Source organism: Rousettus aegyptiacus, unplaced genomic scaffold, assembly GCF_014176215.1.
Source record: "Rousettus aegyptiacus isolate mRouAeg1 unplaced genomic scaffold, mRouAeg1.p scaffold_m13_p_6, whole genome shotgun sequence".
In the NCBI taxonomy this organism is placed as follows: Eukaryota; Metazoa; Chordata; class Mammalia; order Chiroptera; family Pteropodidae; genus Rousettus; species Rousettus aegyptiacus.
In genome coordinates, this window is record NW_023416309.1 from 33,743,591 (window position 1) to 33,865,486 (window position 121,896).

The window sequence follows — 121,896 nt, forward strand, 5'->3', positions numbered from 1 at the left end:
AGTAAGTGCTGCATAAATGGTTAATGAATCAGGAGGATAGCTAGGACTTTGAGTCTACCAGTTATTTAAGGCATTTACATGATGGATTAAAGAGACAAAAAAGAAGTAAAGATATGGAAGACCTAAATAACAATGTAGATCTAAAGTGATTATATATAATTTTTTAAAATCCTATTCCTCAAGTGCTTATGGAACATTCACAAAAATTGCCCATGCATTAGACCACAAAGAAAACCTTAATAAATTCCAAATACTAGAAATAACACAGACAATATCCTCTGAACACAATTTGTCAAAACTAAAAATTAGAAACAAAGCTAGCAGACAAAAAATCCTAAATACTTGAGTACAGAAGATGTTTCCTTTGTTCAAACAGGAAATTAAAGCTGAAACTGGAAAATAGATGCTACTAATCAAGAGGGAAAAAATGAGTTATAAAAATGTTAAAGGAGAAAGTAAAATTATTTTTACTTACAATTGGTAATAGCTGAAAAACCCAAGAAAATCAACTGAAAAACTATTTCAACCAGTAAGAAAATTCAGTAAGATGAGTAAGTATAAAATTAATAAATAATGGATTTCCTATTTACACATAAAAAGCAGTTGTAAAATATAATGGAAGAAAATATCCCATTTACAATGACGACATGTATATAATACATAAGAATAAGCATAAAAAAACATTTAGTGTTACTTAGAAATAAGACTCACAAATAGAAAACCATGTGCTTTTCTTGGACAAAAAGATTTAATATTATAATGCTTTCAGTTCTCCCTAATTTAACATATAAATTTGCTATAACCTAATAAAATAGCCCTTTCGAGATAAGGAGTGAGAAACCACAAACTGATTCTAAAACTACTATGGAAAAATAAATGTCCAAGGATTCTTATTAAAAAAAAAAAAAAAATCAGGGAAAGAAGTGTACTGAAGGGCTATTAGCCATATCACATATTAAAAATATTTTTAAACTACTATGATTAAAACAATAACACTGCACATAAGCAAATCAGTGGAATGGAAGACAGAGTCCAGAAATGGTTTCAATCCACTGCCTTTTCTATGATAAAGGCAGTATATTATAAAATTGTGGAAAAGGTAAGGGTATTGCAGCAACTGAGGAGCCATCTGGGAAAAATAAAGTTGGACTCCTTATTGTTTACATCAGAATATTTCAAACAGGTCAAATATGTAATGATAGAAAATAGAACTACAAACTTACGATGACGAAAACAGAGCAATGTTACTAATCTTGGTAGGCCTTTCTAATGCAAAACCTAGGAGCTATGAATGAAAATACTGACAAATAATAACAACTTACAAAAGTTTTGTCTGCAAACAAAAGTAAAGGATAAATGGCATAATCAAACTATGTCACGACTTTCTCTCAAAACTTGGTGGTGGCTTCTTATTTCACTTAAGTAAAAAGCTGAAGTCCTTAAAATGCCAGCTAGACCTACAGTGACCTGTTTCTGCAACCCGGTGACATCATTTCCCACTCTACCCCTGGCCACTCCAGCCTTCTGAACACATGGGCATGCTCCACTGCCACCACACCTCACTCCACCCCAAACCCTTCCCACCACCCCTTCCCCTACCACTGCCTTTGCAGGTACTGTGTCTGCTGCCCAAAATGCTCTTACCCAGCATTCCCCAGGACTTTCTCCCTCACTTCCTTCCTTATTGTTCAAATGTCACCTTTTCAGGGAGGCTTTCCAGAACCACCTCCTTCCTCTTTTCTCTCAGCTCACTCCCAATCCTCCTTACCCTGCTCCATTTTTTCCCTATTAAAAGTTATAAATTCAACATAATTTTATTATATTTATTGTCCATCTCACCCCACCAAAAGGTAAACTTTGCAAGGATGGATTCCACTGATGTAGCCCAGTGCCTGGAACAGTGCCTGGCACATAAATGATGCTCAATAAATACTTGTTAAGTGAGTTAATAGGCTTATATGATCTTCTATGAGGTCTTTTAGTCTACTCATTATTATATGGAGACAGCAATAGCTAATAGTGGCATTACCAGAAATAACAATAATATGGTTATTTACAAATTCACTACCAGCAATAATATCAATAATCATAGTTATCATGTATTCAGTTCACTGCCAGCAATAACATATCAATTATGGTTATCATTTTTTTAATTTACCACTAGTAATAGTATCAGTAATCACAGTTATCAGATTCACTGAGGTCCATCAATAATCATCACAATTACCATGTATTAAATCACTATACTGTGAGCCGGATAATCCCGTACAGATTCTCTCAGGTAAGAGAACTAGAGCTCAACTTGCCCCAAGCTAAAACTGGTAAGTCTTTTCAGATTCCCTTTTCCTTAAGTTCCTCAAACCTCCTAAGCCTGCTGTGCTCTTAGGAGCAGTAATGAGCCCTGAGGAGACAAGAATTCCTTCCTTGAAGTTCTGTGAGAATGTCATTTGTTGCCTGTACCATACAGAGATGCAGGATGGGTAGGTGTGTCGTCTGACTTTTCTGGTACCTCTGTCTCAGATCATGGATAGCAACAGCTGTGTGTCTCTCCTGGAGCCAGCACTCCTCCCCACTGCAGTCATCATGCAGATTCAGAAAGCTGCTCCAACTTGCCTTAGAAGAGATTTGGACTGAGTAGGAAGCTGGAAATCAAACTGTGCCTGTCTCGGTGCCCTCCCTCTTGAAACAGATGCTGGAAAGGATGTTTTTACTTAGAATCTCTTATCAGCTGCATTTTAAACTGACCAATGGAGGAACAGATGCATTCTGGATGAAGCTATAATCAAAGGTCAAAACTGATTTTTGTCGACAGTTTCAACCATATTTATTTGTCAAGAGAGAATAGTGAGAACTTTTCTGGGAGAGTAGTCTGCCCCAGAAAGAGAATGTTTCTGTTCTGACCACTGAATGAAAAAAAAAAAAGAAGGAATCTAGGCAGAAATGACCTGGCTGCAGTTTAAAAGATTTTAATATAAAAAGGCTAACAAATTCCAGTGGAAGCAAGTATAGTCAATTTGTATTTACGCAAAGGGATTAAATAAACTAATCCGAAGGGAGTCTGTGTAGGCAATTGTTTGGGAGCAAGATAGATCCATCTGCGTGTAAAGAATTGTGAATGAATGAGGATCCATGGCTCAGTGGGCAGGCAGGGCATAGGGGAGACCACCAGTCCAGATAATCAGACATTCACGTTTCCTACTGTTTTATCCTATTGTATCCAAATGTGAGAAGCTGCTTTTCAGTCCCCCACATACAAAGCTCTTTATTGGACTTTATTGAGGCATGATCCCTGCTGCTTTACTCAAACTGCCAGCCTCAGAAGAAGTTTTTGCTTGATGGTGTCTGGCAGCTCAGCTTTGCCCCCCAAGTAGATTTATGAGCTGTGAAAAATGGACAAATTAACACCCTAAGCATTCCTGATAGGATTAGAGGGTGAGAGACATGCTGGCATTTGCATACCTTCCTGATGCACACCATCTTTATGTCTTCTCAGCTCTTCCCATTGGGGTTTGGAGAGGGCAAGTAGGAGGTAACATCACACACTCTTCTCCCAGCTGGCGACACAAAGGGTCCCCATGAGATTCCAGATGATGTTATTTGGCATTTAATGCCTAATGGCAGCATCTCCCATTCAATAGGACTGAACCGAACTGATAACTGCACCCCTTTCAAGGCTGGCTGGATACCTGTCCATGATTCCCCATGGAGAAAAAGACCATCTCCACTCTAGGATGGGATTAACTCCTCCAAGTGCCTTGACAAATGGTAGGCCTTAAAACATCCATTTAAGTAATACTAATTACTGATTGTAACAGTAAAGCACATTCATTGTAGAAAATTTGGAAAACACTAAAAAATACAGCAAAGTAAAAGCCACCCATTATTCCTTTACTTAGAAATAGCTTACCATTAACATTTTAGAGTATTTAATTTACAATCTGTTTTCTGTTCATATAGACGGGTAGTTTGTTGTTTTTGTTTTAACAAAGCCAGATCATATTGCTTAACCTTAATCATTTATTACATCTGAAGCATTTCCTCCACATTACTAAATATCTCTTTTTGGAAAGGGTTATTTTTAATGACTGCATTGTGTTCCATCACATAGAATAAAGTATCTCGACTTAGGATGTGTGAGGGTCAGGAGCAAGAATCTCCGGAATGTGCCACTCTGGCGTGCAGGTTATTTTGAACTGAAATCAATTTAAACTCGACAAACTCAGGAAGAGTTTTCTATTTTCTCTTTTTCTTAAAGAAACTTAGAAAAAGCTGCTTTAAGAAGGGAACCTTGGCATAATCACCTTAAGCATTTTCACCCTGGCATTAGTCAGAAAGACTCCAAGCAAGTTTATTAGATGACCCTCTGTATCCCACTTTTTTCTGAGGTGCTAGCATGAATTTACCTGTGTTCTCCTCTTCCTCCAGGGAAACGTGTGGCCTCACCGTCTTCGGAATTTTCATGCCTATATGAATTCCCTATGGACATGTAACTAAATTTGACTTTCTCCTATAAGTCTGTCTCTGGTAATTTGATTGTTAGCCCAGCCAGAAGAACTTAGAATGTGGGAGGAAAACTTTTTTTTTTTTGGGGGGGGGGGGGTTGGGGCCTGCAGTTAAATGAGCCAAAGTAGTGTGTTTTGCTTCAGGGGACAAGGTGCATAAGCGAGCAGTATGGGCTGTGCAAACAAGATGCAGAATTAAGACTTTCCCCTGATTTTGCACTGCTTGAAACTGAAACATTTATTATGAGGCTATAATAATTAAAATATGTGCTATTACTATTAGAAGAGACAGTAAAAGTTATTGAAACAATAAAAAATGGAATGGTATTTCAAATCAATGAGGAATTAATTATGTAATAAGTGGTCCTAATAATATAGGAAAGAGGCATGTGAACTACACAAATTGACTAAATATTAAATCAAGTTGTATTCAGAGCCTGCTACATGCTCCTAGACAGGGGAACCTAGTTGAAAGGCATATGGCTAGACCACAGGGAACATACGGGAAGATTCCTGCTGAGATTACTAACAGCTACTTCCCCATGCTTTTAATGCGGCATACCCACACTGGGAAAGGAAAGCAGATATAAACTGAATTCCTTGAACACTCAAGGGCTCTCTCTATGAAGCATTAGTCCTTCTTTAAAACAATCGTTTTTTGCCTCTAACTCTGGCTCACACTTGAATTCTGTCTTGCACATGGTCAAGGACCCTCTCTTTCTCAGTGAAGGACTTTAAGTCACCAGTTGGGAGGATTCACCCCATCCGGCATCACTAATGTAATTGATTATCTATTTATGGAAAAATTAAGTTAAATCTTCACATCATATTCTAAAATGAATTCCAAATAGGTTAAAAAGTCATATGTTTTTTAAAAAGGATGATAAAGATGAATATTACATGATCTCAAGATGAGGAAGCATGAAAGCAGAAAGTTGTAAATCGAAAGATTAAGAGAGATGATTATCTTAAAATTTTAAATTTGATATGTGAAAAATATAGAAATACAAAAAAGAACTGCAAAGTAGGCCAAAGATATGACAAGAAGAAAGTTCAATCTTAGAATTAATAAAATGAAAGAAAGTTCAAACAACAATACCAATTTTATCTATCAATTGGCAATTGTTTTTTTAAGAATAATATTCTGGTAGAGGTGCCAAAAAAATAGGTATTCTCATATACTGCTAGTGGGAGTGTAAATTTGTATAAATTGGTGCTCTCTGGAGGGCAATTTGTAAATCTGTAATTCATAAAATTATAAAACAGCATTGCCTAGCCTTCCTTTTCAGATATTAAAAGAAATAATAATAAATGTCGTCTATCGTGTGGTGTCATATATCAGTCTCTTTTCCAAAAAAAAAAAATCACCATTAATTTCCATAGCAAACCTACATAATTTCATCTGTAATGATGCCCATTTTACAGATAAGGAAATGGGGTTAAATATTTGTAAACTGTATGTGTTTCATTGTTCTGACACTATTTCCCATGTGCTATTTTTTTCATTTGGCCTGATCATACTCAATGCTCAAAATAAATTAAAAGCACTAACCATACTCCCAAATAAAATTTAAGAGAAAATCCTCATTTGCAGGTCTTTAGTTGCCTTTTAAAATTTTCAGAGCTGCCCACAAGAGAGAGTATGGAAGGAGTGATACTCTGTACTTTAAGGCCCACTGACTAAAGAGTTGTACCATCTCACCACCACATACTTGAGGCCCCTAGTATAGAGGCAAGGAATGGCTATGGTGGTAGAAGTTTGTTTATATAGTTGAAACTCGACTGGAACTGTCTAAAAAATGGAGTACAGCCAAGAAATCCAAAACCCTATGAATCACAAAGGTTGGAAAATGCATTCCCAATTCTCCAGAATTCTTACCACCAAGATGGTCCATCCTATTTCTTGGATGTTTTTTAAAATACATATCTTAGCTTCTTGTCTTTTATTTTCAGGACTCAAATATTGTTTGTGGTATGAAATGGGTTTTCAGAATGGTACCCTAGTTTCTAGCCTTGTAGCTATAGAAAATAAATTTTTGTGATTCAATTAACTATCATGTAGGGATCACTTAGATTGTATTATTAAGTAGGAGGGCGCCTATTAATACATCGTTAGAGAGGGGTTCTTGATTCTGACTGTCATTAGAGTCAACACTGCTGCTTGAGCCTCACCCTCAGAGATTCTGATTCTGTTGCTCAAGAGTGGACTTAAGGTATCACTATTTCTTAAAAGATCCCAGGAAATTCTAATGCGCAGCCAGAGTTGAGAGCTGCAGTATTTGATCTCTTGTTAAATTGCCTTCCCAACTGATTGAGGTCAGTCTTGTTCATGATTGCCTTCCCAATATCCAGCCCAATAACGGAGACATTTGTATTAAACGAATACAAAGATGACCTTGGAGTTCATTGATCCAGGCCTTAGTAGTAGCCTTTTAGACCCACCAACGGCTTTTTTGTTTTGTTTTGTTTGTTTGTTTGTTTGTTTGTTTGGAGACTCTGAGAAATGGCTTGAGCTAAGTTTGGAAGTAACCGAAGATAATCATATAATGGGTGACCAGGGTATGTGGAAATCTATTTAAGCAAGGGTTGAGGGCAGGCTCGGATAGCCTGGAGTGTGAGGAGACTAATTTAATATGAAAGGCAATTTAATATGAAAGGCAATGATTCAACCTTTGAAAACCCCTGGGATTTCAATTGTATGAGGAAAGTGAGATGTGGGACCAGTTAAGAGTTTGTAGTAGGGATGAGAGTTGCTGAGTCACCCATGATCAGAGCCATGCCTCTGCTTTCTATAATTCCAAGCACAAAGTTGTGCTATAAATCAGAGCTTTAGTTGCTACAGCAGTGTTCAGAGGGGAGGCCCAGGAAAGACTGACGAGTATTAGGGGTAGGGAAAAGGGGCCATAAAAAGTTGGCATAGAACAATTCCAAAGACTAGGAAGCCAAAGGGAAGAGATACTGTTTTCAATTTGAAAGAATGAAGGTAGGCCCAAGGGCTGACCCTTTTAAAAGAGTGTGTTGTTCTGTGTTTTTCTGGCTCTGAATCAAAATCATAACGGCAGGTCTTGTTATACAGGAAAGGGAAGGCAAAGTATACTTTTATATATTTGTTTGTTTTAAAATATTCATTATTTAATGTTTGAATAGTTAATATATTGACATGCTTCAAAAACATAAATGTATAAAACATATTTAATATTGTCTCTCTTCTATCCCCATTCCCTAGTCACCCAATTCTCCCACATTAGATAAATGCTATTATTTGTTTCTAGTGTACTCTACCAGAGATTTTAATGTATATAAAAGCAAATATGAATGTATATATGTATGTATATATTTTAACCTCCCCCCTTTTAAATTCATATTGTACACACTATTTTGCATCTTCCTGTTTTCACTCAACAACATATTTGAGGACATTATAGATGGAGGGTAAACTCTCCATATAGTATACCCTCAGCTTCTTTACATGTGCATAGCGTTCCATTTTGTGGCTATGCCACAATCTATTTCACCAGTACCTTGACAATGTTTCAAACATTTGTCATGATTAAAAAAAAAAAAAAAAAAAAAGCTTCAGTGAACAACTATATGGTCATGTCATGTTTTAAACATGTGAGTATACCTATTGTATCAAGTCCCAGAGGTGGAATTGCTGGTCAAAATGTCAAAAAAGGAGTGATAGGGGAAACCAAAGTGCAATTTGAAAAGTAAAATACTCATCATGAAAATCAAAGGGATGAAAGGCTACACAGTGAAAATCAAGGCTCCTTCCCATGCCATCCCCTGCCAGCAAGTTCCCTTCATAGAAGTTACCAGCATCAACAGTTTCCTTTGTATTTCTCCACAGATTCGGTGCATAATCAAATATATATATATATATATTTCTTCTTTCTCTTCTTCTTTTCCCACAAATATTAGTACACAAAACGCCTTGCTTTTTTTCTCTCCACAGTATGTTCAATATCTCCAAGATACTTCCATGTCAGTGTGTGTTGCCTCAATCTAAAGGGGAATTTTCTACTTATACTCCAGTGTGGCACAGTTGTAATCATTCGTTTTAATTTCTTTTTTCATCCAACTAAAAAGCAATTTAGCTCAAGTCTGAGATTATCAGAGCATTGGAACAACTCTTAGAGGTTATATCTGTTTTTAAGATATGTGTGATTTAGGGGTTTATTTTATTTGCATTTCTATCTCACTGAACCATGATGTGGGAAAGAATGATGATTCAAAAACGTAAAACTATTTTAGCAGCCTCACATGTGCTTTGCACTCTCTGGACTCCAGGAAGCTGTGGTACATATCAGGTCTTGCAGGTCTCCTACCCCATTCAGCCTCCACCTGTTTTACACATTGTTGTTTGGCATCAGATTTTGTTAGAAATAAGGATTTGGGTCTGATAGATCCCCTTGGATTTCAGAAGAGCACAATGAGGCCAAAAGAGGTTGAACAACTTCTGCAAGGCCACCCAACTGATATAAGTGACTGGAACGAGGATATCCCAAGCAATGCCCACATTCTACTCTCCTCACGCCAGGATCTTCTTCCAACTGCTTAGGACAGTTTGTGTCTTAAATTGACAACAGACTATTTAACCAGCTCCTCCCGATGACCTTGGATAATAAAAATGAAGCATTTGCACTAGTTTATGTTTTCTATATCTTATAAAATATTTTAGAAAATATTTCCAGCTGAAGCTCTCAAATAAAAGATGCAAAAATGTGATTTGTCAGGAGAGGTTAAATGATTAGACTTGGTTTAGGAACGTTATTTATGAAAATCTGTATTTTCACTTAGGTTTCTGTAGACTTAAGACCTGTTTTTTCTCCTAGTATTTACAAAAGTTTATATTTTATATGTTTTATAAAGTTAGACAAAAACAAATCAGTGTCTCCATTTGGTTTGTTCCATGTGGATTCAAGGAAAGGGCACGCCTGCGCCCACATGCGCGCGCATACACACACATTTCCAAAGTTCCAAAGTTGTACCACTTTTTTTTTTTTTTTTTTTTAATTCAGACAAAGAAACAGATCTGCAAACACAAGCCCCCTGTAATTTATGGAATAGGGCAGATTACAAGCCTGGGCGACGGGCAGAGGGGGTTAGGGTAGGGGAGCTTCAGAACCGCGATGATTGTCTCCACGCTCCGGGCCCCACATTTCTAGTTTCTGCGACGCCCTTAGACTTCTTAATGTCCCGCTTTGTAAACCCCCCAGGCCGCGTGAATGGCGGAGAAGGTAACTTGACAGCGGAGCTTTGCTGGGGGCTGGGGAGGGGGGTGCCGGGAGAGACGCGGGTCTGGCCAGTGGGAAGGTCGGACGCGGAGCCGCGACATCACCCCACCAGCATCAGGCCATCGCCTCCATTCAGTGGCGGAATGTGGGCGGGCAAATGGTGCACGGGCCCCTCGGGCCGCCGTTAACCCTGTGCGCGCCCGCTGCGGAGCATCACCCCGCAGATGAAGCACCGCCCGCCGTCGCCGCACAGCCCGCGGTGTCAGCACCATGCGCGGCGCTGCAGCTGGACAAGTTCCTTTTTCTCTACGTGAACGCGTGGCCCTTTGGGTGTTGTCTGTTTTGTAAAAAAAACTCACCATTTAATCATCAAAATTACTTTCCCCACAATCACATATTTTCATGACAGTTCAAGTAATTTAGAAAACATTTTAAGGTAATCGTGGGGCTGGGGAAGCCAATGCAATGTAGACGGCAGTCACAGCACAGCTCTCAGAGGAAGGAGGCCAGCGCCCAGGCAAGCTCTCAAAACTGCAACCCCCTCCTCCACACTTTACACGTCGGAACACTGAGGCAGTGGCCTTATCTTTTTTGCTTTTTCTCCACGTCTCTATAACTTTATGATATCAGTAAGTAGAGGAATAATCAGTTTCCAGTTAGTTTTTCTTAAAACTTTTTATTTAGAAAATATTCAAATCTACAGAATAGTTTTAAATATAGTACAATAATACAAGTGAATACTTCTCTAGCCTTCTAGATTCACCACTTGATAGAATTTTGCCATATTAGTTTTATCACCTATATGTATAGGGGGATTTTTTTCTTCCAAATTTATTTGGAAGTAAATTGTAGACCTCTTGACATTTTATCCTGAAATAATTCACATGCGGCAACTAGGAATAAGGACCTTTCCCTTTATAACCACAATAGAGTTATCAAAACCTAAGAAAATTTACCCTGATTAAAGAATAGCACTTAAAATGTAAGCCATATTTAGATTTTCTCGGCTGTTCCAAAAATGCCTCTGAACTAAATTTTTTAAAATCTAGAATTCAATAAAGATGAATTGCATTGCATCTAATTATGTTGCTTACTCTTTATGGTAATTTTATTATATGATTTTTATTATTTTCAGCCTGCATGGCACATTTGAGGACTGTGGTTATTCTAGATTTGTCTTGTCCCCAAGGATAGTTGGCACATTTTTAAACCAAGATTTTGACAGAAATTGTTTGTTGCTAAGCTTGTGGTATAAATCATGGTTTTCACATGCAGACCAATGTGCTTCTCTGCCCTGGCATCTTACCCAACCCTGATGCAGCAAACCTGGCTTTCCTAGGCCCTCGCTTCCAGAGCCAAGTGTTCCACAAAGGCTCTTAGTCTCTCCGTTTTCTCTTACCTTCCTTTTGGACCCATGATTTCCTTGCTGCTTTACAACAACTCTAATAGAACCCAAATTAAACCATTCTATTTTCTCTTTTTGGGAGAGCTTTAAAAACATTTTTAAACTTCCTCTAACTTCTGCCACTCTTTTTGTTCCATATGTGAACCTCAAAATTCTTTTCCTACAGTCCTATTGTATTTATTTCCTGGCTTATCTATAATAAATGCATATTGAGTGCTTGCTATATGTCAGACACTATATTAAATATGTATATCTAATATATTTAATATTACACTAAAGAACGATCTTATAGAGCTGACACCATTAATAGTACCTCCATTTTAAAGATGAGGGTATTGAGACTTAGAATAAGTAATTTTTCTAGTGGGTATGACATGGTAAGATGTAAAGCTGAGACTTGATTCTTGGCCATTAGCACATAAAGCACCTGTATAATTGAGAAGTATTTCATCCATCAGGTTATTTTGCTATGTCAGTATTTTCATAAGTCATTTGGTAGAAATTGATGACACTCATGTCCTAGGCCTGTGTATTGAGCACAAGGCTAACATTTTAACCAAATGATATTTGGAGAGCCCATCTCAGCTAGCTGTTGGCTCACTGAGGCCTTAGACATCCCTGGGAGTCAGACAATGTTAGATCATCCCTAAAACAGTGGTTTCCCAATGTCTGGAATTCAAAAACCATTAAAACATCTTATACATTTTGGGAAAAGACATGAGGTTGTCACTTTGTTACTTTGCCAAGTGAGAACGTTTTTTAAATTATCATCTATAATACCAGTATCGCCATTTTATAAAATATAACTCCCTCCACCCCTACAAAAAATTATTAGGAACATAATCTCAGAATAAAGAATAATCCTTAATTTGATAAATTCAGCCATATCAAAATTTATTATAATGCCCTTGTTTTTCTCATTTTGTGGTAGATAAATGTAAGCCTCGTGATGAACTGACTTTGGGTCTGCTCATATAGGCCAACACCATCATTTTACTTATAAGGGGGTGATTCATCAGATACACCTTATGTTAGCCATATTACTGTGATGGAGTGTGCAGGCCAAGATGGATGAGATGAAGCCCATCTAACATAAGCACTGAGAGTGCCTTCCTTCTGATTAAGGGCGAAGGTCTGATGCATCCTTAAGCCTATGGATGTAGGACTGGCAGATGACACTGCAGAAGCAAGGGTTCATTGAGGATAAAGGACTGAGGTATTAGCGGAGGTTGTTCAAGGTCTATGGCCTATGATGGGACAGCTTTGCAATAATAAAAAGATGTTGGTTCAAGTTTCGGCTCTGCTTCATGCCTTGGAGAGGTCGCTGAATGTTTCTGAACCTGTTCCCTCACTCAAAAAATGTCATCTCATGAGATAGATAAGAGGACATACAGGAAAATGCTTTTCAAATTAGAAAGCAAATACAAATGATAAGAACCATTATCGAAGAGTTTTTATTGATAAAGGCTTTAAAACAAATATGTGATATAATTCTCTAGGGAGCAAGGATTTCACTTGGGAACATTATTTAGATGTCATATGAGTTGGAGATTTCGAAGGAAAAGATTTGTTCATAAGTAATCCTAAACTAATTTCAATAAAATCTATTTTCTGGCCCTTATTGGAATAAAGTATAATCTCAACTGAGGAGAAATTTGAATGGGAGACTTTGAAAAAAGAACTTAAGAAATATTGTATGGTTCTAGATATTATTTTAAGAAATGAAATATCGCAATATAAGTGATAACAATTTCTATATTGAAATTAAAATATTTTATAACTAAATAATTTTTTCTGCAATAATGTTAATTTATCATATGCAATTCTAATACAATGTTTGAATGCGATCTGTAAAATTTAGGGTTCATTTCTGAATCTAAGAAATTTATTGACAAATCCAGTAGCTACTCTATCTCCAGAGTGAAGTATCTCAAAAGTGAAATTGAAAAAAAAATCTAAGAACTATAATGACTCAAAAATTGTTATCTAATTTGGCATTTCTAGCAATAGAGCATAAATCATGCAGTTATAATACAAACAGCATAATTGGCAATGTTGCTGAAATGAAGACAGGTATAAATATATAATAACTTTTGAATTACATATATCATTATTACTCATCCAAAATTCACTGGCTCATCAACGTAACATTAGATATACATCATAATTTTTAAATTTCATTGTCTTTGTTATTTTATCAACTCCCACGTATATAAAAATCATAGTTTTCATATGTATATATTTAAATTTTTGTTGTTTGAAAGCATAGTCAAGATAGATAGACTATGTTTCTTAGCATGAGTTATGATTATTTAATATTTAGATAGATGATACGTGAACTTCCCTACATTGGAATTCTTGCCCCAGGCTTTGCAAACGTTGGAGGAGAATCTAAAGAGGCAACTACTATTTGGTGTGATATGATGTCTCTGCCCAAATAACCTGAGTACTGCTCATCCCTATTTCCATAGTTCTGAGAACAAATCCTTTACCTCCATGGCTTTCCCGTGGTGTCTCGCCTTCTCCCTCTTGGGTTTCCAAAAAGACTAGTGGGACAGACCTCTTTGAGATGTCCTCCTCAGTTTAGCGCAGCCCACCCGTCTCTGGACACCTGGCACAATTTCCTGGGGGGTTTGACTGCAAGTTAGAGCAATACACACAAAGTAAGGATGACTTTGATCTGCACTAACTGTTAGGCCCAGGAGGTTAATTGGCAGCAATTATTCCCCTGCCATGTGCAGAGTTCAGACTTGGGAACAGGCCACCAACACAGACTCACAGATCTCATAAAATATCCTCTCACCCTGATCTGAGCTCTCACTTTCAATGTTCAGCAAGTACCAAGAAGTCTATGAAATTCAATTAGGATTTAATGGCAACCTTTGATATAAACAATAAAATGATAAAGGAAGGCACTTTTATGTTACTGATACTGGATTTTGTAAAATTGCATTACCAAAATAACATACCAGGCATGTCTAAATTGTTTTCTAAAATATTTAAAAAATTCAAGTTCATTTAGACATTAAACAATAATTGTTGTTATTTTTTTAATGGCAAATGACCTGCATGGCTTTTTAAAAAGAAGGCTTCCTATGCTATTTTGAACAAACCTACCACTAGGCAGTGGTTTCCTTTTAAGACTGCTAGGAACTTGATGCTGCAGCCAAATACCCCTGCTGGCCCCTTCCGGCCCCTCCCCTCTTATACCCTACAGCTTGTCCCATGAGTCTAATTATCCCGTTTGCAAATAACTTTGGCTCTCCAGCCTTCAATCTGCGCCCAGCCTTCCTCAAGCAGGCTACTTGCTTTTTTGCACACATGCTGTCATCCTACACTGAGGTCCTCCTTCATTCTGGGTGACTCACTCAAAGTTTTTATAACACTGTAGGTGCCAGCCATTCATAGTTACTCAAAGTGGTTTTACCCTCCAGATTTCCCTGAAGGTTTGTTTATGTTGTGGATTTTAACTGGGCTTTGCAGGAACATTCAAACTCACCTAAAGATATTGGTTGCATACCCACTGGTTGTATACCCACCTCTCTCCCCACATCTTAAAATCAATGCACAAGGGCCATATCTCTGTCTCGATTTAGGGAAGAATCCTTCTGGTGTGAGCTAAGGAATTAGGGATATGACCGTCATAAACATCTTCTTTCCTCTAGGCACACTGCTGCTGGTAAGTTTTCAAAATACTCCAGTCGTGTGCGTGTGTGTGTCTGTGTGTGTGTGTGTTCTGTTGTGTGTGTTATTTTGTTTTGCTTTGCGTCTTCTTTTCTTTCTTTCTTTTTTTTTTAATTTAATTGAGAGCACCCCTAAGCCTTGGGCAGTAATAAGAAGGGATAAGAAAAGAGGTGACGAAATAACTGCCTCTAACTGCTGGTAAATATTTCATCCCAGGGCACTGGCAAGGAATACTTATACATGGTTAAACACAAACTATGACATCTCACCCTCCTGGGAGTTCCACACTGTCTTCCCTTAACCTCTCTCCCCACATCTTAAAATCAATGCACAAGGGCCATATCTGTCTCTAGTTGGAGAAGAATCCTTCTCATTGTGATCGTTGTGCATGGAAACAAAAGAACATATGGATCAAAGGTTTAGGGTCTTCAGTCCCACCATAGTCACATGACCACCCAGCTCAAAGGAGGCAACTGTCAACCGATGGGCTCAGAAGCTTCTAGCCTTTCATGGAGAGTCCCCGTGGTTACCTAGAAACAGTCCCCTCACATCATTTACATGACCTTGCACTATGCTGCCAATTGTCCTTTGGGAGATTCTGTATTTAGCCATTTCAAGCTCTACTCTTAATAAAAACATCCTTTCTTCTTCTCTCTCTCTGAAACATACAATCCTGCATCCCTCTAGCCCTCAAATTCATTTTATTTTTTCTTTATAACTTAGAATCAGTTTGCCTAGTTCTCATACTTCAGAACCCTGCTGGTAGTTTTATCATAATCATGTTTAAATGTATAGATTATTAAATACATAGGTTGAAAATTTTTAAATGTTAAGGCTTCTTATCTAATAATAATAATAACAATATCCATACATGTTTTCATTTATTCAGGTCTTTCTTATCTACCCTCAGAAGTATTTCTGTATTCGTATAGCTCTTGCATATTTCTTATTGAGTTTATTCTTAGGTATTTTACCTCATGTTGCTATTATTAATAGCATCTTCCATCATCTTTTCTATTTGCTGTTTATATATGATGACATCCCAATACTTTTAATATGACTGAAGCAGCCTTCTTGCTTTAAAAATGAGAGGAGGGCTTCGGTCTGCTTTTATGCCTGCTTTTAAAAATTGAAATAGTGAAGAGTTTGAATGTGATAAGACAGAGGTCACAGGAGGGACAAACTAGGGGTAAATTCATCAAAGCCCTACAGCTGTAGGCATTGGTAAAGAAGTGAGGAGAGTTGCTCTTTGAAGTTGTAAGAAAGCCATGGACCTGGGAGATTAGCTGTGGTCCCCAAATCTCCAAGACTAGAAACATTTTCATCTCCTTTCAAATTGTCCTCATTGAAGGAGATCTCACATACATGTTAAGGAGGAGAGCACTGTGTACTCTTCTCATCATCAGATAATTCTTTTTTTCTACAATTATACATTTCTTGCTTATTTCTTTTTTCTGCTTTTCCCAGCTGAGATGGAGAGTTACTTATCACCATTTTGTGTAAGTGCCCTATAAGAACGAAAGTTCTCTTTAGATGCCTGCACTGGTATACTAAAGGAAATGGGAATTCCAAGGATATATTTATTGAATGTCTACAATGTGCCAGGCACTGAGCTTTACATGAACAACTCATTTAATCCTCCCAACAGTCCCATGGGGAAATTACTACTATTTTCCTCCTTTTTATATAAGACTGAGGCTCTGAGAGATGAAGAAAATTATCCAAGATCACACAGCTGGTTAGTGGTAACACCAGGATTTGAACCCATACATGTTGATCTCCATCACCTAAACTCTTAGTAGCTTTTATCTATAATATATTTTTGTGGTGGTGGAAGGAAAAAGACCTAAATTATGCCTCAACCCAACTGGAATGTTAGTCTTTCATTAAATGTCTGTGGCAACCATGGAGTATACTGTTCGAGTCTCCCTAAAAAGTGAGAACCCACTATGAGTGGTGTAGTTAGCTGACAGTATCCAGCAGCAGCACCTTCAGAATCCACCCCAGTGTTCACACCAAGAGCATGGTCTTCGTGGGTCACTCCAAGCCAATGACTATGCCTGCAAGGGAGTTAGAAGCAGGCCATTCCTGTCCAATGTGGGATTTCTCCAGTCTGAGCTGGGGCTCCCCACCAGCCTAGCCGAGGTTTCTTCAGAGCTACCCAGAGTTAAGGCCCTACCTATCCACTCCTCCTTCCTCTCAGTCTCCCCATGTGGGACTCAGAGATGCCCTACCTATTCCTGCACTTTCTGTTTTCATCATTTATAGGCATTTCCCTCAGTAAGTCTTGCCATTCAATTCTTAAAGGACTCACTTAGATATACCTTTCCTCAAAAATATTATCATCTTTGTAACTTCAAAATTTCTATATTTCTCTTTGCCCTTGAAGGGGAAATATGCTATAGTCTGCCCAGAGCTGAGCAGCAAAGAAAGAGGTTACAAGTGTCATATTCATGCTATGTGTCATGAACTTGTCCCCTGGTCCAGTCCTCAACAGTTCAGTTAAGCAGGTACATACACTTGGTTCCAAAATATTCGTTGTCAGTTGGACTGCACTGTTAATATATTCTTCACTTACCATATCTGTTTCCTTACCTGTACAGGAGACAAAATGGTGTTTAACATATATTTTTGTCAATTCAATTATGAAATTTTTGACACTATTCAACTAAGTATAGTCCCTTACTCCACACTTTTATAAGTAGTTCCTTAATTACACTCTTCTGTTACTCTTATTGAGTGTGTCATTTGTTTCCTATAGGAACATTGATGATATAATGGATATCTTAGGACCAATCTATGCAGTGTTTCCAACTAGTAGAAACTGCACTAGAATGTTGTATTAGCTAAGGTAAAGGTTAATCTCAGACTACAAGGGTTTAAATAAGAAATACAATCGATTCTCCTTATTTGCAGTAGTTATGTCCTATAAAGTTGATGTGAACACAGAATTAGCAAATATTAAACTATTGCTCTTAGGGGGAATACAGGATTGGGTTTCTGCAAGCCTCTGGCCACAGAATTCTCATCAACTGGTCCACACATAACCTTGTTTTATGTGTATTTCTGTTTCAAGATACCTCATTTAATCTATATTGCTGATTCATTAACATCGAACTCATGGCCAACAGCATTATAACTCATGCCTGAATAAAGTTTATCTAACATATGTATTTTCTCTTTAAGGCACATCACAGCCTTCCTTAGGAACACTTAGGAACACTAACTAGACAGCACTTCAGCACTGTATTTGAGAGCCATTTTAAACTGAGAAACTACCAACAAAGCACAGCAATGTTACGAAACATGGAACTATACATACCATAAAAAAGAAGCTTGTTTACATTAAAGAGCTGAAACAAGAAGATGGAGCATTGCCTTGTTAGCCCTCGGCTAGGAATATGCTTGTTGGACGACTCAAATTTTTCACCACTTTGTGTATGCAAGTGTCCACAGATGACTGAAAAGGTGCCATGAGTATTGATTTCAAAGTGACAAATAAATTTTAGTGAAGTCAGAAATACGGAACCCACAAATAATGAAGATTGACTGTATATTTTATTTTCCCCTCATGTAAAAAAGTTTGGCCTACATAAAACAGTGAGGCATTTTTCCACAAGTTTATTCAGGGGCCTAGGTTCCTTCCATCTTGTCGTGCTGTCGTCCCCTAGGATATTGCATTCTTCTACTAGATGTCCTACATAGGACATCTACGTTTCATCTCCCAAAAGGGAAAAGGAGAAGAAGTCCAAGACAATAAAAAAAAATGTATTCAAGTTGAAGCTGCACACATCACTGACAAAAATGTAGTCATCTGATCTGCAAGAAAAGCTAGAAAATATCTCTGACTGGGTGGCATGCACCCAAGAAGAAATGGAGATTAGATTTGGGTAAATAACTGGCAGTTTATAATTAAGAAACCAGAGGTATGTTTCTAATCCTGAAACATACCAAGTTATGCTCCCATCACTGTTACCTGAGAGTGCTTGTTTCCTGGAGCCTTCAGCAGTAGAGTAAATATTTTTTCTTTATGCCGTATTGAGGCATAGAAAATTTTGTGAGGTGCCCAGAATTAGACTTAGAGGCAGAGTGGGGCTTGGCCCAGGAATTTTAAGTTTACATCATCTATTTTCTCTTCCACACCTGTTTCTTGAGTTATAGCAACCTCAAGCTAACATCTCCAAGATAGGCTTCCCAGATAACCAAACCTATACTCACCTTTCATTTTGCTAATCTCTTACATGTCGAAACCTAACATCATTGTTGTTTTCTAATGGTTTCATGGTGTAATCCTATATTCCAGCTTGTTGAAGGCTGGAATTATGTCAAGGTTCCCCTCATCCTTACACCCTTCCTTAGCACCAAAGAGATCCAGGGCATTTGGCACAGCATCAAAAACTATGTGTTTATTGTTTAATTAAACTACTTTTTTTTTTTTTAAATTTACTATTCTGCAAGGGAAGGAGAGGTAATATTAATTGGTTACCTATTATATTCTAAATATCATGTGGTGCTGGGCAGTATTATTCAATATGTCATATAATTTATTCTTCATGGTAACCCTGGAAGTTGGCAATTATTCTTATTTAACAAGAGAAAGAGAGAAACATGGAGAGATTAAGCAACCTTTTCAAAGTAAGCCAGAGTTAGTGGCAGGCAGAACTAGTGTTCAAACAAGCCACACCTAACCCCAAAATCGGTGCTTGTCCACATCATAAGACTGTCTCCTAGGGCCAGGAGTAGAAGAGGCAAGTGAGAGGAGCGAAGCTCTTGCCTAGTGTACGAAATATAAGGGAATACCAACAACCTCAGCAATCAGAATAAATAATGTTTTTATGCAATATATTTTTTAAATTAAAATTAATGCCAAACAATCCATGATGAACAAAAAAATCAAACTTTTAAATAAAGACAGGATTATTATTACTGATTGTAATTTTGCCTCCAATATAGCTTCCTGCAGCAGTGTTACTGATCCTCTGTTTATTTAAAATTGTAAGCTGAGTCATTGGATGAAAGCATTGTTTTAGAAGGATTGATATGTTGGTGGTGTGTAGGGCAAAATGAAAAAGAGAGAGGCTAAAAGACTTTGAAGGTTGGAAAGATGTTGCCCATTGAGATAAATTCAGAAAGGCAAACAGTGTGAAACGCACTGTTCCACTTTTCCCTGTCAGCTCTGTGCTTAATAACTTGGGAAGTACAACCAGAATAATATAGTCCAATGCTTTTAATAAATTCTCTGTCTCCCGTAGACTGAGCTATGAATGACTTGCTACTTTTTATGCCCCTGCAATCCCAGCTCTGATGGTTAACCTGGATGTGCCCTGGCAACTTTCCCCTCACTCCTAATGGCACCTGCAGGGGAAAATCCTCATGTCCCCCATGTCCATCCTCCTCATTATTTTAGAGATTTTGATCCTGTCTTCTTCTACCTGCAGGTTTGTCTTTCTAGCCTAGCTTTCCAAATCTTTCTAGATTTTCCACATACTGAAGCCTTGTCTATTTCTCTGGCCATTTCAGTTGTTTTTCTCTGAATCTTTCTAACTCCATGAACTTTCTTGGGTTATAACATGTAGTACTCTACACACAGTATTTGGTAATTTTCACATGTTATCATCTCTATGCAAAAATTTGTATAGGATTTTAGAATGCTAGAAGTGTGTCTTGGAGACTTCAGATTTAACCAAGCCCAACTTTCCTCAATATACATATCAGAGACTCTGGAATTTAACCAAAGTCACTCTGGAAGCTGATGGTAGGATCTGTCGATTTACCTTCCACTATAAACAATTGACCCCTTTCAGTTTGTATTCTGTGTTTGAGACAGAGTTCTGGATTAGGTGTTCTTAAAGAGTAAAGGAGCAGAGAAGTAGCAAGCTACACTGTGTTCTTTGGCCTACAGAGTTTGGCCTTTCTTTCTTCCATAGAAGTAAGTTTATCAGACTAACAAAGGGTACACAGGAAGGAATTGGCAGTCATCTCGTATAGAGAGTTAAAACTATCATTCTAGCTATGGTTCTAGACAGTGCTGTTTCATTTCCGATATCCTTTTCTGATGACACCTAAATTTTTGCCAACATTTTTGGGGAGAGTGTGCATTGGTTTCTATCTTTAGGGAGTAATTTGCAGCTACTCTGAGCTTCCATTCCTCAGCCAAAATGATTTTTATCTAATCGTCAGTGTTACTCAGAATGTAACCTCATAAACCTGGCCTGAAACTGTGTGCCATCTGAATGTTTTTACCAATTGTATAAATACAAGAATGTACAAAATTGGTAAAAGATAGTTTGCATTTCCTAGAGGATGAGCAAGGAGAAAAAAGTTAAGAGATATTCGGTATCTGTAAGATTGTTGCAATTATCACAATTTTAAAGGGGAGGAGGTGAGAAGAACAGAAGTTCAGTCAAAAGGCAAAAATTTTATATCAGGCAGTGGCTTAAATGTCTCAGTGGCTCAGGCCTATAACATGAATGAATAAAGTTGATTGGTAAGATGCATAGGAACAGTGGAGAACTCTAGAAAACATGGCAAATCTAAACAGGGCAGCCAATACTCAGTGTCAGCCAACTGTTGCCATGCAGGAAAGTGGGGCCAATAATGCTAGATCTGATTTTTCAAGACAATTCAGAAATCTAAATGTTTCTGTAAAGTCGTCTAATTTTTAAACACTGGCAACAAATCCAACTTGAGAGAGCGGGAGGAAGAGAGGAAAAGTAAAAGAACCATGTGCAGGCTAAACAGAACTGTGAGAGAACCCAGGTTTTGCCAGTTTGTGACTCTTACACAGGCTTCTTTCTCATCTTTTCTCAATCTGAAACATGTTTAGGAACTTATTTCTAGGTATACTTGGAACTAGATCAAATGTAGTCAGAATTTCCATTGCCTTGCCAGTTCTTTAAATCTACCCATACAACTTTATTGAGCCCCTAACATCTGCAAAGTCTATCATTACATCTTATTTGAAATATAATGTTGACAATTAATTACATGAAAAAGAAATACAACTTCCATAATGGTCCAAATGACTTTGGGATACATACTTACAGTTTAGCTAGTTTTAAAAATATAATCAACTATAAAAAGAATTGTTTTTTAAAACCTACTGGAGCAATTGACTTCTACAATTAACTTCTGAATTTAGAAGGTTGGTGGGAAAGTTGCAGAACATTAGGCATCGCTGTTTAAAAGTAGACTGCTAAAAGAATTTAAGGACAACCGTCCTGAAAATATTTTCACTAGAGTCAATTTTGACCAATTTTGGCTTCTGTTCCTGTAGAGGTCATCTAGAATACCAAGCAATATCCATATTCATACTAATTCAGAAAGAAAAGAAGTTAGTGATCTTGTCAGCTGATTAGGTGAGAAGACACTAAAGAGCTCAGCTTGGCTCAAACTATCAATTGTTCGTGATTACATGTTAATATAAATGTATCCTGCTTCCTGCACAAAATTCACATCACCCTAGTCACTTTCTCCCCCTTAACTTTCAGCCTCTCACTGTACCCATCTCTTCCCCAGCCTATGGTTTTTACATGTTTAACGTATGCCTACTTCTGTTTCCACTATTTCTCCTGCTCTTAGAGTTGAGACTCTTTAATTTTTTAATTTCTCTGCTGTCTCAGAGGTTCTCCGTACCCCTTACACTTTCATCTCAAACTCCACTCCCTCACCCCCATTCTAGAAGCTGGACGACTCCCCGCTCTCTATCTGGTATCTCTAGGCCTAAGATGCCCTTCGCTTTCCCTCTGGGGCTGCTCAGACCCCCTCATACCCACCCCCCCCCCCCACATCCCACCCCAGGCCGGCAGCCTCAGCCATTCCAGAAATTGACAAAGAAGTTGCAGAGGGAGTGCCACTTCTCAGCACAGTAGGTCTCCGTGAGCTTAGTGTTTTCGTCCAGCCCGTCGGGATCTGGCCTGGTCCCGAGGGGTCGCTCCTCGACTGAGGCCGAGGTTGCCTTCCTCTTGCCCCCTTTAGTCTTCTTCTTAGAGGGCTTTCCTTTGGGCGGTGAGCTCGGGGGAGGCGGGACCCTTGCTGCGGGGCGGATTGCGGGCTCCTGGGGCTGCCCCCAGCTCCTGGCCCTAGGCTTGAGATCCTGGAGGTAGCCTGCTGCAGTGGGGCCTGCGGGTGAGAACGCATGGGGCACCAGGCGCAACTCTGCGCGGTGGCCCTTCTTGCCCGCGCACAGGCGGGCTTTGAGCGGCGCAGGATCCTGGCAGGGTCGCCGCTTCTTGCGCAGACTGCCCAACACCTGCTTCCAGTAGTGCGAGCCGCGGGCGGCGTAGGCGGCGCAGCGCTCTGGCTCGCCGCGGTAGGCGCATTGCTGGCGCGCCCCGTCTGGACCCTGGCACAGCAGCGCCAGCTCGCTGCCCGCCACTTGCCCTGGGACGGGCAGCAAGAGCTGCCAGCTGCATGTGTGGCGCTCCGGGCTAACGAAGCGGCCCGAGGACCCGCCCGTGTGACCCCAGGCCGACTCTGCCGCGCTGCCTCCCACCCCCTTGTCCCTCCCGGCGGCCGCGAGGAGGCAGCCACCCAGCAGCAGCAGCGAGAGCGACGCTCGCAGCCTTAGAGGACTCATGGCCCGCGGTGTCTTCGCTCAGGTCGGCTCTTCCGGGCTCACAGGGTACTTCAGTGGCGGTAGGGCCAGGAAAGCAGCATCCCTCGGACCTGAAGACAGAAGCAGAGACTGCTACTGACTGACCCGTACGTCGCCCTTGGCCCCAGCACTTACACCTGCGAATTCCTTTTCCCAGACTTTCTGGGCGCTGGTTTCCAGTGGGCAGCCCAGTCTGCGACGGGCCCCTCTGATAAAGTTCTCCCTGGAGAAAATCGCCTACTGTCTAAATAATCATTTTTAAATCGTTTTGAAACCCCGTGCAAATACAAAAGCAAAGCAATGGCTGACAATTACCACCTCCACTCCCTCCCTTCCCCACCTTCCAATATGCTATTCTTAAAATCATTCCAGATCATTTCTTGGAAACGCGCACTTCTGCACTTTGAACTTACCAAGTTACAGCAGAGGTGGCGGAGCCTTATTGAGGTAAAGGGAATGACTGGAGGAGAGGTTAGTCTGTTAGCCAGCTCCCAGTGAAAGAACGTGTTATCAATGGGACAGAAGGGGCCTCCCCGACTATGCCCCTCCCAGACTTCTTTCACACTGGGAGATTTCCCACCACCGGGGCGCGCGCGCGCACACACACACACACACACACACGCACACGCACGAAGTAAAAAGCTTGTATTTAGCTTTCATGTTTAAAATAATCACGCGAATTTTAACAAGTCATTCTTTTCTTTCCTCTTACATCTGAACGTAAAAAGTAATCAGAAAGATCTAAGTTCTAATAGTTAAACAAAATAAAATGAAACAAAACAACTGCCAATATTCTAAACCAGGCACTATTTACACTGTTTTTCATGTTATTCTGAATTCTGTTTTCGCCCATCATTTCCAAAAGTCTTATCCTAATAACTTGATTTAATAACTGTTACTACTAATGAAATATAGTCTAGTTCATTCATATACCATAGTGTTCAGCAGTTCACTCACAGATGAATATTCAGGCTTTTGATTATTTTTAAGTATTATAAATCACTTATAGACTTCTTACAAATATTAGAAGTTTTTTAAAAAATAACTTATTTGGATTGTAACTGCAAGGTAATATTACCAGTTCAAATGGTATAATCTTTAAGACTAACATGTCCTTGAATCTTGTAGTTCATATGTTCATATACATAAGCAAAGTTAAAATATACTGGAAGATATTCCATCATCTTTTTAAAATGTTCTCAGTAATAAATGCAATTTTAAAATTTTTGAGAGTTTATACTTCTGACTATAATTGTTTTACACATGGAAATATTTTCCTAAAATATTTCCCCAAGATGTCAAAAAGTCTCATTATATTTCCTAATGTCTTCTTGTGGACAGTATTTTCTATTGCTGAACTCACATTAGTGTTGTATTTGAACAGTTATAATTTAATTACTGCTATAGAAACCAAAATATTTTAAATTAGAAAAAATATTCAAATAAGAATTAGCACATGTTAAATATATTGTAGTATATATTAACCTAAGAAAAGAATTCTTTTACCTCTCTGGTAAAATAAGAGAGATTAAATAACTTGCCATCATTGAGTGAGAAAGCTACAAAGCTACCTGACTTTCACTGATCAATGACCTTTATATTTCAGCTTTGAGTCATTACAATCAATTGCAAAGTTAGTTATGTCTTAATTACACCTATTTGATATATAGTGAAATACAATTAGTACCTATGAAATTAACAAATATTAACATAAGTTTCATAAACAAGAGTAACTTCTTAATACATTTTGAGATGAAAATCTCTTTCCCCCAAAACCATGTTTGTATGAGTAAAGCCCTAAAACCGTGTTTGTCTGTTGTTCTGGCATTACTTATTGGTATCAGCTACTCAAACCAAATTGAAATAGTTTCTCAGATAAAGAGTGACATCTTGTGACATTCTGTACTAATTACAATGAAAACGTTTATTATCTGAAAAGTCATATATTCCAGAGACCATGCCTTCTGTCCGAAACATTATTCCCAGAGGAAAAAGTTAAGACACACAGATGTGCCGTGCTGTGTCAGAGGCAGGTAACTTCTACCAGAAGCTACTTTTTATAAATTGTGGTAAAATATACATAACATAAAATTTACCATTTTAATCATTTTGGAGTGTACGGTTCGATGGCTTTAAATACATTCATACTGTTGTGTAACTATCACCATCATTCATCTCCAGAACATTTATCATATTCCAAAACAAAATGTACACATTAAACAATAACCCCTTATTCCTCCTTCCCTCTAGCTCCTGGCGATCATCGTTCTACTTTCTATCTCTATGAATGTGACTACTCTAGGTTCCTCATATAAATAAAATAATATAGTAATTGTCCTTTTGTGAGTGGCTTATTTCACTTAGCATAATGTTTTCAAGGTTCATCCATGGTGTAGCATATGCCAGGATTTCCTGACTTTCAAGACTGAATAACATTCCACTATATGTATGTACCACATTTTGCTTACCCATTTATTTGTCAGTGGGCTCTTGTGTTGCTTTTACCTTTAGGCTATTGTGAATAATGCTGCTACGAACATGGGTAAACAAATATCTGTTTGAGTTCTTGCTTTTAATTCTTTTGGATATACCCCCAGACATGGAATTACTGGATCATATGGTAATTTTGTTTCTAACTTTTTGAGGAAACTCCATACTGTTTCCTATAGTGGCTGTACCATTTTACATTCTCACCAACAGTGCACAAGGGTTCCAGTTTCTCCATATCCTTGCCAATTCTTGTTATTTAGTGTGTGTTTATTTGTTTGATTGTTTTCATAATAGCCATCTTTATGAGTGCGAAGTGGTTTTAATTTGCTTTTCTCTAATGATTAGTATTCCTCAGCATCTTTTGGTGTGCTTATTGGTCATTTGTATATCTTCTTTGTAGAAATGTCTATTCAAGTCTTGTGCCCATTTTTTAAATCAGGTTGTTTTGTCATTGTTGTTGAGTTATAGGAGTTCTTTATATATTCTGGATATTTACTTTTTACAGGATATATGATTTGCAAATATTTACTCCCATTCCATAGGTTGTCTTTTCACTGTCTTCATAGTGTCCCTTGATGCATGAAAGGTTTTAAATTCTTATATAGTCCAAACAAAGACACTGTAAAAGACATCATGATGTGAGATGTATAAGAAAATATAAAATATATATCTTAATATTGATTTTAAAAAAATCTCATTTGTATCAGCGATCCAACATGCCCGTTTGAATTCACACTGTGTACTACTTAATAGTTTAGAATGGGGTAAAATATCTTGGCAATTTCAGTGATTAACTACATAGTCCTGCCCTGTGAATCCCACAAAGGAAAAAATCTTAAGGAACAAAGTCTGTGTAGCACCTCCTTCTTTTCTTTCCCTAGGGAAAGGTAGCTGACCCAATGAACTTCCATGGTGAATTGGGTAGGGGCAGGGGACCTTGTGCCTTTTGGTTTTTTAAAATTACATATTTCTTTCTGCAGGTAAAATAAGCTTTGAACAGTTTAATATTCAAATTTTCTTTGTTTAATGTGGATTGGCCTAATCTCACAAATTATATTGTAAGCTTTTTAGACAAGGATAATTTTTCAACTTCTTTTGTAGCTAATTCAGTGCTCAAGGCGAAAAGTTGATTGCTTGAACTCTCATACGTTGCTGGTAGGAATATAAAATGGTACAATCTCTTTAGAAAACTGACATTTTCTTACAAAGTTAAATACACACCTACTCTATGATCCAGTCATTCTACTCCTGGGTATTTACCCAAAGTAAATGAAAGCATAGAACCGCAAGAAGACAGGTACAAAAGTATTTATGACTTTATTCATCATAATAGCTCTAAAATGGAAACAACCAAATTATACATCAACAGGTGAATGAATAAACAGTTGCCATACAATCTGTTTATTCATCAGTAATAAAAAAATGAATGAATTACTGCCACATGCATAAAGTGTATTAATCTCAAAACCATAATATTTTTCTATATGTTGAACCTATAATTTAAAAAATACAAATAGTATTGCTTTGTAAGTATAGTTTTTAGAATTTATAGAAATCGTATTCTATTGTAAATAATATTCTTTATCTTGTTTTTTTTTTTTTTTTTTTTTTTTTTTTTTTTACTCAGCTTATGGCTTTGAGCTTTGTCCATATTGGCATATGTAGATCTAGTTAATTTACTTTACCACTATTGGCATCCCATTATGTGGCTATATTATATTTAATTTATCATTCCACTGATGGACATTTCAGTCATTTTTAGGTTTTTCTAGATAACAAACAATGCTGCAATGAACACCCTTATAGAGATCTTGTGGACAAGAATAGTTCCCTAGAGCAGTGGTCTTTAAACTGCAGTATAAGTACCCATGAGGATATCCAAAACCTTTTAGAGAAGTGTATAGGACTAAGTAGATTTTTTAAAAATCAGTTTTGGGATGGCTCCATAGTGTCGTGGTTAGCACATCTTCTTTACACGCAGAAGGTCCTGGGTTTGCGCCACAGGTGGAGCCATGGACCATACCTTGGGTGCACCAGGATCCAGGTGCGTGCTGTGAGTGCTTGGGGGTAAGATGCCCCGCCTTCAGAGATCCAGTCCTTAAGGGGAAATAGCAACATCCATACGTCAGGGGTGAAAGTGTGTGTGCGGGTGGGTGGGTGGGTGGGGGGAATTAAAGAGGGAAAACAATAAAATTCAATTTTAAGATCCTCAACCTGCGTGTGTACGCTTTCCTGCATATGTTTATTTCAACCAGAGGCCCGGGTATGGACCTGTTGTTGGGGCACTAGGCTGATTTTCCTTTTCCCCCTCCTTTCATCATTGCTCCACTCCCACTTGACCATAGAAAGGCATAATTCACATCCATATCAAATCTCATTTGAGATTTGATACATGAAATTTAATATATATTTTCTATATTAAGTTTTTATTTTTAAAATTCCTGTTAATCCATCTAAAATTTATTTTGTCTTTAGCATGAAGCAACAATATAACTAATAACTTATAACAATATAAATCTAATAACTTTGATATAAAAGTCTAAATTAACTGGATAATTTATACCTTTTTAAAATAAATTTTTTATTTTTCAGTTATACTTGGCATACAATATTATATTAGTTTCAGGTGTACGAATAGTGATTTGACATTTATATAACTTTCAAATGATTACCCCAGCAAGTCTCGTACTCATCTGACACTATACATATTTATTACAATATTATTGACTATATTCTTTATGCTATACTTTATGTCTCCATGACTATTATGTAACTATCAATTTGTAGTTCTTAATCCCTTCCCCTTTTTACTCACTCCCTCCAATACCCCTCCCATCTGACAACCCTCAAAATGTTCTTTATACCAATGAGTTTGTTTCCGTTTTGTTTGTTTATTTTGTTCTCTAGATTCCACATGTAAGTGAAATTATATGGTATTTATCTTTCTCTGACTAACTTATTTCACTCAACACAATACTCTCTAGGTCCAGCTGTGGTGTTGTAGATGGCAATATTTCATTTTTTTTAACTGCTGAGTAATATTCCATTTTACATATGTACCATCTCTTCTTTATCCACTCATCCATTGATGGACACCCAGTTTGCCTCCATATCTTGGCATTGTAAGTAATGCTGCAATGAACAAATGGATACACATGTCCCTTTGAAGTAAATACCCAGAAATAGAATTACTGGCTTCTTCTTTGTCTCTTTTTATAGCCTTTGTTTTAAAGTTTATTTTGTCTGGTGTAAGTATTGCTACCCCAGATTTTTTGTTTGTTTGTTTTTGTTTTCATGAAATATCTTTTATTATCCTTTTACTTTCAGTCCGTGTGTGTTTTATGATCAGAAGTGAGTCTATTGTAGGCAGAATATATAAGGGTCTTGTTTTCTTATCCACTCAGCCACCATATCTTTTGATGGAGCATTTAATCCTTTTACACTTGAAGTAATCGTTGATAAATATGTGGTTATTGCCATTTTATTATTCATAATTTTTATCTTTTTTTCCTTCTTCATAAAGGAGTCCCTCTAATATTTATTTTAATACTAGTTTGGTGTTGATGAACTCTGTTAGCTTGTTCTTGCCCTTTAATTCTAAATGATAGCTTTGCTGGGTTTAGTAATCTTGGTTGTAGGTCCTTGCTTTTCATCAATTCGAATACTTCATGCCAATCCCCAAGCTCAAAATACTCTTCAGCATAGTTTTCTAATATTTCTAGAGTTCTGTATTTTTAATTTTTAGATCTTTAATTCATCTGATATTTATTTGGGGATATGGTACACATAGAGAATCAATCTTCTAATATTCTTCGTTCAATATTTCTTTCGTTTGCCATTCGTTTTTGAAGCCATATTTCTAGAGATTAAAAAAGAATCACTAATATTTAGCATTTACTATTTTTTAAGGGTTTCACAATCAGCTCATTTAATCCTTACAATTTTACAAACTACAGGTTTATGATCCATTATTTACAGTTTTGAAACTGAAAAAAGTTTGAAAATCATAGTTAAAAAAAATTAATTTGGCAGCAAAACCTGTCCTGAACTGCCATGTAGCTATTTACAGTCTTTTATTTGTTCCTCTTAGCATGGCTGTTAATACATTTTGCTGTAGAACTATACATGTACTTAATTACAGGGTGCTGCCCTAGAAGCTGTTGGGATGTGACATAAATAAGAATTCTAAATTCAGGAGACTATCTGGCAGGTGTTTCAGGTAAGGGTTGTGGACCAGTCGTATTATTATCCCCAAGAAATTGAGACATATAAGTGAAGTCACTTGCTCAAGGTTGCATAGTTAACAAAAAGAATAATTATTGTAGTTTATAATATTTATAATATTTTTAGTGTTTACTGTGACAATCACTTGGTTAAATGCTGTATATTTATTATCTCAGTTAATCCTCTCCACAACCCTATTCAGTACTATTATTATCTCCATTTCCCAGATGAAAGAACTGAAGCCTAGGAAGGTTATACACTCCCCTGGACACACAGTTGTTAAGTGTGGTAAGAAAAGATTTTAAAACAATTCGGCTTGACATCAATATATTTAACTATGACATTATTCCTTTCAAACTTATAATATCAGCCCTTATCTCTCTTCTAAATGTTATTTTGAACTACATATCTTAGATATTAAAGATTTAAAATGTATATTAGATCATTTTACTCACATGCATAAAATACTCTTATGACTTTCTACTGCATCTAGAGTAAAATCCAAATTCCTCATAATGCCCCCTTTCTATCTCTCCCAGTTTGGGCCCCCAACACAGCAGACTTCTCTTACGTTTTTTATAGTAGGTGTATCCTCTACCTGGAAGGCTCTTCAGGTCTTCACACAGCTGGCTCCGTTTTGTCATTCAGGCCTCAGCATAAGCAACTCCTTTTTCCCTAATTGCTCAATCTAGAGTTTCTATCTTACATAGCATGTAAACATGATGTTTTCTTGTTTATGTTTATTTCTTTCTTCCATTAGAATATAAGTTCAACCAGAGTGGGCGTCTATTTCTGTTTTGGTTTCTTTTGAAGCCCCAATCTCTAGTACAGAGTTTAGCACTTGATAGGTACTTAATTTTGGCTGAATAAATGAATGCAGTATCCCATCAGTAAATAGTACCTGCTAGTTAATTTCAGTGGTGCAAGACAAATTGAGAAGGTGGGAGGAGACTGAATTGTGAAGATATTCCAACATCAGTTTAATCGTATTTCGTTTAATATAAGCAGGGCCTAACAGAGTGTTTGACACAGAACACGTGCCAAATATTTGATGTATGAATGAACAGTAAGTAGATTTACTAGCTTGGATCTTGGGCTTAGTTTCCTTACCTATCAAGTGAAGATTAAAACTTACTTTATAGAGCTAGCCTACAAATTACATGATATAATGAATGATAAATGCCTACCACAGAGTAGGTACTTATGTTCATTTCTTTCCCCTAACATTTATATTCTACTTTATGGTTTATGAAGCTCTTGTAAGCTCTTCTAAATACATGATCTCATTTTATTTCCATAACCTTCTACAGTGCTTCTCATTAGCCTCGTTTTACAGATGAAAAACAGACTCATAGGTTGAGACATAGCCTCTTCAGGTAATGAGAAGCCAATGTACAAGGTTTAGAAGCAGAGGAGTGACATGATAAAAGCAGTGGTTTTTGAGGATTAATCTGTTGATGGCTATAAAACAGGGTCGACTGAAGAATGTGGAGAGGTATTACTTTGACTACTATCATAAAAGTCAAGTCGAAGGTGTTAAGGGCCTGCACTAGATGACAGAATAACGTTTAAAAGTCTGAGGAATTAAGCGATTGAACAGGCTGGGAGTTTTCACATCTGGCTGAGAAAATGATGGTACCAACAACATAAACAATTAAGAAATCAAACTTGGCAAAATGATTGCCAGAAGGCCTTCTCTTCGATACCTATGCAACACTTCTGGCAAATATGGCGAAACTTTGAGCCGCGTTGTAAGTGCCATCGCGGATCTTTCTTAATTTCAATATTCCCACTGGCATCGCTACCTGGACTAGAGCATCCTAAGGTCCTTCCTATCTGCTTTCTCTAGAAGTCTGGTGGGATGAGGAAAGAACCATAAGGAATTAGAGACCAAGTATTAGAATTTCTGGAATCTTGGATAAATTGCCTTTTTCCCTTTTCTAGAAAATAAGGGACTCCTTATTTCTCCTTCTCGCATCGTTTTAAGACTAATGACCCTCTTCAGATCAGTAAAAAGAAACTTTTTTGTCGGGGGAGAAGGAAGCCACCAAGACAACGCAGCTCGTACTCCTCGCTCTCACTGGAGGAACGGAATCACTCGGGGCGAGCTGACGTCACTTCCGGCGCGCTGACGCTCAGTCCGGCGTGCCGACGCCTGCGTCAGCAAAGAGCGGGGTTGGGGGCACCGGGTTTGAAGTCGTGCGGGTCGGAGGACTGCCATCTCCACCGCTGTCTCAGACCCCTTCTTCCGGGCCGCGACGGGGACAAGCTCGGGTAAGCGGCGGGGCAGATGCCCGAGGGCCCGTGCCGCGACGCCCCGCACCTCACCAGTCGCTCCCCTCTGCTTCGCGGCCTGGGCCTGCGCCGGTGTGCTCTCTGGAAACTAGCGCCTCAGCGTCGCGGGCCCTAGCTCGCGGGGAACCTCGAACCGCCGGCGCCGGGCCATGGCGGTCTCCAGGTGGGTCTAGCTCCTGACGAGCGGAGGGAAGGAGGACCTTGCGAGGCACTGTCGCCTCTCTGTGCCCCAACTCCTAGAAAAGAGTGGTTCCCGTTGTCACTGGGCGCCTTCTTCCACAGACTTCAGAGTTCGCTCCTCAGTCTGCGTGGTTTTGGGTTCAGGTTACTAGTAAATCCTGTTCAAAAATGTTTTGTGGAATTGACCCGTTGCCACGATAGAACTAGTTTTTCTCTTTTTTCGCCACGTTTCTTGTCTGGTTTCTCTTCCTTCTTTCAGTTCTAGGGGAGCCTTTTATCTTTGTTAGTATTCTCAGGCTGATCTCTAACCTCCATTTCGCGAGAAAGCTTTGTAGTAACTAAGTCGGGGAGATACGAGTCCTGTTATTTAAATGACCTTCTAATTACATTAAAAATTGGTATTTATGGCTTTAAGGATATGTTCTGAGGACTTTTTCTTACAGTAGAATTCTTTTGTTTAGCAGTAAACATTCAGTTGTCAGCAGTTAAATTTTTGTCGAATTATCGTTTTAGTACCATTTTCCTTAACTAAGGCGTGAACAATACATTACAAATCTTAAATTATTTAAAAATATTGCCTGACAACAGGAAGCCTAGGAAAACTAAGAAAACCAACGAGACATTTGCGTAGCTGTAGGAGGAAAGTCCTCTTTTCCTGCAATATGATAGAATGGTGGGAAAACTTTTCTGTCAGAGGTTTGATAGAGTGGACCACATGTAAGTAGGGGATAGTTCCTCTGATAGTAGTCAGAAGGATTCACCAAATTCATTAGAGTTGAGGTAAGTTTTCATGAAAATTGGGTCTTTCTGCCACAGAGACTGAAGGAAAAATGATAGTTCAGAAAACAGTTTTCATTTTTTCTTCACAATTAATTGAACACATTCTTTGAGCACAATATGAGCTCAGGCTTTATCTGTTTTACAAGAGAAATGATAACCCATCCCTCACAGACTCCCTAGATAACTGATGAAATAATTTGTGGGAGAAGCCCCTGGGAGTTGGTGAAGGAGGTTGCTAGGTACCTATAGAATGGAGCATCTAATTTTTATTTCACAGATTAATCAAATCTATTCAGTGTGAGGAAATTCTTATTTTGAGAGATAAATGTACCTCAAGAGAACAAATAGTATTTTCAATTTTTGCAAATACAGAAGTTTATCTTTTAATTTTTTTATCTCCCATGTAAATATATACACACATTATAAATACATCAATACATAAACTTAATATGAGATTTGTTTAGCAGATGTTACAGTGTTTAAGGGAATGATTAGTTCTTGAAGTTGCTTTCTTAGAGCTGACTGTGTATTTTCACAGTATTAGATATAGTTTTATAGAAACAAAATGAAAGTATTTAAAAGATCCTAATCTCCTTGGCCAGTGCTACTCTATTTACAGAAGTTTAGGGCACCTGAATTTCTGAACGAGTGAGTTTGATGAAGGAAAACTACTGCTTTTTATTCTTGATGTTGGATTTCAAAGGGTAGTGTTCTTTTTTATGTAGGTTCTTGTTCATTTTGCCAAAATTCTGTGACATTCTACTTTAAAAAAAAAAAAACCGTCATGGTTTTATGAAAAAGCTACTTCTGTGCTTAATAATACAATAGGTTCAAAGAAAACAGTTTTGAGACTTGTGTTTTGAGGATACTGTTAGTTGTTGCTTTTTTCATTTGAGGATTAACTCTGAATAGCAAACTTTAATTTCACGCTGGCCTTCTTCATGCACTAAACATATTTTGTTTTGTTTTGTCTTGTTTTTCCTAAATTTTCTTTCTCTCCTGTTGGTGTGTGCTTGTGGAATACAGACTCATTTTAATATGATTTTATGCAGAATAGGTGGAAGATGGTTTAAAAGATAAAAATCATATTTGCCAGAATCAAATCTGAAAATGTTTTTGCTCTTTTTATATCAGTGTACATAAGGGAAAAGAGTAATATTTTTAGGATCTTATCAATGTTTCCAACTGAAGGGAAATAGTAAGTTGGTACCATCATTCTCTCAGTAGCCAGGTTCAGAAATCTGAAAATAATGTTTGACTTCTCCCTCCCACCTTTTTCCCCAATCTGGCCCGTCACCAAACCCAATCCTGTCAGTTCTACCTTTCTAATCTTTTTTTTTTTTCCTCCCTTTTGCAAGCCAATTACCACAATCCTACTCCATTCCACCATCACCTATAATCCAAGACACCTGCAACAGTAGCCCCTTGTTCTTCCTGCCTCCCATGGCTTCTCTAATTTATTCTTCACCATGGCCATATTATTTGCTAATAAATATTAATGTCATTTTTTTTCTGCTTAAAACCCAATAGTTTTCTGTTGCTTTAGGATAAAGTCCAAATTCTTTAACAAACATCTTACTAGATCCTTTGTGATCTGATTCCTGCTTCATATTTTTAGCTTCTCGTCTTGTGTCAAGTTCTCTGTCTCTCTCTTTCCTTCATTCGCCTTCATTTTGAATCTATAGTCTTACATCCTTCTCTTTATCTATGGAACATTTTTTTCTGCCCCCCTCCCCCCATCCCCTTCCCCCAAGTCTGGCTAATCAACCTTTTGTTTTGGGTCTCAGCCTATATGTCAGTTGGCTCAGGAAGCCTCCTCTGGCTTTACTTCATTTGAGCTATTTGCACCAATGTATACTTCTGTCAATCGTAATATTTATCATACTTTGTAACTGTCTATTCTCTCCTCTGCTTGGTTTAACATAAACTGTGAGAGAAAGGGAGTATGTCTGATCTTTCTATCCCAGCAGAGTACCTGGTTCCTAGTAGTTGCTCAGTATATTTTCAAAAAATGAATAAATAAATGATTTTGTTGCTTGTTTTAATACCTGTCATGATTTACCATAATTGACGTATATACATAGGAGACTATTTCCACTGGTTTTCAGTGAGTGTTTCTGAGTTTAGCTACAGTTTTTGTTTTCTGTTTTTGTTTTTTGTCAGGAAGAAAAACTTCAACTATAGCTTTGAATATTGACCAGGCTTATAACTTTAAAAACACAGTGGGTATCATCAGAACTGTTTTTAAAAGTTTATAGTATAGTGTAATTCTTTGATAGTATGGCATTTTAGAATGCAAATTAGATCTAAAGTAACCCTGCATTTTTTAAGATCAAAGTTTTAAGACCCTGCTTAGAGTTTTATAAAGGCCTAGTTTTACTGTACTTTGAATTGTAAGACTGGCAAATTATGAAAGCGAATGGTCAATTCTTGATGCTGGGTGATTTAAATTTTGCACCATAAAAACAAAACAAAACAAACCCCCCAAAACAAAACCCAACACATCATAAACTTTGCGACTCTAAAATTGCAAGTACATTGATAACATTGAAGTTCTATGTAAAATTCACTGAAATATTATTGAAAAATGTATTTCTCCTTTAGACCCTTAATAAAAGAGACAGTATACAAAAATGTAGGAGTAGAGAACAATGTTGCTCTTAAGATGTGAATGCTGGAAAGAGAGCTAAGCTCACTCGCTACTTGACTTGCTCCCACAAAACTAACCTCAGCAAAAAAGACAAATTATTTATTAAAGTGTTCAGTGTTGCTTGAAAACAGTTAAAATCACAGTTGTTAAATCTTTGAATACTTTTGTTTTACTTTGTGAGCTTTTCTCTCAGTATCATCTGTCACCTAGTTGGGGTCTGGTAATCAGCAGTAAAGAAAGGCAACCTCAGAGGGATTGTTAAAGCGTATTATATTCATTACAGAAGATCTATAGACTAGTGGTTACTAGTGGGTTTGGGGAGAAGAGGGGAGGTGGACGGAGTAAAGGGGGTCAAATATAGGGTGATAGGGGAGGGTGAAGTGGGTAAAGAGAATCAAATATATGGTAGCTGAAGTAAACTGGACTTTGGGCAGTAAACACACAATAGAATATACAGATGTCAAATGATAATGTACACCTGAAAATTATATGATTGTATTAAGCAATGTTATCCCAGTAAACTTAAAAAAAAAAAAAAAAAAAGATGGCTAATCTGTGACATTTTTGGGTTCCATGACTTACTGTAGATTTTTAAGCTTGTTTTTGAGATCTTAGTTTGTGTATGCCACAATTGATTCAGTTAATTGTTGTACATTGACTAGCTAATATGATTATATAGAAGAAAATTTAAAAATATTTAGAGAATTTTTTCCTCAGTGAGCTAAGCTGTAAAGATCATGTCTAAAATGTCTAGACAGTAATTATGATTTGACTGTGTTAGAAGCCATACCTTACATCTGTGATACATACTTTTGCATTTGAAAATGATGCACTGTTCAGAAAAGATTCAGGAAAAAAAAAATGAAACATACTCTCTTATGGAAGAAACAAATTGCTACATATGAACAGATCTCTACCCAGTTTTGTTAATTCTATCTCTGCACTGCTGATATTTCAGAGAAACATTGTTTCCACGGGCCTGTTTTGCCAAATAAAAGGAAGTTTCTTGATGTGGGGGAGGTTCTAGTAGAGTCTTCCTAATGACAGGGAAAATGCTGAAATGATCTTAATTACCTATAGGACACCATAGGTTTCTTGTGTTTCCTTCTGTACTACTAATTTCTATTCATTATAGGATTGACAGAAGGGATTACTGTAAATTACAGTTGTAGTCTGCCCATCAGATGCACAGATTCTGTATGTGTGGATTCAACCAATTGCAGATTGAAAACAGGGAGTGGGAGGTGGGTAGTTACTGTTCTTACTAAATGCACGGTGTAGTTAGGCCAAGATGGTTCCATCTGTACTCAACATGTACAGACTTTTTCTTGTCATTCCCTAAGCAATATAATATAGCAACTATTTAGCAGTTACATTGTATTAGGTATTACAAGTAATCTAGAGGTGATTTAAAGTATGGTAAATCCTCACTTAATGTTGTTGAGAGATTCTCATACTTGAAGGGAAACTATATATATCAAACAATATATAACGAAACCGATTTTACCATTGGCTAATTGGTATAAACAGGAGTGAAGTTCCTATTGTCACATTATCTCATCAATGTTATAATGAAAGAATGCTGAACAAAATGTCATTTTTCCAGGACTTGCTGTATAGGGAAGGATGTACAAGAATGTATTGTGATATTTTATATAAGGGACATAAGCATCCACAGATTTTGGTATCCAAGGGGTAGGATGAGGGGTGTCATGGAACTAATCCCCCTCAGATACTGAGGGACTACTGTATATCAAATATTTCATACTTAAATTTAGGGACAACGAAGCCAGGAAAGGTAGGGCATGCATTATAGAACTTTTCCATTTTAATCCATACAGTTAATTCTGTATCTTTGGTTTATTACTCAAAGAACTTATATAGAGGAGGGCTTTTTGTTTTGTTTTAAATGTGATAAAATACACAAAATACAATTCACCATTTTAAACTGACGACATGATGGAGCGAGATCTCAATGCTCTCCCACTTTAACCATTTTAAAGTGTGCAATTCTGCATAAAGTTTTAAAACCACAGATATTTCTGCTAAGGAACTCTAATTTTATCTTTAAGATAAAGTCATGCAAAAGGCTCTGTATGGGTTGTTGGATGGGGTGGAGGTTAGAAAAAAAATGTCCTGAAGGAGATAACACAGCTTGCTTTTATTTCTTCAGCATTCATTTAACAAGTATTTACAGAATGCTTTCTATGTTCTAGGTGTTGGAGATATAGCAGAGAACAAAAATGGATTCTCCATTCCCATGGAATTTATGTTCTAGAGTGGGAATTGGGAAATGTAATTTAATTAGCATGCACCTGGCCATGCACTTGGCTTTGGTGTGGTTTCACATCTTTATATCGATTCTTAGTGTTCTTTGTGGTATGTTAGGTTAATCTACTTGTTTAAAGAATGTAACAGTGTAGTTTCAGAATACCCATAATATGAACTAGAAGATAGGCATTTTAAAACACCAGTCTGGAGAATTTCTTGGAAGTTGTTTCTTTTGACCATAACTTTTCTCACTTAATGATAACATGTGGGACTTAGTACAGTGTTCATATTAGAGATCTGTTTTCTTTTTTATTCCCCATGTAACACAGAAAAGTGAAAATTCAAGTAGTTTGTTTTAAATTTTACTGCACTTTTGCTAAATGTAAAAAATGCACAACAAAATGGACAGACTTGACAGATCATTCTCTTTTAAGGTTACAAAGTTAAGATTACAAAGCCATCTTTATGAAGTATTCTGTTGATCTACAGTTTTTCAGAGAGATTAAATTTAATCTGAGACTATTGAGATTGGAAGTGGATTGAGGAAGTTATATACCCTTTTTTCCCCATACTCAGATGGCTTAGGAATGGAAATGGAACATATACTTGTTTAATAAGGATGAAGTAGTAATCTAGGTCATAGTTCAAAATGCATTTGATTTCTTTTGGTTTCTTTTTATGTCTTTATGAATTAATGCAAAGAGCTGAAAAGAAGAGGGATTAGATTGCAGCTGCTTGCATAACCTCTACAAACTTCCACATATTCTTTTTATAGGTAGTCTTTATAGCAGTTACCTGAAATCCTAGGTTGGTAAATAAAACATGAATCATGTCTTGTGTAGTTATCTCAAAATTAAAATCCAAATTGAACATGGACCAGATTTCATATCATCAGTAAATTCATAAGCAGTGGATATTGTCAAATGTAATTGCCTTATGTTTTATTTAAATTATTCTACAGTCTTTGGTACCTTGCATTCAGGTGACATCTGTTATCTTTTTGCCATCTGTCTATCCTTCAGAAAATGAAGAATGGCATTTTTTTCTACTAGCCTTTCTGTAAGAGGTTTAGCCAAAAGAAGTCTTGTGGTAAGTACTGTGTTCTCCCAATTAGCCGTTCTTTTAACTTCCTTACTCTTCTGACTACATAGCTTCCTTCAGGACCTTTTTCTCACCAAGTGCTCTGTCTGTGCTTCAACATAATACTGATCCTGTCTCAAGGCCTTTCCCCCTCTCCCACCAGTTTCCTATACTAGCCTTTTCCATTGTGGCCTGATGCTTACCCTGCTTGCCTCTTAGCTGGCTACCCTGTGGTAACAGGTCAGACTGCCCTCTTGTTGGATCCTGGTCTGTACATCTCTTTGTTAGTCCTTTGTGTGGTATCTAATCTGCTGTCCTGGAGAGGAATGGAGAACTCCAAAAGGAGCTTTGAGTCAAGAGACCAAAGAAACATTCTTGTGTCCCTATTCCTCTATTCAGGGAAGCGTATTCGATTACTACCAAAGTGGAAGATGTAAGAATAAACAGGCCTGGAACTGGATAAGAGAGTGAGCCGATCTACTACCTTCAAGGCAGTTGGCTGGTGGAGGAGCAGAGGTGACATGACATGGCATGGGGATAAAAGGCTTGGCAGAAAAGAGAGGCAAGAGAAACTATGGCTGAGAGACAGGATCAGCATTAGGTCAGAGAGGAGCCAAAGATCTTTGGGCAGGAGTGTGGTTCTAATGAGGCTGGGTAGCAGGAAACTAAAGGAAAGTTTTGGAAAGGTAGAAATTATTGAAGGAATACAGTGCCTGCCACACAGTTTCTTTCAACTTGCTCTTTGGAGCAGACATAACAGCCTTGATGTTCGAAATGCTGAAGTAATGCTGTGTTGATTTTTTTCACTTACTGAAACATTACCTTACCATTGGTTTTGTTATTTTTATAACTTGTTTTTATGTAATACATCTTTTGTAGATTATGGCTGTTTTTTAAAGGATACAAACTTTTTTTTTTTTTTTTTGCTTAAAAATCTTACTTAAATTTGCCCCTTAAAAACTTGAACTTTTCTTTATAATTTTAATTACAGTAAATGAACTACTCAACAAATAGTTGAATACTGTGTAGAGATACTGTGCAAAGTATTATGGGGGAGCAAAAGAATCATTGAAATAGGTGACACTTAATGAGCATGAGACATCATGTGACAGTTCAATGTAAGAGATGCCACAAAACAAAGCATAATAAATACCAAAATGGCTATTCAAGATGATAATTCAGAAGAGGAAGTAATCTCTGTGGTATAGTAGTTTGAGATGATTTCAAGAGTTTAAATCTTGATGGATGGAAGCTATCTAAAGGATTGAACCAGGTAATGACATTCCAGGTGGAGGAAAAACAGTATAGACAAATTGTGAACACCAAACTAGTCCATGTTTAGGAGATACTTTTTTGTTTTTGATTGCTTATCTGATAGGTAAGGGTGAGCCATTCATAGTTTGAGTAAAGACAGTAATTTGATCAAAGGGTGCTTTAGGAAGTAAATCCGGCAGTAAGATCATATTAGTATGGGGTTATGCTCACCAAACAGTAGCACTAGTCCTTCCAGATGGGACAGATTTGGGAATTATTCAAACTGTTATAATTTTAACAAATACTATAGCTTTCTAACAGAGAAACTGGTGAGAGATGAGCACCCAAGGATTGAATCTGGGAGAATGTTCATATTAAGGGTGGTAAGAGTAGAGAAACCAAGGAAAAAATTGAACAGTTCAGAGAAGAACAGGGTAATATGTTGCAAAAACTTAGGAAGGAAAATATTCAAGAATGGGGAATTTGCTGATAATTAGTTATCATAGGAGAGTTAAGAAAATTGGATTTACAAAACAATTAGATCGGGATCTTACAGGTTCGTTGATGACTTTGTCAAATGTGCTATTTCATTAGTAGAGAAGGATAGAGACTTGACTGATAAGGATTAAACTGAATGGCGAGGAAATAAAAGAAGTGATTTTAAACACTTGTTCTAGATACTTGGCAGTAAAAAAGAAAGTGTTCTACAAGATGGAGGTTAAGCAGTTTATTTCCTCATTAGAGACAGACGTCTGCATATTTGAAGATGGAAGGGAATAGATTAATAAGGCAGTGATTTAAGGTACCGGTTCAAGGATAATTGAATGATGATAGAATGGAATAGTATGAAGAAAACAATGAGATAGTATGTAAGTCTTGAGGAGTGAGGACTGTCTTTTTATTTGACAGGATAAGTGTAAAGACCAACCTTGAGATGTCTTAAGGAGAGAACTTGATCATTTGTGTTGTATACCTTAGAGATCTACTCAGTTAAGTAGTCCATTTCTTTTTAAGGAATAGAGAATGGTAATTGGAGCTGAGGAATATGGAAATAATTGGGGGAAACTTTGAGTGGTCACTTTTAACTTTTTACACGTGGATTTATAAACATCTTAGTATTGTCACTTCCTTAGAGTGTTCATTTTGCAGCCAACTTTGCTTTTGGTCACAAAATTTAGAAACACCATCATGGAAAAGTAATTTTGAAGTAGGTGAAATCTTTACAGAAGTGCAGTCTGAGGAGCTTGGCACCAAATAAGTTAAAGATATGACAAACATTATATTATGTAAGGAAAAAGAAACCTACAAAAAATATTGCAATGATGTGAAGCTATAAAATACAGCTAAATTATCTAGTTTTACCTCCAAAATAAGAGGTTAAGCCAAGTGAGCTTCCCTAAGTCCTCTAATAAGTGACAGAAGTAGGTCTTATTAGGGACCTTTAAAGGTTTGTTTCCAGTCTAGTTTGTTTTCTATTTTACCACTGTTTCCTATAGGAAAGTCCTGGATCTATGTAAACTGTACACATACAGGAGAGCCCAATACTGTTATAATGAATACATGCAGCATATATAATTGTAAGTCCACTGTATCATAAATTTGACCTAAAACTAATATATTCTTTGTAGGAAAAAATTTTTGGTAATTTTGCCTGCCGCAATATAGAAGATTGTAGAATATAGAAGGTTTAAATGAGTATTTGTCTAGATACTTAACAGAAAGTTGTTCGTAGATATTTAAATTTTCTTTTCACAAATTTCATTGAGTATAGGCATTCAAAATCATATGGTCTCGGCAATATGCAGATATTCATTCAGAGAGGGTTCTAATAAATATTACAACTGCTTTTAAAGATGAAAATAAGTTAGAAGGCATTCTGAGAGTTATGTATGGGATTAGGGAGGGAAGTCATTTTCTGGGGACGGGGTTTGGCGTCTGACTTAGTCTTAGAACTTCTTAAGGACACCACCTGTCTGAAGAAAAATTTTTTCCCTTTCTTTTGTCTTGCTATCTTTCCAAGTCACTATTCACCAAATCCTGTAGCAAAAACTGATGAATGAATGATAAAAGCAAGTAGTTAGATAGCTTTGAATGAATAAGGTGAGATGTGTCCATGCATAGTATATGTATAAAGAAAATTAACTTTTGCATGTCTTATAAAAATTAATTCCTTTATATTCACTCTGAGCCACTCAGTATATTGGAAGCAAAACCTATGTTTTACTTTTCCTTATGCCACTAGTTTTAGTAGCCTCCGATAGTTTTCTTGATATATGCCCTTTTTATGAACCTTTAATTATAAAATTTGAACCTTTCCTCTTAGTGTTTTGTTCTGAAGTAGTTGAAAAGTTTTCATAATACTCTTAGTTTTCTTGACTGAAAAGGATCTATGTTAGTTATATTTATTACCAATTATAATGATTTTGTACTTATTAGTGACTGGCTAGTTTGAGAAATACTACCAGAAAAAAAGAAAAACACTCTGCTCATTTCATTTCCCCTTTATAGATTGTCTTATAAAAGGCTTTCAGAACTTATTTTAGCTCTTAATGAAAGAAAAAGAATCCCAGAAGAAAAATCGGGTCCTCTTTCCAGTCTAATGCTTAAGACTCATGATTAGCTTTGGGACCTTACTTGCTTTTTCTTCTTCATTTGATGAAATCCAAAAGTGTATTCACTAAATCTCCCCTTATATAGGATTGGGCACAGTCAATATAACCTTGCTCCTTGTCATCTTGTTTAAAGTACATATTTATTCCATATATGAAGCTGCCTTCCTTTCATTACTTGTCTCATTAAGCCTGATTAATAGTATGGCAAAGGGGTTTACCTATATCAGGGGTCCCCACCCCCCATGCCATGGACAGGTACCAGCCAGCCCATGGTCTGTAAGGAACTGGGCCGTGCAGTGGGAGATGAGTAGCTGGCAAGGGGAGAGAAGCTTTATCTGTATTTTTAGCTGCTCCCCAGCACTAGTATCACCGCCTCAGCTCCACCTCAGATCATCAGGCATTAGATTCTCATAGGACCACCGGTCCTTGGTGCCAGAATTGTTGGGGACCACTGACTTACATGATATGTGGACAGTTGGTGGTAGTTACTTCTGACTTTCCTTTCTAAAACATTAGGATTTTCCTATATCCCAAATACAAAGTAACAGTTTTCCAGTTCTCCCCACTTATTCTAGGTATAAGGCATTGTATTTTATTCCCAACTTTATTCATTAGTGAGATCTGAACCATGGTGCTGTGGCTCTGGATTTTGTGACATTATGCTATATGCCTTTATAAAGTCTTTCCTCAGATCTTATTTATTGCCATACTCGTCATTTCTATACAGATGATTCATATACCTATAAACTTCAGTCTCAACTTTCTCCTGAACTTCAAATCTCTATTCCAACTATCTTTGTTGGTCTCTTCTAGCTATCTTGTCCCTGTCGCTAGTAAATTTGTCATAACATTTCCTCACTAGTTCTTAACATTTCTTTTAATGACATCTTTGTTTTCTAAGATTGACTTTCTCAGAATCCTTTCATTTCCTTAACATTTCATTTAGTTACTATACCATATATGTTTTATTTCAGTGTTTCTCCTAACCTCTTTTTAATTTTGCCATGATTATAGTTCAGGTCTGCACTGTTAGCCTAAAATTCTCTAGGTGTTTTCTTCCCTTTTACTTCAGTGCTTCATACTGCTGTCAGATTAGCCTTCCTAAAACAGCTCCAGTCCCATCACTTCTTTGACCTAAGATCTTGATGGTCGAACATTCAAAAGTCTCCACAATAGGGCTCTGGCTTCTTTGATAGTGATAGCTCCTGCTGTTCTCTCTCATTTTTTTTTTTTTTTTTGCAATTATATTCTAAATTTATGGATTGGAAGACAATATTGTCAATGTGTCAATTCTAGCCAAAGCATTCGACAAGTTCAATGTAATAATTAGGAAATTCAAAACAGCGTTTTTTTTTTTAATCAATTAGTTAATTTTTATGGTGACATTGGTTAACAAAATCCAGTAAGTTCCCCTGCTGTTCTAAGTTCACCCTGAATTACAATCAAGTTGTTATTCACCCCCCTAAATTTAGTTCCTTTTTCTTATTGCTGTGTTGTTGTTATTCCCTCTTCCAGGTGTCTCTCTCCCTTTCCCTTTCCCCACCTCAACTCCAGTATTGAAATCTTATTCTGCCTTTAAGGTCCTTCGCATACACCATTTCTTTAATGAAGCCTTTTCAGTATTACACAGTTGCAGATATAGTATTTGCTCTTTCTGTTCCCAGTCCTTAAAGCACTTTTCTGACTTGTATCTTAATTGTAATTTATAGTCTACTTATTTGGATATTTGCCTTGCCCGTTCACTCCTCGCCTCATAGCAAGTTCCTTGAGAGTAGAAATGTCCTACAACCCTAGCTTAGTTCTTCGGACACAGAGACTCAATGCATTTAACTCAAAATTATACATATGAAAAAACACATGTCAGAATAACCATTATATTTTTGTTATTTTAGGCTTGACCGTCTTTTTATCTTACTGGATACTGGCACTACTCCAGTTACAAGAAAAGCTGCTGCACAGCAACTTGGAGAAGTGGTGAAACTTCATCCCCATGAACTAAATAATCTTTTATCTAAAGTAAGAACTCCTTTTTTTCTCTCTCTCTTAGTGTAATATAATTGTAGAAATTTGTCCATGGTTAGGAACATAAAATTAAAGACAGAAATTGTCTTATTTTAGTGACAATTTGTAGTCTTCAGATTTCATTAACTATCTTAACATTTCTCCAGAGATTTTAAAACTTTTGCTATTTCTTTATAATTTAGTTTGTCACAGGATTTAAAATGTTTTGTTATTTTTACATCGAGTTTAATTGTTTAAGGGATTTGACAACATAGAACCTATTATCTGTGGCACAAATTTGAATCTGACCCAATTTGGTAATGGACTAAGTTGTTAATCTAGTTTGTTAGTGGTCTAACTTGTTCTTTATGGCTAATAATTATATCATAGTTGATAAGTCTTCAAATGGATGAGTACTAATGGACAATGATTAAAATATATGAGAAGTTACATACTCAGTTGTTGTTACCTACTTAGTTATTATCCTTTTGAAAGTGGAGGCTTTCTGTTTTGGTGGATCAGTATTTTCATAATTCTAGCCCATGTTCTTTTCCTAAGCAATGGCTGTACTTTTACTGAACTCTGTGGACTTATAGAAGTGTGTCTGTATGATAGTGAACAGCATGCAAAGTAAAAACTGAAGCACTTTGGCACAGGAGAGAATAGGAGATAGGATGAGGGAACAATATAATAGCCCAGACATTGGAAACTCCAAGATACCTCTCTTGCCACCTGTCTTACCTTGTCTTTCATTCTCATTTGTTCCTACCTATTCATATGAAGAAGTTCTAAGTCCTTTGTTGCTATCTGCAAATCTGTTCTATGTAGTTCTTGCCGTTAGTTAATAGTGACTCTCTTTCCAATGTATTCCCTGCTTAGATATTATTAGAACTTTCTATTAAGATGTAGGTGGACAGTGATTTGACATCTACAGGCTTCACATTCTCAGAAAGTAGGATGTATATTAGGCAATATTATACCCATGTGTAAGGTGGAGGGATAGAGAAGCATACCCATTTCTTCTCATCCCAAGGGAAGAGAGGAGGATTGAATGAAACTGGAAACAGTGAACCAGTCTAATCTGCACTGAACTGAAAAATAGCCTTTCAAGTGAGTTCTAGTCTTTGTAACTCCGATCCCAGCATATGAGTTGCCATCAAATAATTCCAAAAGAGGCAAAGTTTGTCTTTAGCATCTTCTTACCTCCTATCCTCTTTTCTCTGCCCTCATTGCTTTTCTGATGCCTTTCAGTTTTGTTTTTTAAACAGCTTTATTGAATTATAATTTACCATATAATTTACCCATGTAAAGTGTATGATTCAATGACTTTTATTATATTCACTGACATGTGCAACCATCACTATAGTCTAATTTTATAACATTTTTACCTCCCTCAAAAGAAGCTTCATGCCCATTTAGTAGTCACACTCCATTGCTTTAACTTTTATACCCAGTCCTAGGCAAATACTAATTTATTTTCTGTCTATAAATTTGCCTGTTCTGAACATTTTTTATAAATGTTTTTTGTGGCTGGTTTCTTTTACTTAATATTTTCAAGTTTCTTTCATATTGTGGCATGTCTCATTACTTCATTCCTTTTGATTGCCAAATATTATTCTATTGTGTGGATACGAATAGATTTATTTGTTCATCAGTTGATGAACTTCTGGGTGGTTTCTACTTTTTGGCCTATACTATATAATGTTGCTGTGAAAATGTACAGTTTTTGCGTAAATATGTTTTCATCTCTCTAAGATATATATACCTCCAGAATTGCTGGATCATATGATAACTGTATTTAACTTTATAAGGAACTGCCAGACTGTTTTCCAAACTGGCTCCACTGTTTTACATTCCTGGCAGTAGTGTATCAAAGATCTGATTCCTTCGCATCCTTACCAGAACTTGCTATTAACTCACTTTGATTTATATCCATACTAGCAAGTGTGAAGTGGTTATCTCATTGTACTTATTTTGAGTTGTAGAGTTCTTTATATATTTTGGATACAAACCCCTTATTAGGTATTTGATTTGCAAATATGTTCTTCTAGTCTTTGGGTTGTCTTTTCACTTTCTTAATGGTATTCTTTGAAGCACGAAAGTTACTTATTTTGATGAAGTTGAATTTTTTTTTGTTTAATATCACTGGTGTTTTTGGGTCTTATCTAACACAGGGTCACAGAGTTTTACCCCGATGTTTTAAGAATTTTATAGTTTTTAGCTCTTATTTTAGACCTATGGCCCATTTCAAGTTCGTGTGTGTGTGTGTGTGTGTGTGTGTGTGTGTGTGTGTGGTGTGAAGTAGAGGTTCAAAATCATTATTTTGTTGCCCCAACACTATTTGTTGAAAAAACTACTCTTTATCCATTGAATTGTCTTGGCACTCTTGTCAAAAATGAGTTGACCGTAAACACATAGTATTATTTCTGGACTCTAAATTCTATTTCATTAATCTATGTATCTGTCCCTTTGCTAGTATTACACTGCCTTGATTACTGTTGCTTGTAGTAGGTTTCAAAATCAAGAGTGTGAGTCTACCAACTTTCTTTTTCAAGATCGTTTTGGTGATTTTGGGTCCCTTGCATTTCCATATAAATTTTAGGGTCAGCTTGTTCGGTTCTATAAAAAAGCCAGCTGAGATTTTGAGGAATAATATTGAATCTGTAAATTAATTTAGGGAGTATTGATATCTTAACAATATTAAGTCTTTGATCCATGGGCTTTTCTGTTTGTTTAGATCTTAATTCCTTTCAACAGTGTTCAGAATTTTTGTAATTTTCAGCATACAAGTCTTGCACTTGTTAAATTTATTCTTAAGTAATTTATACTTTTGATACTATTACAAATGGGATTGTTTTCTTTTTTCAGATTGTTTATTGAAGTTTATAGAAACATTGATTTTTGTATATTGATTTTATATCTTGCAATCTTGCTGAACTCATTCTTTCTGCTAGTATTTATAATTTTTTGCATTAATGGGACCTAATATATACTTGGCATTTAGTGTGTTAAAAGCTGTGTTGTTTCTTAAATGTGCTTAAGCATTCTTTAAAGTTTCCTGTTTTCTTTTTTTAAGGCGTAGTGATATTTCCTGTGAGTGATAGAATCTTATAAATGATTTAATAATTTTAAGATGTTTTATATAAATTTGAGGGCCTCTAAATTATAAATTAATAAGTAAATTTGTATATCTCTTTTCTGCCTTGAACAAACAACATTTTTTGGTAAGTAACTATTTTATTTTATAATTTTTTAAGGTGTTGATATACTTACGGAGTACAAACTGGGATACTCGGATTGCAGCAGGACAAGCTGTTGAAGCTATAGTGAAAAATGTACCTGAATGGAATCCAGTGCCAAGAACCAAACAAGGTGCTTTAAGTTGAAAAACTTACTTGCAATAAAAACCTAACTGTAGAATTAACTGTACTATACATTTTATATTTTAACAATTTCATTTTTAATTTAAAGGTTTAAGTCATGCATTTAAGTATAGCCTTGTCAGGAAATGACATGAATAAGGTGATTTTCACCACACTTTAAAAAAACTGCAGGATAAAATATTTTATATATTTTTAAAAATTATTCTATGGCATGCTTGATTTACAGAGATTATTACTTTCTTCAAGGAATTTATGTCCTAAAAAATTAAAACAATAACAAGTAAATATTTTAAACAGTCTATTTTTTTGTTGTTGCTGGAAGACTAGTATAATTATTTTCTAAATTTAAGTACAATTATATATGGATATTTGGACAGGTAAGTCTTTAATTTTTTATATCTCCCTTAGATGTCTTGTAGTGGAAATTATTTTATTGCCTATAATGATATTTAAAAATGAGTGTATGCTGTGAAAAATGTGTAAAGGTGCACATTTTAATTAAGGGAAAATTTAATATGGTGCAACCGGTCTTCATTTTCAAGTTGCTTTGATAACATCACTTTTATCATAAGTCTTAGCTTGTCTGAAATTGTTGCTTTAACTTGCTGGCACCTGTTATTATTTTGAGTGATGACGTTAATTTGTCTTTTCTCTCATCAAATGAAGTATACAAATTAGAAGAAGTTATGACTTATTTTTAGGAAAAAACTTTTCAAGCTTGTTATTCCTGCTTATTTTGGTATATAGAGATATTAGAACTCAGATTCTTATCTACAAAACTTATTAAATTACTTATACTAGCATTAAAATTTATGGTAAGGTTACTTGTCATCACTAATTCTCTTTAAGTCAAGCAATTATATTTTAGTTTACAAATTAATTACATGCAAATGCTAGCTGTAAACCATTAAGCCAGTGAACAATTTTACAATATATTTTAAAATTTATAATGGCATAACCTTTTGGGGGAGGAATACAGAACATTTTTTAGCTGTTTTTGGGCCTCAGATCGCTATATAATTTTAGCAATTTACCAAGAGATTATAATTTGCTTTATATTATGAGAAGTGAGTTCTAGTGAATGAATAGTTGCTTTGTGTCCTAGATATTCCTCAGGTATAAGGAAGGAATGATGCTTTTGTCTTTTTTTTGAATATAGTCTGTGAATTGTTTATCTTCCAATTTAGCACTATAATAAACTCATACTATTTTTAAACAAGTTAATGATAAGTGGAGACAGCATGAGATTTCAACATGGGGATACATTTCTTCATAAAACATACTTTTGTAGTCAAAAACAGCTATACATACACCCACTAACATTCTCCTAGTTTGTAGGAGGGGAGCCATCAACTAGTTTATTCATGAGTAAGAGCTTTTCTACTTCCTTTCACATTTTACTTTTCTTAAATATTATCCATCTACCCCAAGTAATGCTGTTTTCTTTCCTTTTACACTTTGGCTATATGATCAAATTAAATATTTTTAAAATTTCATTTAGAACCTACTTCAGAAAGTGCTATGGAAGATTCATCTACTACAGATCGATTGAATTTTGACAGATTTGATATATGCAGGTTGTTACAACATGGGGCATCACTGTTGGGATCTGCTGGTGCAGAATTTGAAGTGCAAGATGAAAAATCAGGTATGTAGTAGTCCCGTAGAAGAAAGTCTGAATTTATTACTTGGTGTGCAATGTATCAGTCATCAGTGGGTGGGGAAGATAACCAGAAGTATTTGGTCTAAAGCTACCAATAGAATATTTTTCTTCCATTAAGTGAATATGTACTATATATTTGCAACATTAATAGATAACATTTTACTATTTTAGCAGCCATTTTATTATGGAATATAGAAATTATAAAGTATTGCCCAAGCCTCAGTTGAACAGTTTTAAAATCCAGGAGTAGTTCAGATTATGGTAATGTTTTTACAATTCTGGATTTGAGAGGCTTTATGATAGCTTTTTTTCTATTATGTCTTTTAAATATTGAAATAATTGGATCTACTCATGACGGTGACCAAAGCAAAAACTAAAAATGAAAAATAAATCTTGGATAGGTAACTGTCCCATTATCTTTAAACTTACAGAATCTATCTGGATATAAAATAAATGTTTTGGCCATTCAAGATTGATGCCTTGAGTGGAAAAAACCTTGATGTTTTTAATGGATTTCTGTAAGTAAATAAGTTCTTGTGACTAAAACAAAAAGAGAACAGTGTTTTGTTTTGTTGTTAATTAAGTTAATTGTTAGTCAAAGCATATCTTTCTAAGTTCTTCAATTTGTACATCTTTAAAAAAATGTCAGGTACCCATTCCCTTTTGCTTAATATAGTTTTTATTGAAAGATCTAGTTTAATTGTTTTTGGAGAAAATTAAGAGGAAAATTTGCTTAAGTTCTGGAAAAGCATAGTTTTAATAAGAAAGGTAGCAGTCATTTCAAAAACTTTGCAATTTGAAAAAAATAAACAGTAAGTTTACCAATCTTACTAGGGTACCTGTGGACATTGTCATAGATCTTTGGCTCTAATCCAGGAGAAAAAGTATCACTTTTGTCATTAAAAAAAAAATAGTGTTTGGGTCTTATCCTAGGGACTGATTTACTATAAAATAGATCTGTGGGACAGCTCTAGGAAATTGTATATAAAAGAATAAGTTCCGCTTATGACTCTAATATATAACCAGGATTAGGAACCCAGATTTTTAGAACTCAGTTTTAAATGCTGGTTAGTCACAGTGTACTGAACAGTTCTCATTTAAAACCCTGTATTTAGGTTTTCTTTGAAATGTCTGCTCATTTGTGTTTGTCTTCTCTTATACATGAAGAATACATACATGATTAGTATAGATGCTGGTCTGAGGATTGTTGTTGTTTTTTTTTCATTTGTGTAGATTTTTTTTCCCCTGTAGGACTTTCCCTGGATGAGAGTACTTGTTATATAGCAATCTTCTCTTTTGGATGCCTAGTGTTTTTTCCTCCAGGTAGAACAGCCTTAAAAATTTTTTTAAAGTAGCTTTATTAAGATAAAATTCATATTTTATGCAGTTTGTCAATTTTTAAAATGTATAGTTCATTGGTTTTTAGTCTGTTAACAGATATGTGCAGTCAATTTTAGAATATTTTCATATCTGAAGAAGAAACCCTATATTCTTCAGCTATCATTTTTATCCCCTTTACCTCCTTCACTTTTCTTCCCAGCCCTAAGCAACATTCTGTCTCTATAGATTTGCCTATTCTGGACATTTACTGGCTTATTTTACTTAGCAGAATGTTTCCAAGGTTTAACCATATTGTAATATATTCAGTACTTATTTCATTTTTTCCCTAAATTTTATTACTATTACATGGTGTATCTTTTTTAATTGTGGTAGACTATGGATAATATAAAATTTATCATCTTAACTATTTTTAAGTGTACAGGTCAGTAGTATTAACATTCGCATGACAATCAATCTCCAGAACTCTTTTCATCTTGCAAAACTGAAATTTTATGCCCATTAAACAACAATTCCCATTTCTCCCTATCCCCTAGCCACTGACCACCACTATTCTACTCTTTGTCTTTATGAATTTGACTACTCTAGGTCCTTCATATAAGTAGAATCATACAGTATTTGTCCTTTTGTGACTGGCTTACTTTAGCATAATCTCTTCAAGGTTTATCCATGTTGTATGTGTCAGAATGTGTTTCCTTTTTAAGGCCAAATAATATTCCAATATGTGTTTATGCCACATTTTGTTTCATCTATCAATGGATACTTGGGTTGCTTCTACCTTTTGATTATTATGAAAAATGCTACTACGAACACGGGTATGCAAATATCTGTTCAATTCCTGCTTTTAGTTCTTTTGGGTATAAACCTAGAAGTGGCATTACTGGATCATAGTAATTCTATTAAAAAAATTTTTTTTTTTAGGAACTATCATACAGTTTTCCATAGTGGCTATACCATTTTACATTCTTACCAACAAGGCACAAGGTTTCCAGTTTCACCACATCCTTGTTTGTATAGGGAGACTCATAGCTGGTGTACTGGTGCATTAAATTAAGAATATGTAGATTATGACTTACTGAATGAGGAAGCACAAGCCACTCACACAGGGTCATTGACAGGTAGCTTCCTCAGCATTTGAGCTCCTGCCTTGGGAAAGTGAAAACCCAAGGGTGGTTTTGATGGAAGGCACACTTTTAGTATACTCATAGAAAGGAAGTAAAGCCACAAGAATTATGATTTAGAGTTCCCAGAAATGAATGGGAGGTGATGATGGTAGAAGGGTTGAAGGAGGGTGGGAAGGGGAAGACAAGCAGTTTTCTACCCTGAGTCATGAGAAAGCAGGGGATAGAAAACAGGGTAGTGGGCACCTATTATAAGATGGTTATAGTGGGTAAGGGGTGGATAAGGTGGTTGGTTGCTGGGGAGGTTGCTAACTTTTCTTGGGCTCAATTCTTATGTGGTTATTTTTAAACATGCCCCAGGAAAAAGCAAAGCTGAAACTTGTGGAGGGAATGCTAGGCTCAAGTGCTTATCTAAATGTCCAGACTCTAGGTATGAGGAGGGTCATCATACCGTAAAATGCCTAGGCAGCAACTCAGAATAGCTTTTTTTTTTAAATCACACTTTAAACACTCTGTGTGTGTGTGTGTGTGTGTGTGTGTGTGTGTGTGTTAGTGATAGCTATCCTAATGAATGTGACGTGGTCTTATTTAATTTTATGGCTGAATAATATTCTATTTTTTGTGTATCACATTTCGTTTATCCATTTCTCAGTTGATGACATTTGGGTTGTTTCTACCTTTAGGCACTTATGAATAGTCCTGCGATAAACATTTATGTACAAGTCTTTTTTTTGTGTGTGTGTGTGTGGACATATGTGTTCATTTTTCCTGTATAGATACTTAAGAGTAGAATTGCTGGGTCATGTATTTTACCATTTGAGGAAATGCCAGACTGTTTTCCAAGGTCGCTCTACTACTTTACATTCCACCAGCAATATATGAGGGTTCTGATTGTTCTTGCTAACAACTTATTAACTGACTTTGATTATATCCATAATAGTGAGTGTGAAGTGATATTTTGTAGTTTTAATTTGTATTTTCCTAATGACTGATGATATTGAACATCTTTCATATATTGACCATTTGTATATTTACTTTGGAGATCTGTCTGTTCAGATCTTTTGCCCATTTTTAAAGTGGGATATTTGTTCTTTCATTATTGAGTTGTAAGAGTTCTTTAAATATTTTGGATACAAGCCCCTTATCAGATATTTGATTTATAAATATGTTTTTTCAGTCTATGAGTTGTCTTTTCACTTTCTTGATGGTATCCTTTGAAGCATGGAAGTTAGTAATTTTGAAGAATTTAATTCCTTTTTGTTTCTCAAATTTTTGATGTCACATATAAGAAACTATTGCCAAATCTAAGCTCATTTACCTCTAAGTTTTCTTCTAAGAGTTTTGTAGCTTTAGCTCTTACCATCAGGTATTTGAACCATTTTGTGTTAATTTTTGTATACACTGTGAGGTTATGGGTTCAGCTTTATTCATTTGCATGAGAATAGCTTCTTGTCTCAGCACCATTTGTTGAAAAGAACTATTCTTTACCCACGGAAGTGTCTTGGCACCCTTGTTGAAAACCAGTTGGCTATAGGCACATAGTTTTATTTCTGGACTCTCCTCTATTCCATTAATGTCTGTTTATGCCAGTATCTCATTGTCTTGGTTATTGTTGCTTTGTGGTAAGTTTTAAAAGAAGCATGGGCCTCCAACTTTGTTGTTCTTTTCAGGATTGTTTTTTGTTGTTCTTTTCAGGATTGTTTTGGTAATTCTGTGTCTCTTGCATTCCATGTGAATTTTAGTATCAGTTTTTTAATGTCTGCAAAAAAGCCACCTGGTTTTAATAGGAATTGTATCGAATCTCTATATCAATTTGGGAATTATTACTATCTTGACAATATTAAATATTACCTATGAACATGGAATGTTCTTCCATTTATTTATATTTTCTTAAATTTCTTTCACCAATGTTTTGATGTTTTCAGAATATTAGTTTTAAGTTTTGCTTTTGATGCTATTGTAAATAGACGTTCTCAATTTCATTTTTGGATTGTTTCTTTAAAACTTTTTTCCCCTTTCTGTTCTTTAGATTGAGTATTTTGTATTGCTCTATCTATAAGCTCATTTATATTTTATCTTACTATCTTCATTTAGCTGTTAAGCCCATTCAGTGATTTTTAAATTTCAGATATTGTTATTATTTAGTTCCAGATTGATTTTTTTTTTAAAGAGCTTTACTGGCATATTTTGTACATTATATAATTCACTCTTTTCAAGTTTGTGATTCTATTTGGTTCTTTTTTTGTAGTTTCTGTTTCTCTATTGAGGTACCTTATGTTTATCATCATTGTGACAGTGTCTTCCTTTACATTGAGCATTGTTAAACTTGCTTAAAAATCTTGTCTTCTAATTCTGATAGCTGGGTCATCTCAGAGCCGGTCTCCATCAATGGTCTTTTCTTTTGTTAATGGGTTACATTACCTTGATTCTTTGCATGTCAGTTAATTTTGGATTATATCCCTCACATTATAAATGCTATACTGTGCAGGCTGGATTTAGTTATATTCTTCTAAAGAGTGTTTTGGTTTGGTTTTTAGCTTTTATTTGCTTGCTCGTTTCAGCAGGCATTTAATTTGGCAAAACTCAAAATACAGACTCCTTTGCAGTGGGCAACAACTCAAATCTCAGTTCAGTTTTTAGCTGTAGTTAGATTGTGTGGAGTCTCCCCATGCATGCATAGTTCAGAATTCAGCCAGCAATTTGTCTGAGTTTACACATAATTTGGTCCTTCTTTCTGGCTCTCTCCTTTTTGGATTTTCCCTGGCTGCCTTCCAGTGGCTATAGTGAACCCTGACTCTCTTTCTTTTAGTTCTTCAAGCTGGAAAAACTGGATTCCCCTCCCTACCCCACAATTTTTAGTTTCCCCACATACCATGGACTGGGCCTACTTTCAAAAGCTGCAAAATTGGGAAACTCCTCTAGTGCCATCCATGCCTTCTGGTTATTGACAACTGCTCCCACAAGTATATGCCTACTTTTGTTCTATTTCCACTGTCTTAGGTAGTTTTTTTTTTTTAACTTATTTATTTAAATTAGTTTCAAGTATACAGTACCTTGGTTAGACATATATATAGCTCATAAACCGATCCGCCCAAATGCTCCCTCCCTCCCCTGGCCCTCCACCTAGCCATGATATTAATGCTAACTACATTCCCTCTGCTGTGCTCCCCATTTCTGTGACTATCAGCTACTAATTTGAACTTGTTTAACCTTCCACCCCATTCTCCCAGCCCCACAACTCCCTGCTCTGCCCATCACCAGATTGTGCACTATATTTGAGAGTCAGTTTTTGGTTAGTTTGTTCTTTCTGTTTTAGATTCTGCATTTAAGTGAAATCATATGATATTTATCTTTCTCTGTCTGACTTATTTCACTCAGCATAATAACCTCTAAGTCCATCCATGTTGTTGCAAATGATAGGATTTAATTTTTTTAATGGCTGAGTAATATTCCATTGTATATATTAATCATAATTTCTTTAATCGTCTGTTGATGGACATTTAGGTTGCTTCCATATCTTGGCTATGGTAAATTGTGCTACCATGAATATTAGAGTGCATAGATCTTTACGAATTACTGTTTTGGTTTACTTTGGATAAATACTGAGAAGTGCAATTGCCAGATCAAAAGATATATCCATTTTTAATTTTTTGAGAAATCTCCATACCATTTTCCATAGCGGATGTACCAATATGCAGTTCCATCAACGATATATGAGGGTTCCCTTTTCTCCACATCCTTTCCAACACTTGTTGTTTTTTGATTTATTGATGACAGCCATTCTGACAGATATGAGGTGATGTCTCATTGTGGTTTTAATTTGCATTTCTCTGATGGTTAGCGACTTTGAACCTCTTTTCATATGTCTGTTAGTCATATGTATTTCCTCTTTGGAGAAGTTGCTTCAGATATTCTATTCATTTTTTAATTGGATTGTTTGTTTTTTAGTTGTTGGGTTATATAAATTCTTTATATATTTTAGATATTAACCCCTTACCAGATGTATCATTAGCGAATATCTTCTCCAAGTCGGTTGTCTTTCTGTTTTGTTGGTTTCCTTTGCCGTAGAAAAACTTTTAAGTTTGATGTAGTGCTATTTATTTATTTTTTCTTTTGTTTCCCTTGCCCAGAGAGATATATCTGAAAAGAAATTCCTGTTAGTAATATCAGAGAGTTTAGTGCCTATGTTTTCTTCTAGAAGTTTTATTGTTTCGGGCCTTACATTTAAGTCTTTAATCCATTTTGAGTCTATTCTTGTATATGGTGTAAGAAGGTGGTCCAACTTTTTTTTTTTGCATGTATCTGTCCAATTTTCCCAACACCATTTATTAAAGAGACTGTCTTTACTTAATTATATATTCTTACCTCCTTTGTCATATTTTGAGAGTATAGGCATGGATTTATTTCTGGGCTCTGTATTCTGTTCCATTGATCAGTGTGTTAGTTTTTATGCCAGTACTATCCTGTTTTGATTACTGTAGCCTTGTAATACAGTTTGATATCAGGTAGTGTGATACCTCTAACTTTGTTCTTTCTCAAGATTTCCCTAGCTATTTGGGGTTTTTTATGGCTCCATATAAATTTTAGAATTATTCTAGCTCTCTGAAAAATGCCATTGGTATTTTGATAGGGATTGCATTGAATCTATAGAATGCTTGGGTATGGCCATTTTAACAGTGTTGATTCTTCCTACTCATGAACACGATATATGCTTTCATTTATTTGTGTCTTCTTCAGTTTCTTTTTTCAATGACATAAATTTTTGAAAACTGGTCTTTTACCTTCTTGGTTATTTTGATTCCCAGGTATTTTATAGTTTTCGATGCAATTGTTTTCTTAATTTCTTTTTCTGAAAGTTCATTGTAGGTGTATAAAAATGCCACTGACTTCTGAATATTTATTTTGTAACCTGCTGCTTTACTGAATTCATTGACCAGTTCTGTTTCTTGGTAGAATCTTTAGGATTCTCTCTATATAACATGTCATTGGCAAATAATGAGAGATTTACTTTTCCTTTCCAATTCAGATGCCTTTCATTTCTCTTTCTTATCTTATTGCTGTAGCTAAAACTTCCAGTTACAGTGTTGAGAGGAGTGGTGAAAGTGGGCATCCTTGTCTTGTTCCTGATCTTAAGGAAAATGCTTTTAGCCTTTCCCCATTGAGTATGATGTTAGTTGTGGGTTCGTCATACATAGCCTTTATTACGTTGAGGTATGTTCCCTCTATTCCCATTTTGCTGAGAGTTCTTATCATAAATGGATGCTGGATTTTGTCAAACGCTTTCCCTGCATCCATTGATATGATCATATGGTTTTTATCTTTTGATTTGTTATGTGGTGTATCACATTAATTGATTTGCAGGTATCGTACCCACCTTACATCCCAGGAATAAATCCAGCTTGGTCATGGTGTATGATGTTTTAAATGTATTGCTGAATTTGGTTTGCTAATATTTTATTGAGGATTTTTGCATCAGTGTTCATAAGAGATACCGGCCTATAGTTTTCTTTTTTTGTAATGTCTGTCTGGTTTTGGAATCAAGGTAATGGTGGCCTCATGAAAGGAGTTAGGGAGTCTTCCCTATTCTTGAATTTTTTGGAATAGTTTGAGAAGAATAGGTGATAGTTCTTCTTTGAATGTTTGGTAAAATTCACCTATGAAGCCATCTGGTTCAGGACTTTTGTTTTTTTTGGAAGGTTTTTGATTATTGATTAGATTTCATTGGTAGAAATTGGTCATTTCAGATTTTCTATTTCTTCTTGACTCAGTCTTGGGACTTCGTATGTTTCTAGGAATGTGTCCATTTCCTCCACATTGTCCGATTCATTAGAATAATTGCTCATAGTATTTTCTTATGATCCATTGTATCTCTATGGCATTCATGGTTATTTCTCCTCTTTCATATCTGATTTTATTTATTTGGGTATTCTCTTTTTTTCTTGGCGAATCTGGTTAAAGGTTTATCAGTTTTGTTTATCCTTTCAAATAACCAGCTCTTGGTTTCCTTAATCTTTTCTATTGTTTTTCGAGACTCTTTTCTTCATTTCCACTTTGATCTTTATTATTTCCTTTCTTCTATTCACTTTGGGCTTTGTTTGCTGTTCTTTTTCTAGTTTTTTTAATTGTAAGGTTAGATTGTTTATTTGAGGTTTTTCTTGTTTCTTGAGGTAGGCCTGTATTGCTATGAATTTCCCTCTTAGGACTGCTTTCACTGTGTCCCATAAATTTTGAGTCATTGTGTTTTTATTTTCATTTGTCTCGGTTTTCTTTTGATTTCTTCCTTGATCTCATTAATAACTCATTCACTGTTTAGTAGCATGTTATTTGGCCTCTATATGTTTGTGTATTTTCCAGTCTTTTTCTTGTAGTTGATATCTAGTTTCATACCATTGTGATGAGAGAAGACAGTTGATATGATTTCAATCTTAAATTTATTGAGACTTGATTTGTGTCCTAATATGTGGTCTATCCTTGAAAATGTTCCATGCGCACTTGAGAAGAATGTATACTTCACTGCTTTGGGGTAAAATGCTCTGAAAATATCTATTAAATCCATCTGTTCTAGTGAGTCTTTTAGGCTTATTGTTTCCTTGTTGATTCTTTGCCTGGAAGATCTGTCCATTGGTGTCAATGAGGTGTTAAAGTCTCCTACTATGAGTGTATTACTATTGATCTCTCCTTTTATGTCAGTCAGTAATTGCTTTATGTATGTAGATATTCCTGTGGTGGGTGTGTATATTTTGACTAGGGTTATGTCCTCTTGATTTATTGATCCCTTCATCATTATGTAATGCCCTTTTTGACTCTTATTGTATATGGCCTTTGTTTTCAAGTCTATTTTATCTGATATAAGTATTGCTACCTAGGCTTTTTTTTTCATTTCTATTTGTGTAAAATATCTTTTTCCATCTCTTTACTTTCAGTCTGAATGCATTTGATTTGAAGTGGGTCTCTTATAGACAGTATATGCATGAGTCTTGTTTTCTTATCTGTTTGGTTCCCCTATGTCTTTTGATCGGAGTATTTAATACATTTACATATAAAGTGATTATTGACAGGTGCATTGTTACTGCCATTTTATTATTCATATTTGTTATTTCAGTAGTTTTTTTTTTAAATAGACGTTTTGACTACAGTTTGTTATTTGTGGAGGGTTAGTCCAATACAAACTTACTCTGCCTTTATTAGAAATAGATCATTATTGTTTTTAAAATATTGACTTTTTTATTCACAATGACATGGATGGACCTAGAAGTTATTATGCTGAGTGAAATAAGTCAGACATAGAAAGATAAATACCATTTGATTTCACTTATATGCAGAATCTAAGGAACAAAAAGAACAAACTGATCAAAGACTCATGAATATAGTGGACAATCTGGTGACGGCCAGAGTAGAGGGAGGCTGGGAGAAAGGGGTGAAGGGTTAAAGAAGTACAAATTAGTTGTTGATAGATGGTTATGGGGATGGGGAGCACGGCATAGGGAAGGCAGTTAGCATTAATATAATGGTTAGGTATAGAGCTAGAGAAGAGAAAGAGTAATCAGGGGGATTGTTTTATAAACTACATAAATGTCTAACCAATATATACTTGAAACTAATGACAAATTTTTTTAAAACTTTATTTTCAAGTAAAAATATGTTGACTTTTTTTCCCAGTAGTATAGAACTGTCTCTTTCAACTTGGGACTATTTTTAGCCTCAGTTTTTATGTTTAAAATAATACCTTTCATCTGTTTTCCAATGAAGTATTGCAGGTTTTACTTGGGACAGTCAAAATCTGTCTACTTTTATGTTTTTATCTTTGTTATTTGGAATGTTAGGACTGTGTCATCTCAGAATACGTAAAGGCCACACTTGGAATAAGCATGTATTTGCTGAGATCTTTCTTCTGTCAATAAAATCTAGATTTTTGGTTTTTTAGCTTTGTTAGATCTTTCAGAGAGTGTACAAGGTGTAGTTATACAATAAGATTGTTTTTTTTCCCATAGGAATGAATCTCATTTTATATATATTTGATAATTGACAGTAGGGCAATGGGGCAGTCTCAATGAAAGCTCCTAGAGTGTTTTGTTAGCTAGAATAGTATTCTAATCATGGTTAGATAATGAGAGCTTATGACACATTCAGAGGCTGAATATGATTTGTTTTATTGCCAGGAGGGATGTTTTAATATTATTATTATTGTTTTTTTTTTTTTTTTTTTTTTTGTATTTTGAGTATGATTTATTAGAAAACTTCTTCACTCATGTGGAGGAAATATATTTCTTTTCTGTTTAAAGGTGAAGTAGATCCTAAAGAGAGGATAGCACGCCAACGAAAACTATTACAGAAGAAACTTGGCCTTAACATGGGAGAAGCTATTGGAATGAGTACTGAAGAACTCTTCAATGATGAAGATTTGGATTATACCCCAACTTCAGCAACCCTTGTAAACAAACAACCTGTAGGTAAAACCTTTGTTTGATTGCAAGTAGTAATACAAAGGGCTTGCTTCATTTTGCTATGCAATTGCAATTAAAAAAAAAAATGCTATCCTTAATTCTGCTCATTGCTGCTTAGTGACATCATAATTTAGTGTCTTTATAAATTGGACTTCTGGTGACAGATTTTAAAGAGATGGAAGTTCAACCTACCTTGTAGAGACCAGACAATTAGATAAAAGCTGTGGTGGACCTTTTAGGAGCCACGGGTATTGAGAGATTGCTCTTTGCTTCATTCTATAGCAAAGGGGGGAAAAAAAGTAAATATTTGAGAGAGAGGAGATAGGAAGGCCTATCATAGATACAACGATACAAGAAATCTTTAAAGCTATGATTCATTCTTTTATTTGACAAAATAACAAACATGATAAAAAGTAGATTTTTAAACAATGCAAAAAAACATATACAATATGAAGTAAAAGAAGTTTCTTCCAGTAATTGATGGACATCCATGTCCCCACACCCCATAGGCAACCCTTGATGAGTTAGTTAGTTACTTGCACATTCTTCGTGAAATATTCTGTGTATACATAATATATGTGTCTATTTAAGCCATGTTTACTTTTCCTACTTTGTGTAGCTTAATATATCAGTATATACAGATTGATTGCATTTTTTGACAGCTTCACGCTATCTTGTTTTACGGCTGTACCATAATTTTGCTCTGTATTCCTCTTTTTTCTCTATTGTTCATATTCCCAATGGATGCCTATGTGCTTCTTTCTTTGTGCGCCAGGCTTCTTTTAAGCTCCAGTAGAAGCTATGGCTTTCTCCTCAGAAAAATTCATATACAAGTGAAATATTACCTTTCCACGGGTTCAGTACTCTTTACTCTTGCCTCTGTAATATCCTTTTAGGGTTCCATGGTTTCTGTAAAGAATTGCTGCTTTGTAGTCATGAAACCCTTATCTTTTGATTTCCTTGGCCTTTTCCTTTAATTGGAAAATGATCTGTTTGCCTTTATACTAGTTGTTCTCTAAACAGTTAGAATTTATAAATTATATTTTTTGTGTTTGGAGTGTGTGCGATGATAAATAACTTTTGTAGGCAAAAAATTGTACATATCAGAGGGAAAAAGAAGAGTATAAAGAGGCAGAAAATATAATGACAGGAAGGGATAGAAAGAAATGGGGGTACAAAGGGAAGCATAAGATGTAAATAAAAAGTAAAGAAGAAAATAGAAAAAAGGAAAACCAATATGTAATAATATGATCACAGTGTGGTAATTTGGCATGGTGTAAGAAAATGAATGGTCAGTTATATTTGAGAAAATGGGCCATATACAGAATACTTGGATATGGGTTGGAAAACAGCCAGTTTAAGGTTTGTAAGATCCCAATTTGGTTGTCACAGACCTTTGAAAGGAGTTGCCATAGGCACAGCTAACCTGTGGTTAGTTGCTGCTGTAGGCTTATAAGTGCTGCATTGCTCTGTGTATATACCAGTGGTCCCTGGAGCAAGACTGTAGCATGTCATCCACACCAGTGACCCTAATTGGTTTTAGAGTGTAAATTTCAATTGAATCTTAATCAGTTAAGGGCAGAAAGGATTTTTAGGCTTGGGCTCAAAGCATTTCTATTTCATAGTCTTTATAACATCTCTCATGAATGGAAAAGATATCAAAAATAGTAGGCAGTGAGTGCTTAAGAGGAAGGGAGCATATGGGCTAACTTGACTATAGGATGCTGGACCAATTACTTCTACCTATAATTATTTTAATTTTTTTTTTTTCAGCAGATGGTGATTATTAGTTTCTTTCATTGATAGTCTTCAGTCTCATAACTTTTGGCTGGTATTATAATAATTTTGAAATTTCAACTCTTTGAAGCCCTTTCTCTGCATTAGAATCATACATTTGTGCCACATCTGTGAAATAAGATAAGTTAACAAACACATGAGCATCTCTTGGGAATTGGAAGACTAGGGAAGAAGGAAGAAGAGAATGCAGTTATGGCATAGCCATACAACAGAATAGCTGAAGCCATCAAAAAAAATGTGATCCATTTGTAAATAGTGAAATTTATAGACTTAGTTCTCTTCTGAGGATGAGACTTCGGATATTTATTTTAAATTCTAAAGTTCAAACTCAGCATTCTTTTATTCTTTTAGACTCTCCAGGCAGCTGAATTGATTGACTCAGAATTTCGAGCAGGAATGAGCAATAGACAAAAAAACAAAGCTAAAAGAATGGCCAAGTTATTTGCAAAACAGAGATCCAGGGATGCTGTGGAAACTAATGAGAAGAGGTAGTAATCTTTTTTTTGCTTATTCATTTAGAACAGTAATGTTATATAGCTTAAATCTGTCTGCTTGATTTCTGAAAACATTTTCTTGATGATGTCTTTAGCTGAAAATCCATTTGGATTTTCTTACTCAATTGTTAGAGAGTATTTATTATTACTAGGGACTAGGACAACTTCCCCAGAAGAATCCACATATGCAGAAATGTTTTCCTTGCCAATTATGAACTACAAATGAGGCCTGAAGATTTTCCAAGGGAAATGCATTTCCGACAGAGGGAACAAGTATAAATGCTTTAATCATGAAATACTCAAGGAACAAAAGGGCAGTATGGTTGGAATGAGTGGACAGAAGTAAGAGTAGTAAAGAGCGAAGTCAGAGAGATGATGGTCTAAAGGACATAAATTAAGAATACTGTATTAGTAGTGAGAACTGTTACAGTATTACATTACCTGTATTACCTGTTCCCTAGGCTGGAGGCTAAGGCAGATATTAGCAAATAATCCAAGCTTGTTTACCTAATCTTGTTGTTATAGGAAAGAAATCTATGGTTAAAATCACAGCCCTCACTTTCTTAATGAGTTAATGAGAGTGATAACTGATATGGCTTGGAGCAGCAGTTCTCAAAGGGTGGTTCAAAACAACCCCCCTTCAGAAGCATTTTGAGGGGCTTGTTAAGATAAAGATTCTTAGGCCCCACTCCCCTCTGTTCTATCAGAATCTGTGGTGGTGTTCGAGAAATGTTCAAGTAAATGATAAGCACTTGAGAGCCTATGAAAATAAGCTTGTTGCAGATGTTGGAACCTTTTGCTGTTCTTTTCATTTATATAAAACTAAAGTAAATGTTTACAGTGTTTATTAAAAGCTAGGCACAAAGAGGGATAGATAATAAACATCTTGGTATAAGTTTTTTTTTTTTTAATCTAAAATTTTTATTGAGCTTATTAACTGTAGGGTTTTTAAGTTAATAGCTCATTAGGATCGGTTAGTAACCTAGTGAGTGTTACTACTGGCTTTATTTATATAAGCAGTTTTACCCAAATATTTGAATATTGGAAATATTAGACCTTATTTTTCTGAGTTTATGATTCATTCATCCATGAATATTTACTGAATATGTTCTCTGTGCCAGATACTGTTCTAGGCCTATAGGATGCAGTAGTGAATAAAATAGGTAAAATTTCTGCCTTCATGGAGTTTACATTCTAGAGGGAAAGGTAGATGAAGAACAAGATAGATAAGTAAATTGCATGTTAATAATGAGGATTAAGAAAGAAAAAAGAGGAAGCAAGGAAGGAACATGTAAAATGTTTTTTGGGTAGAGAGTTTGAAATTTTAGATAGGCTGGTCAGGAAGGGAGTCACAGAGGTGACTTTTCAATAAAGATCCGAAAGAAGTGAGGGTACTAACTTTGTGAATATTGGCAAATGCCTGGAAGTAGAAACAAGTAATACCTAACATGTTCAAAGACAGTAAGAAGAACAATGTGGCTAGATTAGAGAGAAATAGGATAAAATAATAGGAAGTGAGATTAGGGAGGCTCAGATTTCTTTCATCACCTTGTAGAAAAAGTGATTGGCCATATAATTACACTATTAAGGTGGAGGAATATTTGTAGAAAATAATGTTTTATACACACACACACACACACACACACACACACACACACAGCTTAACTGCGCTAGCTGTTTCTGTTAATCTGAATAGTTTTACTTGTCTTTGCCTTTGTAATCTTGTTATTAGGTTAACTTTAATATTTTTGTTTTTTTAAGTCATAAAATAACATTTCCTCAGATTTTCTGGACACAGTTTTCAATTGTCTTATCTCTGTGTTTTTCAAGAACTAGTTAAAATTATAGTGTATCACACAGTATATTAGTTTTCTCCAGGGTACAACAGCCTAAAATTTAGGTTGTTAAACTAAAAGATTTTTAAAAAGTGAGGAGCTGGTTGTAGGGAGGAAGAAAAAAAGAAAGACTTGTTAAGTTTGAGGTCTAATTTGAAAGCAATAATTTATTGATCTATTTTCCTTTTATCAATTAGAGTTGTAAGATATTTTGCTCAAAAATTAAGTGATTAATTTTAGTTATTTGCTACATGAAATTTTAAGTAAACCATGTAAGCGGAATATGGCAAAACATTTGTTAAAATAATGGATTCTCTTAACATTCATTGTGGTTCACATTATCCTTATTCATTTTTTAAATGGTGACTTTTATTTTTTAGCAATGATAGCACTGATGGGGAACCAGAAGAAAAGAGACGAAAAATAGCAAATGTTGTTATTAATCAGTCTGCAAATGATTCCAAAGTCTTGATTGATAACATTCCAGACAGTTCTTCTTTAATTGAAGAGGTACAATTTAAATGCCCTGAAGTGTCCTTTAAAATTGTTTGTAATTTTTTCATACTAATGTGTCAGTGGATAATATTTAATAATCTGTCAATTGAAAGAAATTTTATTAAAAATCTTACAAGTATCTACTTCATTAGGAAAAATTTTAATTATTTAAATTTAAAAAAACTTGACTATTACTAGACTTAAAAATAAAAACATTCTTTAAAATTAAACTATTAGCAGAAAATAGACCTTTTGAATTAGTACTAATTTTACTTTTCTTATTCAGACAAATGAATGGCCTTTGGAAAGCTTTTGTGAAGAACTTTGCAATGACCTTTTTAATCCCTCTTGGGAGGTATGATTTCTTCATTATAATTTCTCTCAGCTTTATTTTCTTTGCTAAGAAGGATACTATGTCAAGCTCAGTCTATTTTTTCACAGTCCTTATTCTTACCCTGTGTTCTTTGGGACCACTGGTCAAGACACTTTATTACTCACCTCCTAAGTAGAAAACTTAAGACTGATTTTTACCTTTCATACCCTTTTTGTGATATTTCTTTAGTGAATTGTTCATTTCATTCTTTTAGCTGTAATAAAAAGACTTGCATATTGCTCTCTCAGACAGTAGAAATTTCCTTTGGAAGTAGACAGTTTTGATTAAAAGCAATAGTTTTCACACCAGCTTTTTTAGCCTCAAATATGTCTTCAAAGAGTCTTTAACAGGTCTCATTATATAAAAGAGATGAAGTTCCTCAAACTATTTTGTAGTCTCAAACTATTTTCTCCCATTTCCCTTGACCTCTGGGTAATTGAAAAAACACTGGTTTGGAATACCTTTTAGCAGCCTTTCTGCTCCTCGATATACTTCTCTTTAGCTATTGAAGTTTAACTTATGTGGTCTTGAATAAATGGGTACACCCCGTCAGTGACTTGTTTCCTCCCTTCCAAATGACACTGCAGAAGGCTACAGGGCTACGGTAAAGCATTAGTCAGGAGACATTTTATTTGAATTGTCTTTTTTCGACACTTAACACTGGTAGCTTTAGAACTTAGGTTTTGAGGCATGTATTTCTAAAATATTAATGTTGGAGCTATAAAGAACAATATATGATATTTTATGCTTCTTTGCTATGATAATGTTAAATGCAAGTAAAGTGTTGAGGAGGGACAGCAAGTGGATACTATCTCAGGAGAATTTTAGAATAGCTATTTTCATAGCTTATTTTAAAAAAAAAAATTCCACATAAGCAAAATTGTAAAATTCACATATGTGATTCTTCCTGGGTAGTAGAGGAAAAAAGCATCTTGTAAAGTGCTACTTAGTTTATTCGAATTTCTTAAAATTTGTCTAGTATTTCTTTTTTCAAATTGAAGAAAAGTCAAACTCAGTTTCTTAAACATTTAACTTCTGATGTTTGCTTCTTGGTTCTTTGTAGGTTCGACATGGTGCAGGCACTGGACTTAGGGAAATCCTTAAAGCTCATGGTAAAAGCGGTGGTAAAATGGGAGATAGCACTTTAGAAGAGGTAAGTATAGTAAAGCAGTAATTATCACCAGGTTTCTGTTACTGGCCTTTTTTCTAAGACAGAGAAGTAACAGAGCATGTGTCGTGAAGTAGAAATGAGAGGTAAATAAGGAATTATGTAAGTAATTATGAGGGGAAAAATAAAAAGATTAAGAAGGAATCTATACACAGGAAGAATGAGTTCAGGGTAAGGATATTCAGAAAAATTGAGTGGAAAAATATGTAGAAGCAAGACTATATAATGGATTGGAAAGAGAGTAAGGTGTATAAGAGGATAGTTTAGAAGTCAGTGAACAATATGATTGGTGTAGCCTAGAGACACTGGTAATAGGCTGGATGATAGATAAATAACATAATTGATAATAGAGCAACCTTAAGTAGTTTCTTAATTGTTTTTTGGAGTGCAAGTAACATAATAGAATTCATGAATTTTAAAGATTTTGTATAGTATGTCTGAAACTAATAATCATGGGATGGGATCATATTAAAGATAGCAGTTGGGACTGTAATACATTTTGGTTATTGTTCCTGTGGCTAAAATAATGTGTCGCAATATTTTAGTCTTCCATTTAGGACCTAATTTGTTTACCCTAATACAAAATGTGATCTTTGTTACTAAAAAATGATTGTTTAACAGATGATTCAGCAACATCAAGAGTGGTTGGAAGACTTGGTTATTAGACTTCTTTGTGTTTTTGCATTAGACAGATTTGGAGACTTTGTTTCTGATGAAGTAAGTATCACCTAAGGGAGGCTTTGCCCAATCAAATTTCAAATTCAGCACAATAAGTTTTTTTCAAAAGATGAGTTTTCTTCCTTTCTCATTTGTAGGTTGTGGCACCAGTTCGTGAAACTTGTGCTCAAACATTAGGTGTGGTGTTAAAACACATGAATGAAACAGGAGTTCATAAGACTGTGGATGTGCTGCTTAAATTACTTACACAAGAACAATGGGAAGTTAGACATGGTGGTCTGCTAGGAATAAAATATGCTTTGGCAGTTCGTCAGGTAAACACTTCAGTTTTGAATCATATATGGGAGAGTTTCTTTCCCCCTCTTAGTTTATTTGGATTAATTATATGAAATGGCCCTAAATTTTTAGTGTTACAACTAAGCCAGTTTTTCAAGATTTGCTTTCTTGAGGTAGCGTCCTAGAGATAGGTGATTCTAATAAGAATTTAAGTACAACTTAAAAGATTATTAGGTTTGGAAACCTCCTATTTCATAGCAAGACCAATTCTAGCTGAGATTCCATTGTGTATGATCATAGGAGTGACCTCTGGAGGCTGGCTCTATTGGGGAACAGAGTAGATTGGAATAAAGAAAAGCAGGAAGAGACTGGGTTTCCCTTCCCTTTTCTTTCATACCCTTTTTCATTGTCAGTGGGGTTAAAAGAGAAATAGAAGTTAAGGTTCTAGTACCAGAGGTACGTATGTGTTTGTGTTTACACAGGGCATTTGTAGTTTTACCTTAAGACCCTGTTCTGATGTTTTAAGTCACACTAATAATTGTTTGAGACTGTTGAAGTCTTTCAAGTAGAATTAGCTACATAGGCTTCTGTTGCTGTTATTTTCCTTTTTCTTTTCTGTGTGATTATTTTTAAAATAAAGATTGGAATAAATTTTTAAGCATAATTGTACTACAACACATCCATTTTAATGTTTTACAGGATGTAATTAATACTTTATTACCTAAAGTTTTAACTAAAATAATTGAAGGACTCCAGGACCTTGATGATGATGTCAGAGCTGTTGCTGCAGCATCATTAGTACCTGTAGTAGAAAGCCTTGTGTATCTTCAGACGCAAAAGGTTAGTTCAGTGTTTTTGCATTTTCTTCCTTTAGAGCTTATTTATATTTGGAGTAGAGTATTAAGGAAAACACTGAGTACTTTTTTCTCCTTCACCCTCCATTTTTCTTAGGACAGATAGGCCTCTGATGTATGTGACCTCAATTATACGTTGTCCTTGAGAAAAATAATTGTGTCTATTAATCTCCTTCCCCTTCATGTGCACAATGTGTAGGGAACTTCCCTGAGAAGAACACAGATATTTCTTTATTTTACTCCTGTTTTTCAGACATAGGAGATTTTGCTTTGTGTTTATTTGAGTTTTGGCTTTTGAGTTTTTAATCTAGTCTCCTTTTTTAAAGTGCCTCTTTTAAGATCTGACTTTACTTTGTATTATCAAAACCAGAACACACACATTGGAAGTACTGCAAGCAGTATTTTAAAAATGAAATTTGTCTTTTTGTGACAATTGGTACTGTTTTGAATAAAATTACTTAGAGAGTCATGTTTGCGTGTCTATACTGTATTATTATCAGAATTCAGTTTCTTACATAAAATAAAGTACTAATTATCTTATTTCCTGAGTTCTCCCTCCCATTATTAGTCTGATTAGGAAGAGAAGTGTCATTAAAAATAGGGGTAGGGCACTGTTAAAGGCAAATATTGTCTCCTTCACTTTGCTTAAAACTGGCACTGTCCAAGGTCCAGTTGGTATTGTATGTATTGTTGAATCAGTAGTGACTCGTGCGACACAATTTGGCATGGCTTATCAATATTTTGTGTAAAATTAATAACTTTTCTTAATAACTGATCTTATAGGTACCCTTCATTATAAATACATTATGGGATGCACTTCTGGAACTAGATGATCTAACAGCTTCAACAAATAGTATTATGACTCTTCTTTCATCCCTGTTAACTTATCCTCAGGTCCAGCAATGCAGGTAATTATTTTTAGTTAGTGGAATAAAGTAAAAAGTGTTTACATAAATTTCAAGATTATTAAGCCTAAAAATACAATAGTCTAGCACCTTTAAGAACAGTACTGTTAAGTTGAGGATGCCAAAGACTGCTGTTTTCAGGAGGCCTTTTCTTCTTTACTATCTAGCCACCAGCACATTTGAGGCAGGAACTTGAATAGGTTATATATTCTTTTACCCTTAGATTACTTAAGTTATAGAATTCTTCGTTTTATTCTTCCCATAATAATTAACTTTAGAAATACAATCATCACATATTATTTTCACCTCTACCCATAGAATATAGAATTTTAGCCTAATTTAGAGACATTTAATAGAATTATCATTGAACATTAGCATTACATTTTCCAAAATTTGCTCCCCTGTGAACTTGTTCTTTGTAATTTCATTTCAGCTCTTGTTCTTAATATCGAGGATTACTCATCAGGAAGGGAACACATAATAATATAATAGTGTTGAAAGACAGAGATTAGGGAAAGCCAAAAATATAAATCAGGAAATATCAAGTGTCACCTACTTTCCTATCCTGATATTTGAAATGCAACTTAGCTAATTAATGTGTTCCTTGCCTTTTAGACTGGCTGCTGAATGTTACTGTTTCTATTAACAGTACCCTTGGAGTTACAAAGAAAAAATTCATCTGTGACTTTAAAAAAAATTACAGATGAGAAAATTAATTATTGTTCTTACCCTAGTGAGGGTGTTCAGTGAATGTTCATTTAATTATAAATGATTTTTGGCTCTGTTAGTCTATTTCCAGCAAAAATCACATATATGAAAAACATATAGTGTTTCAAATAATATTGACCTACTGGTAGTACTTAGGTAGTGCTTGTAAAAGCAAATGAAAAGAAAAATTGAGATAGTAGTGTCTATATGGTATTTCCTAATTTTCAGGTGCTTTCATTAGTAATAAAAGCTATATGGAATACAGAAGCTAATCTGTATGAAAGCCCTTCTCAAGCTGCAAAATGTGAATTTTTTATTATCCTTAATTAGGGGTTGGCATATACTTTCTGTAAAGGCAGATAACGATATTTTTTGGCTTTTTGGATTATATGATCTTGTCAAAACTACTCAGTTCTGCCTTTGCAGCACAAAAGCAGCCACAGACAATACATAAAGGAATGAAGGTGACTGTGTTCCAATAAAACTGTTTAAAAAACCAAGTAGAGTGGATTTGGACTGTGGGTTTTGGACTGATTGTTTGTTGTCACCTGCCCTAAATAAAGGACTTGGTATTAAAAAAAAACAACAACAACAGTATCAGGAAAGTTGCATAATGTAAAAATGAAAGACTGTAGTGAAAATTCTGTTCAATGGGAAATAATGTAGTTTTTGATCTTTTTAAAATTGCTTTATTAGAAAATTTGCTTCATATATTGTGATATTTGGCAGATTCTTTCCAGCTTATATAAGAAGAAATAGAGCGTATCATTTGGAACATGAACAGTTATACTGTTAACAAGACCCTGTTATAATGCTTTTATATATTTTGAGTCTGCCTTTTGTCGATGTGCGTGTGTACCAAATGCGTAAATTAATGTAAGAAGTGATTTATATAAACCTTTAAGTAATGAAAATAGTGTTTTGTTACTATTTGAAAAAGATAGGCCTCCTGAGAGGAACTCCAAAAGAATAGATAAATAATTACACTGACATATTCTTTTTTATTCATGCCTTTTTCGACAGAGGTATGTATTTCAAATGCTACTTATGAATCATTTCCTCATGCCAAGTAACTTTCATAAGTCATTCATGGGTCTTACAAGAATCCAGTGGTACATATTGTTAGCCTAGATGTGGCTTTGCTTATGTCCCTGTTTAAAACCTAATCTGAAAGAAGGAAGATATTTGAGTTTTTTTAACTTAGTTATGCTGAATCAGGGTAACCTTTTCCTCATTAGATTTGTGAGGGATATAAGTTAGTTGCTTCTAATGGTTGGTTACCTATTGGGGTTAACCATAGGAAAGGAGTAAGGATTAGCTATCCTGATTTTGTGTAGGCTGACTACCAGCTAAAACACATGTCTCATTTTCTTGAGTAAGAACAGATTGAAAATGAGGGTAGTTATAGTGGAAAGTTCTAATGTGATAAAAGATGATTTATGACATTAGTGCCATAGAAGACCCTAACATTAATATTTATACTCTTCTTTAAGACCGTGTTTGCTCTAGCTATTCTGGTGCTATAGTAACAGTTTTGAATGAGAATGTTAAATGGAAGTTCATATAAAAATTGTATTTTATTTTTTGAATTTGTTAATCAAAAAAGATACTAGATCCACAAGGAAATGATATTTAGATAATGTATCAACAGAATTTCAACTAAAATAAGTAAGATTAACTTGTGTCTTCTTTATTAGTATTCAGCAGTCACTCACAGTTTTAGTTCCACGTGTCTGGCCTTTTTTGCATCACACTATATCATCAGTTCGAAGAGCAGCTTTGGAAACTCTGTTTACGTTATTGTCAACACAGGACCAGGTAAGAAGTAATAACTATAGTAATCTTGAAATTGATACAAATTTTATAAAATAAATTGACCAGGTTACCCTTGCTATATATTCAAAAATCAGATCAAGAGAATGCCGAGCCTAGTACAAATGGTATGGTGACCATATAAATACATAAGAATATAATTACCTCAGGAGCAGAAATATTTTAACATTTTGCTCTAAGTTGTATTCCTAGCACTTGGAATAGTGGTCAACACATATGAGGCGCTCAGTAAATAAATGTTTGTTGAATGAAAGATTGAATAGTCTTTTCCTATCAAAGACCTGTCTTTACTTGCTCTTTGTGGTTGATAATTGGATGGTTGGCAGAACCCATCCCAGATTAGAAGGCTAAATTTGAAGCTCTACAGTACTTCTAAAGACTGATGATGAAATTGCTAGGCACTTGCCTCCTCTTAATGATTACTCAATCTTAAGAGCCTGGTATTTCCAAGGATAGTATACTTCAGGAGTCATACATTTAAATGCCTACAGAAATCATTCAGATAATATCAGTTTGTGAATGGAATCAATGATGAGCCGGGGAGTCCTTGCCCTGTCTATAAAAGGTTTCATATTTCTATTTTTAAAATAACCTTATAAGTCAAACAAAAATACTAGAATTTAGGGAAATATCATAAGGAATCCATTCTTCTATCATGCTTTTTATTTATAAGTACTACAGTTGAGCCAGTGATTTTTAAAAAGTAGTGGATAAATGTTGCTTTTGTGTTCACTAACCATGCATTTCTTTGTGAATTAGGAATATTCCACTTACTTTAGACTTAATTTAATCTGCAGCATGATGTATTGTACTGCAGTGAATCAACATCTGTAAATTTTGTTTTGCATTACCTTTTTGATTTTGTCTAATCTTCTGAGGAAAAGCTATCAGGTCTATTTTATAATCTTCAGTTGATCAGGCTTGAGCTGTTATGACAAAACTGGCACAGATGGTTCTGAATTTTCCCTTCATTTTTGTTTTAGTTTTGTGAGTTTTGCCTAAATGTTTATAGGTATTGTATTATTTATTATTATTATTATTATTAATTTTATTATTTTTTTTTACACCTACAGCACCTAGTATTCCTAGGTGGCCTCCCATCCAAGTACTGACCAGGCCCGACCCTGCTTAGCTTCCAAGATCAGACAAGATCGGGCATGTTCAGGGTGGCATGGCCGTAGACAGTACTGTATTAAATTCACTTTGGCTAGGCTTCTTGAAGTTATCAAATTTCTTGAAATTTATATAAATTTTATAAAATAAATTGACCACCAGGTTACCCTTGCTACATATCCAAAGATTAGGAGAACACTGGGCCTAGTAGAAATGGTATGGTGACCATGTAAACACATAAGAATATACTACAAGGGCAGAAATATTTTAATATTCTGCTCTAGGTGTATTCCTAGCAATTGGAATAGTCCTTAATACATAGGAGGCACTTTTTTTTTTTTTAAACGGACTTAACTTAAAAGCAGTTTTAGGTTTACGGAAAAATTGAGCAAAAGGTAGGTACATAGTTCCTATATGTCCCCCCAGAGTTTCTCCTATAGTTAACATCTTGCATTAGTTTAGTACATCTGTTACACTTGATGAACCAATGTTGATATCTTATTATTAACTAAAGTCCATAATTTACATTAGAGTTCACTCTTTGTATTGTAGATTCTATGGGTTTGACAAATGTACAATGATAAGTATCCACCATGACAGTATCATTCAGAACAGTTTCACTGCCCTAGAAAATGCCTGTGCTCCACCTATGCATGCCTCTTTTCTCCCTCCAAACCTTTAGCAACCACTGATCTTTTTATTGTTTCATAGTTTTGCCTTTTCAGCATGTCATGTAGTTGAAGTCATATATTATGTAGCCTTTTCAGACTTGCTTCTTTCATTTAGCAACACAAAATTAAGGTTCCTCTATGTCTTTTTGTGGCTTGATAGCACATTTCTTTTTTTCACTGAATAATAATATTCCGTTGTGGCTGTACTGCAGTTCATTTATTCACCTATTGAAGGGTATCTTGGTCGCTTCATGTTTTTGGCAATTACGAATAAAGTTGTAAACATTTCATGTGCAGGTTTTTTTGTGGGCATAAGTCTTCAGTGCACTTAGATAAATAACAAGGAGCACAGATGCTGGATCATATGGTAAAAATAAGAAAGTGTCTTCTAAAGTGGCTGTACCATTTTGCATTTCCACCAACAATGAGTAAGAGTTCCTGCTGCTTCATAGTCTCATCAGCATTTCATATTGTCGAGGTTGTTGATTTTAGCCTTTCTAACAAGTGTGTAGTATCTCATCATTTTAATTTGCAATTTCCTAACATACACTGAGCATCTTTTCATATGCCTATTTGCCATCTGTATCTCTTCTTTGGTTAAGTGTCTGTTCAGATCTTTGGCCCATTTTTAAATTGGATTTTCTTCTTTAATTTTAAGTTTTGTGTATTTTGGCTATGAGTCCCACATTGTTCTTAAAAGCCTTTCTGTTCATTATAAAGTGATTAAACCATGTGCAAACTCTTTTTAACTTTTGTGGGTTTTTATTGTGTAGTAATGTCAACATTACTTATTGAGGAATAAGGTATTTTATATAAATGGATTTTCTAAGTAATGAGAACCTAACTTTCTGACATCAAAACAGGTGACTATTAAAATGATTTACTTTTCTTGATTATCTTTTTAAAAGTATATTAAACATAAGTTAGTAATTTTTGATAAATCAGTCAACAGTATTATTTCCTGGTCATTAATTTTTATCCTGTGCTTAATGTAGTATACTGTGGGAAATTGAGATACACAAGAATCACTTCTGTCCGTGATTGAACTGTCCTTTTTCAGTTGCTTTTTGCTAGTTTTTTTTCTCAACTGTCAATTGTATTTTCTCACTTTTGTTAGCCTTATAATGTGATGTCTCCACTTGTTTTTTAACTTTTTTACAGTTTAGATAAGATCACAAGATTGTTCCAAATCCCTTTCCAAATTTTTCAGTCCCTCAGTGATTGTTGACATTGGCTATTAAAATTATATGGTTGTGAAAACATCTGTACATTCTGTGATGTTGGTTTTTTTATCCATGGCTTTCTATTTTGTCTTTTGAATTTGACTTTACTAGCTTTTAAATGAAGGCTTTAGCCATTGCATATATAAAGAATTGATGACCACTCTATTATTTTTTATACCAGAACTCTATTATTTTTGTATGTGATTTATGGCCTGTTGGTCACCACTTACACTAGGCCTTCAATATTTGTTAAATAAATTTGTATGAAATTTTATGTAGGGTGTTTTGGGAAATTAAAATATCCTGCCTGGTTCTTTGGAAGTTTTTACAGTGTGATTGTGATAAGATTCTTACATGGTAAGTTTAACAACCTCTGCAAAGAGTTAAGTAACGGAAGACCACAATATGAGAGGTGTCAGGAAGCAGCACTGAAGGCTAGACTACATGCTAAAAGATTAGGATTCAGGTGATAAGGTTAAAAAAAAATTTCTAATTTTCCCATATCTCTCTCTATAATAGTATCGCTAACGACATTTCTTCTTGTTTCTATCAAGCCTCTGTCTTCAGAATATCTCTTTACCGAAAATCATGCTGTCAGTGAAACTTAATATTGATGCATATAGATTATTTTGCGCTTTTATTTTTATTCGTCACTGCCCTGAGCCTTGCTTTCCAGTATCCTCCCCACTGAAGACTGTAACTATAGCACTTATCACCACTCTCAATACTTATCACTTTTGGCACCCACATATATCCTTTATTACTTTTGTTTGATTTTTCTTTTCTGTTTTTTCAACTAATGGTATAAAGCCAAATCCTTTTAGAAGACTTTTACTACCACTGCCCAGGTCCTTTTTTTTTTTTTTTTTTAAATTTGGGGAAATTTTTTAAATAGAAAAAATGCAGAGTATTATAAAACAGCATTTATTAATTCACAATTTGTAATTGGTATTATGATTATGCTTTATTTGCTTCAAATTTTTATAATCAGAATATTAAGAATAAGTCATAATTCCCTTAGAACATCACCTGTTTTCCAATTTACCTTCATTCTTCTTTCTGTATATTTATTAAAAATATTGCTTCCTTTTTCTGGTAGTTTGCTCCTTAGGGTTTATAACCAAGCCTTGTATCTTTAGTTTCAACACAGCCATAGTATTTCTAAAAGGGAAGAGAATTTGAGTTAAGTCTAAGAATAATATGGGGGATCATAGCCTCAGTTACTTGCAGACTGGCTAGTAATTTGTCATTACTTATATATTAGAATTAAATTCCTGTCTTTCTTAGTCTTCTGTTATTTGGCCCTTATCAACCTTTTCTTCTACTATTTTCTAATATATAATCTGGAGTCTATTTATATATGTAACCTGGGCTACTTAATAGTAATTGTTCATCTTGTGATCCTAACATTATTTGCTTTCTGAGAAGATATCAGAGTAAACCATGTCTGATGCTTTTATCTGTTGCTGTGTGCCTTTTCACATCATTATGCTGCTTTTATCTGCTATTGCATTCCTTTTCACATCATTATGGTGGTTATTATTGATTGATTCATAACTATGTGCAAACTCCTTTGTAATGAAGTCCATGATCTCTTACCTGAATTTGAAAACACATTTAGCTCCAGGGAATTTGGACAAGAGATGTGATGATGATAAAATCTACCCTCACCTCACTTTAACTTGCCTTATTCTTTTCTCAGCTGCTTTCTATCACAATTTTTCCTCTTCAGTGGTTTAATGAAAAGATCCCTTAACCCAGAGAGTCTAGGTTTTAACCTTGGCTCTAATATTTGTTAACTTTATGACCATGGTCAAGTTTATTTAACACTTCTGGTGATAATCTCTACCCAGCCTTTCTCAGAGTCATACGGGTCAAATAAGATAATATATATGAAAGTGCTTTAAAAATGTTAATTCTATACAAATATAAACGATAGTACAAATTGTAAAAACAATAATTAACACACTTCTGGGATTCTTTTCTAACAATTTGGAAATCTTATTTATATTCTGGGATGTAAGAGTTATATTTAATTATAATAATAATCCAAGCTATTATTGAAGGATTACTTTATGTTATGAACTGTTAGGCACTGTGAACTGGTAACTGGTAAGCATATTACATTACATGGGGTGGCTGCTCCCATTCCTGTTTTGCAGATAAGGGAACTGATGATCAAAAATTAAGAAACTTTCCCAAGCTTACGTAGCTACACAGCTTACAGTAAGCAGCTCAGCTCAGATTCACATCTAATTCTGGATGACTTTCTGTTGTTAATTTTACAAGGAGACAAAATGAATTAAGTGTCTATTGAAGTGTTTTCCCATTGTAAATCTGAAGTCATGTTAAGTATAAAGTGAAAAAATAAATCTTACCTCTCAATTACTAGGATCTCTATTGTGGTTTTAGTTTCTAACTTCTCAACCTCTTCCTTTCAATAAATAGAATCATAGTTAATGCAATTATTTATGAATCTTATTTCCATTGGACATTTTTGTGACACATCCCTGTGCCTTTATTTGTAGTGTTAACATGTGAAAGTATTTGCAAGCCTGGCTTCTTGGGGAGCATGAAATAAGAGCTCTTAAGTAAACCACACCAGTTTCGTTGGGTAATGACTTAAAATCAAGGCTTAACTTTCCTAAACTAGCAGCTTGGCAATCAAAATGAATGAATTTACCACTTATTTTTTCTTTCTGTATTCTCTCTTTAGCCTATGACTGTGTTTATACATGCAAGTGCATATCTGTGAATGTATATGTCTTATCAGTAAACTATGGGAATATCTGGATTAATTAGTGTTGGTTAACCACTAACTGTTGTAGCCAGAACATGGCTCCATGATCTAGAAAGGTATGCTTCTGGAAATTAATCTATTTTTTTAGACATGTTGTGCTGACAGGGTCAATTTTCCCATTCCATTTGCTTTACAGTCACTTTGAATCATTCCAAAATTTCAGCTACTAATACAGTATTGACTTTAATTTGAAAAGGAAACTTCGGCATGACTCTTATATTTAGCAGGAAGATATACATGAGATTGAGTTGGAATCTGAGGTATGCTTAATCCAGGGTGCATGAAAATTTAACATAGGCATAAGTGGGAGAAGGAAAGAAAGGCCAAAAGAATAGATTTGACTAAGAGTTTGGCTTTAGAGAACATTAGCATACTGAGGTTTGGCCAGATTTTATAAAGATATCAAAAGGGGAGACAAAATGTAAATATTTAGCTGACTTTCAATTAAGTATTACTTGGACAAATGAATAGAACAGGTATTATAAATTGTCTAAATATAAAATTGGGTTTGTTTTGTAGTTTTCACAAATGGGGGCGACATTTAACACTAACATAAAGTGCTACTATTGTGTTAACTATTTAATACAAACCAAAAAAATTTAAGCCCCCTTAAAACATGAATTCACTTATAACTGAGTTATGGTGGTCCACATTATAGTTAATTTAAACCTGGTGAATTAAACAGTCTGTAGTAGGAGTTTTTCTGTATTTTAGTTTGCACTATGTAGACTAATACTAAACATTTATCAAAGCTTTCCAGATTTTGCCTAAGATTAGTGGAGAAATTTTTGATTAATAGAGTCCAAGTTAGCAACATACTAGAAGTTCGTTGACTATTTAAAAAATTTGTAGGGAGGGGAATCCCAAGTGGATAATCTATAAAGTACTGAAAATACTGCACTCCCCACTTGCCCTCTTCCCTCACCAATCCAGTTAAACAAACCTATGAATACAAAGCAGCAGCATTAGTTTACCTCCCTAAATCAGTGCCTACTGAAAGGTGCAAAATTAATGAAAATGGATGGGCCAACTTTAGTTTTGCAAGAGACAGATTGACCTCGGATGGGCCAAACTATACCTTGTGATCTTTTAAGATATGTACTAATAGTGAGCTAACGCCATATTAATTTTTGTAGCCATAATCTAAAAACATACTTGCACAGTTGTTCAGGTGGACCAAATTTGACCTATAGATGTTTTCCCAGCCTTATCTTGCATTATTTAATAAGCAGACTTTGTTATGCTACTAGAGAATTTGCATTTTTCAAATACTGTTCTGGGGTGGGTTTTGTTATTTGGACTTTTGGTTTTTTCTCTCTATTTTGAAATTTTTATTCTTTATTGAGTTTACTTCTTAGAGCAGTTTTAGGTTCACAGCAAAATTAAATGGAAAGTACGGAGTGCACAAATACCTCCTCCCCCACCCTAAACACAGTTTCTCCCACCATCAGTATCCCAACCCAGAGTGGTATATTTATTACAGTCAGTGAGCCAATATTGACACATTATTAACAACCAAAGTCTATAGTTACATTAGGCTTAACTCTTGATGTTGTACATTCATTCTTTGGGTCCAATTTGTACTTCTTAATCTCTTCACCTTTTTCACCCATCCTTCTAACCCCCCTTCCATCTGGCAACCATCAGAATGTTCTCTGTATCTATGAATCTGTGTCTGTTTTATTCCATTCTTTTGTTCTTTAGATACCACATATAAGCGAAATCATATGACATTTGTCTTTGTCTTACTGCACTCAGCTCAGTATCCTCTAGGTCTATTTATACTGTTGCAGATTTCATTATATTGTGGAAAGATTTCATTCTTTTTTATGGCTCAATAATATTCCAGTGTGTGTGTGTGTGTGTGTGTGTGTGTGTGTGTGTGTGTGTGTGTGTACGTACATACATACACCACCTCTTCTTTACCCATTCATTCTTTGATGGACACCCAAGTTGCCTCTACATTTTGACTATTGTAAATAATGCTGCAGTGAACAAGTGGATGTATATATCCCTTTAAATTAGTGTTTTGGATTTGTTTGGATAAATACCCAGAAGTGGGATTACTGGTTCCTTCTTTGTTTCTTCTTGTATCCGCTGTTTTAAAGTCTATTTTATCTGGTATTGGTATTGCTACCCTAGCTTCCCGCCCCCCCCCCCCCCATTTTCATGAAATATCTTTAATTATCCCTTTACTTTCAGTCTCTGTGTGTCTTTCGATTTGAAATGAGTCTCATGTAGGCAGTGTTATGTAAGGGTCTTGTTTTCGTATCAGTTCACCCACCGTCTTTTGATTGGAGCAGACAATCCGTTTATATTTAAAGCAGTTGTTTGTAGACATGTAATTATTGCCATTTTATTATTTATATTTTTAATCTTATTTCCTTCTCTTAAAAAAGTCCCTCTAACATTTCTTGTAATGCTGGCTTGGTGTTAATGAACTCCTTAGATTTTTCTTGTCTGGGAAGCTCTTTATCTGTCCTTCAATTCTAAGTGAGACCTTTGCTGGATTGAGTAATCTTGGTGAATGTAGGTCCTTGCTTTTCACCACTTTGAATATTTTGGCCAGTTCCTCTGGCTTTCAAAGTTTCCTTTGAGAAATCAGCTGATAGTCTTATAGGAACTGCCTTGTAGGTAACTCACTGCTTTTCTCTTGCTACTTTGGAGCTTCCCTCTTTGTTTAAACTTTGACATTTTAATGATGATGTGTTGTGGTTTGGGCCTCTTTGTGTTCATCTTGTTTGGGACTTCCTTTGCTTCCTGGACTTGTATGTTTATTTCCTTTGCCAGGTTAGGGAAGTTTTCAACATTATTTTTTCAAATAAGTTTTCAGTTCCTTGCTCTCTCTTTTCTTCTGGTATTCCTATGATGTGAATGTTGGTATACATGATGTCCTACAGGCCCTTAAACTACTATCATATCTTTGGATTCTTTTTTCTTGTTGCTGTTCTGATTGGGTGTTTTCTGCTCCCTTCTAATCGCTGATTTGATTCTCTGCTTTATCTGATCTATTGTTGAGACACGAATGGATTTTCATTTCAGCTGTTACATTCTTCATTTCTGACTGGTTCTTTTTTATGATTTCTATCTCCATTTTTATGTTTCTTATGTTTTTGTTAAAATTCTCACTGAGTTCATCTACTCTTCCTCTAAATTCATTGAGCATCCTTATAACCAGTGTTTTGCACTCTGCACCTGGTAGATTGGTTGTCTCCATTTTGTTTAGTTCTTTTTCTGTAGCATTGTTCTGTTCATTCGAGATGTGTTTCTTTGTCTCCCCATTTTGGCTGCCTCCCTGTGTTTGTTTCTATGTATTAGGTAAGGCTCCTAAGCACCTGGTCTTAGTAGAGTGGTCTTATGTAGTAGATGTTCTCTGGGGCCCAGTGGCACAGTCTTCCCAGGTTACCAAGGCTGGGTGGTTCATGTGTGTCTTTTGTATGGGTCGTGTGTGCTCTCCTGTTGTAGTTGAGCCTTGATTGCTGTTTGCACATCAGTGGGAGGAATTGACCCTTGGGCTGATTGGTTGTAAGAACTGGCTAGTGAGGGACTGAACATATATACCAGGATTCATTTTAGCAGGGTGCTGGTGCCTGCCCAGTCAGCTCTTTGGGTGTGTCATCCTCCAAGGTAGCCCCAGTGGTGCTCTAGCTCTGGTTGAAGCTGGCCGCTATTTGGTGCCAGCCCCAGGACCTCCTGGGAGGGTCCCCGCTGCAGGCCAAATTCAGCTGTAACCTGTGCACTTCCTGGAGCCGCCTGGCAAAAGTCACCAAACAATCTCAAGATGGCCACCATCGGTGATGAGCTTAGTGGTGCTTTGAGAAGCCAAGCCACAAACCTAGCTGGCTGCCACTAGTATCGGGCTTGAGGATGTTCATCAAGAGGTACAGAGCATGCCAAGGCACACCAGTCTCGAGGGGTCCTCTTCTGTATGTCCCCAGTTGTAGGACTTACGTTCAGCTAAACTTAAGGGGACTCTTGATGATGGCTACTCTATAATTTGGTTTTAATTTTGTTGTGGTTGTGAGAGAAGACAAGCACAGTGTTTACCTATTCTACCATCTTGATCAAAAAACTAGAGTAAGCTTGTGTCCTGAGAAGACTACTATAATTTATATCACATTTATTGATTATAAATATAAGGGAAGCAATCATCTATAGATGTGGCCTTTGGGATTTACAAGCAAATGTTTGGATTTCTAGTACTGGTGTTTGAGGTGGGTTAAGAGAGTTGGTAAACATGAAGGGGAGAAATCATGAGTGAGAAGAGATTATGGAAGAGTAATATTAAATTATTTGCTTCTTGCTATTATAGCTTTTCTAATTCTGTTAAGAGTGTCTCTGATTCTCTCTGAAGAGAAAAAAAGAACTTTTCTTCTTCTTAGCTTCTTTTTTCCTTTCAATGAAAAGTAGTTAAAGCATAGCAAATAAGTGAGTAGCCTCCCCCAGTTGATGGTTTTGTTGTCTGTTTTAAACTTCTTTCAAACCATTTTGAGACCATATAATCCTGGTCCTATCATTGTCATTCATTAGTTTTCCATTGGCTAGAAAATTACAGGTAGCTTTCTAAGTTATCATTATACCTAGAACTTCTGGCTTCCCAGAATATCAGTTAAATCTTTCAAATTTCTCTTCAGTCTCTTCCAGATAACATTTTCTTTTTGCTTAAAAAAATTATGGTGGGGTGTAGTGATACTAGTAACCGTGAGTTAGTTACTAGAATTTTTCTGTTGGTCAGTCTTGTTCAGTGAGCCTGTAATGATTTGAACAATAGACAACATGTGAGATCTTTTCTGAGAATTTTAGGTACACACCAGATACTTGATTAGGCACTATTTGATTGCTTCATTTGGGTGGGCTTTTGAATTGTTGAGAAATTTTTTAGATCGAGGTGCTAAACCTGGGCTTAAGGGAATCTCTCAACCATCTGAAATTGAAAGCAAAATGTTGTACTTAAATATGTATGTAAGTGTATTTTTCTAATATACTCCAAGAGTGTCCATAGTTTTCATTAGATTTTCAAAGTTTCTCTGACCCAAAATCGATTAAGAACCTTTACCTTGATTTTGTAGTGAACTCAAAGTAGAATTTTCTAGGTTGGATATCATCTTATAATTCCTTACTTGCATTATTGGTGAGCACAATAGAATTTAAACTGATCATCCAGCTCAGCAGCAGTAATCTGATCATCTTTCAAATTTCCCTGACAACACAGTGATATATAGTATAACCAAGGAGATGTTGGTTAGAGCCTGCTTCCACGTGAGAGATGATACCAACTTATTTCAAGCAAAATTTAGAGTTGTTAAGCATAATCCTACTTTCTCCAGTGATTATATGCCATTTAGTTTCTCGAAACCATTGGAAAAATATATATGGTTCTGTTGCTTTAAAATCTTGTCAGAATTTATCACTAGTTAAACCTTTTTGATAAAGCTATATAGTCTTTTCATGGTAATACTTCTATTATTTGGCTTACAATTCTTCAGATAAACTATCATCCAGGAATTATGTGCTATAACTTTGATTCTGTTTTTGTTTTCAGAACTCTTCATCTTGGCTTATACCCATCCTGCCTGATATGCTGCGACACATTTTTCAGTTTTGTGTTTTAGAAAGCAGCCAGGAAATTCTGGACCTCATTCACAAGGTACACAGTGAATATATCTGTACTCCTTTTCCCAGTAACTTGGCAGTTTTCAAAAAATTTTTAGAATTGCCGTATACTGTTATTAGTCAGGGATTTTAAGAAATTGGAAATCACCCCAGAGATTTGAAAAGTCTGGAGATACAAGGTGAGACAAGAAAATATAATAGTTAAGTCCCGATTGGCCATGCTGCTTTCTCTTATTATGTGACCTTCTATGCACATGTTTTAAGCACTTTCTGATAGTCTCAATACAGAAAATAAAATGAAGAAAAGGTTGTTTTCCTCCACTCATTTTACTACTTATCGGAATGCTTATTAATCCTACAAAGCATCTTTTGGGATTTATTGGTAATATAGAGTCTGATTGTCAGAGTTGAAACTTATTCATCCCCCCGACCCCCGCCACTTTACTTAGCAAGATTGATTATGTGTTGGAATCTTTAAAGAAGAGCCATGTGATATAGTTAATAATATTTACGGGGAGAAATGGCATTGTTGTTCCTTTAAAACCTGTTAAGTTAGTTTTGAATTATTGGCCTCTGAGGTGGCTCATTACTAGCAGTAGTGCTATTTCTGTATGCTGGTCCTATCCCATTTAATGTTAGGCATCAAGCAAGGTACCTTGTTGAGTAAGATCATGAATTAAGACTTATACTGTTCCTAATTTATACTAGGGTATTATCACCTCTGAAGTTAGCAGAGGATATTTATCAGGAGCTGTTATATCTTGAAGTGTGAGTTGAATATAGTGTTGTATTAGTGTTGAGTTTTATGATATATGTAGAGGATTTCAGTGACTTACTGAGATTTTGACAACTTAATTTTATGGGTATCTTTTATTTTAAATGACTTTCATAAAATACTGAAGAAAATTTTTTGCATTCCTTTTTTAAAAACTTAATTCCTTTTTTTAGTATACAAACCTATCAAAAAAAAACCCAGTGTTTTAAAAATAGGCCTCTATGTTTAATTTTAGAATTATTCTCTATGGTAATTCTGAATTATTTTTTCAAATTAGTATCCATAAATGTATTAGGTTTTAGTAGCCCTCACTAGAAAAATTTCACATTCATGTTCCTCTTTCACTCTGTAGGTTTGGATGGAATTATTGAACAAGGCTTCAGTTCAGTACGTGGTAGCAGCTGCTTGTCCGTGGATGGGTGCTTGGCTTTGCTTAATGATGCAGCCTTCACATATGCCTATTGATTTAAATATGTTGCTGGAAGTAAAAGCTAGAGCAAAAGTAAGTGTAGAGGGACATACTATATTTGTATGTTCAGTTTGTGATGTTATTATGGTAACCATGTAAGAAATCTGTATTGCTTATTATAAATGTGATTTCATTGATTTAACATTAAGAAAAATTATTACTAGGATCTTTACAAAATGCATAGTAATTTTTATCCATTAAAATTTAGTGAAAAGAATTTTTTTTACTGAGATAACAAAGTATTTTTGATGTTGCTATTAAATGATTAATCTTTAATTATTGATTTGTTTGTTTTCCTCATTTCCTCTAGGAAAAAACAGGTGGTAAGGTACGCCAAGGCCAAAGCCAGAGTAAAGAAGTACTTCAGGAGTACATTGCAGGTGCAGACACCATCATGGAAGACCCTGCCACCAGGGATTTTGTGGTTATGCGAGCCAGAATGATGGCAGCCAAGTGAGTATTCATAAATTCAAAAGTCATTTAATCCAAAGATTCCTCAGTCCTTCCTCCATCACACTAGTTACAAAATAAGAAGAAATTTAAGTGTAAGAAAACTTTTAATTTTTTGAAGTCTTAAATAGGATTTGTATATTTTTATGAAGATAAGATTGGAGTTATGTCATCCTTGGGAAAAGTAACAACTTTAATAAGGAGAAACTACTTTAAATAATTTCTATAGTAACTTCTTTTCTCTCCCTCTTAGGTTATTAGGAGCACTTTGTTGCTGTATTTGTGATCCAGGTGTAAATGTAGTAACCCAAGAAATTAAACCAGCTGAATCCCTTGGCCAGTTACTACTCTTTCATTTGAACTCCAAATCTGCCTTACAGAGAATTAGTGTTGCTTTGGTAATCTGTGAATGGGCAGCTTTACAAAAGGTAAGATTTGGCCCCAAAAGTAATGAAGTCACATTAAATAAACCAATTTTTATTAGCTGTTAGGATTATATTATATTATAAAATATAATAAACAAAATTTTTTTTCTCTCTATAAACATTCAGCAGTTATAGAAAAGCATCCAGATTATTTTGTTGAAATACTGTTTTTCTCCCATTTGCCTTCTTAGCATCCCCAGTCTCATACCTGAGACTACTAGTTATGCCTATACTTAATATTTGCTCTTGATCCTACCACCTGTTAAGAAATGTCTGTCCTAAAAAGAAAACCTGTGTAAGTATAGAAGGTCATTCATTCCTCCAGATCTGTTTGAGATATCACTAAAAACTACAAAAGATAAGAGGCTTTGAGTACTAGATTATATTAGTAGTCTAGCAAGGGCAGAATTTTTGGTCACAGGAAGAAGATTCTCCACATTTAAATCAAAATCTTTGTTTCTATGCCCTTGCATCCACTTTAACCTTTAACTTCTAGTAAGATGTATGATTTTGTGTGAGACTTGCTTCTGTAAATTAAAGAAACTTCCTGCTGGCTTTCTTTATTCCATTGACTGGAATTCTGGAAATTTAACTGTCTGCACTTGCTGTGAGAGTTGCTTGTTACTGCCTCTTAGCAGTTTGTCAGAGGTGTGTCTAAAAGTAATTGAGCCATGCTCTTGCAACTGAGACCCCAGCTTTGCTTCTCGAAAGAAGCAAGGCTCATCTGTTTTTTCAGCAGGACTCGGTGTGCTGGAGAGGCAGTGATGCTGTGTTTTTGTGCCTCTCAGACTCAGCAGCAAGTGTTGACAGTTCGGTTTCTGGACCCTCACAGAGCTTCTCTGGACTTACTCTGTGAAGCCCAGGCTGATCACCCAGATCCCACAGAACCCCTCATGGCTCACCACTGAGGCCATTCCCCCTCTGGTTGGGGCAGGCAACAACCAGAGAGAGTGGGAAGGGTTAGTTAAATTTGGGGGCAGGTAAGTAGCTTTTAAATTATATATCCATTTCTACAGTATGGCATGTGAAGCTATGGGTTCTACTGTTAAGAAATCTAATAATGAGTTTTTAAATAACATGTTTAGTGCATGCTACGTGTTCTTATTTGACTCATTTCTTTTTACAGTTATATATTTTTAAATCCGTGCTCTCTCTCTATAGATATACATATGTAAACTTAGAATAAATTCAGAGTAAAGTAAGTGTAATTAGGTGGACATTTTAATGGAATTGTAATAGTTCCATGTGCATGTTCTATAGTCATTCATTTTAAATTTTAGTTTGGGTGTGATAACTTTTCTCTGTGAAACTTTGTTGTTCTGGGAGATAACATAGATTTGAAATCAGTAGAAATTTAGAACTTGGTAGTTTGCAAGTAAAGATTTGTGCATCTCTAGAATTATGTTTATATATTTTCCCTGAGTATTTGTTGTCTGTTATATTTTAGGAATGTAAAGCTGTTACCCTAGCTGTGCAGCCACGTTTACTTGATATCCTTTCAGAACATTTATATTATGATGAAATTGCCGTTCCGTTCACACGAATGCAAAATGAGTGTAAACAGCTTATTTCATCATTAGCTGATGCACAGATTGAAGTTGGTAATAGAGTAAACAACAGTGTCTTTACAATAGATCAAGCTAATGACTTGGTGAGTAAAGAAGTAACTTTCTTAAGCTTATATTTAGCATGAAATAAAGATTAGAAATTTGTCATGTTACGTTTACCACAAAAAACTAATTTCTTGAACCTATCTCTACCCTTTAGAAAAGTTATTTCATTGTATTGACCTTTTTTGAAATAAGAGGATGGCAAAGGATTTTTTTTTTTTTAAATCTCAGTTTCTGACAAACCAGTGCACCTTTATTAGAAAGGCTGTTAGACATTTTTTTTTTTATCATTCCTCAATCTTGCTTAAAACTGGCAGAGTATAGAACTGCTTCTTTAGGTTCCTGAGTATTTCTCCTCCTCCCTCCCCAACTTATAATGAAAATATTCAAACATAAAAGGTAAGAAAATTACACAATGAACATTCATATATCCACCAGCTAGATTCCACAGTTACTATTTTACTAGATTTGCTTTAGCACATATAGATGCAACTGTCTGCACTTATATCCAACCATGAGTTCGTCTTATTTTTTTGATGCATTTCTAAGTTGCAGATATCAGTACACTTTAGCATGTATATTATTAACTAAAATTCAATATATATATTTTTTGCTTTTTCAAGTTAAATATATACTATTATATACTGTGAAGTACACAGATCTTCAGTGGAATATTTGATGAATTTTAACTATGCCTATACCTATGAAACCCAGACCTCTGTCAGGATACAGACAGTACCATCACCACTTCCCAGTCAATCCTTGCCTCTCTCTGACCTCGAGTAACCATTGTTCAGATTTTTTCTCCACATAGGTAACTTTTGCCTGTTCTAGAATTTCATATAAATGGAATCATATACTCTGTGCTAAGGATTTTTTTTCAGCATGATGTTTTTAAAATTTGTTATATGTATCAATAACTCATTCTTTTTTATTGCCGAGTTTTATTTCATTGTATAAATATACCACAATTAGTTTAAAATTAAGCCCATCTGAGGATGAACACATGGGCTATTCCAGGTTTTTGGCTGCTATGAACAAAGTTACTATAAACATTTGTGTACAAGTCTTTGTCGATAATATGTTTTCATATCTCTTGGGTAAATACCTAGGAGTGGAATTGCTGGGTCATAGGGTGGGTGTTTATTTAGTTTTATAAAAAATTACATTTTCCCCAAGTAGCTATATCATTTTACATTCTAACCAATAATATGTGAGATTTCTGGTTGCTCTACATCATCACCAACATTTGATGTGGTCACACCTTTTAATTTTTGCCATTCTGATGGTTTTAGTGTCATTGTGGTTTCAGTTTGCGTTTCCTTGATGATTAATATGTTCATTTATTTTTATGTCATATTGTCCATTCATAAATCCTCTTTCTGAAATGTCTGTTCAGATCTTTTGTCTAGTTTTAATTAGGTTGTCTTTAATATTGAGTTGCAGTTTTATATGTCCTGGATACTAATCCTTTGTCAGGTACATGCTTTCTGAATATTTTCTCCCAGTTGTGTGGCTTTCCTTTTCTTTTTTTCTTTTTTGTTTCTTCATTTTCTTAATGGTGTCTTTAGATGGGCAGATATTTTTAATTTTGATGAAGTCTAACTTATCAATTGTTTTCTCTTATGGTTATTGTATTCTGTGACCTGTCTAAGGTACGTTTTCATGTCTCCAAGTGGTGAAAGTATTAACATATATTTTCTTCTAAAGCTTTGTAGTTTTAGCTTTTATATTTAGCTTTGTCATCCGTATTGAATTAATGTTTGTTTATGGTGTGAAGTAGAGATTAAATGTTGTTTTTCTTAAAGATATCAATTTTTCTAGCATCGTTTACTGAGAAGAGTCCCTTTCTCCATTGGATTGCTTTGACACCTTTGTCAGAATTCATTGAAGTATAAGTGTGTGTTTCTATTTGGGTTCTATTTGTTCAGTCTATTTGCCTCCTTATGCTGACGCCAGTGTCTTTATTATAGTAGCTTTGAGCTTAGTTAGTCCTTGAGGTTAGATAGTGTAAATGAGTTTTTTGGTTTTTTGGTTTGTTTTTTGAGTTATAGGATCAGAAACTGAGCCACTTGTGTTGGACCCTGTAAAATAGCAATCTTCATTTCATAGCCCTCTTTCTAATTAAAAAATTATGTAGTTGAAATTTTTTTGGTTTAACCAGTGACAGAAATCTAAAATTGCTATTTTTTCTGTGTTGTTCTTTTATAAAGTTGTTTTTCTGATCATTGTTGTTCTATAATTTTTACTTTTCCCACCCACATCCCTTTTTGACTGTCTGGAGTAAATATTAAATTTTCTTTATGGTCTGGGTTCTCTTCCTACTATTTCTGGCAACTTTTCTTTTTGAAATTATCAAACAGCCCCTTCAAGTTTTTGTTATTCAGACCTCTTACTCTCCAGTGGAATTACTGTTCTGTTTCATGAACTTCATTAGTAAGGTGGTTTTGACCTGGAATCTCTGGAAGAGAGTATTGATGGGAAGGGTAGTTTTTAAAAGGTTGGTTTTGGCCTTGGCTAAGAGCCACTGCCCTTTGGGTCTTTCATTGAATTCCTATTTTTCTTTACCTACTAAATATAGACATTTCCCTGAGGTCTCTCTTTGTCTCTCACCATTCTCACAATTTAGTTCTTATCCTCTTATCCATGTGCTATGCTAATTTCTCTTGACCTTTTATTTCTTCTATTAGGTATTTTTACTTGGATAACTCGCTGTCATTTTGAATTAAACTGGAATTTTGTTAACATTTCCTTTCAGAAAGTCCCACATGTTCACTTTTTTGTTTGTTTCCATGGCTAGAACTCAGTCAAAGCCCTTAGTCTTTTATAACTAGATCCTGACTGCTCTGCAAGCTGCCAGGCAGTCTGTGCAGACTAATAAAATCCTCTACCGCCACTCTAAATGCATCTGTCCCTTGCTTAAAAACATTATTTTCTTTCTCCTTGATTTTAGTTTTTTCCCCCTTATTTTCAGCACCTTCTTTAAATCCTCATCTCTTTTCTCCTCATTTCTTAGACTTTCTCCACTTAAACCTAGTTAGCATTCCTCTTGCAGAAATACACCACACTCACTTTCTGTTTCACAGTCATTGTCACTTGTCTGAGCTCTTGTTTGCTTTGCCAGGAATTCCCTACCCTCAACCCTCTGTACTCATCCCAACTTATCTCTTGACATTCCTCCATTTGCACCGTGTACTCAGGTCATGCCTGATAAGCTGTTTTCAGTTGCTTGGACAATGTTCCACTTTTCACTCCCTCCCTCACTCTATTTGCCCAGATGCCCCTACAACTCCTGACTTACCCATCCTTTAAAAACCCAGCACAGATGTTAACCTCCTGTGAGGCTTCCACTAATCTTGTCACCTTAGAAGAGTTAAGCAAAAGCAACTCAAGGGTCCCCACAGCAACTTGCACTTACCTCAGTTTTATATTACGTCGCCATAATTGTTTACTTATATATCTATCCCCCATATTAGTCTCTGTATTTTTTGAATTTATGAATTTTTTGAGTTTATGAAGACATCTTTTAATATTATTCAGTAAATATTTGTTGAGTGAATGACTGAATTTGGGATAATCAGAAAACTTTCCTTAGCTGCCTAGAATCATTGAAAATTGACAGAAGCATAGTATATTTAAGACAATGTTTTCAAACTTCTAGTAGTGAAACCCTGTTTCAAATAAGTTTTATGCAGAACTTATATAAATAAAACAAAGTGGAAAGTATGAGCTAAAAGTGGTATGTGATCATGTGCCTTTGCAGTGAAGAAATTGACAAGATCAAGCAGATATAGCTCACTTTAAAGTCTTTGGTATTTTATAGTCTTATTTGTGTGCCAGTTTTGTTTTTCATAGTAAGAGGCCAGCATTATCACTCTTGTCCATGATGGAATTGATCATTTTTAAGTCTGAAAAATTAGGTTCTTCATTTAAAAAAAGTAGGTTCTTCAGTGTTACACGCTTTTCTGACCAATATTGATCACACTTGATCTATTTATGGAACCTCTTTAAGATTTTAGTTACTTATCAAACAAGAAGACTGTTATGTAAGCCATCACCCAGTCTTTAGATGGTAATTGAAAAATAAGCCCACGCAAAAATGTGTTGAGATGTTCATAGCAACATTATTCATAATAGCTAAAAGATGGGAACAACCTAAATATTCATCAACTAATGAATGAATAAATACAATGTGAAATATCCATATAGTGGGATATTATTCAGCAAAAAAAGAGAATGAAGTATTCTTACATGCTACAACATTGATGAATCTTGAAGACATTTTGCTAAAAGAAACCAATCACTGTAGAGTACATATTGTATTAGTTCATTCACATGAAATCTATAAAGATAGAAAGTGGATAAGTGGTTGCATAGGCCTGGGAGGAAATCAGGAATGATTGCTAAGAGGTATGGCTTTTATTTGGATATGATGACAATGTTCTAAAATTGTGGCAATGGTTGTACAACTCTGTGAATATAATCAAAACCATTGAATTGTATACTTTAAATGGGTATATTATATGTGAATGATATATATGAATAACATTGTTTAAAAAGATGAATAGTCTTTTAATGGGCCTTGTAAAGTAGTCTGATGCCACAGTCTTATAACTTTAGGCAGCTCTTAGTAATTAAAGAATTAATGACTATTGTAACAGTCCTTCCCGCCCCTTCCCCCCACATTATTTGGGCATTTTCACTAGTAGAGGTCAAAGAAAGAATGAAAATAATCCAGTTAGTAACACTTAGCCACTTAGCAACAGCTACCCTAAAATTTGAGTTGAGAAGAAAAGGAAGTTTGTTAGTTTTGCTATTCCTTAACAGTTAATTTATATTGCTTATAGCTTTCTTATTTCACCAAAGTATTATGTGAGAGATGAGTGTGCTTTTCTCTCAGACTTAGACATAATGAGTTTGTCTAAATAAATTAGACATTTAGTTTATTGAGTACTAAAATAATACTAGATGTTATGAAACTTAAAATTGAAACAAATCTTGCTGTCTCCTCTTTAGGAGTTTATGGGCTATATTGGGGTTGATGTCATTAATGATCTTAATTTCTCTTTTTTAATAGGTCACTACTGTTTTTAATGAAGTCACGTCATCCTTTGATTTAAATCCTCAAGTATCACAGCTGTTAGATAGTAAACGACAGCAGGTCCAAATGACTGTTACAGAGACCAACCAAGAGTGGCAAGTGTTGCAGTTGAGAGTGCATACTTTTGCTTCATATGCAGTTGTGAGCTTGCAGCAGCTTCCAGAGAAATTAAATCCTATCATAAAACCATTAATGGAGACAATTAAAAAGGAAGAGAATACACTAGTGCAAAACTATGCAGCTCAGTGCATAGCCAAACTGCTTCAGCAGTGCACAACAAGGACGCCCTGTCCCAATTCAAAAATTATTAAAAACCTTTGTAGCTCACTTTGTGTGGACCCATATCTAACTCCTTGTGTCACATGTCCGGTACCAACACAAAGTGGCCAGGAAAATTCTAAAGGTACATATCTAAACCTTCATTTGGGGTAGAGAAAGAATTAACTATTTAACTGTATTTTCATTTATAGGTATAATTTAAGCACAAATCCTGTTTACCTTAGAGCTTTTCCCCATTTTGAGAGAATTTTCACATATTAGCTAATCAGATTACAACCCTCTAAACTCAAATAAGCTATTCACAAAACACCGTATCTCATATAAGATGACTGAAATCTGAGACAGGTGTTAACCTTTACCTTCTCTTTCAAGACCATTATTATAGGGTTTACTATTAACTGGGCTAGAAAACTAAATTGTGTCAAATGTTGATGAAAGTTCTTCCTATAAAACTGGCTTCTCTAGTGCATGTCTTATGAAATAAGTGAAGTCTGTTACCTTTAGCAAATTAGGTTTAACCAACTTACCTGTTTTCAACTGGAGAATTAATATGGAAAATAAGAACTGCTCTCTGATGGCTAGTCTTAAGGACCAATATTTCTTCACATTTTTTGGTCCTATATGCTTTTTTTTGTTTGTTACTAAGATTTTGGAAAAGCAAATTATTCAAAAGGTAATAGACTTAAAACTTTGATGAAGTATTAGTCTTGAAAAAAATGTGAACTGGAAAAGGAACATGGATATTTTGAATATCAACAACTTAAAAATGTAGTAGGGTGATTCCATTCCTTACCCCAACCTCAGTGCTATGTGAGGCCGCAATATTTTGCAGTAGTCAGTGTTTTTGAATTCATGGTAACTGTGGACATTACTTATGGAGAGAACCTGCTTACAATATTTTAATGTTTCCTTTTATGCCTAGAAGCTCATTCACTTTTTAAAAATGAATATGCTTTAACTTGAAAGCACAATCATTCTTGTTTATGATATTTCTCGTTAACATGATTCTACAACTTTGTATTAAGTATGGACCCATGCAGATATCAAAACGTTTAACTTAATGTTCTACATTACTGACAATTTTTTTTATTTTATCATCTAAAGAAAATGTCATTGGCCTATAAAAATTGAGGTTTAAAATGTAGTTTAAAAATGTTGTGTTTTTTTGCAGCAGGAAACATTATGCTTAAAAATTTAAAAAGGTTTTTTCCTTATTAGGATCCAACTCTGAAAAGGATGGAATGCATCATACTGTCACCAAGCACCGAGGTATAATTACACTCTATAGGCATCAGAAAGCTGCATTTGCTATCACAAGTAGGCGAGGTCCTACCCCGAAAGCAGTAAAAGCTCAAATAGCAGATCTTCCTGCAGGAAGTAGTGGAAATATTCTTGTTGAACTTGATGAGGTAAATCGCTTTTTTTCTTTGAATACTCTGATTTATAAACATATCTTTTAGATTGAGAACTAAATTGTCAACTATCATATCAGCTTCCAGAATGTAATTTTATATTTTTAAGTGGAAGAACTAGGATTAATACTCCAGCAACCCAATCTAGAAAAACTGCAAACTTCCTCAAATTTCTCATGCCTCAGATTTTTACCAGCTTAACTCTGATTATCTCCATAGGCAAGAAACCCTCTTAATCGTGGCAACATAAGTCATTCATCAATATAAACTAATTCACTCTTATAGCTGTGACTTCAGAGATGTTAAATAACAGTGAAAGCTAACTTTTTCTCAGCCTTATCAGTGTCAGAAATTATTGTTGATACTCAGGATAAGTTTGTAAGTGTCAAATAAGTGTCACCTACTTGATTTTTAGTCAACCTGGAATTTATTAAATGTGTGATGTGAGGTATCTAAATTTATTTTCTCATGTGAACAGCCAGTTATCACACTGCTGAATCCTTTTCTCACCAATTTATAATGGCACCTCTGTTATATATTGTGCTTTATATATGTGAGAATCTACTTGTGTTTTCTATTCTGTTTCATTGGTCTACTTTTTCTACAGTACTGTATTCTTTAAAGATGATAAAAAATGGTTTTTAAAAATCTAACAGTCACATTATTAATGGAATGAATGCTCTAGAGCTCTTTTGGTTCTAAGACATAGGAACTTACCTAAAGTCAACAGTAAACTATCAATGTTACGACATTTGTTCAATATATTTCTATAATATTTAGGCCTATTTAAAATTTTTTAAATCAAAATTTTAGTTTATTATCTATATTTCTTTTAAAATATTCTGTGAATGAAGGTTTTTTTTACTAATTATATTCTCCCCATAATAATTTTAAGCAAAAATGTACTGTGATTTTGATATTTATACCTCTGTGGTTTATATTCTTTTCCTCCACTTAAAAATAATTTGCCCCGAACAAGCCCAATTCCATCTGATCTTGGAAACTAAGCAGGGTCGGAACTGGTTAGTACTTGGATGGGAGACCACCTAGGAAGATCAGGTGCTGTCAGCGTAAAATATAAGGGATCGTAAGCTTACAAGGTCCTTGCATTCTGTGAGGTCAACCAAAGGTTGCTTCACCTAAAAAAATTTTTTAGTTTGTAAAATATATATGTATTTTTCAGTGGAGGGAGTTTTTGGTATTTAATTATAATAAAATTACTGCTAAAAGGTTATTAATTTTGTGGTTAGATTAAACAGAATGCTCTTATTCTATCCCTTAAGGACAGATCATTTTATCTCCTAATCGTGTGTCTAGTAAGGTTCTTTGGGGTAGGGAGAAAAAGAATAAAACTGGTCACTTAGGACTGTCTCTAGAATTAACACATATTCTATTTCTTATCTTCAACCCCGGAAAAGTATTTTACTTTGGAAGTAAAAATCTAGTTTGGGATTTTATGTTGCTGTAAATTTAATTATTGAAAAAATTTTATAGCTGTGACAGATATGTCCAATAATTGCTTAATTGATTAATGGTAACACTATGAATTCTTAGATGGTGACTTTATATTCTCTTAATAAAATTTCAAATGCATTACACTTTTTTTCCTGAAATTCTGTTTTTAACTAACATTTAATTTTAGGCTCAGAAACCTTACCTGGTACAACGGAGAGGAGCTGAATTTGCCTTGACAACTATAGTGAAGCATTTTGGTAGGGAAATGGCAGTGAAGTTGCCACATCTCTGGGATGCTATGGTTGGTCCATTGAGAAATACAATCGACATAAATAATTTTGGTGTGTACACATTTGGATTTTTAACAGATTTCGATGTATATCCGTTACATATATCCTTATAAAATAAAAAATACCTATACTTGTTTATCCCAGACCAGCTGGTAAGTTTTAAAATGAGATGTTGGTAAAAACATTTAATTTATTTCCATGTCATTTTTTATATTTTTTGCTTTTTATTTTTTTGTATTACATATTTGGAAATATTTGAAATGTATCATTATATTAAACTGTAGTTGTTTTGAGCATAGTACCCCAGTATGCAAATTAAGGGCATGGTGGTTAACTTTACATTAAAAAAAGCAAAATAGAGTCTCCCATGGTAACTGGGGAAGTGCTAAAATTTTTTGTGGGCTCTAGATTTTGAAATATTATTTGTAAGGTGATATGCAATTGAATCAATATATTTAAATAGATGGAAAGTCTCTTCTGGAAAAAGGAGATGGCCCAGCCCAAGAACTGGTGAATTGTCTGCAAGTTTTTGAAACAGCAGCAGCATCCATGGATTCTGAGCTTCATCCCTTGGTAACTAATGCAAGTGTAGTTTTCTTCTAGTAAAATAAATGTTCTTATTTTAAAAAGTCTGAGGGCTTGAAAGTGCAACTTTGATGTCATCCCTAATTGTATTTCCTTTAACATGATATAACTAGATTCTTTCTTTACTGACTGCACAACTCTTCTGGGCTGTGAGGCAGAGCTGGGTGCACAAATGATATTGAGCCCACTTGGAACCTTAGAATATAGGACAGTGGGGACAAGGCTCTGCTGACACAGAGGCTAGTTATAAACAGGAAATCAAGCTGTAGCCCTATTCATTCATATCATCTTAGTAATACAGCTTTAAGAAAAGAAGAACACATGTATAATAAAATTACTTCCCAAGATAAGTCTAAAGGTGGAAGGAAGTTACCTGCCCAAGAGGAAACTAGTCAGTGGCAGAGATAGAACACAGTTTGTGTTTTTGATTACTAAAAATATTTCTTACAAAAACCTTGGGACAGAGAGAAGATAAAAATAGACTAGAGAAGTAGTTATCTGGCTTTTCCATAGAATAAAGTATTATTCTTTCTGTGTAACTGCAATTTACAGTGTTGTGAAGGGTGCTAGTTCTACTTCTGTCTTCAAATCTAATGTAAATGGAATCTGAGAGAGTAGAGAAGAATGAATTTTTTCTGTTTATAGAGTAATGAAGTATGTTATTAAATTTTGCTTATTTATCATTAGTAAAGAAGGATAGAATCCATCCATATCCTTTTGCCCTCCATGACCAATAACATACATTTAACTGAGCTGTAAGATTAGTCTGTTGAGCAGGTACCTGGCTCTCATCAACATTAATCCTGGCACTCCATGCAGCAGACATTAAATAATGGGATGTAATCATAATGCCTGTGGTAAGCCAGGAAGTTAAAGTGTAAAATACACCTACCAAAGTATGATACCTAGAACAAAATCAAAATCAGGATTACACAACCTAGTGAATAGAAAATAATGTACCTAAATCTAAGCCAGTGCTACCAGATTTGGAGGGTGCTGGTGATATGTTGTGTCATTTTCCTAGCCTCAGTAGGAAAATCTTGCAAGTGCCTTTTGGTGTGTGCCCTGTTAATTTTGGAATGTATTGATCATTCCCTGATGCCTACGAGAAGATATTGAACAGGGAAGAAGTTCTGCACCTTTTCTTTCTTTTCTTTTGAAATGAGTTTTAATACCTTTGTTTAGATTTAGGTTAATTTTTTATTGAGGATGTTTTGACAGTAACATTTTGAGGTAATTGGAGATAGTCTCAGATTTAGAGTCACTTAAAATATTGAGAACTTCTGAGAATGGGCCATTATAGTTATATTTTAAATGATAGATTCCCTGATGAGTATTCTGATTGTCTTAAACTTTTTGTTTTTAGTTGGTACAGCACTTGCTTCATCTTTATATGTGCCTTCAGTACCCCAGCACTGCAGTGAGACATATGGCTGCTCGTTGTGTAGGAGTCATGAGTAAAATAGCTACCATGGAAACAATGAATATTTTTTTGGAGAAGGTTCTTCCATGGCTGGGAGCAATTGATGACAATATCAAACAAGAGGGTGCAATTGAAGCACTTGCCTGTATCCTTTTTTATTTTGAGAAACTATTCAGAAATTATATTTTATTTAAGCATTAACAATAACATTGATTTATTTAAATATGCACATAAAAAACCTGCTTGTTCCAAAAGGAAAACTACTTTTTTACATTTTATTTCAAAGCACTTCTATATTACATTATAAATACATTGCAAATATATTTATATTATAAAAATTTTTACACAGAGAGTTTGAAGAATTCCTATTAATTTGGAGAGCTTTCGAATAGGCAAGAATAATTTTATGTACTTTATGAACTATATATTTAGTAACTGATCTGTTTGGTTTATAATCAGTGTTTTATTACTATCAGATACTGTGTAGGTTGTCCTTATAAACATACTATATTTTCCAAGTTTGTTCATTATTTGGGTGGAAAACAAAGTTACTAAATTACTGGAGATATACCTGCAAGCTCTTTGCTAAGGCTGTGGCATCCATAGACATTGTGTAATTTGAAGTATCTGAAAGACAAAAGATGGAGATCAAATTAGTAGAAACTCAGGTTCAGAAATGCTAAAAATTGCAGGGGGACTGAATACTGGGCCTGCTATGTCCGGTTTATGATTGTTAAAATCCTGGTGGGAAATTGGAATTAATCTTTGACACCGAATTGTGCTCCCTTGCATTAACATAACTTAACTTTATTTTGGAATTGGAAGTCTAGAAACTTCAGTAATGAAAAAAACTTATTAGTAAAACTTTCTCCAGCCTTCTCAGATGACAAACATAATTTTATATTCTTAGTCATGAGAAAGTCACATAATGTTTACAAAGGAGCAACAGTTTGCTGATTCTATAATTGAATCATAGACCTTGAGAGACAAGTCTGTTCCCTAATAATACACTTGAGAAAATGCAGACTGTTATAGAAGTCACAATCTTGGTGTATCAGTTTGTTTTCAAAAATATCTACCTCAGAACCATTTGGAAATTTCCTTAATAACTTAATCAGGTGTAATGGAACAGCTGGATGTTGGTATTGTTCCATATATCGTCCTTTTAGTTGTGCCTGTGTTGGGAAGAATGAGTGATCAGACAGACAGTGTAAGATTCATGGCTACACAGTGCTTTGCAACACTAATTAGACTCATGCCACTTGAGGTAAGTGGAAAATGGTTGGTATATGTTTTCTATAACATCATAATAATTGTAACTTTTTAAAATTAAGTTTATTGGGGTAACTGGTTAGTACAATTATATAATTTTCAGGTGTGCATTGTAATTTCACATCTGTATACTTTATTGTGATTACCACCCAAATTCTAGTTTCCTTTAGCTGCCATATATTTGATCCCCTTTACACACTTCACTCTACCCCTACTTTGCTATATTTGACCCCCTTTACTCCGTCTACCTCCCCCCTCCTCCCTTATCCCCTACCGTCTGGTAACCACTAGTCTATAGTCCATGTCTATGAGTCTCTGTTTGTTTGTTCTGTTCATTTGTTGCTCTTAGGTTTATATCTCACATGTAAGTGATATCATGTGATTTTTCAACTTTTTCTGTCTGGCTTATTTTGCTTAGTATGATTATTTCAAGGTTCATCCATGTTGTTGCAAATGGCAGTATTTCACCTCTGCTATGGCTGAGTAATATTCCATTATATGTATGTACCACAGATTCTTTAGCCAGTCATCTATTGTAGGACACTTCAGTTGCTTCCATGTCCTGGTCACCGTGAATATGCTGATATGAACATCGGTGTGTAAATATCCTTAAGGATATGAGTTTTCAGTTTCATGGGGTAAATACCCTGTAGTGGGATTACTGGATCAATTCTTAGTTTTTGGAGGAACCCCCATATTTTTTTCCATAGTGGCTGTACCAATTTGCAGTCCCACCCAGCAGTGTATGAGAGTTCCTTTTTCTCCGCATCCTCTCCAACATTTGTTATTACCTGTCCTGTTGATTATAGATAGCTATTCTAACAGGTGTGAGATGCTATCTCATTGTTATTTTAATTTGCATTTCCCTAATAGCTAGCGATGTTGAGCATCTTTTCATATATTTGTTGGCCATTTGTATATCCTCTAGGGAGAAGTGTCTGTTCAGGTCCTCTGTCCATTTTTTGATTGGCTTGTTTTTTGTTGTTGTTATTGAGTTGTATGAGTTCTTTGTATATTTTGGATATTAGGCCCTTATTGGAGGGCCTAATATATTGCTTGCAAATATATTTTCCCATTTGGTTGGTAGTCTCTTTGTTGACGGTTTCTTTTGCTGAGCAGAAGCTTTTTAGTTTGATGTAGTCCCATTCATTTATCTTAGTTTTTACTTCCCTTGCCTTTGAGGTCAAATTCATAAAATCCTCTTTAACTCCAAGGTCCTTGAGTTTAGTTCTTATGTTTTCTTCTATGCATTTTATTGTTTCAGGTCTTATATTCAGGTTCTTAATCCATTTTAAGTTAATTTTGGTGTGTGGTGATAGACAACGGTCTAGTTTCATTCTTTTACAGGTAGCTTTCCATTTTCCCCAGCACCATTTATTGAAGAGGCTTTCTGTTTCTCCACTGTATGTTTTTGGCTTTTTTGTTGAAAATTATTTGCCCATATAAATATGGGTATACTGTGGGACTCTTGATTCTGTTCCACTGGTCCATGTGTCTGTTTTGCTGCCAGTTCCATGCTGTTTTGATTACTGCCGCTTTGTAGTATAATTTGAAGTCGGGTGGATTATGCTTCCACCCTCATTCTTTTTTCTCAGGATGGCTTTGGCTATTCGAGGTCTTTTGTGCTTCCATACAAATCTGATGTCTTTTTGTTCTATTTCTTTAAAAAATGATGATGAGATTCTGATGGGGATTGCATTAAATCTGTATAAGTTGATTCTTCCAATCCAAGAACACAGAATATCTTTCCATTTCTTTGTATCTTCTTCGATTTCTTTTAATAGGATCTTGTAGTTTTTATTATATAGGTCGTTCACATGTTTTGTTAAATTTATTCTTAGGTATTTTATTCTTTTTGTTACAATTGAGAAAGGAATTATTTTTCCACTTCTTTTTCTGACACTTCATTATTAGAGTATAGGAATGCTATTGATTTTTGAACATTGACTTTGTATCCATAAATTTTATTCTATTCGCTTATTATTTCTAGTAGTGTTCTTGTGGAGTCTTTAGGGTGTTCTATATAGAGAATCATGCCATCTGCAAATAGTGACAGTTTGACTTCTTCATTTTCTATTTGGATGCCTTTTATATCTTTCTCTTGTCTGAGGCACTCACTAGGACCTCCAATGTTATATTGAATAATAGTGGCAATAGTGGCCAGCCTTGTCTTGTTCCTGACCTTACAGGGAAGGTTTTTAGTTTTTCACCATTAAGTATAATGTTGGCTGAGGGTTTGTCATAGATGGCCTTTATTATGTTAAGGTACTTTCCTTCTGTACTGATTTTGTTAAGTGTTTTGATCATAAATGTATGCTGTATCATGTCGAAGGCTTTTTGTGCATCTATTGATATGATCATATGATTCTTATTTTTTAATTTGTTTATGTGATGAACCATCCCTATGCCTTCAGGGTGAAGTCCACTTGATCGTGGTGTATAATTTTTTTAATATGTTGCTGCATTCGATTCACTAGTATCTATCTTATTTAGGATTTCTGTGTTCATGAGAGATATTGGTCTGTAGTTTTCTTTTTTTGTGTTATCTTTACCAGGTTTTGGTATCAGGTTAATATTGACCTCATAAAATGAATTGGGAAAAGTATTGCCTTCTCTTTGATTTTTTTGGAAGAGTTTGAGGAGAATAGGTATTAAATCTTCTTATATGTTTGGTAGAATGCGCTGGTGAAGCCATCTGGACCTAGACTTTTACTTTTTGGTAGGTTTTTGATGATTGTTTCAATTTCCATACTGCTGATCAGTCTATTTAGATTTTCCAGATCTTGATTCAGCCTAGAAAGATTATATTTTTCTAGCTACTGGTCCATTTCTTCCAGGTTATTAAATTTGGGTTATATACTTTTTCATAGTATTCTTGTACAATCCTTTGTATTTCTGCAGTTTCAGTCGTAATTTCCCCTCTTTCGTCCCTGATTTTGTTTGTGTCCTTTCTCTTTTTTCTTTAGTGAGTCTAGCTGGGGGTTGTCAATTTTATTAACCTTCTCAAAGAACCAGCTCTTTGTCGCATTTATTTTTTTCTGTCGTTTTTTTGTTTGTTTTCTGTTTCATTTATTTCTGCTCCAATTTTGATTATTTCTTTTCTTCTTCTGACTTTGGGCTTCATTTGTTCTTCCTTTTCTAGTTTTATAAGATGAAGCATTAGGTTGTTTATTTGGGCTTGTTCTTGTTTTTGGAGATAGGCTTGTAATGACATGAACTTTCCTCTTATGACCGCTTTTACCATTTCCCAAAAATTTTGATATATTGTACTATCATTATCATTTGTTTCTATGTATCTCTTGATCTCGCTTTTTATTTCTTCTCTGACCCAGTTATTCTTCAGTAGCATGTTGCTTACTCTCCTTGTATTTGTGGTTCTTCCTGATTTCTTTTTGCAGTTGATCTCTAGTTTTAAAGCATTATGATCAGAGAATATGGTTGGTATGATTTCAACCCTCTTATATTTGTTGAGTCTACCTCTGTATCCCAGTATGTGGTTGATTCTTGAAAATGTTCCATATGCACTAGAGAAGGATCTATAAGAATGTATAATGTTTTGAGATGGAAGGCTCTGTAAATGTCAATTATGTCCAGTTGGTCTAATGTGTCATTTAAGGATGTTATTTCCTTATTGATTTTCTGCTTGGATGTTCTGTCTGTATCCAACAGTGGAGTATTTAGGTCTCCTACCACAAAACACTGATAGTGTTTTGCCCTATTTCTCCCTTTAGTTTTGCTAGTAATTGCTTTACATATTTCAGGGCTCCCTGATTGGGAGCATAGATATTAATGTGTTATGTCTTCCTGGTGTATGATTCCCTTTATCATTACAAAGTGTCCTTCAGTATCTTTCTTTACCTTTCTTATTTTGAAGTCTATTTTGTCTGATATTAGTACTGCTACTCCTACTTATCTCTGATTGCCATTTACTTGGAACATCATTTTCCACCCTTTCACTTTGAGTCTGTATTTGTCTTTGGAACTGAGATGTGTCTCCTGGAGCAGCATATGGTTGGGTTTCGTTTTTTGATCCATTCTACCATTCTTTGGCTCTTTATTGGTGAGTTCAGTCCATTTACATTTAGGGTGATTATTGAAATATGAGGTCTTCTTATAGCCATTTTATCTTTTGTTCTGGTAGCTCAGTGTTTCCATTGCTTCCTTGTCCTTGTGTTTCTGTTTTCTTTATTTTGGTTAGCTTTTGTGGGTTTTTCCCTTTGGTTCGTCTTGTTTTATGTTATATACTTCAGTTCTGAATCTTTGGTGTGTGGTTACCATTACAAATATGAAAGGATAGGTTTACACACACACACACACACACACACACACACACAGTCCTTTTTCTTCTGTGTGTACCTTATCTCTATTCCCATTTGAAAAATTTGGATCTTTGAATCCTCCCCTTTTCAGTCATTGTTGTTTCATTTTGTCCCTATGTATGCTGAAGGTTCATTACTATTTCGCTAAAGCAAACCTCTTATAATACCCCATTTTTAGAAAGAGTTGTGCTCCTCTGCTTCTATTTGCTTGATAGTCGCCTTACTCCTAATTATGTTTTTTTGGGTTTTTTTTTTTTTTTTTGATCATTTTGTTTTATAGTGAATTCTCTCAATTTTTTTATGTCTGGAAAGGTCTAAATTTCTCCTTCATATCTAAAGGAGAGCTTAGCTGGATACATTATTCTAGGCTGATAGTTCCTTTCACTTAATAGTTTAAATATTTGATTCCCCTCCTTTCTTCATTTATGTCTGTGCTAAGAATTCCAGCAATAATCTGATGGGTTTTCATTTATAAGTTACTGCTTGCTTCTCCCTGGCTACCTTGAGAATTCTGTCTTTGTTGTTGATTTTCGATAATTTTAATACAATGTGGCTTGGTGACGGCCTTTTTGGATGGAGATAATTAGGTGTTCTGTTGATTTCTTGAATTCTAAGCTCTAGCTCATTCCCTAGATTTGAGAAATTCTCGTCAACTATTTGTCTGAAAATGCTTTCTAATCCCTGTTCCTTTTCCTCGCTTTTGGTAATGCCTATTATTCTTATGTTGCCTCTCCTGATGGTATCAGCTAGTCCTTGAATTTCTCTTTCATTATTTTTCATTTTCCAGTTTCTCTCCTCTTCTTTCTGATTTATTTCTAGATTTCTGTCTTCGATATCACTGATCCTTTCCTCCATTTGGTCACCTCTATTTCTCAAGCTTGCTATTTCAAGTTTTCATCTCTTGCAGTGTGTTCTTTATCTCCAGAAGATCTATTCTGTTCTTTTTGAGGGTTTCGATCTTGCTCTGCTCATCTAGTTTTTTTCCATTCCTGAAATTGTTGATATGATTCATTTTGGATCTCACTGAGTTTCTTCAGAAGCACCATCCTGAATTCTTTGTCATTTAAGTCGCATATTTCTATGTCTGTAAGCTTATTTTCTGGAGATTTTTCTCTTTCTTTTTGAGATGCCTTGTCACCTTGGTTGTTCATAGTGTTAAATGGACAATTTCTCTGCCTGGATATTAATGGAAGTATATTCCACTGTTTTTCCTGAAAGATTTATTATATTAAGTAAGATCTCTCTTCAGCCTGTTGCAAAGAAGATGCTTTTATTTTGGTTTCCAGTAGGTGGCATCTAAGTCTCTTGGATCCCTGCTTTATATAAAGCGTTAATAATGCCTTTTTATTTTCTTGTAGATATTTAATCATGCTTGTTGCACTCAGTCTCAGTCCCCGTCTGTGTTAGAGACAGTTTCAGTAGCATTTGCTCAGATTCCCCTTGGGCTCTGCAGCGGTGTTCGGTCTCAGAGGATATGGTAGGGAGGGGTCCTCTGCGTTAGGGGTTGGGGGCTGCGTCCCAGACTCGGTTTTGCAACCCTGGCTGGTGAAAATCAACTGTTGTTTCTCTCCCATCCTGCTTCTCTGCTTTCTGCCCTGATGTCTGTGCCCTGCCACCGGCAGTGTGGAGTTCACAGCACTCCTAAGAAGGGCTGTTCAGGGAAGTCACCACACCTTCCCTCCCCTTCCTTCTGCAGGGAGCTCCGCTGGCTGCGAGAGGCAGCTTCTTTATTTCTCTCAGTCCACTACCCCACACCCAGGGTTCTGTCCTACGGTAGCTCTTAAGCGCAGATCCCATGCTCAAGATACGCTGGTGTGCAGTATGGGTGTCTTTTGTAGAGTTTTGGATGTTTGGCTTATTGTTGTTTCAAGGGGAGAAATAGGGGGATGTCTCTTACTCTACCATGTTTCTCTAAAACTTCAAATTATACTATTTTTAATTACTTTTTTTTTTTGCATTTATAAGACTTGAAAGTTATTTTATAATCTGAGGATGAAAAAATTATGAATAAATAGTTTTGACATCCTTTTAAAAATCATTTTAGGCAGGCATTCCAGACCCTCCAAATATGTCAGAAGAATTAATCCAATTGAAAGCCAAGGAACGGCACTTTTTGGAACAATTGTTAGATGGGAAGAAATTAGAAAATTACAAAATTCCAGTACCAATCAATGCTGAACTCAGGAAATATCAGCAGGTGAAGTTTTATATTTATCTTGTAAATATGAACAGTGACTATTCCTTTCAGATATACCTTGAAGAGTTTTAAAAATTCATCTAGTAAAATTTCATGTTTAGTTTCTTATCTACATTTATTTCTCTTTTGCCTGTAAAAATGGATTTTTTGTATATGCAAACATGTGTTTGACAAGAAAAGATGTTTTATGATCTGCTTACATTTATAATTTTCCTCATTCAACTTTTCAGGATGGTGTGAACTGGTTAGCCTTTCTTAATAAGTATAAACTTCATGGAATTCTATGTGATGACATGGGTTTAGGAAAAACTTTACAGTCTATCTGCATTCTAGCTGGAGATCATTGTCACAGGTAATTTAAAATGTTATTTAAAAAAAAAGGCTTCCAGATGCTAAGAAATGTAAATAAGCTGGTTAATTTATTGTGTTTTGCTGTTGTAAAGGGCGCAGGAATATGCAAGATCAAAATTGGCAGAATGTATGCCGCTTCCTTCCTTAGTGGTTTGTCCGCCAACATTAACAGGTCATTGGGTGGATGAAGTAGGTAAATTTTGCTCCAGAGAATATCTCAATCCATTGCATTATACTGGACCTCCTACCGAAAGAATAAGGTAAAAACTGTACAACCAAAAAATGTTCCATCTTTTGCTTTTAAGTAGTTTGGAAGAAAAAAATATATTAAAAATGAATTTTGTTTTGTCATTTTCAGACATAGAAACTTAATTTAAGAAAAGTGAGTGTACATATATTGTAATGATATAATCAGTGAGATACATCAAAAGTCAAAAGATTTTAGCCATTGTTAACAATCAATTGAGCTTTCTATGTTTTGGAGCTAGGAAACTATCAGGAACCAAAGCCATTCTCTAGGTCCTTCTTGGGAGCCTTGTGAACATAGCATCTCCTAGGAGCTTCTGTTAAATTCTCATTTTTTACCCACTTACCCTAAGAGTTTCTTCCTTCATCCCTGTCCCTCAAAGTGCTTTTGGTCCACAATGACTGCTCTAGCTGCCTTGATACCATAGCAACGCTAGAGTGCTATTAGCTTTATTCTGTGTTGACGTGCACATCTCTTATGTTTCTAAATACAAATTTTGAAGAGAGGAATCTTGTTGATTTCAGTTCATCTTTTAAAGCTTGGATAGTCATAGGTTGCTGCTTAGTCCCATAGATTTGCTGCCCTTCTGTATTAATAATAGCTAACATATATTGAGCACCTACTGGCCAGGCATTGTTCTAAGCAGTTTTGCAATTACGCAGTACTGCAGTAAACAGAGATCTTTCCTCTCCTAACTTGAATATACGGATACTGGAGATGACTGACTGCTCTTGTTTGTTTCATGACCGCAGACCAGCCCTCTGTGGTCAGGGAATCAAGTATTGTGAATAGCTCAACCTGATTCAAATGCTTCATCTCTTTGGTGATTATGGGGTTATGTGATTGACAGCTTCCCCTCTACTTCTAGAACAATATGGAGTTATGGAAGAATAGTGCCTCCAAAAAAGAGGAGTTAGCAAATAAAGTTAAACATGTCCACAGCATTTTGAGTTAGGTGTCCATCTCTTTTCTAATTAGATTTAACTTAGGGCAATAAGGCCAATTTAGAAGAGTGGCCTTCAGACAGCAAGGTCATAAATGTAAACAGAAGAGAATATTGTGTTTAGTAGGCAGATTGAAAGCACCTTATATGATGGTAGCTGTAGTTTCCCCTTTGAAATTATATTACAGGTTTTGCAGATTCCTCATTTCCTAAATCTTATTTATTTTTAAATAGATTACAGCATCAAGTAAAAAGGCACAATCTAATAGTGGCTTCATACGATGTTGTGAGGAATGACATAGATTTCTTTAGGTAAGAATTTAAATTTATTTTTTTTAAGAAAAACCTAGTATCAAACTTGAACTTAATACTTTCCTGTCTCAGAAACTCTTAATATAGTTCCTGATATATAGTAAAAGATACTAAAATTTTTTTGTTTATTTTCTCTCAGAAATATTAAATTTAACTACTGTATTCTTGATGAAGGCCATGTCATCAAAAATGGAAAAACAAAATTGTCAAAAGCAGTGAAACAACTGACTGCTAATTACAGGATTATTCTTTCTGGAACACCAATACAGGTAATCATTTACTATTTTTTCTTCTTTTTTTTAGTATTTGCCATGTGAGAGAAGGCTTGGCATTTTGCAGTAAATTAAATAAGAGGGGATTTTTAGTTCACAGGAATGATCATTTCTAGTAATTATCTTGTTTTTATAATGATGTATTTGGTATGTAGTAACATCTAAACAAACTAGGCTTTTAAGTCATATTTAAAATACATTTTAAATAGAAGTCTAGTCCAAAGTGTGGGAGACATTAGTCAGACTCTATTAAACACTGGGCGTTCTTCTGTAGTATTACTCCACAATCTGATTTAATACTGAAAAACTAGCACTGATTCAGGGATGAATCATATAGCAAGAAGTGTGAATACCTGAGGTTAGGAGGCAGTTTAAGAGAGGAGATTGTAGAAGTTTATCTTGGATAAGGAAGGAGATAGATGAGTATGTAGGTGTCCTCAGATACTTATGAGAGATTCTATTATTTTCTAGGGGAATTGGTTGCAAATGTTCATGCATAGCTTAGATAGCCAACTGTGATAGAAAGATACCCTTCAACACTCCAATTAGTGGGAGGATAAACACTAAGTGACATCTAAGAGTCCATCTGGCTCTGAAATAATTGATGATTTTTTATTTATATATTTGTTCCTTTTCTTTAAAATTATTTTTGGTGATGGACTTACTGTTATAAATGTTCAGGTTTTGTCTAACACTATAGATCCCAATAACCACAAAAGATAGCTTCAAGCATATAAAAATTTAATATAAACAAAAGTACCTTTAAAAGGGAAAAAAAGACTCTTTGGGCTTGAATTATTAAGATTTTGCTTCAATTTAAACTATATAGAAACTTCACAGTATTTTTAAATAGGTTATTGTTTTTACAAGAGAAGAAGTTTTCGGTTTTTGTTTGTTCACTTAAAGGCCATCTTTCTTTCCCCCTTACCCACCTGAAGAGTTTAGTTCTGAAGCTCTAAGGTGGGTTCTGCACCGAAGAGCCATGGTAGCCCAGCGTTGGGAGTCAGAGCCTAAGTGGAATTAGAAGGGTCCATCATGTGGGAGGGCAGCCCAGCATGGTGAGCCAGAACTTGAGCAGGGCGAGGAGGGCATCTGGAAGGGTTAAGACGTGGGATGATACCTTAGGATACATACACATTGGGAAAGCATCCAAAAGGAAAACGTACTGATTTTTTTTTCTCATGAAACTTCAACAGTAGAATTGGAAAGAACATGTGCCTGTTCCTCATTATCCAGAAATACTAGGCAGACTTGACCTATAACCAGACTCTTAGGTTTTCCTTTGTTGAAGTAGTAGTGATGTTGGCCAAATTCCTTAAATCTTGCTGTTAATTTGAATGTCAAAGTTAAGAGAATCAAAAATGTATTCATCCTTCTGTTCTTCTATTTACTATTTTATGTCACCAGTAAGATTTAAGTACTATGGACCAAGACTTATTCTGATGGAGGATACTTGAAAATTTCCCCCCAGATAGGATAGACTATTTTCTCCAAGGATGCTAACCTGAATTTTACATGTTAAAATATGGACTTATACCATGTATCTAAAAATGTGCTTATCATCTAAATTACCATAATGGGCTTTAGTTAATATTTTATTTTTTAAGAGTAAAGAAGATAACTGGTGTTCCTTTCTTATGTTCAGAACAATGTTTTGGAGCTGTGGTCGTTATTTGATTTCCTCATGCCAGGATTTTTGGGGACTGAACGCCAGTTTGCTGCTCGATATGGTAAACCTATATTAGCAAGTAGGGATGCTCGAAGTTCCAGTCGAGAACAAGAAGCAGGTATGAAAAAGAGATATAATTATATACTCTGTGCAAGTGAATGTGATTTATTCCTAACTTTCTGAAGTTATTTTCTTATTATTAACAGGTGTTCTTGCGATGGATGCACTGCACCGCCAAGTCCTGCCTTTTCTTTTGAGAAGAATGAAAGAAGATGTTTTGCAGGATCTTCCACCTAAAATTATTCAAGACTATTACTGTACTCTTAGTCCTCTCCAGGTTAGGAATCTGGTGATTGTGGTTGTTGGTGGTATGTGTATGAGTAGAATGCTTTGAATAAGCCACAAAAGTATTGAATAAAGGGGAATAGCCTTTGGTTTATCACTGTAATCTTGCTGCTACTTCCCATAACTTTAGGAATATCCTATTTCAAACAGATATAGGTAAGACATAAATGAATCTGTTTGGATATGTGCATTTTGAATGTAGTATTAAAACAAAATCCTGTATCATAGTTGCTGTCTTCTGTGTCTAGTTAATTGAAAAAGTTGGAAGGTTAAACCGATGAAGAAATGTTTATAAGGACCAGAAATCTTGTAATGTCATATACTCACAAGAGCATTATAGGTATTGTTAATCCCCATTTCTACAAATAAGAAAACTGAAGCTCAGAAAGTTAACTTACTCAAGGTTATATAGCTAATATATATCACAGCTGAGTTTCAAACCTTGGGAAGTGCAAACCTCATCCCTTTTAAAGTATTATTGCATTGCCAATAAATTTTCAAAATAAATTTTGTCTTCTGCACAGTTCTGATTTTATACATAGAGACCATTATCAAAGGAATTTAGTGTATTCCAGTCCTTATGTAGTATTTTGTAAGGGGATATTGTCCCCTGTATTAGTAAGACATGGCCTATAATCAGAATTTCGTTTGAATATTTATGTTTTAGGTTATCATTCATCAGTTTAAGTATTATGAGTTGGTTTAGTGTGATCAAATGAATAAAGATATACAGATATATGCTACAAACTTACCTTTCCCCTCCAGTGTATAGACATTTAACCTTTTTGTGAGTATCTATACAACTTGAGTTTAGTGGGCAAGACTAGGTGCTAAGAACTTTGAGATTATTTATATTATTTACCTCATCTCTCTGGGCTTCCATTCCTTATTTGTAAAAATAGGGTTAAATTTCTTAAAAGGAATTATTTTATGGGCAATGAGGTGAAGACTTTTTAAAGCACAATAAAGAAAAGGTACCATATGGGGAAAAGATCTGTGGTAATGTGCTGATGGTGGTATATTAATTACAACAGCATAAAAGATATTTAGTCTGAAGAAGGGAGCTGGGGAGGAAGTGACATTCGGCTTTATTTAGCTTTCATAGGTTTTTACACTCTAACTTCTTTTCCTGAGCACTCTAGATTTCCTTCCTTTTTGCATTGTTTTAGCATGTACAAGCAGAACCCAAACCTCAAAGTAGTGCTTTAAACTTGATATGATTTCCTCTTTTATGCAGAAGTAAGATTTAAGATTTGGTCTTGGAATGTACCTATGGAGTCTTGACCACATAACTTAAGGGAGATTTTTCTTATTTACTTATAAGGGTTCAGGTTCTCTATTATTAGTAATATATTTATCTTGCTGTGAACAGAATGGAAAAATTTAGTCTAAGACTGTCTGACTTGTTTTTTAATATTTTATCAAACTTAATGTGGGATACTTGTTTTCTAATGCAATTTTAAATTTACCAAGATACAGTGGATAATCTGTAATCAGTAGTAAAATATAGGTATAATTTATCATCTTTAATGAAAGTTAATTTAAATTACTGCTCTTATTGGCCTTTGCTAGTTATATTTTCATCAGTTGAAAATTAAGTATACTTCTTTTTGTGGGGAATTTTACAGGTTCAGCTCTATGAGGATTTTGCTAAGTCTCGCGCCAAGTGCGATGTTGATGAAACAGTTTCTTCAGCTGCACTTTCTGAAGAAACTGAAAAACCAAAGCTTAAAGCTACAGGCCATGTATTCCAGGTATAGATTACAGTGTACTTTTGAAATGCTATTGAAGAATATTCTTCAGTGCAGCAAATTTGACATGGAACACTAAAATATGGGTTTATTTAAAGTTTTTAAAGGTTGTGTATACATTCTTAAATAGGTAAAATTCCAATTTATTTTTATATTCATAATTAGTAATAATTTAACATTAAAATTAAATGTCCAAAATGCATTAAACATTTATTACATGAAAAGAAGGGTTTTAGAAAGAATCTTTTAGAAAGAATGCTTTCCATTCAAAAAAATATTGGAACATCTACCACAAGGCAGTAATTTTTCTAAGCTCAGGGATTAAAGCAGTGAATAAAACAGATTCCTTTCCTTGTTGAAATGGAAAATTAATAAATAAAATACATAACGTGTAAGAGAAAATAAAGCAGAGTACGGGTTTATACAGTGTAGGAATCGGTATAGGTTGTGATTTTTAATAGAGGGATCAGAGATGGCCTCACTGAGAAAGTGACATTTTAGCAGAGATCTGAAGGAGGATTGAGGCATGCAGATAAGGGGGCGGGGGCAGTGATTCCAGGCAGAGGATACAAAAAGTACAAAAGTCCTGGGACATAATGCCTCATGTGTTCAAGGGAATAACAAATGAAAAATGTCAACAGTCTCTTAGCCTTGTTCAGTAAGGCTAAGTAATACATATCTCTGTGCCAAGGGCGAGACCTAGATTATAAGCTAAGTAAAAAACAAAAGAGAAAATGTGGCCGAATCAGAAAAAGAAGAGACCTTTATAGGGTTCTGATTTTCAAATACAACTACTTGAAATAACCACCTAGCTCCACCCTTGAACCCCTACCACCATACCTACTGAATCAGAATACTGTGTAGAAGGAAGGGTTTGCAGATTTATAAGGTTCCCAAGAAATTTTTATACCCGATGAAGTTTAAGAAACCCTTCTCTGGGAAATGTAGCCTGGTTCCAGAAGTACCTGTGAGCATTATCAAGCACTTCGAGTGGGAAAGGGTTAGCTGTAAGAGTTAACAAATAAGGTACTCTTTCTGCTATAAGAAGCTCTTGTCTAGTGGGGTAGATAAAAGCAGTACAATTTATACAAGTTATAAATGCTCTCATAAAATATAAACTGCACAAGAAAAACAGATCAGATATTTGAACTGGCTCTTGAAGAATGAGTAGGAGTAGTGAAAAGAATGGCATTTTAGACATAGAATAGCATAGGAAAAGCTACTGAGATACAAACACTTGTGGCATGTGAAACGGACTTGTGTATACTTTTTTCCCCCTTAAAGGCATTACAGTACTTACGTAAACTGTGCAACCACCCAGCATTAGTCTTAACACCTCAACATCCAGAGTTCAAGAGTACCACTGAAAAACTGGCAGTTCAGAATTCTTCTCTTCATGATATTCAGCATGCCCCAAAACTCTCAGCTTTGAAACAAGTAAGTAGGTACTTTAAGTATTAGATATGTGTTGAACATTTCTAATCTATAACACTAGGCAAATTTGCTTTCCCTGATGTATTTACATTTCTTTCATTTTTTTAAATTGTAGTAGAATATATATAGCATTTTTTAAAAATTGTGGTAAAATATATGTAACAAAATATGCCATTTTAACCACTTTTAAATATACGATTCTGTGGCATTAATGACATTCAGTGTTGTGCAACCATCACTGTATATTTCCAAAATGTTTCTATCACCTAGACAGAAACTCTGTATCCATTAAGCAATAACTTCCCATTTTTCTTTTTCCCCAAAGCACGAAACCTCTGATCTAATTTTCATCTGTATGAATTTACATGTTCTAAATATTCCATATAAGTAGAATCATACAATATTTGTCTTTTGGTGACTGGCTTATTTCACTTATTTTCAAGGTTCATTCATGTTGCAGCATGTATTGATACTTTTATGACTGAATAATATTCCATTATTAGTATTACGTATATACCAAATTTTGTTTATCTAGTCATGTGTTGACAGAATACTTGAGTTGTTTCTACCTTTTGGCTGTTGCAAATATACCGCAGCGAATATTGGCTTTTAAGTGTTTGAGTTCCTCTTTTCACTTCTTTTAGATGTAGACCTAGGAGTGGAATTGCTGGATCATACAACAATTTTATGTTTAGCTTCTTCAGGAACTGCCAAACTGTTTCTAATAGTGGCTGCACCATTTATGTTCCCACCAGCAATGTGCCAGGATTCTAATTTCTCCATATCCTCTCCAATACTTATTTTCAACTTTTTTATATTATAGTCATCCCAGTAGGTATGAAGTGGTATCTTATTGTTGAATTGCTCTCACTAATGATGTTGAGCATCTTTTCTTGTGCTTATTGGATAGTTATATACTTCGGAGAAATGCCTTTGTTTAAGTTCTTTGTTTTATAATTTGATTGTCTTTTGGTTGAGTTTTAGTTCTCTTATATTTTAGATATTAAGCCCTTATCAGATATGATTTACAAATACTTTGTCCCATTCTGTATATTGTCTTTCACTTTCTCAATAATGTTCTCCATGGTTTATGATGAAAAACCAAGTGTTCATCCTATCAAGGATCCCTTTTACAGGGGATCACTTTTTCTCTTGCTACTTTCAAGATTCTTTGTCTTTCACCGGTTTTGTTTATAATGTGTATCAGTGTGGATCTCAATTCAAATAAATATTTAATTTCATCCACATGTTAATGATACTACAGGCTTTAAATTATTTTTGGTTTATATTTTTATACATTGCTTTTTTTTTTTTTTTTTTTTTTTTTACCTCTAGTTGTTACTTAAACTAATCTCATTTTAGAATGCTTCTTGTCAACCAGAAGTGTCTGGAATTAAATTTAGGAAATCTGCAGCTTAGGCCCAGATTGTTTCAGGCTGTACTCATGGATGTCTTTCCTAGAACTCTTCTTTTTCATTTGCTCAGTTCTTTTCAGCCTCAGGAGAAAGCTAGATTGATTACTTGCTTGCTTTCATCTAAAATACTTCTATTCTCTGAAGTAGAGTAGAGAAGTCTTACGTACTTTTTAAAAATCTGGCAATAGAAATACAGAAACATGTTCATCAGCAAGTAATAGTGCCAGAAGTATCTGGTAATACCAGAGCCAGAATTTAAAAAGTTTAGTAAACTGGAATGAACCAAAACTCTAGGTGAAATTTAATGGAGATAAGCAGAGTCAAATTAAAACACTTATATAAATATAGATTCTGTCAGACTTGGCAAACATTTCATATAGTTACCTGCCTCTTTAATGCAGTAGGCAGTGCGTCAGTCTTATATAGGGTGAAACTGAATTTGATTTAATGGCAAATTCACTGTAAATCTATTTAATGAATTAGTTTCTGGTAAATAAAGCTACTATGATCTTGGGGGGGATAAACAATAGTGTAATGGCCAAAATGAGGGCATCATAGTTTCACTGTATTTTATAGCAGGCAGGCCAAGTTTGGGGAGTATCATTTATAGTTTTGGGTACTATAAGTATATAACTATAATAAGTAATCTAGAAACCATTTTATATGAGGAATAGCTTGAAAACTATTAGTCACCTATTTTTATTGAACACCTGTGTAACAATTGATTCTTTTTTTCAAGTTACTGTTGGACTGTGGTTTGGGAAATGGCAGCACTTCAGAGAGTGGCACAGAGTCTGTTGTGGCTCAGCACAGGATACTGATCTTCTGTCAGCTTAAAAGCATGCTTGATATAGTGGAACATGATCTTCTCAAACCTCATTTACCCTCTGTCACTTATTTGAGATTAGATGGTAGCATACCTCCTGGTCAGAGGCATTCCATTGTTTCACGGTAAGTGGCTTCTAAAACTCTTACGAATCAAGCCGTAGTCAGTGTATGGTTATTTACATAGAAGTTTGCCTCAGAAAGTATTTACTTTGGCTAAATATCTGCAAATGTGTTTAATTATTATATAATTGTACAATAATAATTCAACCCAACTAAACCCTATTAAAACTAGAGAACTACAGAAATATAATTGAATAGTTTAGTTAAAAAAAAATGTGACTATATTAGGAAAGGCACTTTGAAGGGTATGAAAAAAATTGAAGGCATCAACAAAAAGAGGTAACCACTTTCTACTTCACCTTTTTTGGGAAGTTGGGGTGGGAGGAAGCACACAAGTGGATTAGGTGAGATAAGTATCCTAATCTCTGTGTTTCTGCTGAGAACAAGTTGGAAGGTGACCCAGCTAGGAAGCAAAAATGATGAGTACAGTGTTTCCTAAGTGTAGCCTGAACCCTCTTTTAGAAATTTCATTTCTAAATGCAGATTCCTAGGTTCTGTCCCAGAACTGCTGACTTCAAGAATGAGCATTTTAAATAAGCATCCTTAAAGCAGATAGATCCAGGTTTGACGCCTGACTCTCCTATTTAGGCAGTGTTCCCTTGGGCCTGTTTATTATCCACAGAGCCTAAGTCTCTAAAATAGTAATAATGATAATCTTATAGAGCTATTGTAACAATTAAATAACAATGCATATAAAGTAAAAGCGCTTCCTTGACTCATAGTGAGACTAATAATTGGTTGCTTGGTTAAAATGTAGTAATAATGTTAGTTTTTCTTTTTCATAGAAGCTACTAGATGTCCTTTGTCATTATCTTCTAGGACTAGTTCAATAGCAGCAACCCCCAACATCCTTATCCTCTGTCTTCCCTGACTGATCTAGCCTTTTCCCTCATTATCCTCTTCTATCTCCATATGTTAAAGGTTCATAGTTGGGTTTTGTTTTAATTATAATTAGCATTTAATTACATTTTTGCAACTTTGTCTTTATTTGATATCCTAAAATACAAACCAATTGGATTTATTTCTATTTATGAAATTTCTGACATGTTCTAGAATACATTCTTTCTACTACTAAAGATGTTATGTATATATCAAGTAATCACAGAAATGTCTATATTATGGAGTTGTAAAAAAAATCCTCGTTTGTGCTCTTTAATTTTCATTAAATAATCTAATTTCTGTTAGAGGTACCTAAGAAATATATTAATTTTATTTTTTAATATCTGTACCTTTAGGTTTAACAATGATCCATCCATAGACGTTCTCTTACTTACAACTCACGTTGGTGGCCTGGGCCTTAACTTAACAGGCGCTGACACAGTGGTATTTGTGGAGCACGACTGGAATCCTATGCGTGATCTACAAGCCATGGACCGGGCCCATCGCATTGGTCAGGTAAAAACTCACCACTCACAGGTGTTAACCTGTGAACTGGGAAAAATACTTTCTAAGTTTTTGCTCTGATGTTAAGTGTTTGACCGTTAGGCAAGTCATTAATTCTGTGGCACCACTTCCTCATGCGTTAAATGAGTGGCTTGGGATAAGAAAACTGGGACACTGTCCGTTCCTAATCTGTGATTCTCTGCAAACCTTTTAAGCCAGATCAAGAAAACCCAACCCTAATTAGATAGTAGTTAAGTATTTAGAACAAGTATGCAGGCCCCCCACTTTGGTGAACCTCAAAGCTTTTATTTGTGCTCTACAGTTGCTTAACTTCTTTTTCTTATTCAGAAACGTGTGGTTAATGTGTATCGATTGATAACCAGAGGAACATTGGAAGAGAAAATAATGGGTTTGCAGAAATTCAAGATGAATATAGCGAATACAGTTATTAGCCAAGAGAATTCTAGTTTGCAGAGTATGGGGACAGATCAACTTCTTGATCTATTTACTCTTGATAAGGTAAAGAACTTAAACAATTTGCTCTGTCTTTAATGCATTTGCAGACTTCTGGGACTACTTTGTGAAAGTATTGAAGGGAGTAGCAAAAGGCATTCACTTTGATATCAACTAGACAACTCTTTGAGGGAATTTTTAATGTCCAGATAAAACTCTCCAGGAATACTAAGGGATGTTTGAAGGTTTGACTTTCTGATGTCCCCCAAAAGTATCTTGCCCCAAAGTTTCTTGCTTTAGTCCTTTCCTGATGAAGGACAGCTGACACTGGAGTTAGTTAGACCTGGGTATGTGTTTCCTGCTCTGTCTCCTATTAACTGGTGACCTTAGGCAAATTCACATCTTTGAGCATCCATATCCTTGAGAGAATAACAATGTCTGTATTCCTATATGATTAAGTTAAAATGAAATTGTAAGGATATCTAGTATAGATTCTCAGTGGTAGCCATTATTATTGTGGATGGTGGAACTAATACATCAGATAACAATCCATTATCAAAGGATACACTAGCCTGAAATGTTGGTTAGTCTAATAATGTAAAACCAATAGAATTGGGTTTAAAGTCCTTCATAGGTTCAGAAAATCGACTGCACACTCTGTATAAATTATGACGAGAATTGGCCTTAATTAAACTAGCTGTAATAACAGAATTGCAATGTCCAAATCTTAGAAAAAGTAGTTGCACTGTACTGTGTGTGCTAAGTCATATTTAGAATATTATGTCTGACAACAGTTTACTGGTTACCAAAGAGAAAGGGGATCAAATATATGGTGATGGAGGGAGATTTGACTTTGGGTGGTGAACACACAATGCAATATACAGATGATGTATTATTGAATTGTACACTTAAAACCTATATGATTTTATTAACCAGTGTCATCCCAATAGAGTGTTAAATGTGTATGATTTTTTAAAATGTAGCTGCTACATTTTAAACAGTAGCAAATTAGTAAGTCCCTAAAAGATGGCCAGCATGGATAAATGTTCTTTAATCACGTCATATAACATAAGGTTAAAAGAACAAGTTAAGTGTAACCTAGAAAAAACGCTCAAAGAAACATGGATTTCTATCTTCAGATAGCTTTTATTCCATTTGAAAGAATATTCTTACAGGTGATGTAGCAAGCAGAACCGGGCTCAGGGGGATGGTCCAGGGAAGCAAGAGCTATTGCCATAAAGGATCCTGTTGTGACAATTGGCAGAATTTGGACTGTATATTAAATCATTTTAATATGCCAGTATTAAATTTCCTTAATTTGACCTTTGTTCTTAGGAATACATGCTTATTTCTGTCTAGGAATAAAGGAGCAAAATATAACCTCTCCTCTAATGGTTTTCCTCTAATGGTTTTAGGGAAAAGCTGATTATCTGAGTTATACATATATACACACGTATACAGGGGAAAGAGAATGACAGAGCTAATAAGACAATTAACAATGAGTTCTTTGTAATGTTCTTATAATCATTTTATAATCTTGACATTCTTCCCAAATAAAAAGCTTAAAATAATAAAATTATTAGGTCTGTGGGAAAACAGATTAAGCTATCTTATGAGATCATGAACTTCCCCATCACTTGAACTCTGTTGAATAAATGCAATATTAGAAACAAGTGTAATATTTTAAAGGAAAGTATTCCTGAAGTGATTTCATTTTATCTTTCTGCCAATTTTTCTTAAGGATGGCAAAGCAGAAAAAGCTGATACCTCTGCTCCTGGGAAAGCAAGTATGAAATCAGTTCTTGAAAACCTGAGTGATCTTTGGGATCAAGAGCAATATGATTCCGAGTACAGTCTGGAAAATTTTATGCATTCTCTCAAGTAACTATCAAATATTGTAAATGCAATTGCTGCTAGTTCGGTTACATTTCTGCTGATATTCAGCAAATTTCAAAGTTTATGGTGAACTTTTAGCTCAATGTGTAAATACATCTGAAGAAAATTCAGCATAACGCTGGTTCTTGTTTCACTGGGGGGAACAAGTTATTCTCAAATATTTGCACTGTATTAAATTTAAATGTTAATGTGAAATGGTTTAAATTTTACATGCTGAATAGCTGCAGAGCAGAGGAACCAAACCAGGTTTACATGTGCTACCATGAGGTGTTCTTACTAGGAACGAGCCTCCTATCTCTTTACATAGTCACTTTGTAACAGGATAAATATCCATGAGTACTTAAGTGTTCATGTACATTTTTTTCTTTTAAATAGAACTTGTTTTTTATAAATGATTAAAAGAGGGCTTTTTTGTATAAAAGCCTAATGAGCCATAATTTTAAGGATAATGACTGATACTGGTCACTCTAGAACATGAAACTCTTTGACAATGAATTGAACCAGGCCCTTGGTGGAAACCTTTATATATTTAATGCAGATGCATAGTGTTTTTCAAATCTTTAACAACATTTTGTCAACTTTTAAAATATATCAACTATTCTAAATATAGGTAATGGTCTATTTAAGGCTATCATAACATCCTATTAAGAGGGTGTTTTTTTAATTTATCTAATGGCTAGGATATAGCCAGATCAGAGAACATATGTATGCAATAGGTTTTGATCATATATAATATATTTTTTGTAACTATGAACATATACAGTTTTCCAAAAGTAGATTTTACACTGTTTAGAATTCCAAAACTTATGGTAAAAAACATGTTTATTAAAGTAATGCATGACTGAAGCATAAAAGGGAGAATTCATATATACACACACACACAAACACAAGTATACATAAATACACATATCTATATGCACAGACATACCTGTCCTGCATCTGAAAAGGTGCTTGGTATTGGCACTTAAAATCATGTAGTTATACTGGGCAGCAATAAGAATTGGACCCGATGTTGATTAGTGTTAGAAAAACAAGCTCAATGGTGAGGGTAGGTATATGTATATAGATGTGCATGTATGTATATGTATATAATTTTATAAATTTTACACGTAAATTAATACATGCCTGTGTGCATATGTATGTAAGGGATATATTTGTATATACATGTACAGGTAATGAACATCCCCAAACTTTGTGGCTGGCCATTCACATAGGCATTGGGTTTAAAAACCATATGACCTCAGCTGTAAAGTAACTTTTTAAAAATCATTCAATATACTGTTCTGCAGCATTTAGACATGGACATTTGTCACATTTCAATAGCTTTGACAACCATACTGTAACATTAAATCTAGCATTCCACAAGAGAATAATAAATAAGCTTGAAACTGTAAAACATATGCAGCTGTGTGTTATTTGTAGGAAATAATCACTAGAAAAAAGCAAAAAAGTTATTCAGATATAAAGGTTCTAAAAAAGCTCAATGCCTTTTTTTCTTACTAATGGTTAATTTCATTTTTAGGATTTTATTCAAATTATAAAAGACCAGAAGGAAACTCTTTATATTGAACATCCATTGTCCTTACCACTAGGTGGGTAGCTGAGCCAGTATACCTGAGTTGAAAGTTTTAAATTAACTATTTGCTATTTCCATAAGCCAACTGTTTAACCTAGCTCGTAGTAATTGATATTTTCTGAAAATATGGAGGGAGCACTATATCATTAAAGAAATAGAAATAGGCAGAAGAACTCACACTACAAAAATTAAAAATTTTTCCAAATTGAACAGAGCTACATGTCAGATGTTTAGGCAGTTTAAAAGAATTTTTCTAAAGCATAGACATGAAAATAATAGTGATTGCCTCTGAGTGGGAAAAGAGGGTCGGAGGTGAGAGGAAGAATTAGTGTCACTATAACATTTGAAAAATAACCTTTTGAATTACACAAAATTAAATCAAATAAAGAAGCACACTTAAACAGGTAAGAACTAAGTATTCTCAATTAAGTGACCCACTAGAGTCATAGTAGTGCAGTTTAAAAATGGATATACGGGGAAAATTGAACTGAGAAGTGAATGATATTTAATTTTGTGGATGTGATAATGATGTAGTTATGTTTTTTAAAATGTGTACATGTGGGAAACAAGCATAAGAGAATGTTAATATTATTTCCACAGGCATGTCTCAAAAAATACAGTTTTTCAACAAGAGCTATTGTAGTGGTAACAAAGGTGAAAGTCTCTGTTGGACTGATTGAACCAGTATAGTAAATGGTTAAGCTTACTCAAAAGTAAATACTCCAAGTAAAACTATTTGAGAATGTGACCACTTGTAGTTTCCCACTTTTGCCTCTAAGAGTATAATAGAAAT

At 35.0% G+C, this 121,896-nt stretch overlaps 2 protein-coding genes and 1 pseudogene across 5 annotated transcripts; 1 reads left to right on the plus strand and 2 right to left on the minus strand.

Annotated features, from left to right (window-relative positions):
- Window positions 1-22,638: 22,638 nt before the first annotated feature.
- On the minus strand, window positions 22,639-23,950 carry FGFBP3 (fibroblast growth factor binding protein 3). The gene is made up of 2 exons (XM_016151307.2): window positions 23,838-23,950; window positions 22,639-23,495 (listed from the first exon to the last, which is right to left on the minus strand). Exon 2 carries the CDS (start codon window positions 23,404-23,406, stop codon window positions 22,639-22,641), a length of 768 nt encoding a protein of 255 aa, XP_016006793.2. The 5' UTR covers window positions 23,407-23,495; window positions 23,838-23,950.
- Window positions 23,951-32,281: 8,331 nt separating this feature from the next.
- Window positions 32,282-120,927, plus strand: BTAF1 (B-TFIID TATA-box binding protein associated factor 1). Of its 4 annotated transcripts, none has more exons than XM_016151288.2 (38): window positions 32,282-32,596; window positions 45,153-45,276; window positions 48,519-48,633; window positions 50,146-50,292; window positions 61,049-61,212; window positions 63,359-63,495; window positions 65,717-65,846; window positions 66,118-66,186; window positions 67,268-67,357; window positions 67,994-68,089; window positions 68,188-68,364; window positions 69,026-69,166; window positions 69,964-70,088; window positions 72,491-72,611; window positions 83,976-84,080; window positions 85,174-85,323; window positions 85,601-85,743; window positions 85,994-86,168; window positions 87,613-87,816; window positions 92,853-93,279; window positions 94,374-94,564; window positions 96,210-96,363; window positions 96,776-96,885; window positions 98,264-98,465; window positions 99,439-99,587; window positions 105,956-106,108; window positions 106,339-106,460; window positions 106,552-106,719; window positions 107,884-107,961; window positions 108,101-108,230; window positions 109,879-110,020; window positions 110,109-110,239; window positions 111,876-112,001; window positions 113,283-113,435; window positions 115,587-115,798; window positions 117,031-117,190; window positions 117,527-117,697; window positions 119,373-120,927. In XM_016151288.2, the coding sequence occupies exons 1-38, from the start codon at window positions 32,583-32,585 to the stop codon at window positions 119,514-119,516; spliced, it is 5,550 nt and encodes a 1,849-aa protein (XP_016006774.1). In that variant the 5' UTR covers window positions 32,282-32,582; the 3' UTR covers window positions 119,517-120,927. The 4 variants fall into 4 exon arrangements, with proteins under 4 accessions (XP_016006774.1, XP_016006773.1, XP_016006775.1 ...); XM_016151287.2 differs by having other exon boundaries at window positions 32,295-32,596; window positions 96,776-96,894; XM_016151289.2 differs by lacking the exon at window positions 32,282-32,596 and adding an exon at window positions 36,599-39,403 and having other exon boundaries at window positions 96,776-96,894.
- LOC118604511 lies at window positions 73,691-73,809 on the minus strand (annotated as a pseudogene).
- Window positions 120,928-121,896: the final 969 nt, after the last annotated feature.

Coding starts and splice junctions, on each gene's coding strand:
- FGFBP3 (XM_016151307.2), bottom strand. CDS start 23,406: ATGAGTCCTCTAAGGCTGCGAGCGTCGCTCTCGCTGCTGCTGCTGGGT.
- BTAF1 (XM_016151287.2), top strand. Junction 45,277..48,518: donor TAAATAATCTTTTATCTAAA/GTAAGAACTCCT, acceptor TAATTTTTTAAG/GTGTTGATATACTTACGGAG. Junction 96,895..98,263: donor TTCATCCCTTGGTAACTAAT/GCAAGTGTAGTT, acceptor TTTTGTTTTTAG/TTGGTACAGCACTTGCTTCA.